This window comes from Prinia subflava, chromosome 3, assembly GCF_021018805.1.
Source record: "Prinia subflava isolate CZ2003 ecotype Zambia chromosome 3, Cam_Psub_1.2, whole genome shotgun sequence".
NCBI lineage: Eukaryota > Metazoa > Chordata > Aves > Passeriformes > Cisticolidae > Prinia > Prinia subflava.
The window spans coordinates 4,915,435-5,058,057 of NC_086249.1; the positions used below are offsets into that span (position 1 = coordinate 4,915,435).

Below are 142,623 nucleotides of genomic sequence, written 5' to 3' on the forward strand. Positions count from 1 at the left end.
AACAGAATTTATAAAGATTTTCACCATAAAGTTGCCTTTTGTTCTGTATTGTACCGGAGCACACAGACAATAATCACACAAAAAGATCTATTTCATTTCATTTACTCCATTTAGCAGAAGTAGAACTAGCATTGGCTTGGTTGGTTGTTTTTTTTTTCTTGGTTGAGGTTTTTGTGTGTGTGTGTGTTGGTCTTGTTGTGTATGTTTTGATGTGATTTTCCTGGGGATGGTTGTATGTGATATGGTAGCATGAGAATTGTCAAAGACTTGGCTTGGCAGTTTTCTGTGGGTATCCAGGAGGTTGCTGATGGCATGTATCTGGCAAGGTTCCAGGTGTGATCAGCTGTCAGAAGATATTCCTCCTGACTCTTGCCCAGACTCTTTCCTCCCCTTGCTACCTCTTCAAGCCTTCTTCCAGAACAGCACCTCCTACTTATACTTGGAAAAGCCCATTTCTGCTGGAAACCTTGGCCAGCTCTGCAGAGTGCTGCAGCCTGACGTGATATCCAGGTGAGTCAAATCCACTTTTTATCTTCCTCCCTCCCAAGTCTAAATATAAAAATCTGTGTTCCCATGTGGTCTTTCTTTTCTAATTCCAAGTAAAAATAAATAGGGAATCCGGTTGATTATGCTGTGCAATTGTATTTATGGCATGATTGTCTTCCTCAGCTAGACTCAGCTTTTTCAAAATAAAAAATAAAAATAAATAAATAAATAATCCAGAATGAGGTGACTAAAGATTTCTAGCACTTCTGGGACCTTCAGTTCACAGGAAGTGTCCTGATCCTGGTTTGCTGTGAGTCAAAATCTAAACAAAATCATTAGGTCAATCTTACTTCCACCACTGATCTCTGCTACATTAGCGGCAAATGTACAAATTTTACCTGGATTATTTACCTGGAAGAGCTTTAAAGGACCTTCTTCAGTTTGGAAACCTTGTGGAAAAAGTAAGAGGAAGCTTCTATAGTTTTATGTTTAGTTTCAAACTGGAGTCAGAGCCTTCATAGCATTTTCTGGCTTTGCTTTGGAAAGGGAGCTGCTTTGGCCATCAGCCAGCTGGCACAGAGTAGCCTTCAGCCCTCTGCGTGGAGCCCTGCTCTCTCAGGTCAGCAGCTGAGCCACAGAGTCTGGCCACAGGCAGGAGAGCTGGGCCCTGGCCAACTTGGCATGGCACAGCCCTGCTGGGTAAGGGTGCAGCAGGCCAGGAACTGAACCTCTGGGAATCAGGGAGAGGGCCTGTAAGGAGCCTACCTCTGCCTCCCTTGGGAGGGTGCTGCTGCTTCATACCAGCATCAGCGTGGCAGGAAGGAGGTGTCTCCATCATTCAAGACTGGATGGGAGGATTTCCCTAATCCCACACTACGTGGAACAGGGTTGAAATCTGCAGCAAAGTTAGCTCTGAATCCTACAACTCTGAGTGATATTCAGACTGTTAAAAAAAATTAAAAGTCCTGTCATGGTTCTTAAAATCCATGTGTTCTTAGCTACTTCAAAGCTCTTGTGTTGGCATAACCAGCAGAAGTCCTATATGTGGTCCCATGTGATGAACAAAGAGATTCACGTGCTGAGGATGAACCTCCAAAGTCCTTTTATGCTATAAAAACATAGAATCACAGAATGGTTCAGGTTGGAAGGGATCTTAAAGATAATTTAGTTTCAACACCTGTGCTATGGGCAGGGATGCCACCCACTAGACCTTGTTGCTCAGGACCCTATCCAAGGTGGCTTGTAACACTTAAGTAGATGGGACAAGTTCCCTAGGCAGCCTGTTCCAGAGCCTCACCACTCTCACAGGAAACAGTTTCTTCTTAATGTCTAATCTAAAGCTTCCCTCTTTCAATTTTAACCATTGCCCCTTCTCCTGTCACTGTCTGCCCATATAAAAACTCCCTCTCCCTCCATAAGGTACGGGAAGGCTGCAATGAGGTGTGTCTTGAGGCCTTCTCTTCTGCAGGCTAAGGAGCTCTCTGAGCCTGGGTTTGTACAAGAGGTGCTCCATCCCTCTGATCATCTTCAGGACTCTCCTCTGGATTTGCTCCAACAGGCCAATGCCTTTCCTGTGCTGAGGACCTCAGAGCTGGCTGCTCCCACCCCAGGTGGAGTCTCAAAAGGGAAGAATTCTCTCTCTTGACCTGCTGGCCAGGCGGCTTTGGGTGCAGCCCAGGATGTGTTTGGCTTTCTGGGCTGTGCAAGCACATTGCCGGGTCGTGTCCAGATTTTTGTCCATGAGACTTTGTCCCCAAGTCCTTTTCCACAGGGCTGCTCTCAATGATTGCTTCTTCCAGGCTGTGCTTTTGTCTGGGATTGCCCAATACACCATCACTTGAAACCTGGATGGTCCTGCTGGACCAGAGCTGCTGTTTTGTTCTTTGCTGTGGGCTGCATTCTTGACCTCAGGTACAGAAGTGTGTGGTGAGATCTGCAGCTTTGGAAGTCTGAATGTGGTCACCCGGGCTAAACCTGGCCTGTGTTCCCTGTGCCTTGAATGCAAAAGGTGAATCTTTCTCACTTTTAGACGTGTTGGTTTTCCACTTTGGTATGTTTCTGTTCAAATTGTTTCCTGAGAAAGAGAATGTTAAAAGCTGCTCTTTCACCTTTAATTTGGTAAAGCAGGCTGAGTGCTGCTAATATGGCAATGCTTAAAGGGATTAGTTAGCACATTAACAGTTTTAGTTGCTAATCTCTTGTAGAACACAGAGGTTTGGAAGGGAATAACTGCTTCTCCCTAGTGACATTCAATTGCTTGTTCTGCATGGATACAGGTATTTCCTCAGTCTCTGCAGAAGGCTAGCAAGCAGTGTGCTGAGGTAACAAACAGTGTGATGCTTCCATAAAAATTGGTAGTCAGCTGTGATGCTGAGTTAGCGTTAAAATTGTCCTATGGAAGACCACTGGTTATGATCAAAAATATGAAATGCTTCAGGGCATGACAATGCCTTCACTTCTCAGGGAAGCCAAGAGCAACTTCTCCATGACACAAGGCCCATGAGGCTTAACCACTTCTCATGACTAAGTTAGAACAAATAGCAAAAATCAATTTCTTCTGAGTCTGCTTTCTCTTCCAGCCTGTTGAAAAATCTGTGCTTCCCACACCCGTTTGAATGTGGTTCATGCATGCATGACCTACATGGTGTTATTTTGCATGTGCTCTATGTAAAGCTACATAACTTCTGCATACACATTTTGCAGCTGGGATGGAAGGGAACTGCTCACTTTTCCCCACGTCCCAGGTGCTTCTAATTTCAATGCACAGTGATAATGGGGATCTTGAATCTCTGGGTTCCTGTGGAACAGCTGCCTGCTGCTCAGATGTGGCAGGAAGCAAGAGTGCTGGAGGACAAGATACATTTGTGGTGGAAGATGGACAGAGGAAAATGAAGTCAGCATTCCCTCCTTAAGGAAGTCTTTGCAAAGGTTTTTACATGTAGACACAAATTATTCATCCTATCTCTTCTGCCTTAAATGTGTAATATTTTTTTCCATCAGAGAAACAGACGTCTCTGACTAATCCTTCAGAAGGAAGGTAGTGAAGTTCAGTGGGAAGCCAGAACTAAAATCCTCTTGAGACGTGCAGTGTGTTATGTAACCTACTGGATTCCCTCTCATGTGCATTACAGAAGAGTGTTTGCCTGTAACCTAGAGAATGTCCAATCAATATCTCTTAGTGAATTGCACCATTTTTATTTTGGGTCAAGCTTTAACACTGTTTTCTTCAGTATTGTTTCCTGTTGCTGCTCTCAGCCCTGGTCTCCTACCACTTCATCTCCTTAAAGCTCACTTGTGTTCCAAAATACTTCATTGGAAATCAGGTATTCAGGAAAAAGTGATAAAATAAAGGCCTTGCAGCACCTTCTGGTGTTTAACAAAAGGTTAACAAATGCAAAAACAGCTCCTGAAAGCTGTGGGCAATTTCAGTCCAGGTTTGCATTTTTCAGATTCTTGCTTTACCTTATTTGGCCTTGCAAAATGGGATCCAGCGGTCCCCAGGGATTTGGCTGCACAGAGATTGGGCTTTGTTAAGAAGAAAGTATGTGTTTTTTCCTTGGGAGACACATGGCTAAATATGGGCTGTGTTAATAACAAACGAGTCTGTTTGCTGGCAGAGTTACAGATTCCCAATGTCCTTCAAGTTAAAAAGGCAGGCACACAGCAGCCCTCTAGCATCAAGCCTTGACTTTGGCTGTGACTGTATTGAAAGGTGGGAGGAGTGGGGGGATGTGCCAGCACACACAGTCATGGACCTTGTCTTGGTTTTAGTGGGAAGTAGTTTGGAAAAGCTATAGTTGTCTAAAACAACTTGAAATGAAACCAAACAGGTCAGAGAATCAGAGTTGAGTGATTTTTGTGAGCTAAGACTATATGTCATCTTTTCCTCTTTTTTGCAAATTTTTTCTTTTATTAAGTAGTCCTTCCTGTGAACAATAATTCATCTGAAAAATACAAGTAGATAAAACAAGCTGGCCAAATAATATGCATAGTTTTAAGGAATAAATATTGACATAGTGTCTGATATTGGTCAAGTGATATGGTTGAGGTGTGTCCTATAAAATGTAGCTCTTGGGACAGGAGCGATAACAGATCAAAACCCTCTGCTGACTGCAGGTTTTATTTACCTATTCACAAGGGCTCACCTCAGTGCTTTGTTAGGCATGAAACCTGTTGATGCTTGGGCTGAGGTGAAGAGTGTAAGGTGCAATGGAGAAGTATTGATGTATTAAAGTATGTGTCGCATAAAGCAGTAACTATATAACCACTCTTTTTAAATCTAACAAAGAGTTGAAAAACTCTTGCAGCAACAGGGGGAGTCATAGGCAGTCAGGGAGCTATCAGGACCAAGGCAGATGTGTAGGAAAAAGGTGTAAGTAGTTAAACAGCTCCTACTGCTTGCTTGGGCACTGCTGATGGGACAATGTGAGTTAGATCCTCTTGCTAATTTAGCAGTTTTAGCTCTTCAGAAATGACTACAGGCCAAGATCCTTATAGATGATTCTCTGCTCACAAAAACAAAGCCCAGACCAACCCAACTTAGAAAAAAAAAAAAAAAACCAGCCAAAGAACCCAGTGAAAGTTCAGCTTTTCTATTAAGTGCAACTTGAGGCAACTCGTGGAGGAAAGTCAGAGAGGGTAGGTCCCACTGAGACTTCGATTAGAAACATGCTATATTTCGAGCTCAGTGGCTTCACAAGCTGAGGGGATGAAAACACGAATTATCTAAAATGCTCTTTGAAGATGTTGGGAACAGGACAGCCCTCTCTTGATAGCTGTTTTTGGTTAAGTAATTCTTTACCTGCTACAGTCTCCTCATGTGTTTACATTTACCACCTGGATTGTTTTCACTACAGCTGCTAGAAATTTTCTTGTAGGAAGAGCCTTGCAGAAAAGGATTTTACTGAAAAATAAAAATTTCACAGGGAAAAAGAAAACTCTTCCTTGGACATTGCTTTGGACTGTTTTTGCTATCTCTGTTCAAAATGTTTTCTGTGAAAAGAGAAGTATTTTAAAGTTAAGAAGTCTTGCTTTCAGACTTCCTGTGAATATTTGTACTTTGTGGTAGGATGGAACGGAATATTGGTTCCCATAAGTGTTGTGTGGATTAAAGACTTGGCAGACCTTTGAACATGTGAAGCATTACAAAACTTCTCTTATTTTTGATGTGAATGACATTCAGTTGTCTTGCAAATGGTTTTGAAAGCCAGAGAGCAAAGAGTTCAAAAAAAATCAAGTGTATTTCCATGTCCAAGGGCAACATAACTACTGACCACTGATTTTTTTGTTTGTTGGCTTTTAGGGGCTCAGGTTTGTACCTGAATATTTTTAAGAGAGAATAACTTTGGTTGGAGTCGAAGGTGGTTCGAGATTATCTCAAATTATGCCTGAGGCATCTCAGGCTCCACACCAGGCAATATTAGGGATATTGCCCTAGAAATTTTGCTGCAGATTTTCCTCACAGCTGGCACTGTTTTTTTATATCACTGTTGCATGATGGTGAGCTGATAATTGGAGAAGATGACTGTGTCTGCTGAGGACTGATTTTACCTGGCTGTGTGACTGTTCTAATTTGGAAATGTGTGACCAGTTCAGGAGTCTGCTGTGGAGTGAGGTCCTGAGGTAGCTGGTGAATGAAGGACTGAGAGCTGAAGTCAGTCCAAGTCCCCTTAAAATGGCAGCTTGTTTTACTCCCTATGGCCTGAGCCCAAGGCTAACGAATTTGACTTTCTTCTGCATCCTTGCAATGGACAAGGTCTAGGATTTTGATAAGCTCTATCTTCTCATGCCCTTAGAGACTGTCAAGAAGCTAAGAAGCAAAAGTGGGGTTGCAGCAGGCTTGTGGCTTTTCACAAGAGCCAATCTATTCCTCTAGCTCATTTAAGATGTGCTATAGGAATGAAACCACTCCTGCAGCCCCTGTGGGCTTTTCAGTAAGGTTTGGTCAGGCATGACCCGATTTCTGTAATGCTGATGTTATCGCTGTTCGTGCTGCCTGCTTTGATTCCGAGCACCGCCCACGCGCTCAGGGATGGTTTGTGAGGCTCTCCCCGCCGGCCGCCTGTGCCCACATCCTGGGGTGCACAAGGCTGGGATTCATGCCTGAAATGCCTGGTGCATACCAACAAACCCACTCCCACCGCCTGTCTGTTTGGAGGAGGCACTGGCAGACCAAAGGGCTCTCCTGGCTCCGATAAGTTAATTACCGGTGGCTTAAATGTTTATGGAGTGGAATGTGCCTCCCATTCAGCATCTGACCTGTGCTGAGAAGCTACATTTGACATGTTGTTTCATGGGTGAATGGTTTAAAGCGTCTGTGCAAAGTTGAAAGTTGTCTGAATGATGTGTTATCAGTGCTCCTTTATAACACTGAAGCTTCTCTGCTGTCTGATTTAAAATATGAATAAGCCCGGTACACTGGAGCTGCGGATGTAAGCTCATCTGGCACAAGGGTTTCTCTGAAGCAGTCATGTAGCCCTTCAAACCCAGTATTTTCTGTGTGTAATTGTGTTGTTGCTAATTACAAGGTAGTCATTGTTTATATCCTCATCTACCCTCCCAGCTTCCTCTTGGAAGAACGGGCGCAGCTCCAATCTCCCTGAGGCAGCATGAGCCTGTGGCTGATGGTGGTTGGTGGCACCAGCCAAAGTGCCTTGCAAGGGAATGTCTCAGTTGGGACCCTGCAGTTGTCCTCCAGATCATCCTAACCCAGAGCAGGACACTCAGGAACAGCCCCTCATGTGGCAGAGGAGGCTTCCAGCATGAGCAGTAGCCTTAGGGAATGAGATCTTGTGCAATGTACAAAAACCCCCTTATTCTACAGTAAAGTGGAATATGAGCACCACCAGAACAGTTAATTTGAGACAACTGTGTGGATAACTGACTTGAATTCTTTAATCAGGGAATGGTTTCGATTTTAGTTTTCCTAAAAAAATGGAATTGTTTTTAAGGAAATGAGAAGAAAGAAGGGAAGCATGCTTTTCCTTTGGAAACAATAATGAGAGATTTGGATTATCAAATAGCAGCTGTGTTGATGCAGACACAATAGCTGTCTGTCAAGAGCATGCAGACAGCTTAAAGATGAAACTGCTGTTCTTCCAGCTCCCAGCAAACACTAGCATCCACTGTGGGCAAACTGATGATGCCATGGATGAGGCACTTCCTTAGCAGGTTTCTCCAGCATTACAGCTGAAGATGCTGGGAAAAATTTTGAATAAAGATTTTCTTTAGAATAAAGAATGCAGTTTTATCAAAACTAAAACACCTGGTATGAAACTGTGGATCCTGGAAAAAAATTATTTGGAAAAAGAAATGAGTGATTAGTTTCCTCTGTTTGGTGAAAGTGAAATGTCTACACCTAGTCAACTGTGTTTTGGGAAAGTAATATGTTTCATTTGGTTTGTTGAAGAGTATACTCAACCCAAACTGTATTTGGTACCTTCAGGTGGATTTGAAAGTAAAGAAAGAATGTTTGCCACAAGGTTCACTTGACTGAAATCAGAAATGTAAATCTAAAAAAAATTTATTGGTCTTAGAGCTGGGAATTTTTCAGCCTTTTTTGCTTGTTAAGATTGAACTGCTCTTGAGCATCACAATGATTTTTAAGAACAAAACCTGATTCTTGACTGGCTTACCCACCATAAAGTATTTCATTCAACTGCTAAGCAGCTTTCAGGACACTAGTATTTTAATTATTTAATATAGGCTGTTAATCTGTTCATTTGAAATAACACCTCCTCTCCAGTCACAGTGTTTTGCCAGGAGTTTTCGTACCATACGGAACAGGCAGAGAAGACACAACCAGCCCAGCATCACATCTGAGCTTGACTTGCTTTAGATTCTTGGAAGAAAAAGCCCAAATGATGCTGCCCTGGCAAGCTGTACAAGACCAAACCCTCTACCTGCGTTAGTGTGAATAGAACTCCCTTTTAGTAGCAGCCTGCAACACAAAGGAACTTAATCGTCACATTGTGGGCACCTCTTTGTGTAAGTGATTTGCTCATTCACCACAGAAAGATAGGAAAGACAACATGGATGCAGGTCTTCTGTTGTGCTGCACTGGTCCTGGAGGATGCCAGAGTCAGCTGGAAAAGCCATGAGAAGAAAAGATTCAAAGTATGTTTGTGATGTGAAAATGAAGTGTGAGGGACAAAGGAGGGGAAAGAAGTCCCTGACCAGCATACATTACTTTAGAAGGAGTCAGTAGAGACTGCCTGGCAGCAGGACCACTGGCTTCCAGCAGATTGGAAAATGATTGTGGACTGAGCAAAACACAGGGCCTGGGAAAGGGCATATTCTTCAGTGGGGTTTGGGACAGTTATTTCCCTCTGTCTATTCCTGTCTTGCATAAATACTTTAAACTGGCACCAGTCTGTAGCCAGTTGCAGTCAATGTTGCATATTTTTCATGTACCACATTTTGAAAATGTGACTCAGAACTGCCTCCTTCTGAAATGTAAGTTTAATTTTAAAACTGGGAGGAATGGCTTATAAGTCTTTGTGTAAAGGAAATGTTTTAATACCCTGTTATTTTTAAACATGTTATGGCATTGCAAAGCAGTGTGAATCAAGTGCTGATTCTCAGGTTGTACCTAGAAATAGGAAAGTGTGTATTGATGAGTCAAATAACACAGACATTTAGAAGGTTAAACTAGGAGCAAAAAGGGGGTTAATTCAAGTTAAAAAAAAAAAAAAAAAAAAAAAAAAAAAAAAAAGGTGATTTCCAAGGATGCAGAGCTGTTTAGCTGTTTAATCAGACCTGTCTTTTTCTGTCTGAAAACTCTCTTTATCTATTGTCCAACTTTATGTGTGATAGTGGGAGGAAAGGTATTCAAAGTGATTAATTTTTGTCAATGAACTGCAGTGAAAGGGTGGAGAAGATACTGCTGTTCCCCAAAGAGAACTTGGAGGTGATTACAGTTTTGCATAGACACCAGAGAATCCATGAAGATGAGCCCTTGTGGCAGAGAAAGCCTCCTACCTTGGGAGGTTGCAGAGATTCCACAGTTTCCACCTTTGTACTGGACTAGGCTCTACTCTTTTAGCATTTTTATGGAAATAGTTTCAGTAGGATAGTCACACAGTGATGTGCTCAGCAAAACCCTGTTTGCTGGAGAATGGAGATGGCAGAGTGTAGCAATGCTGACAGGCACTGACATTTCCATGCAAGCCCAAAGGTATTACAACCCCAAAGGACTATAAACACAGAGCTGAGGTTGCTCAGTTGTCTGAGCAATGAACAGCATGGCATGGGGAGAAGAATTATGCCTCTAGCAACAAATATGAAGTCAAGATGTGCAAATTCCCACCTGGGAATTGTTGTTTTAGAGTACGGAATGGTTATTAAATTGCAGAGATTAAATGCTACTTCTGTGTTTGAAAGTTGTGTAAATATGTAAAAAGTGAAAAAAGATGGCGCAAAAGTGTTTGTGGCTTTTATAAGGCTGCATTTCACAGATGCAAAAGGTTTTGCAGGTTTTTCTGCTTTCCTACTACTAGATGGTGGAGTTGTTCCCTGGACCTGCTAAGGAGAGGTGCAGTTTATGCAGTTCTGCATAAGTTGATTCTCAAGCATCACATTGCAGTTTCAGAGCACTGAATTCTTCTTGCCATGGCTGCTTTCAGGTGACATGTGTGACAGCAGTGTGGAGTGGGTGATGAGCCTGGTGCTGATACTGAGTCTTCCTCACAGCTGGTCTAAGTCTCATCCTTGTGCTTACAGGGAAGAAACATGCCCTAAAATGTCCTATAGACTCTGTAGGGGCAGGATGTGACAGTGCTGGGACAGTGCTCAACAAGACTGAACTTTCAGGTATTCCATGCTGTGGTGGCCAATATTGAGCTGGCATAAAGCCTGTTCTTTAGCAAACAGAGCTTGCCTGTTCCTGATGATGGCCAAAATAGGAATATTTTGCAATGGCAGGAAATCCTGCTGAAGCAATGGTACAGCATAAATGGCAGTTTTGCTGCTGACACTTCTCGCGGTGGAAAAACTGTGCTCTCTTTAAAGATTCTCAAACAGACCAAGTTGGTACTTTATTGTCTATTTCCTACACTGTGGAAGTTATGTGCTCACCATATTATTTTATGGAGTTATATGTAATGGTGTTAAATATTTGGCTTTAGCAGAATCATAAGATTTATGAAACACTGAAGTTTACAAGTGAAAGGAAAAATCTCAGGGAATTGCAGTAGGCAGTTTTTAAATCTCTTTGAAACTGTAAGGTTCTATAAGTGTTTGTTATGACCAAGTGTCTCTTGATTTCCAGCTTTAAATGCCTTTTGCAGTCAAAGATAATTGTTTTTTCATGCAAACCAAAACTTTGGTCCTCAATGTGAAAGATCTACCGACAAGTGTTTATGAGAAATGATGCTATTAGTGTCAACAAGGAACAGTTTCTGTAATGCCATGCTTGACTGTGGAAGAGAATAGTACAACTGTGAACAATAAAACAGAAAATTGCTGCAAAAGAGTTTAACTTAGCAGTTCTGGAAATCTGGAGATTTTGAGTTTCTGTGAGACTCAGATGATGGAATGTTTTGTGTGTGTCAAATAATACTTTCAGATCCAGACCTCTTAGAACTCTGGTTTAATTGTGCTATTATATTTCCCTTGGAAGTAAATGTGAAACAAAACCAAGCATGTGCAGGCCACGTTGATCATGGACACTATCAGCTGATGTTTTTCAGCTTGAGCTGTACTCTATTTTTGGTACTGTTCCTTTCTTATTCTTTTCATGTTCTTTTTGGATCCCGGCTTTATTGAAACTGGTCAGACCTTAAGCCTTTACTCTTATGAATGCAATTCTTACACTCTGCCTTTTGCAGGGTGCAGCAAGCAAAAATGTTTTTGCTCCACCCAGCACAAACACTAGACACAGCCTGGCTGTGCACGTGGGAAGGGGAGGAGGATCTCGTGCCAAGGAGCAGTGACTGCCTGCAAGGTGGGCTTGGTCCTTGGGAGCACTGCAGGCATATTCTTGCTCTGCAGTCACTGTGGCCTGGGCTGTCAGCCAAAATTCCTTGAACTGGAGAGAAAAAAAGAGTTTTGTGTGACGCACTACAAGCAGCAAATCAAACCTCTGTGGTCCTCTTGAAGAATGACAATTATGATGAGAGTGGTGAGGCAGGGGCATAGATTCCCCCAAGATGTTGTGGATGCCTCATCACTGAAAGTGTTCAAGGCCCAGTTAGGTGGGGGTTTGAGCAATCTCATCTAGTGAAAGGTGTCCCTGCAGAGGAGTTGAAACCAGATGATCTTTAAAAATTCCTTTCAATTCAAACCATTCTATAAGCCTATAAAGAGCATCTTCCCTGTCTTTCAAGGGAATGATGGAAATAGATGAGCAATGGCTAACCCCATTTGTTGCAGAGAGGCCTCAGGAAGAGATATTGGGAGATCAGCTTTTGGAAGAGAAGGCAAAAGGTGGCTGTGTCTTCTGAGAGGGAACACGGGATATTTGCTACTTCCTCTTCTGCTTGGTAAATCCATGCTTGCTGAAGTTGTCTTAATCTACACGTTTTCTGTCAGAATTCTGCAGGAAAAAGGAATTTGATTGTCCCCTTTCAACACCACAGTAGTTTACATCAGTCTTTAAAAGATGATACAGCCAAATGTGGATGTGTCCTTTATTAATCAAACATTCTAACTAAAGGTTGGTATTGTCTTGCTGATAAGTCTAGGGAACTATGATCTAATCAAAGAGCAGATCGGAGAAGAGCTCTTCAAGTACTAGCTGGGATCATCATCCAAATTAAAATATTCATCAGAGAGGCCTGAAGTCAGTATTTTCCCTAATGATTTGGATGATGGAACAGTGATTCATGATTAAGTATATATGATAAAGTCATATTTGGGCTAGAAGTGGGGCTCAGGATTTCTGGACAATGAGTTTCTGGTTCAAAATAACTGAAAGAAATTGAAAAAAATTATTTGAAAACTGGTATATGTCGGCCAGGGAAGACAAATGTGCATTTCTTCACTGTAACAAGCAATAATTAGTCACTTGGTCACAAGGTAGGAAACAAATTAATAGATTGCAGTTTTGCAGAAAAACATCTTAAAATGTCAGTGACTGAGATGCTATATATATTATTTTTTTCTCAGTAATATATTTATATTTTTCAGTAATATATGTAGTCAGTTATTCCACAAGGTTAAACTGACAGAGGTGATAATACATGCAAAGGGATCCTTCTTCCTCTAAAACCAACTACAGAGGCTTGAAAGGAATAAGAAGAAAGACTGGGGCCTTACACAGTGAAGAGACAGACATGGGTTGTGGAACTTCAGAAAAGTAAGGCTGAAAGAAACCAAGTTAGTTGTTTGCAAAGACAAAAGCAATGCTCTGTTCTCTGGTGCATGGTAGCCAAAATAGGCATTAAGATGGCTTTGCTGAAAGTAACAGTGGCTGGAACAGGCAAGTTGCAAATTCTCTGTTCAAACCATGTAGGTGACATCTGTCTGGGGTGGTGTGTGCTCAGCTGATTCTGCCTGGGAACATGAGTGTGTGGTGTGAATTCAAGATCCTGCTTGGTGTTGTGCTTCTGATCATGCTGGGAGGTGGGGGGGAGGGAGGAACCCTTAATCTGTGGTTGTCTAACTTCTTGGCCAGTGTTTGCTTCTGCCTTTCTTCAACCTCGTGCTTCTAATTCCTGAACTCAGACTCTGCTCTGCCTGCTTGTTGACATAAACTATGCAGCCAGTCCTCTCAGGCAGGGGCTGTGTTTACCTGCCTATTTATCTGGCATCAGTGGGGCTCCAGTGTTGATTGGCACTCCAAGCATAAACAATAACCATTGTCAGAGTAGATTATTCAGAGCAGAGCAATCTGAAGTAATTTGGTTATGAAAAGCTCCCCAGAGCATGACTGCTTGCTGTGACCCAGAGATGTTGGCACGAAAATCGATTACATGGTAGGATTTATGTGGCAAACTTGTGGCTCTCCCTTGTGCAGACAGCACATGGTGTCATGGAGATGGCACCTATTGTGTGAAATGTATGTGCAGCCTTCCTAAAGGGAACAAACTCCAGCCATGGGAAAGATGGCTGAAAGAGCCCGTTTGTTTGGATAGGGGGTGATGAAAAGAGAGTCTCTGGAATTCCCAAAGTGAGATGATATGAACAATAGTTGCTGGGGAGGGAGTGAGATATAGGGGCCAAAGATGCAGGGTATGAAGCCAAGGGACTCCCGTTGGACATGGTCTCCAAAGGAATGGCAGCTCTGTTGCTTGAGAGCTGATTACACAAAGCACTGAAGAATCCAGAGCTGTTTGAAATAGGCCAAAAGCCCTTTTCGTTTTCCACTTCTCTGCCCTGCTGCTTTCTACCTCTGATGAACGTTCCTGCCATGTTTTGCTTGCTTTTTGGTTGGTGGGGAGAAACTGGGAAAAACTACTGCTGTCACCTGTCCTGCTTCAGGGAGCTTTGCTGCTCAAGGTACAACATCTCTTGAATTGGGATCCAGGCCCTGGAAACTGCTGTTACATTTCCCACCAAAATCGTGGAAACTGCTAAGGTCCTCAGGTGTTTTACCCTGTGGGTTTCTCAGAGCTGTAAAGGACAGTCACTTGGGCAGGCAGACTGTAGGTGCACTATGAAAAAAAAAAAAAAAAAAAAAAAAAAAAAAAAAACCACCAAAAAAAACTTTATAAAATTTGGACTTCTCTAAAACAGCTTTAAAATTCAGAATTTGTGCCTTTTTGTGCCAACTAACCCCCCCCCCCGCAAAAAAAAAAATCAAAACACCCCAAAATGGCTGAAGGTCTTCAGGGAGACTATGTTAAGTCTTAATCTGAAATGAAAAATCTGCCTCAAGGACTGAATCCATCTGAAGATGATCAAAGCCATTCTTCCAGCACATTCTAACTAGCAGAGCAAGGGAATTTCCTAGCAAGTCATTATTGGTATGTGAAAGTGCAATATGTTAAATATCTAAAAGGTATGCTCTGCTCAGAGCAATGAAACTTGCTTTCTGCTCTGGACAAGTTTCAGAAACACAGACACACTTTCCTAGACACAAAGCTAGAAAAGTAAAGCAGCAAGCAGATATGCATGAGCAGCATTCACATCTCCCTCTGGGGCAAATACCCATTTCTTGAGCCTAAAGCAAACAAACCACTTGCACAGCTATGAACTTGTGTGATAGTTTCATATACAGTGAGACACAGTTTCTTTCCTAATCCATATCGTGATCAGTTTAAACCATGAAGTGTGAAATGTGATTACCCTTGTCCAGAGTTTGAATTAGGGGGTTGCAAGCAAAGGCTCATTACTCTGGATTGCCAGAAGGAGAAGAGAACAGGCACAGAGACTGAGCTGCTTCTACGTGTCTGTGTGAGGCAGAGCAGAAATATTCCTCTTCCATTTATTATTCCTTGAGATTCAAGTATGGTGAAATAGATAACATTCCCTCAGGAGGGCTTCAGTACAGATCTGCCAAGCAGATGCAATGCACTGACTTGGAGCCCCTTCTCCAGCCCTGTCCTGAAATGTTTTATAATAGAAAAGCTAGTGTGCTTTGCTGTTGATCTAACACTGGTACTTTTCACACTACAAGGCTGAGAAAATCACTTTAGGTTTGCATAAGTTTTCTTCTGAATCTGTGCTGCCATTGGAGCTGTCAACTTCATGGAGAAAGCCCACTAAACTGTATGCAAATCTAGAATGTGTAAATGAGAACAGCTGAAAACCAGTGGTGTTTTTATTGAAACACCTAGTGTAATTTTCTGTTGCTTCTTCACTTGGTGTGCTTTTGTAGCCTGAATTTGCATATTCTTTTAACCAGTTATGGTAGCCTCCTAGAATCAAAGAGTCACTGCTCTGTTCTGGAAGCAGCTGTGTGAAATTTTTTGGTTTTAAGTGTGGTTTCATCTTAGTGCACTGGCATCCCTTGATTGCGTTTAGGGAGACAAATCCCATCATAGCTCTGCGCTGTAATCGCCTGCTTGCAAGTACTTGACTCTGCAGTTGCTTGGACTTGGACGTGTTATAATATTCATGAGACATTGATGGTCTGTATCAAAGGAAAAGAATTCATTCTGCTAGCCAAGTCTGGAAGCTAGACTTAAGGAAATCCACACAGTACAAAAATCTCAGCTTTAGTTTGGCAGGCGGTGAATATGTGATTGGTTTATCTGAGAACAGAATGGTGTTCTTCACCTGCCTGTAAAATACACAACAAATACATTAGAACAGCAAAGATGACTAGCCTTTATGGCTTCTTCTCTCTTAGAGGCTTTCTACTGGCCTTTGAAAACAAACTCATTTTCAATATTTCAGTATTCACTCCACGCAAGCTATTGTGTCGACTATTGGCAAGCAACCTACAAAGACGTTCCAGTCTGGTTGTCTGTTGCCTTTTTCTGTCACATTATTAATATCTTTCCAAGCATAAGTCTGTGGATTAAGTTTTTTTTTCATGCAGGGTGTTTTTTCCCCAGTCTGCTGTGTCCTTGAGGAAATTCTGGAGGGATGCTAGAGAGCTGTTGTCATGCTGGGTGTGTCTCACTGCTGAGCACAGGGATTTTCACTCGTGCATTGGAGCCTCAGAGCTGCCTCCCTGACCCATTTCCATGACTTTGCTGCTCAATAAGAAAAGATGTTTGGAGAAACAGAGTGGCTTTGGGCAGGGAGCCAGGAAAGGTGGGGAGATCCCTGTGTTTGGCCTGCTGGGGATTTGGCTGGAGTTTTGGGGTGTCTTCTAGTGAGTCTCCCTATTCAGCAACAACAGTGTTTTCTTCATTCATGCCCTGTCCTAGGCTTGAATGGTCAGCATGTAGCCCAGGCTGTGGATCCTGTGCTAATTAGAATATAAAAAGTCCATTGTTTATTATAAAATAAGCAAGATAGGAATGATATAGCTTGAGCTATGAATCACATCTGACTCATGTAAAAGTTACTAGCTCAATTCTGCTTTCATCTGTATCAAGTATTGTTCTGGTATTGGTGCAAATACATGCAAAAACAGGCAGTAGTACAAGAAAGCATTTAATGTGAGATATTCATCTTATCCTGTTTCAGACTAGGTATTCTCACTGTGTCACCACTTGTATTTAACAGTTGTCCAAACAGTTGAATATGGCAGAAGGGCTGTTTCTCATCAGCAGACTTTGCAGGCTGCCTGACTTCAGATAATAAATCCCTTCATAGCATAAAATATTTTCCTGTGGAGAAACCAGTTATTAACTTTTGTCTTCCTCAAAGTTTTAATAATATGCTGCATACAGGAGATATCTGTGGTTTGGATAGGATAGAGATGAGAAGAAATACAGCAATTTATTTTTACATATTAGGCAATATGTATGGATGATGGGGCATGTGATAGAATTAATTATGTAGAGCTGCAGTGACAGCTAAAAAATGGAACATACAAATACAGATGTATCTTTTGTCTGTTGCTAGTTCTAGCCACCACAAATAATAGTCTATAAAGCTGGCCCTGCCTGGTTTGTTCATTATTTTCAATTAGCTCTAATTTCTTCCAGATGTATGTGGCATTAGTCATTTTTGTATGGTGTTGTATATGGTTTGCTTCATTTTTTTTCAGATTATTTGCTACTTGTACTCTGGGTTTGGTTTAGTAATCCTGATTAGGCTATTTCTATTTCCTCGCTACATGACCAAAATGCACTGTCAGAAGAGTATTAAAGAAAGAAAGGAAATGCACTTAGACATCCTAAATTTCATAATCTTGTTAATATTAATTACTGTTTTAGGAGCCATGAACAGTTTTACAAATACTTGGTAATCTCCAAACACTTTCAAGCCTTTAATATTCTGATCTGGTAAATGAACACAGATTAACACACTGGTTTAATTTCTTTTTAAAGCCATGCTTTATTTTAAGCCTTCTTTTCCCATGCTAGCATATTTGATGAAATTGCTGCTAGCCACAGGGGTTTGTGTTTGTCACAGGCTGTCATTTTCCACAGGAAGCCAGGGGCCTTTGGGTTCCTGAGGCCAGGAGCTCTCTTGCTGCCGTGCTGTGCTTTGCCCCAGGGTCTCTGCCATCATACACACTCACCACTGCTGCCCTGGCTGCTTTTCTCTTTCACTGCTGGGGCAGGAGCTCCACGGAGCTGGGTTTGCATGGCAAAGGGTTTGGTAGCAGGGGGGCTACAGGGGGGCTGCTCTGAGAAGCTGCCAGAAGCCTCCCCTGTCCGATGGAGCCAATGCCACACGGCCCCAGGATGGACCCACCACGCACCAAGGCTGAGCCCACCAGTGGCAGGAGTAACGCCTCTGTAACAACTTGTGTAAGAAGGGGCAAAAATCAGTGTGCAGAAGCAAATTGCAGCCAGAGAAAAGAAGAGTGAGAACACGTGAGAGAAAAATCTCTGCAGACACAAAGGTCAGTGCAGAGAGAGGGGCAGGAGGTGCTCCAGGCACCAGAGCTGAGCTTCCCCTGCAGACCGTGGGGAGGCAGGTTGTGCCCCTGCAGCCCATGGAGGTCCATGGCAGAGCAGATATTCACTTGCAGCCCATGGAGGTCCATGGCAGAGCAGATATTCACTTGCAGCCCATGGAGGTCCATGGCAGAGCAGATATTCACCTGCAGCCCATGGAGCAGGTCATGCCAGAGTGGGTGGATGCCCAAAGCAGGCTGTGGCAAGGTATTTGCTGTATTTTATCTTCCCTGCCCAGCTGAGGAGGGGAGTGATAGAGCAGCTTTAATGGGCACCTGGTGTCCATCCAGGATTCAACCCACCACATCAACTTAGTCCAAGAAATACAATTTTTGGCAGTCACTCTTATGGTCCTTGTGCCAAATGGCTGGTGCACGAACCACAGAAAGCTCCTGACCTGTGCCTCCAGGCAGCTCTCATGACCGGTATCAGCAAGTACCACCTCCCCACATAAATCCTTATCTCCTTCTGCCCTCCACCATCTCCTAATTGTTTGCTGATACATCTTCATTTAGAAGCATGGTTCCTAAAATTAGTTTACACCACTATTGAGGCTGGTAACAACAGCAGCTCTGGACTCTGTTTTGTGCATGAGCAGTCAGAGATGGTTGTTGGTTCAGGCAGAGCTGCTGTAACATCTGACATGCAGCTTGTCTAGAAAACCCTAATGAAGACCCTTGTTCATCTATGGCTGGACATAGCAATGAGGAGATGTCCTGGACCTACCTGGAGCCTCGGATGTGAGCCTCTCATTTTTGGTACCAGACTTTCATTTGCTGCTTTTCTTGAATCCATGGAGGAAAGTTAAGAAACAACTGACACCTGTCTTGCAGATCTCTTCACATACGAGTAATGGGTCTAATGACTACCAAAGGAGACCTCGAGTGAAAGAGGCAATAGAGAGGCACAAGCTCAAAATTTTGCCAAGATTTTAACTGTCTAGCTCCTTGGGATGTTTGTTTTATTTGTGCGACTCCTAAATTTTTGAGTTAATTATTTTAAATACAAGCTAAGCAGGATACTTAATTATGTACGTCCCTTAGTATCCTTTGAAAATGAAAATCATTTTGCTGCTAGATCTCGTGAACTTCAGGAGGAAAATACAGCTTTATAATATCAGGCAATAAAATTAAACTTTACCCTAGAAGAGACCTCTTTGGATATTTCTAAAACTTTTCATGATGTCTTAGAAACGTTCGATGTATGCAAGCATAATAAACCTCCTGCAGTGTTTCAGCTGCAGGCAAATGGCTCTGTCTCTAAATGGTCCATGCAAGTGGTTTTCTATACTTGAGGGGCAAATTGTATGATTAGGCAATTAATAGTAAAACCTTTGCTCTTCTCGAATGGAGTGCAACAATATGCAGCTGAATGTAGTGCTCATTTGTTCCTTATGGTTTATTTTTCCTTCTTAAACAGTCAGCACTGGTTGAGTAATCATTTTCATATAAGAAAAACAGCTCTGATTGCAGAGTCACCCCTTTCTGTAGTCCTGTAGTGAGAACATCTCACATTCATTTTTCCTTTTGAACCTACCTGTAGAGGAGTCATCAATGCAAGATGACTTGCAATTACCTCTTCTTGTTCAGAGAAGTCAATTAAGCATGTGACTCTTCATCTTGTAAAGTGATGCTTTGTCTTAGAGGGCCACTTTGCAAACAAATTCTGAAGATCCACTGAGCACACAGGTTCACATGCTGCAGTCCCACGCTAATACTGCTGCAGCAACAGGTGGTAAATGGGGCAAAGGGATATATGGACAGTAGCAGTCTTTCCAGAAGGGCATATGATGTTGCTGAGGGAGAAGAGATTGGCGCTGAAGAAAAAAAGTAGTCTTCAATTTGTCACTGAGTCACTGATATCCAGAAGCAAATAGTTCACTGTCTCAGTCTTTCCAGTGTCATCACTTTTGATAGTATGGGCCTGCCTGTAAGAAGCAGTAGAACTTGCCTAAACAGACTATGCTTTTGGCAAGCCATTTCTTCTCCTTAGAAAGGATTATGTGTATTTGCTGACTAATTTGGCATAGATACTTGATTATTTTACTTTGTTAGATAGTATTTACAGATGTTTTTTTGAGTCTATTTTGTTTGTGAGTTCAAATATTCCTTTCACTGGTGAAGGGAATAAATAATCTGGAGCAGGATGTTTAATCTGTCATCATTCTTCATTAATAAAGCAAAATCTAAAGGAAAGAGTGAGAATGGTCCTCAGTATGGCTGCATTTGATCTGTGAGGTATTGCCTGCTCAGGCTATCTAGCTTGGGATTCTCTTGCAAGCAGAACCCCTGCCCAGTGTCTCCCAGCCTCTAGGGGTGGCTGCTTCTGATCAATTAAAAATATGTTTTAGTCATGACTAAAGAGTCAGTCAGAAAACCAGTCTTTTCAATATATAAGAACTGGAGATGCACCTGCATAAGGCCTGCAGACAACTTAGGGCTTGAATCTATAGGAACAATCCTTAGGCTATTTTTGTTGATATGTGATTTTTTTTAGTAACTTCTTAACTTATAGAAGATTGGTTTTCAGTTTTGAATATTTTTTTTTCAGCCAGCTTGAAACACTTCTAATGCTTTTATCTTCTTAATATGAGGCTTCTCACTCCACCTCCTTTTCTCTGCCTCTTGGAGATATTCCAGCATGTCTGACTATATTATTTGGACTCGTGAATGGTGTCAGTGAACATGGGCAGTTCTGCTGTATGGGGGTTATGTATGGGAGTGTTAGTGTCACTGATTGCTAATATATCCTGGATAGAAAGGTCAAAGACAAAAGGGGGATGCATGAGGGGACTGGTCCTGTAATGAAACCTAGAAGTGAAATTACCCTATCCTTCCCTTCTTGGCCATGAAAATAGCTGTTTACTATTTACTTTGAGTATTTTGATTGAAAATTTCGTGTGGATTATGTGTAATCCACAATGATTAGTCACTGCTGCAGGCATAGGCTCAAATTGCATTGTGTAATTTTCCGAAGTGACAATTGAAGCTGTCTTCTTAAACTGCACTGTAGGATCTGGGTTTTCAGAGGGGAAGTCTCCAATGCTGTCTGAAAAACAAAACATCTGAGCAGTTCTGTGTGTTGCATATATGGCAAATCAGAGATCTAAACTCACAGGTACTTTATGGACTAAAAACTTTATGGACTAAAATATGGACTAAAAGATAAGAAAATTTATTCTTCATCATTTTATTTCCAGGGTTAATTCTCTTGAGATCACCACTGACACAGACGTTGTCAGTCTTTCAATTTCATTCCTGTTGCTGTAGGTACCTAAGCAATAGGAGTGTTCTAAGACGTCAAATTCTTGTACTGCAAAGAAAATCCCAGCCTTTTAAATAAGATCTGTTTGTTCTGATTGAACTCAGAGAAAAATCATGGCCTTTGGTCTAAAAGTTTGGTTACATGGTGACTTTTGGCAGTCCTTTTCACAGAATCAGTCAGAGAACCAATTAGGTTGGAAAAGACCTCTGAGAATGAGTCCAACCTTTTGGCTGAGGACCACCTTGAACTAGATCATGGCACTAGATTTTTCATGATTTTTTTTTTTCAAATCTAGATTTTCTTGTATATCACAAATCAAAACCTAAGTGAAGTGTAGCGAGACTTCAAAAATATTCATTTTTCCAGATGTGACACTTGAGCACAAGATGTTCAAAGGAAAAGCCTTTGGCTTTCTACCAAAATGTCAATGACATTTTGATGGATTAAAATAAATTTTGTTGGTTGCCAAAACCTCAATGGGAAAAAGAAACCATTTGCAGCTATAGAAAATTATTCTCCTTTCCATTACTCAGGATGATAAGGTCTAAATTCCCTACTCAGACTGATGCAGATCCATAATAATTCTTCCAAAATCAATACCTAGCTCAAATTTACATATTTACAGGCAAGTGAACTGAATATTGCTCAGGTAATTTCTGCAATTTTGATAAAGATTCCAGTTTTCTCAAATGAATCACCTTGGCTTAAACTTCTAAAATGTTTACATAGGTCTTAAAATGTATATTTTTATCATTTCAAATTGAAGTACAGAGCATTCTGTTTATGGAAAATAAGGCCATGGTTTAATTGATACTGGTTACATCCTGTTAAAATATTTTCTGAAATGTAATAATAAGTGGAGCTATATACTTAATAAAAAGCTGCTTATTTAGAGTTACACGGATGTATAATATACTGTGAATTAAATTTTAACAGGCTGGTTGCAGGCATTGAGCATCAGGAGTAGTAACCAACAAGTAGGCAGACCTTAAAATGGTAATAGTGAAATTTAATTTTGGATTAATCTCTGAAAGGACAACCTGCCAGTTAAAATCAGAATACTGAATGTCTGTCCCCTTAGAATCTTTAACATGGTTCATAGAAAATGGGAGTTATTTGCTCCAAATACCCATGTTAATACTTTACCCACCTTCCCTGGCCCAGCAGGATACACCTTGAGCTCACCTGCTGAGATAAAAGCTAACATTTGACATTCCCCATGACCCTGTCACTGGGCCAAACCCAGGTCCTGTGTCCGTGTCCGTGTCCCCTGGTCCATCTGTCTGTCCCGGCAGCATCCCTGCGGGGTGCCTGGCCCTCGTGAGCAGTGGTGGCACAGCTGCCTGGGGGCCTGTGACAGTTGTGGCAGGGCTCTTGTCCAAGTGCTTCCTGCTTAGAGATAACAGAAATCTCAGAGGTTGGCTGCTGGAGGTACTGATGGAGACCTGCATCCTTCTGAAATGCAACAGTAACAGGCTCCGAATGAGCTAGGCAGAAAAAATGTCATTTATTTGCCTTCTAAAAAATTTCAATTTTTTTTTTTCCAACAGGATGCATTTGGAGCCCACCAAGAGGAGCACACAAAGCTAACTTCTTGTTAGCTTTGGCCTAAAATGATTTAGCAAATTTGATCTGAATTTGTACTTTTGGTTTGAATAAATTTCTTACTATATTGTGCCAATACTTGTTTCTCTTGCTAATACTGTATAAGAAAAGAATTTTATTTATGCATCAAATTTCATGAAGCAGGAGTGTAGAGCATGCTCTGGGATTAAATTGTTAAATATAGAGTATAATATAAGTGATAGAACTAGCAGAGTGTATATACATTTATATATAGTATTTATTGTATACTAAACAAGAAAAAAACACCTCAGCCATTATTAATACAGTGAATAACATTAGAAAGCAGAAGAAAAAGGGACACAAGGCTAGGTTTTTTAAATATTAGTTTAAGTTAATGATTGAACACCCCAATATCTGTAGGATAGGTTATGGTGGGAGAAGAAACCAAGTGATGACAAATCAGTGGCTGATGTTGCCGTAAGACACAGAATCTGTGGCGCTGGCTCTCAAAACTCATCTTTGGAAGGAACGAGTGGGGCCCTCCACTGAAGCTGTGCTGGTTTCACAGGGTCCCACTGGCTTGAGGCCTTCTTGAAATGTTTCCTGCTTTGGTGCCATTTGGGTGCCTCTTACTCTTAATTAGATTTCCAGACCACTTTGGTGTTTTGCAGAAATTTGAGAATAAAAAACAAATACCTCATCTTTGGGGTTTTTTCCGCTTGATTTTTTAATCAAAACCAAAAGAGCCTGCTTGTCGGTTTTAGCTGTGGAAGAAACTGGACTTCTCTGAGGGACTAAATAGGATATCATGAGAAATGGCATGTTTTAGTATTTGTGTGGTTTACACTAGATGAAGATGACAGATATCACCTGTTTTCATTTAGAAGCTTCTTTAGTTAGAGCTGCCCTTCTTTCAGAGCGGGCTTTACCCTTGTGCAGCAACTTATTGAGTAAAATTAATTAATTTAAATGGTACAGTTTGTGTTAAGGCCACAGAGGACAGTTTTTAATCTGAATCTTCAAAGAGTCTTTGACCTGAGCAATCTATCTCTTTCTTCTCCTTTATATTCAATCCAGTGTTCATTCCATTTACCTCAGTGCCTCATTCAGATACTGAAACACATACTGTTCTTGTTTACCTTGGGCTGTAATTTCTGTACCTCTGCAGGGGTTTTTTCCCAGCCAGGAAACAAAAGACAGGGTGTGCTTTTAAAGGCAGGAAAGTGGCTTTAAATATCCTGATGGAAGAGCTGGAAGATTTATTTATTTCTTTAACAAAAGGTATCATTTTCTTGAAGACTTTCCAAATTTGTGCCTTTGTGAAACGTTTATTTTAGAGTCCCTTTCTGAGTCTAAAAGTGAAGCTTCTTCTAACAACATAAGCAGGACTTCCTTTTCTCCTCTCATCCCCCTGCCTTCTTGGGGCCTTAAAAAGAGCATTTTTCCTGTAGGATAAATAACTTCACCAAAATAGAAATATAAGCCCACTGTAGAACTCAGTCTGTTTATAGCTGAAACCCAACTGTTATTTTGCAGCTGGTCTTTGTGGGTTTACATTGAAGCTCACAGAAAGTTGTCAGCTTCTCTGAGATCTTTGTTTTACACGTTAGTTCTTTTAAAATGAGAAATCAGCCTTCCTCCTGACCTTCCTCGATGCTGAGTTCTGCAAGCAGTAGGTACAGGAAGGCTCAATACTTTGTGAATACTTAAAATGTGTCCAGCATGTACACTTTCCTAATTGGAAGTTGCACCAGAGGCAGGAGTTGGTGTCAGGGCTGAATGCAGCTCTGGCAGCCATGGAGGCAAGTAGGGGAAGGTGATGAAACAGAGGAAGGTGGCCAATGTGACTGTGTGCCAAAATAATACAGACAAGGAAAAAGCTCCACATCATTATCATTATTCCTGCTCTACTAAGTTGTGCTGCTTTGCTTTTTTGCACTTTTGAGGTGGGGCAAGAGAGGTGGGGTAAGATTTACAAATTTATCTGTGCAAGACTTTTTGTGGGTGAGCTCAGGACAGAGCTAGCATCTTCATTTTGTAACAGACTGTAGTTTCTAAGCTAGAGGTCATGGTCATAAAAGGTTCCTGATCCTGGAGGTGATGTTATGTGCCTAGAAGCATGAATAAGAAATGTATTTACAGAACAAAATTTTTTGGAAGCAGCCCTCTCTTTTTGTCAGAGCTACTTTTAGGTTCCTGACCACAAGAAAGCAAAGTGTGGAGACAACTGGAAAATTATGTTGCTGTTCCAGTTCAGGTGGTGTCAGAATATACAAGACCTAACAAGATTAGAGTAGTTTTGCCATTTAGTTTGAACAGATGCAAGTTCAAGTTACTAGAAGATCTACATCATCACTCTGGTTCAACCCTGAGTCATGGGATTATTTCATTCTGCTATACTCATTTTTGATGAACCACTTTGCTCCTTTTTTTGTTTGTTTTGTGAGGGTGGGTTAAACAAATGCTAATTGCTCAGTGAGATATTTCTCCCCTGTTGAAACTTGAATGGGATATTACAGAGTGCAGGATCAGAAACCACCCCTCACGCAATAGCTCTGCCAGAAATGGCTCACCAGAAAGCAGATTGCTGAGGGGTGGGTAATGTGAATGAGAGGGACAAGGTGGGGCTTTTCAAGGGGTACTTATATTTTGATGTTTTGTGTCTTTGTCTGGTATTAATCTAATTTTTTTTCACTGAATCAAGTTTGATGTCACATATTTCTTTAATCCAAGTTGTTAAAATTCCCAGCTCTTGCACAGCTCTGTCATTTCTGCTTTTCATTAGGGTTGTTTGACTATTTCATGCCATGGAAAAAAAGCTCATTCACATCACAGCTTTCCTGGTTGTGAGGAGCAGATGGGACTGTATCTACCTGACCACTAGAGCAAGTCCAGGACCAGGTCATGACTCTGGATTTTTACAGGAACCCACGTGTTCAGGTGCCAAATGGGTTGGAGAGCAGAAACACAGCACCTACCTCACCCCACTGAGGAGGAGACCCAGGGCATTTGCAAAGTGTGAGTAACCTGTGCAGCTCCAGAGTGCAGCTGCAGCAGCATCATAGGAAAGCACTAAACTGAACCTTGAAAATGAGGGAAAGGGACAAACTCAGTGTAGCAAGAAACACTAAGTTAGTTCAAGGGTGCCGAGGGGATTTTAATAGAGCCTTCTAAGATTTTCTCTTAACTTCTACTCTTTAATGAAGAGAAGCATTTTTCCCAGGATAGGGAACAAGATGCAGCTATGTGTATAGTCAAAGTAGGCTTGACCATGGTTGCTAAGGCAAATGGAGAATGGAATTTTATTTTCTAGGTACTATATTTAAACCAGAGTTTAAAGTATGAAGGAAAATACCATTCTTGCCCAGAAAATACCATTCTGGTCTTCTCTTTGCATTTTACCTACGTTTATATCTATTTTGCTTTGTCTCTTAGAAATTCAATTCCTCCCAAAGCAGACTATGGAGTTATAAGATTAAGACTGCACTACTCTTGGAAAAATTTGCATACCTTTGTGCTTACATTCCCCTGCTTTTGTGTCTGAGCCCTAACAACTGAAAATATTTAAAGAAGAAAAACTAAACCCTAATGAATGTGAAAGGTATCTGCACAAAACCACAAGCCTTCCTTCTTCTGTCTCAATTGAAATACATTAATAGGCTTGTATAGGCTATAAAAGTAAACACGGCTACTCATTCCCTCTGTGTTGCTGTACACCAGTTTTAAAGGCCCTTGATACTGTTTTTGTGTCCTTATTCTTTACCTAATAAAGATCCCTAAGTAAAATTTCTGTCTGTGTCTAAGCTCAGCAGCTACGTGGTCACATCTATCATTTTTCCTGTGAACTTTCCATTCCTTCTCCTTTACTTGGAATAAAATCAAGCATTCTGTTAATGGCCAGACGCCTGGCCATACCACAGCTCATCTAGGCCTGTGGATGCAGTAGGTGGAATGCTATCAGTCCTCTGGAACGGTGATGAGTATCTTTACAGTCACTTTCCTATAATAGAAACTTCATTTAAGAGCAGAGAAAGCACTGGTCTCCTTCATGACATCTCAAGGCCTGTTTTTGCCACATAAAGTCAATTGGCTGTAAGCTGTGGACCCAGCTTGGCTTCAAAGTGTGCCTGGCTTCAAAGTGTGCCTGGCTCTTCATTCACAAACTAAATGTTCTAGAGAGCTGCCAAACTGGGGAGATTATTTTGTCTCGTTTTCTGGCAAGCTGCGACTGCGTGTACCACTTCATTTATATGCTAATTGAGGCCAAGCCTCCAAATAGTCTCCATACAACATCAGTGTGACTTGGCTCTGACTGTGTGGTTATTCTGCCTTCAGCAGCCTCGGCGTGTGTGCTCTGAGCTGGACAGGCTTTAACACATCTTCATCAATGGTGCCCTGAGTCCTGGCCCCAGCTTTTGGAGAGCCACGACTAAACTGGAGGAGTCACACTGAGGACCACCACGTCTCTGTGAAGGTGAGCTCATGCCATTTCTTGACCAGGACTCAACACTTTCCAGCTCTGAGGAGATGGTGATGTTTCTTAGGTCAGCTGGCTTAATAAGAGGTTGCAGAGAGCACAGCTAATTATGGGGACAATGTGTTGACAAGCCAGCTAAGTTGGGCAGCCGGTTTTTGTTGCCTCCTCTTGAGCACTGCAAAAGCTCACTCTCTCCCAGGCTGCCCATTTTAGCAGCATAGTGAGCATCCATACTCTGTCAGCCATTCCTTGAGGAGCACAGCACTGTTACAGAAAGAGCAGATACAAATATGGGCATCCAAGACTGCTTTAAATATATATATTAAGGGTTCTATTTGACTGTTTTGGATGTTATGAATTCCAAAAGTCGAGCATGGACTATTCAGTAAGTGGACATATGGCTCATGCTGAATATTATAGGATGTTTCACTGACAGCCTCTGAACTTGGGTTGGAAAATGTACATACCTTTTCAGAGAGGAATATTAGTACTTCATGCTTTAAGGCAGAGATGTGACACGTACTTTGCCATCAACCCCGGTGATCAGGGGTTCACACTAAGTGCTGAAATTTCTGTGTGATATAACTTGCACACTTTTTTAAACTTTCTTTTAGAAACATATCAAGGTGTGTTTTTAGAATCTCATTAAAAGAGAACTGAGTGCTTGAAAGTTAGAAAATTTCCAGCTGCCAGTCACCTATGTGATTCCTCTGTGGGTCTACTTTGCAGCACGTGCCATTTTGGACAACAACGGAATGGGAACATGGACTTGCAACATGCCTAACTTTTAGCAGCTGAGGGCTTGGGCTGCATTTCCAAGTCCTGGTCCAAGTGTCCAAAATGGGGCTACTACCCATAGCCTACTGGAGAGAGCTAACAGCCAAGGAAAGGCTGTTCACAAGAACAAACATGTGCCAAAATTTCCTGTGCTGTGTCAAGCTGATTGCATGCTCACAACTTTGAAATAAGAGATTATATGAAATCAAGATTCATGGCTTGGGCTCAGGCACTTGCATTGTCACTTTATATATTGGGGGATTTGCTGTTCTCTTTGGAGTTGTGTCAGTGCCCATCTCTCATCCAGGAAGCAGAAGAATCAGTTCAGCATGAGCTTCCTCCCCATCCTGAGGCAGCTCAAATTTGCACCCACTGTGCAGGATAATTGGCTTTTCCAGTTATAGAATTGACTCAGAGAGGCTCTTCACCTCACCTGCAGATGTGCAGTCACGATTTCGCCAGAAAAGGAAGACTCATCAAGCCACAGAGCAAAAAGCTAGGGGTAGCATGACTGCTCTGCCTAGTGATGAGGCAATTTCCTGGGATGGAGCAGCTGTGGGATCAGGTACTTCCCAGAAGTCTCTAAGCGTTTTTGCAATCTGCTTGTCATTCATCAGGTACAACTTCCATGGGATTTCCAACGCCTGCCCATGCATTCACTTTTCTTTGTTCCTATGAACCATTTGTGTCTGTTTGCAACAGTGTGCTGCCTCCAGGGCATGACCTGTTGGTTGATAAAAAGAGGTGCCAGGTAAGGCTCCTGCCAGGGCATGACTGCCAGGCTGAAGAATTCCAAGGAGGTGGCTCATTTATTTCCATGACACTGTGCTCCTTTGTGTGCTCCGTGGAGCAGGTCTTGGCAAGCGGCATTGAAGCCAGTCTCTATTTAAAGTGGAAAAGCTCCAAAGCTGATAAATTTCCTGTGTGAGATGGGTCAGAGAAAGGCCATCCCTGCTCCAGGCCAGGCTGGTGTCATTAGGTAAACGAGGGTTGTTCCTCAGCCTTGGAAGCGGCCCAACACAGAGCTGAGCATTCGGAAGCTGAGCTCAAGGGGATGACTGCAAAGGGCAGGATCAGGGTGGAGGATCTGCAGCACTGCAGGGAGGAGAGCTGCTGCACTCAGAGCAGCATCCTGTGCTTTGTGAAGCTCTGCAAGGGGCAGCAGTCTTTGTGCCATCAGGTGTCAGCTTTTGCCCAGGAAGCAAAGGCACTAAGGAAGCCTGGACAAGCTGGGGAGAGCCAGGTTGGCACAGTTTGGCTCCTATGGAGACTCGTATCTGCAGACCCATCCAAAAGTCTGAAAATACCCTATGAACAATGGAATCTTAAGGGTGTCTGCCCAAACCCCACTGCTACCAGTGCTGCAGTTCTGTTACTGCTGGAGTGCAATGCTTGCTCCTCAGCAGCACTGGAAGTTTCAAATTTGCTTATTCAATGCTGAAGTGAAAAGAGAACTGTTTGAAATGTTCTTCTTTTTTTTACATATATATTTTTCTTGTTAACTCAGTTGCACTAATGTTTGCTTTTGGATGCTCATGGGATGTTTTAATTCATGAATGTTTGTTTTGTGGTATCAGGCACTGACCTGATACAGGATCCCACTTAAAAGTTCTGCCTAAATTGGATCAGAGGTTTTTACTCCAGACCCACTCAAATGAGCAAAGCAGGAACTTGATTGTGGGTGTCCCAATGTCAAGAGCTTTCCAGAGAATGAAGCCAGCTTCTACTCATTTCCACAAATGCTAGTTTTGACTGAAAGGTAAAAATTTCTTTATTCTGGCTATGCTGTATCTTACCACATTAAGGCTTGCTGAAAATACTGGTTAATTTTGAAACGTGTAGAGTTGTGTTTCATAAAGTTATGAATCTACATTTAAGGCAAAATCCAGATATTTCAGTGAAGAGAACAGCCTGTTGGCATATTTAACTGGAAAATAGATTTAGTTGGGGATAGGAAAATGATTTATAGAGCAAGAGGTAAAGTGGAACAGGCCATTTTCCTATAGTACTCAGAGTCTAGTTTTGTCAAAAAAATGCCATTGCACTTAAATACAGGGTTTCATTACTGTAGGAATGTAGAGGAAGGTGGTCTGCAGCTCTAGAAGTTCCCTGGTAAGAGATCTGTGTGTCTGAGCAAACTTAAATACAGGGTTTCATTACTGTAGGAATGTAGAGGAAGGTGGTCTGCAGCTCTAGAAGTTCCCTGGTAAGAGATCTGTGTGTCTGAGCAAACTTGCTGTCCGTGGTTAGTGTCCCGCTGAGTAATTCTGAGGGACATACACACAGTGGCTTGCCTGGTACTAAAAATGCACATGTTGTGATGCTGAAGGTAGTGGGTGTAACAACCACCCTTCATTTAAATCAACTGCAAAGTGCAATTAGGCTTTAGGGAACTGATAGCTGAAACAATAGGAGCCACCACCCCAAAAATGAGGGTATGTACAGAGCTGTTTAAGAATGCATTGTGTAGGTGGAGGGTTTGACAACAGGCTGAATTAACATGCAGGTGGCTGAATACTGTTCATGTGGAAGAGAAACCAGAAAGACATCAGGGCAGCATGCAGAGAAGGCATAGAGGAAGTTACAGGCCAATAAATACTTTCTCTCCGACTGAGTAAAAGCTGAGTTTTCAGAAGTCAGGCACCTGGAGCTTCAAGCAACCAAGGTGTTATCTGCTTTGAAGTTCTCACCGATATGTGAGAACTTGCGTTTAAGGAGTTGCTCTGAAATCAGAAGGCTTTGTATCAGAAAAATGCAGTACTGGATTCCAACATTTGTCCAACTGCAAGAGATAAATTATGCAAAAGTATTGACCAGTTAGAACGTGGCAATGCTCCAATGGATCTCCTCATTTTTGCAGTGGCAAAGAAGAGGTATCTTAGCTTTTAACTGTAGTTAAGCAAGTGAACCTTTTATTTGGAATGCAACTTCAGATTCCAGTGTGGAAAATACAAATTAGCATAAATTGAAGGAAAAGGCCAGGTCAGAATAAAACACAAACCAGATCCACCTGGCCTAAGTCAATCTACTGGAGCTTTCTACACAGCAATATTTACTTGCTACAGAGTTGAATTTGGCAAAATGAGAGTTGCACTTGGAGGTTCGCTTTTTTCCTTTATTGTACAGTCAGCATGATCACAGTTCAGTTTTACTCTCTGTAGTTACTACAGTGTCCAGCATGGTCTCTCCCTTGAATAAACTTGCCTTGGTTATTCCCCTGCCTCACTGACTAGAAGGTTTTCTGCACAATGTTTGTGATGTTGACTAGGTTTAGGAAGTGAATGGGTTGTCTGCTGTGACAGAAATGTTGTCCCTTGTGTCTTTATTTGAAAAAAAAGGCTCTTAACAATCTATTTATATGCCTGACCTTAAGAGATTTCTAACATTATGAGTCTGTAATACAAAGTTCAAGACTCTCCAAACTGTGCCCTTCACAGATAGTTCCTCTGGTTTGAAAGTGTCTGCAGGCTCCACGCAAGTTCCTCTGCAACTGAGTCTGACTTTTATTAAAGCACTGTCTGCATCTGCCTTTCATTAGTCCCATGAATGATCACTAAGTGTAGATGTAGATTGTTCTTACACTTACATTGCAGGAAATCAAAAGCAAATGGGTTCAAGGTAAGACTGCAGCAAGGCTGTACATAATTCTGCTGCATTCTTCTGAACCCCAGCTAGCTCTCTGGTGATGCACTGGCAGGAGTACGGGCTTTTCTGAGTGTTCTAGAATGCACTGCCCACAGCTCAACATCTAGACATTCCTTCATTTGTATTAAAGAATTTTTTAGTCAATTTTCAAAGTGAGACTACATCAAAGGCGATTTATCTCTCTTAAAATAGTGAGCAGTGTGAGGTGTCACACTGCACATGGAATAAGCCACCATGGTCATCCAATCCCATGCCTCACAAGCACAGGGGTTAGACACAGAAGGTCTACAAATCACCCTTTTTGCACACACCACAAGCCACAAAACCTCCCCAATGCTCTGTAACAGCTTGAAGTTGTACAGCACAACCATTCAAAGGCACAGACTGCTGTTTGCCACAGCTGGGCAATCCAGCAGCTCTTATCACATACCACAAGAGGACAGCAAAGAAATCTAAGGCATTTTCAACATCCTAAGCACCAAACACTCTGAAGACCTCTAAATGAAAATGCACTAAGCAGACTTATCCTTCCCCATTCCTCAGCCCTACTTTTGCTCTCTGCTGGTACAACACATGCTCAGTATAGGACTCCTACCTTGCACTTGAGCATGCGTGTGCATAAACATAATCCCCAGGGAGCTTCCAAATACTGTTTTTCTGTCTTCACAGCACAATTGTGGTGTATCTTCTTGCCTCTCTAGAGCCTGAGAAGAGAGGTGGCACCTCTCTTCCCAAGCAATTCCAAAGCCTGTCAGCAAGCCACCCAAGGCTCAGCAGCCTTGGGCATGATCCAGCCCAGCAGCTAAAGGCTTTTTGGTCTCTCTCATCACTGGGAAAAAACTAAAAGCTCTGATCTATTTTTAAGGGGAAGAAAGTTTGGGGTCTCAACTGTCTGAGCAGACACATCTTCTGGGACTTTTGCTGCTCAAATGCAAAGCTTTTTTCCCTTCTCTTTTCCTGCTGGTAACTTTTATTTCCATGAATAATTAGGTGTGAATTGCCAGGCATATTTCTTCTCTTATGCAAAAGCACCTTCTGTAATTTCAGAAACAGCTGTGTGAGTTTAATATCACCATATCTGAATGCTTCTACCAGAGTCACTGTGCCCTGCTCTCTGTATATGTGCAAAAGAAATACAGAGTATTCTCACTTGCTTTTCTTCCCCTCTCAGGGCAAAGTATCAAATACAGTAACCAAAACATATGTGCTACGTAGGACCCTATAGAAAGTAGGTATGTTTTCAAAATGATGTTTGGTTTGAATTTTGAGATTTAGTCCAGTTTAGGTCTTCACTTACCCAAAACAGTTGCATCCACCCTTAATTTAAAGAATGGAAATAGCTCTGCTAGTGACCAGAAAAATGATTCTATAAAGCTAGTTCCAAATGAAATAGTTCAGGAAAAAAAAATCTTACAGCAGTACTTCTGGTAGCAGGTAGATGAGAGCTTTGCTTCACATGGAGGATAGGCTTGAACTATTGGCATCCAAACACATCAGCAATGTGACATTTGTTTCTCACAGGAAAATCCTTTCCCTAGGGTACAGACAGGAAATCCAAAATGAGAGGAGGTAAATACCAAAGGACCACTGAGGAAAGGGGAGGAGAAAGAACAGAAAGCACAGTGTTCACTTGTTTCACTAAAGAAAGGCTCAGGAAAGAAAACTGCATGAGAAATAAGTGCTTATTTTGATATTAAATGAAGTGCTGTGATTGCAGGATGAACCACTTCCATGCTGCAAAGCTGTACTTCAGATTACTGTGCAGCTCAGTAAAGTCTTTATTTACCATGTCTTTATTTCCTTAAAAAGCACTGAACTCCTTTGGGGAAAAAAAATTTAAAATAATAATAATAATTTAAAAAAAATTAAAAATAATAATAATAAAAAGGCATCAGAATTCACCTTATTCAACTAAAGCATGAGCTAGACCCTTAGGTTTGTTCACAGCACTTGTTTTTCTGAGTGCTGCCCACTGTGAACCAGCAACTTTTGTGGAGCTCTTGACCCTTTCCTGTTGGAAATGTTGGTGCTAACTCAGTGATGCGGTCCTGGGTGAGGATTACAGCAGCACACTGTGTTTAACTGGGGGACCTTCTGCTGCCCGTGCTGTGCCCAGGCTCACACAGCCTCTCAGGCTGCCTCCCCCTGAGCACAGGGTGCTCTGTTTCACATGGAGTGAGCGCTGGGAGGGACAGGATGGGAGCTTTGGTTTGGAGCGATGCTGCGGCTGGGCAAGGAAGGCTGAGCACTGCAGCACAAGGACACAGCAAGGATAATTCACCTTGCAAGGAAGGGCAATGCAGGGCTCCTCTGCGTGCTGCTGCTGGGATGCTCCGTGACAGGGGGCCTGTGAAACGGGGGCTCTGAAAAGGACATTCTTCACATTGGAACTGCTGACTTGAGGTTTTTGTCAGCTGGATCTTTGGGCTTCTTGCCAGCCCAGAAAAAGCTAACAAAGACCATTTCTGCTGCTGCATATGATCAGGGAATAAGGAAAGGAAGAAGAAAATAGATGAGGGACTGTAGTACTTTTAAAAGAGAAACATTTTTTGTAGAGAAGTAAAAATGGAAAGTTGGGACAGCTTTGAAACCGAAGCTACAATTCTATTGTGGTAAAAACTTAAAAAAGAAAAGATTAAGACTCAGATGGAATGGTTTGAACTGGATTTGTTAATCAAAGGAAAATTTATTTTAAAGTGTTAATTTCACTTAACATTTTTTCAGTTAGTTTCCTATGTTCTTTGGTGGGTTCATACTGTTTTAGTGTTTATTGGGATTGCATGATTTCTGTGCCTTACAATAAAGAAATGTATCCCTATTTTTCAAACTTCCATTTCAGTTTCTTAGCCATTTAAAAGCTGTCCAGTTGAGATCAAGGATTTCATGGTGCTCATAGCCCCTGGTCACGGCATATTTAACAAAAGCTGAGCTCTCAGATAACGTTTCCCAAACAAATTCCAGTACAGCTACATTTTGACATTCTCTTCCTGAGCTTTGACCAGATACAAGTGGAACCATTTCATTGCCAAATTCTATCCAACTTCTATAAAAAAATAGAGAGGTGAAAACAACATTTTTAATAGGGAAGTATAACTAACTGTTGCTGTCCTTTCTCTGTATAAACTGTTATCAAGACTTTGAAGTTCTGCCAGCTTGTTTCCATTACAAGGAAAACCTGATACCAGCTGGAATTTTTGGAGTACAAAGAGAGCAATGGCAATAGTCCTGTCGACTTAAAAACTATGCATAATGTCCTGGAGTTTAGGAACACAGAATAAAGAAACTGGAAACAATTTTCTTTTTAGAGGTCACTGCCTTTTCAACACTCTAAGCAGCTTCATCTGTTAAAACTTCTTTCTATTGTGATATCCATAGGAACTTTTCTCATTCTCTCGTTTTCCAGGCTTTCATTCCTCGTCTCTCCTGCCCATCAGTACTTCAGACTATCAAATGTTCCAGCCCTGTGCTTATCTGCCCCTCGAGAAGCCTCACTGCTCACACAGCATAACTTCTGCTTCATGTTTTGGGTGTTAGCTTCTGGGATTTCTCAGGCATCGCTGCTCCTGAGAGTCCTCTAGCTTGCTTAATGGAAGCCTGGGACCGATGAAAAGGGTGATTAACACTTTCAGCCTAACAGCTGGCTGCAGCTAGGGACATAAAACCCAGCTGCCATGTTCTGTTGATTGCATGCATCAGTGGGCAGATAAAGCTTTATAATCAATACAATCTGGGGTGAGGGTCCTTCCTTGTATGCACACACAAGCTATAAACCTGCTTCATCTGCAGAACAGCATTCAGGTTCAGTATGTGTACTGTATTAAGCTTTCTTTGCATCAATGTAGAAAAAAATCCTCTGCAATATGTCGTGATTTGAGCCATATGGTGTATAAAAAACAGGTGGAGCAAAGGCTGAGCAACAAGCGTGGAAAGAAGAAAACAGCCATTATTTCAAATAGTCAAGATAAAGAATTACATTTGTGGCCATCATCCTCCAAACAATTATTAACAGAATAGTCAAGCCCAAGAGATGTACTGCTAACAGTTCTGTGCTGTATGTTGTCTATGGCCAGGAATTGCTACAGCTCAGTTTACAGACTTACATTTTAATGTTCCCAGTGTAGTGGTTTTGTTATGATTTTTTCACCTCCATCAAGGAGATTTATTTAAATGTCCCTATTGTGTGATTCTCAAACCCACTAATGCCCTTTTCAAAGTGGTCGCTGGAGCACTTCCCAAGTAAATATTTGTTGAAGTGCTTTTAGCAAGACAATCTCCTTGGATATTTTCTCTTTCCATGAACATTCTTATTAGAAATGTTAACAGAAAGGAGAGACAATTTGCAAAATTTGTTGATATTTCTAGAGTTGTGGAAAAGGATGGTTAAATCAGGGTATTTACAAATGCAAGCCTCCTTTTTATTTTGTCTTTTGCTCGATGTCTGCTTGGTTTTTATAACCAAAAAAACCCCAGTTATATGCAGTTGTATGTTCCTATGGCAAGTAAAAGCCAAAGCAGTCATCCAGCTGTTAAAATTAGTGTTAGAGCTGAATTTTCTATGGATTTCCCACTGCATGGCAGGAAACCAGCTTTCATTTCTGCTTCCCCCTCCTCCCCATCCAGCCTCCTATTAGATTAATACCAGAAGCATGAAGTAACATTTAACAGAAAGTTGTTGCTTTTAGCTCTGGGAAAACTTGGCAGCGTCTCCAGAAATGAAGGGGGAGGGGGAACCTGCAGCCTCCCTTGACTAAAGAGGAGATTGCAGGCATAAAGAAACATTTTTCTCCCATTCAAATTCCGAAGTTTAAAAAAATACACTAATGACAAACTGTTTCTAAGTCTAATGAGGATCTGCTGTCACTCCTCCTCTCTCTCTATGCATTAATGGCTCGGCTCCTATGGGCTACTTTTGTGTCCCCGTTTCACATCACTTAGAAATTTATGCCCTGTTAGCAAAGTGTATCACTGAAATAGTGCATTTCTCCTTTTGTTTAGAACAGGTTTCTAGTTTACAGGATGGTCTGAGGAGCTGGCGACCAAAGAGAAGGTTGTTGCTCAGGTATGCTGAGATGCCTCCCCTTGAGTGCCTTAAGGTTTCAATAGTACAAAGAAGAAAAACAAAAAGGAACATGTATACAAAGCATTATGACAAAGAAGCCAGACTACCCCCAGCTTCCTATCTCAGATTTTACAGTGGTCTTTAAACTAGAGTACAAAATCAGAATTTATTAAAACAATGTGTTGAAGACGGTCATATGTTAATTTCCTGTGATACTGTGGGATCAGCAAGCATATTTTATTGCTTCCTGTGGGCCTAATCCTACATGAGTCAGTGGGAATTTCATGGGAAATGTGTGGTGTCGTGGCCACAGTGGTGCAACCCAGAGCAAAGAGCATATATGGGGCTCTGTGGAAAAGGGGTGCCCAGGCTCCAGAAGCAGCATGGCAGGACAGGACAGGTGATTTGTGGGAAGCAGCATGGACAAGGACATGTGCACAAGACAGCAGACTTTACATGGCTCAGCTCCCGTAAAACAGCATTTTCAAACTACTCATATTCCCAAAATGTCTGTGTTTATGTGCTTTTCAGTTTGCCTTGTACCATTAGCTGGGGTGGTGCTGTTAAAGCTTTAGCTTCTGGTTAAGAGCAGAGTTCCCACCAACCAGCGACTGGGCAGACGGAGAGATGCAGAGCTCTGAACCTGAAGTACCCAAGTGCTTTCTTTCTTTACACGAAGCTCAGGTGCCAAAAGCTCTTCCAGCAGTTTGCAGGCTGCACAAAGGGCAAGGTGATCCAGAGTCCTCCCACAGTTTCATGCCCTGCCCAGCCTGCCAGAACGCAGTAAGGAGGGTGGCACATCCAACAGCAGCAACAGCGGGACCTGTAGGATGGCTGGGCACGGTCCCCATCACTCCCCAGGGTAACCCAAACTGGGGCTGACATAAGGAGGAAAGGGAAGAACAGAATACAGGTTAATCTGGCACAGGGCATGTATATCCTGGCCTCAGGAGGCAGATTTGTACAGCACCCATCCAATAGAAACCTGTGGGGAAAGGCTGGACTATCTTCCCCTCTCCCTTGCATATTCTGTTGGGAGATGAACAAATTGTATTCTGTGACATTCTCCACTATCCTGTTATATTTTTAAGGATTTTGTTGAAGGGGGTGAAATTGCAGTGGGAAATCTAGCTGGTGGGTTGTCATTTGACTTCCATTTCAGTTTAGGTTGATTTTACCTTGGGTATTAGTGCATCTTCAGGATGTCTGTCTTGGAGTTTAGTGTATTTTGTCTAAGCATATAAGGCAATACTTAAGTAAGGCCTGTACAGGGAGAGAATTGTTATCATTTACATTTTTCAGATGCTTTTAATCTTGCCTCTGTTGAGAGAAAAAACACAGAAATCTGAGGCTAAAGTATATCTCTGCATCTTATTCTGCCCCTATTACTGTGAGAAAGTAGTAGCAATATGGTATCACCCTTTGTGCTGCTAATGGGACAAAATTCCACATTTGGGGGCCATCCGCTGAAAAGAAAATCTCAATGACCCTTCTGAATGCATATATAAAAACTTGTCAGCAAAAACAGCTTCTTGAATAAACTATGAGAATATATTCTTTCTAAACTTCTGTTAGGCTAAGCTTTTTCCTTTACAAAAATCCAAATGACTCCGAACAGAATGAAAGAAGTTTTGGCAACCACCTTTCTTTTTGGTACAAACACCTTGTTTTACCTCTTTTGACTCCATACTACTTAATTTAATTTCACTTGAAGGGAAAGAATAACTTTTTGCAGGAGGAAGAAAACAAATGACAATTTATTTCAACACAGAGAGATGCATCTTTACACAGGTTAACTGTGAAATTAAAATAGTAACTTTGGTTCTTCTGTTCTACACCATGCCCCCACTGAGATTTCTTATGTAACCTTGGGCAAATAGCTTAAATTGCTTTAGATTTCCTCTCACTTCCTACTAAAGGAAGTACTTTCTTACTGGCATGACCCACAGTATTGTTATGTATGTATCCAGATTTGATAGAGACCAAAGGAGAATAGAAAATTTCCCAGGCATGGCATCAGAAGGAAATCATAAGGTCCCAAACTTGGGTGCATGTAAGGACTTATGAATCAGCTTATTGCTTGCTGGGTAAAAGATAAGACTAGAAGAGGCAACTGTGGAATGAAGGTACCCATGTATCCAACCACCAAGTACAAAATGATTAGCTGTCCTAATCTGTGACTATAATTGTAAACCAATGTAGCTCCAGAATTTGCACCATGTCTTGTGCCAACTGCTTTCTTACTGCTTTGGCATCTACGAGGAGCACTGACCAAGGTTTTCCTAGTGCTTGTAGTTTTCAACATGTTTTCTCACAGATCATGTATCAAAAATGCACTTGTGTACAGGAAAAAACACTTTAGTACCACTGCAGAGAGCTTAGCAGCAGTAGCAGAGTTGGCTGAGGAAGCCCTAAGCCACCCCCACTGACCAGTGCACATGGTGGTTCTAGGAAAGGGAAGCAATTCATCAGCTGTGAAGACAGAGAACCATACACAAGCTAATAGAGAAGAGCTCTTGTGATTTGAAGCAATGTCCATGCTGCGGTAGCAGAAAACTCATTTGATTACTGAAATACCCTATTTAATGAAGAAATAGTGTGCTCTTCTATTGCCTCAGATGGTCCAGTTGCTTAATAAAAATGGTTACCTCTCTGACAAATCTTGTCTTGTTTATATCTTTAGGCCATTATGGATACAACACTGCTGCTACTTCAATGAGTCATTATGAGTTGTGCAATTATAGACAGAGGGATTTTTTTAAGGTAACTACTTATTATTAACAGAAAATTAACTGCCGAAATTAGTCTCCCTTTAATGGTAGTTCTGCAACACAGTTATACTCTGGGCTGGGCAGTCAGCATAAAGTAAGAGCAAACCTCCCAAATGTGCTGTGACTCTAGGCAAAAACTCACAGAAGTGCAATAAAACCCACCTACCAGACCTGTCCCTTAAGCTCTGAATCCAGCTGCAAAAGCAGCTAGTGCCTGATGATTCAGAAAAATGCAAAATATAATCGCCATTTTTGCCTTGCAATTACAACCTAGTTAATTGTGTACAACTGTGCAAAGCAAGAGAGTGAGGAAATTCCTTTCTTGACCCTTCCAGCAATTGACTTATGCCCTGATGCATGAGATTTGATTATTCATGTAATTTATTTTCCCCAGGCAGTTTCTTCTTGATAGCTCTTGTGTGACAGTTTAAGAAAGTTTTAGGATGAGTCACGAGAACACTGCAGTGGTTGAACTCCAACTTCTTTTACTACTGATACACACTTCTACTGTGTGCTGCATTAAGAGATTTTTAGATTTTTAACTAGGATGACCAGTGTAACTACAGGGTGTGATTTTTTTTCATCAGAATGATACTGATTAATGCAGTCATCCTCCATGCTGCCTTTTGATTTTGCAGATTCTCAATGAGCCTTAAAAATCAAGATTCTTTCATAACCTAGAATCCAGCCTGCTACGCTGCTTCAAAATGTCTTTGAGGAAGTTACAGCAGAGGAATCACTGCTTGCTTTGAAGTTAAATTCTGGTTTTCAAGCTATAAACAAGTGGTTCAAAATGCTCTGGTTACATGCTGCAAAGCACTGAACCCTTCCAAATTCACTTATGGTGACAGGTTTGTTCAAAAAGCGTTCAACTTAATAATCCATTGGTGTGTTGGTGAAGCTGGTTGAAGAAACAGAGGTTCAGTCTCAAGCACAACTGCTCAGATCTATTTGGTTCTCTTCTCATCAATCACTTTTGGAACTTTTTCAGAAGAGATAGAGGTGTTGGGAAGGAAGAGGTTTCACCTGCATCATTTTCTTGGTCTGGTTTTCATAAATAATTGCATCATCCCACCTAAGAATGTAACAAATCATAGACTGTGAATCCAAATGGGTAGTTAAGGCACAAAATGGAAGACACCAGACCAGTTTTGCCACCAAAGAAAAGGCTGGGTGTAACAGCACCCAACAGCAATGGGAAGCTTTATCTCAACCGATTTTGTCAGGCTGGGAATTGCCTCTCCTGCAGGTGACATAAAGCCTGAACCAACCCCCAGCTCTGGGCTTTGGCTCATTTGACAGAAATGCTGTCATGTCCACAGCTGGTGTGGATAAAATCTGTGAAGGTAGGGGACCAGGTAACACAGAGACTGTGACTGTGAGTGCCTGCTCAGAAATTACTTCAGTTCTGAAGCAGCTGAATTGATCTCTGCTATCTTATAGAAGCACTGAAGTATGGTAACAAAATGGCATTTTATTACCATTTTCAATGCTGCTGATTAAAGCATGCTTTTTGTAAACATTCCAACATTTGATTTCTACTTATATGAATTACCATGGAAACCAAACTTTTATTGAGCATGCTTGCATACTGAAGGGTGGAGAATTCTAAAAACCTCTGTGATATGCAGTACAGTTGATGCTGAAGTGAAATTGCCATGAGAACTGTTAATGCTAGCTGGATGGACTGTTGAACCCATCTATGTCTTGTTGCTCTAGTACAATTTTCCATATATTTTTCCTGACTTTTTTTTATACTAGCTTTGCTTCTTTTGCTCCAACAAGAGTTTTCAGCTCTTTAGTTTATGGAGGGTCACTTGTTTCCTAATTTTTAAGTATTTCCTACTCATAAAATGTAAGACAGGGGGTTTTGTTGTTGTTTTATATTGCCAGACTCTTGCCTGTTAAACATTATAATTTACCAAGTTATTTTAGAGCCTCAGCTATGGCTGATTTTAAGTACTTATTATTTTATAAATAAGTTCTATTCTGTATTTTTATTTCTTTTGCTGAAAACAAACAGATGACACTGATTTAGACAAAGTTTTCCCAGCATACAGGTATCAGGGGAAACACAGGGTCTGCCTTACCAAGCTTTGCTGCCTTCCCACGTACTGGGTAGGAACTAAGTGAAGGAACATTTCAGCCAATATATCACAAATCCTTCAGAGCAACAGTTTGACCGCAAGAGCAAAGTTGCAGCTTTCCAGACTCCTAGGCTTCACGTTCCCTAGGGAGATTTTTGCAAACTATTACTTACAATTTTTCCCACTTAAAAGGAAAAGGAAGATCATGTGAGGTGAAGGGAAGGCTTGCCTGCATCTAGTTCTGGCTGTGGTAGAATTAAAAGTAATTTTCAGTTCTACCAGCTGTGAGCATGTCCTTAACTCTGCATTTATTACACGCACATGCCTTTATTTTTCAAGTGCGTGTAATTCTCCTTGCTTGCTCTGAGAATGAAACAGGTTCAATGCTAGTGGAAAATGAAACACTGGGATGTTTGTGGAGGCATCACCAAAGGGACCATCTAGGTTCTGGCCCTTTAGAGTAATTAGTCTCAAAGCTTGTCTTTTTATAGTAAACTAGAGCAGACACCAGGATAGTCAAGGGCACCTTTTGTTAAATATTCTCTAGTATTGTGGGTGTCACTATATGGATTCCAGGTATTAATGAGTTATTATAAAGTTTACACTGTAATAAAGTTACGGTTCCAGCCAAGTGAAATATCCCCTGGAATATGTGAGGCAGGACGTGTATCACAGCGAGCTCCGTGTCCTCGGCACACGGGAGCAGCTCCGGCAGAGGTTCCCCCACCCCGCAGGACCCCGGCACAACACGTAAGTGCTGCTATTCCCTGATTTCCCCTTTGGGAAACAAATGGGGAAAGCTAGAGTGACGAGGCCACACAGCTCGAAACAGGATCGCTATGCAGGATACTCTCTCTGGCTCTCTGCCGAGTGCTCCGGGCTGGCTCGCATCTCTCACCGCCGGGGTTCGCTTACCAAGCCCGGCACTGCACAGGCGCCGGGGAAAGCGAAGCTTGGTTATACGCCCTGGGCTGCCAGCACCTAGTGATCCCGGGCGAGGAACGACCCCTCCCCGGAGGCTTCGTCCCCTTCTTTTTTCCGCCTTGTACCAGCTCCAAGCCCGCCGGTGGCTCCGCTGTCACTGAGCAGCCTCCGGAGCCAGGAGCCCTGAAGGGTCCGGGCTGGCACCTCCAAACTCGGGATGGGCGAGACGCTCTGCTCTGGCAAACCCGCTTCGCCGAGCTGGAGCTGGTTTGTAGGATCGCTTTGGTGTGAAAACCCCTCCTGCAAGGGCCGGCCGGGCAAACCAGCCCGTTCCGTGCTTTGGGAACAGCCAAATGCTGGTGCTGGCAGCTGCATCCTTCGTTGATGCGTGGGGACTGGTCGGGAGACTTTTGGGAGCCCTGCACGTGTATACACACGAGGGTATCTATGTATTACACACGTACGTGCATGGGTGTATTTTTCTCATGTAAAAGAAAATCTTGACTTACAGGACACCTCAGGCAGAGGCAACAGCACGGTGTGACCCGGGCTGGCTGCGTGGCAGGGGCGCCCCAGGCAGGGAACGGAGGCTACCCGGCTCCGCTCCGGGATGAGGAGGGCAGAGGGCAGCCCCCTCTGAAACGCGGCTTCCCCGGGGATGAGGAGGAGGTGGAGGGCGGGCGCAGGTAAAGCGCACCCCAGCCCTAGGCACGGAAAACGGGGCCCGCGCCCTGCCAGCGCCGCCCTGTTTGCTCAGCTAATCTCGCGGGCAGGAAATTGCCTGGCGACTCATATTTATGGATCGTGAAGAGCTCCACGGCGGCCCCTCCGGGGATATCCCTGCGCCCGTTTCCCCGTTCTCGCCCGTCCACCCCTGCTCCGTCCCTTCCCCCCCGTCCCGGCTGCCCTTTGCCCGCCCCGCTCCCGCGACCCTGGCCCGAGGGGAGCGAACCATTCCGCCCGCGGGGGTGCCCCGGCCCGGCCCGGCGGGGGCGGGCGCTGCTGCGGGGGGCGGCACCCGGGGCGCGGCGCTGGGGCGGCCGGGCGGGCGGCGGGCACCGGGATGCGCGGGGAGCGGCGGCGGGAGCGGCGGTGAGTGCGGGCAGGCGCCGTCCCGGGGGCGGCTGGAGCCCTCCCGGGCCGCGAGGATGGGAAAAGGGCCCCATGGGGATGGGAAGAGGGTCCCTCTCGGGCACGCAGAGCCTGGGCTGACGCCGGCTCAGCTGCTCGCGACCGTCCCCGTTTTTTGGGCTACTTTTAAGGGAGTTTGTGCCACCACCATCCCCCCCCCCATCCCCTCCCCCGCCTCCGGTCCCTTCGCACGTCTGACGGGCGGGGGCGGTGGGTCCCTCCTCGCCGCCCGGCTGGGCAGGGACCCCGCAGCTGAAAGAGACGGGGCTCCCTCCCTATCCCTTTCTTCGCCAGACGCTTCTTCCCCTTTGTCCGGGTGCTTCCCCCCGGTCCTGCCGCGTCCCCGCCGGCGAACAAAGCCTCTGCCCCGGGGCCGCCGGGGACATCCGTCCGAGGTCCGAGGAAGCAAGGGAGGAGCGGCGGGGCTTGGATTTGCTTGGTTTGGTTTTCCATCGTGAATAATCTACCTGGTGGAGGGGAAGACGTGGGACAAGGCTCTTTGTCCGCGATCCTTTGTTCGGCTGGTGGCTTGTACAGGCTCCTGCGGCTGTGCGAGGGCTGCCGTGCCCGGCGGGGATGGGTTCCCGGCGCTGAGCCGGCGGTGGATGCCGGCTCGGCATCGCTGGAGTTCCGCAGCAGGAGCCCGGCGTTACGGCGGATCGCCTTGCGGACGGAAATCGGGGTTCGGGCTCCATCTCCCCTGAGAGATGCAGAGCTCCTAATCCCCCCTCGTGTAGCCCTGTCAGCAGCCAGGTGGGATTCGGCGGCGCCGGGGCCCTGCGCACGGTGGTGAGTTCAGCCTGGAGATGGGAGCTTTTGTCGGGAGATACCTACTGCCCACGAGCAAAGGGAGGAGTGGGCTGGAAACTGCGGTCCTCGCTCCTTCTCCGCTGCCCCAAGGCTGCCTGAGGAATTTACCCATGTGCAGAAGTGTAAATAGACTGTCTGCGCTTACATAAAGACTCAAGAGATGGGCTTTCTGCTCCTGCCGCCGAGTGCTTGCTTGATCTCACACACATGGCTTTTGTCACCAGTTCCTTTTCCCCCAAATGCTCATCTTGTCAACCTGTCATCTTGTCTCTGTGCCTTGGCTCTGCACGTGCCCGAATCCTCTGTGTCTGCATCTTCAGGGCATCTGGGTGAACATGTTGCCAGTCAGAACATGGTGAATGTTTCATTTCTGTGCCATACCTTCCCTCTCTTTTGGAGGAAGAGGGACACAGGAGCAGTCTTTTTTGCAAATTTTCATGCTTAGTGAACTTTTTAGTTTTTGCACTCTATATTCGTGTGGATAATGTTGTCAAAAATAAGTTATTAACATGGGAAAGGATCAGAGATGGGAGGAAGTAAGGCATGATAGAACGGAATTGCAAAGGATGAGGATGGGCTTGCTTTTCCACAGCAGAAGGGAGCAGTGTAGGACATAAAGGAGATTAAGTGATCAGAAGTTGAGAGAGTGCCTACCTTTGCTGTCATGGGGAGAGGTAGTCTGAACCAAGAGGGTTACAGAAAAAGAGATGCCTTTAGGGCTGTCAAGCAGTAACATCCTACCATTTCTATAGCTCACTTTACACAGCTCCATTTCTACACCAGCAATTTATTCTGCTTCCATTTTGACAAATGCTAAATCAACTCATTAGTGTGTCTCTTTTTACTGAGGAAATGGAAATCTTTGCTATGAGCAAGGGCAGGAAGAGTGTCATATTTTTCCATATCAGTTACTGTCTATGCTTGTCAGATACAATTATCAGCCATATCCTTGGAAGTAGTGAAAGGCATCAATTGACTATTGCTGAGAAGGAGCAAAGCCCATCATGAAAAATGTGAAGTATTTGGGGTTTAGACAGGAAGTGGAAGTTGGGTCAGCTAGAGGTTGTATATCCATCTTGAGGCTGGAGTTGGATCAGGAGGACTGAAGATGTTTAAATGGGAAGATCTTTTTTGTTTTTTCCACTTGAAGGTCCAGAGAAAGGCTGAAATAATCAAAGTAGGTGTGGACAGGCTCTGGTGATCGCTCATGAAGAGATTAATGCTGTGTTCACTGCACATGCAGTGTATTATTTCCATTTTAATTTGTTAAAATGAGTGGTTAATTCTGGTGTGTAGTAACTGCCAGCAAGGCAAACAATGTTTCCCACTAAATTAAATTAGCAGCTGTAAAACAATGTTCTGGGTGTTTTGAGCAGGTGCTGTTCATTTAGGCTGTGTTTTAGACTGGTGGAGCACATCCAAGATGCCACAGAAGTCCAAGGGGAGTTTTCCCCTGTAGAAGGAAGGTCCTTCAGGGACTACAGTGTAGAGTGAACTGTGGAAATACGACCAAGTTTGGGTTTTTTCCTAACTCAGGTCTGGTGCAGGTGGAGTCAGTTTTTAATGGAACCGCTTCATTTGATGTCCTTTCTTACAGTAGCTGGTGCAGCTGCAGGTGTGGCCCCCTGTTCCCGCAGCCCTGGCCCCTGGTGATGAACGCCGCCCCGCGTGGGCGCAGGCACACCCACGGCGAGTGCCACTGGAGCTGCCACCGCCGTGGCGTGGTGTGCCAGGCACCCGTGGTGAGAAACATTCAGTCTGGGAGCATGCTTGCTGCCCTGAATGCTGGGAAATGAAGAGGCATTAAAGAGCTGGAGGGAACGTTTGGAAATATGGGGCGAGCATCTGGGGAAGGAGGCAAATCGAGGAGGAATGGACAAGCAAAGCAGGAGAGACAGAAGCTGTCAGAATAAGTGGGCACTGCAGGGAACTGATTAACAGAAGGAAGTGACAGGCACAAAGTGGCAGTGAAAGAAATCAGCACAGGGGAAAGCAGATCATGGGCAAAGGTTGCCTGAGAGTGGGAAAATGCAGTAGATGGGAGAAAAATGGTAAGGACATCCAAGAAAAAAAAAAGAAAAAGTGTGGATGAAGCTGTTTTGATTAGTTTTTCTATCTGCTTAGATTTTCTGGGCCTTACCTACCTGTTTCTCATTGAATTTGTCAGGGGTGCCCTAGGGGCAAGTTTGTCACTTGTAGGATGGGAAGAGAGAAACTTCTCTTTTAGGTCTTTCTGCTCTTGTACAGACAGAATTTCTGCTCCTGTATGATGTGAACTTGGATACATAATTTTTTTGCACTCAGTCTCCTTCCTGAAATCTTAGATGAAGAAAGTCTGTATTTATTTGGCTTCAAGAGTAAGAATTATATTGGTCTAGAGTATTTAAGTGTATTTATTTGTACACCAGCTATGTTGTTTGGTTGGGGTGTTCTTAGTCTGCACAGTAAGCAGTCACAGCTCACCAGCAGAGCTTTCTATTTGCCATCTCTGTGTGAAACTTTAAAGTTTCAGTTTGCAAATCTTTTGAGAGTACTCAACTTTTCAATAGGAAGGGAGTTAATGAAATAGCATCAGAATGATAAGAGGGAGCTTGTCACTGGTGTCCTGAGATGATACAGTCATTGGGTCAGATAACTGACTCTGGAGCTGGAAAGGCACCAAAATAGAAAAGATGAGTATGACTGGATTTTGGCTTATCCCCTGTCAACCCTGCTTTTCTGCATGATGAAAGGAGTTCATTGTTTTAACAGAAATCTCTTCCAGTATGTTTCTACCTGTCCGTGGCTTTTGTTTGAGCAGAGAAGAATTAACTCTCCTTCTTCCTTCAGTTTATCTCAGTGAACTACTCCAGATGAAATGGTGATTAGTGTGACTGTGAGGTAAGGAGGAGGCAGTGATAAATACTGAGGTAATGCTGTTTGAGTAGGTGGCCTAGTATCTTGTCTTGTCAAATGCATAGGAATTCGTTTAGATTCACTGGAATCAGTGCGTTAACAGTTTAAGTTTCAGGTAAGAGGAGATGTTATGGCACAAAGTTACAAAGCTTCAGTATTTTCCCCAGAATTTTTGTTTGTGTCTCATACCTCAATGGCTTGACCCTCAGTTTGTAATCACCCAGCTGTAGTATTTACACAGTAATGGATATTTTCGTTTTTGATGCGCATTTAAAATTGTCAGCTGTTGTGACCTGATTAAAGTGATCATGTCCATCTATTGGAAAGAGCAGTTGATGTGACAATACCTGCAACATCAATCCTTATCAAATAGGAGATAATCATGTTTTAACTGGGAGACAGAGTAATTAAAATCATCATATTTAAATGAAATTTATGGAGTAGTCTGCTGGGTTATTACAGTAAAATATATGTGGTTTTTGAGAGGGATAATGTTACCTAGCATGTTTTCTGTTGCACTGTTTTATTTTTCCTCCTTCTCCAGTATCCAACGGGATAATTTCTCAGAGGAAGAGGTAAGCCATAAGAGCAACTTCCTCTGCCACTCCCTCTTCCACATCGGAAACCTGCAGGATTGCAAGGGAGTGACTTAGTCAAATATGATTCACAGATTTGACTTTTAATTTATTTAGTGTTGCTGAAGGTGCCAAGCTGTGAGTTTTAGGAACTAAAACACTCTTTGTCTGAAACCAGCCCTTATGCTCACTTGCATGCAAGGACCTATGTGTTGCAGGATTTACATCTTGAAAAGACAGGGACTGATCAGATTCCAGGGCTATGCTGGCAAGAATCAGGTGTAGTTTGGGGTCAAGTGTATTATGTTGTGGAGGAGGAGGAGGAAATGAAGAGGGATGATTAAGGCAACCTTTAGATCACAGCCTTGCTGAATTGTCCAGTTTTTGGCAGAGATGACTTTGCTGTCTCTTAAGGGTGTGTCAAGGGTGTGTCCATTCATGGGTACAGAATCTTCACCAAATTGTGCAGGTGCCTTTCTGTGAATATATTGTTTTAGTGTGACAGTGGGGGAAAAAGTGGATTTCCATGTGTTTTGAAGGTAACAGTAGATTCCAGTGAATTTTACTTTGCCATCAGATTGAGCCTATCAAGACTTGTGTTTGTAAATAAGCAGAGTAAGTCTGGAATAAAGCCAGGTTTGATTTAATCAGAAGTACATTGTCCTCAGATTATGCAGGAAAAAGGTAAATCAGCTTGCTGATGGAGCAGTCTATTTATGCACGTAGGCGTGCTATACTGTGGGAAAATGAAATCTCCAGACGCTGGAGCCATCAGCACTCATTCACCAAATTTTGTTCAGAGTGTGAAAATTCAAGAGACTTTCTTCTTTCCAAAACTGTGTGTGTTTTATTGGAATACTTGAAACAGGCCCAAATCATTTGAAGATCTTGTTGCAGAACAAATGAAGCTCTAATGATGTGCAGACAGTGCCAGTGATGGGCTTTTGTCCTCACCCTCCTCAGTTGGGGTTTCATCTGTTTTCCAAGGGTGGCAATACCCTGCTGTAGGAGTTTCTGAAGAGCAATGTCAGAGATAGTAGAGGTCCCAGGAGCTGTAGGGAGCCACTGTTAATGTTCAGCGAGAAACTGAAAATGAAAAAACAATGAAGAGCAGAAAAGCCTTAAAAGATAGATGGCCAAGTTTGAGAGTTTTGTTTAAAACTGTTTATTTTCAGAGAAACGCCTTGGCGATGCCTGAGGCACTGCAACCCTCTTGATTGGTAACATAAGAGCAAAGTGGGTGTCAAAGCAGGCTCTGCTGAAGGGAGGTGGGTATCAGCCAGGCAGAAGTAAAGAAGAGGTGAGAAGCTTATGTGCTGGGAAAACTTCACCCTAAATTGTGTACACAGGTGGTGTACTTGTGGCTTGGTAGAGCTGCAGCTTTTGCCTACACAAAAGTGTCCTGGATTTGGCTGGGGTACAGTTCATTTCTTCCTGGTGGCTGTTACAGCACTGTGTTTTGGATTTAGTATGAGAATAATGTTGATAACACACTGATGTTTTCAGTTATTGCTGTGCAGTGTTTCTGTTGAGTCAAGGACTGTTCACCTTCTTGTGCCACACCAGTGAGGAGGCTGGGGGGGCATGGGAAGTTTGGAGGGGACACACCTGGGACAGCTGACATCCTGTGGCATCATAGTCAGCATAGAAAACTAGAAGAAGGAAAAAAGGGTCTTGAACATTCGGAGTGATGGAACCCTGCTTTCCTAGGGGTCTAATTCCTTATTTTGCTTTGCTTTGTACATAACTTTTACTTTATCTATCAAACTGTCATTAATTTAATACATGTTTTCCCTCTTTTATGATTCTCTCCCCCATCCTGGGTGGGAATTAGCAAGCAACTGGGGGGCCTGAGTTGCCAGCTGGGGTTAAATTACTGCACAAGAGAAAGGAGGTCTTACTGTAAAGCCACCCAGTGTTATAATATCTTAAAATTGGAATCCTTTGTTTGACTCTCTGCTTGAGCTGTGAATCACTGTTTCTTCTGGTTGTTAGTGAAACAAAACTTAATTTGGCCTGGGCGCTGTAGAGCTGAAACATGATTGGTATTGCTGTATACATTCACTTCAGATGACTTTATAAACCCCAGATGAAATCATTTTGCTTTGTTCCAGACAAGGCAGAGCATGGCATGTGCTTTGTAACGAGAGTCAGCCTTGCTGGAGGCCCTGCATAACCTCATCTGAAAGAATATGATTTCATGAGAGCAGATATACTGTGGATTTTGAGCTGTTTGTTACATTAGCTCATTAATTCATTGATTGTTTCTTGCTTTTGCTCACAGTGGAAAGTTTTTTTTAAAAAGTTCTTTTCCCCTTCAAATCCAATTATTACTAAGTTATGATTTCTCTGATCTCTCATCCTCTAGGAAGCGAGATGTGTAATGAGTTCTCAAACCTGAAATGAAGCCATATAAATATTTAAATATTAAAAAAGGTTATTAGCAAACCCAGGTATTCACCAAATTGAATAAAAGATTGAATTTTTAATTGCATAGAAACCCTGTTCTCCTTAATGTTTGTCACATTGATTAAGTAGTAGCTGTCACCTCACGAGATAGGAAGGATGGGGTTTTTGGTGGTCTTAACCACAAGTCAGTAATATTAGAGACATGGGAAATGCAATAATCTTCCTGTCTTTTTAACCAACCCTTTGTTCTGTCCTCTAATTCCAAGTTGCCCACAGTTTGTTTTTCTGTTCAATGATGCGGTGACATCTCTGTTGCAGACAACTGTGAAATGTTGAGTGTTGAGTGTATCAAGCTAAATTCTGAAAAGCTAAATTTTTGGGCACAAGGTGCAGTGTTTTTAATAGAGATGACACAAGCAATATGCCAGGGTGTCAGCATAGTGGCAGTGTTGATTGGACTGTGCCCTGATCTCTTGGTGTTTGGTCTGCAGATGGGTGGCAGAGCCACAGTCCCCTCAGCAGCCTGGAGCTCCAGCAAAGCCTGGGGTGCTGTGAGGGCTTTGAGTCTGGAGAATCTGAGACAAGCTGGAGGGATCTAGGGAAGGGATCTGTCCATGGGTTGGAAGACAGATGAGGTAAAAAGGATGGCGAATGTTTCGTGTCAGTAAAATCACCTTTTGAGGATGAAAGTTGGGTTGAAAAGCTCTCTGCTGCCCAGGTTCTTTCCTGTCAGCTGCTCTGGAGCGTTTCAGTCCTGTTGTGCTGGAGAGGGTGACATTTGGGTGAGTCCCTTCAGGAGCTGCAGCGCTCTGGGAGGTCTCCCGTTCCCTGGCTCCTTGGAGAGCAGTGCCATTTTCAGGGAACAGTGGAGTATGTGATCTTGGAGAAAGCTGCATCTTGCTGTGAGGGGCAGAATGTGCACAGTGGGATTAAAACTTTTCTTAGGACTGAGAAGTGACCTCTACAGAGAAAGAAAAACCATTGCAAAGTGAGGCCAGCACAGGGGGATTCCTGGGGGAGCAGAGTGAAGGGACAGGGACTGGCCCCCCTTGGGAGAGCAGCTCATGGGGAGCAGGAGAGGCAGGAGCCAGAGGTCAGAGAGAAGGAGCCTCCCTCTGCAAGGATCTGCACCCAGCTCCCTCTCCCAGGGCTGTCCTCCCAGGAGAATAACATGGAAAAGCATGGCAGGGAAGGTCAGTGCACCACAGACCTGCAACCTTGGGGCTGTGATGACTGCAGTTAATTAAATAGGTGGCTTGTCTCTAGACAGCCCCAGACATCTGTCTCCATTCTTCACTTGTTTTTCTGACACGTTTCTATTTGCTTGTCCGAGCTAAGCCCAGAGGACCTACAGATGGTTGCCATTAATTTTGTCACTTGATGCAATTTTTAATACTTTTTTTCTCAACCTTTTAAAAACAGATGTGTATAAAAAAAGAAATAAATCTTTTAATAAAGCAACTCACTAGAGGTCTTCTATTTGGATTTAGATTTAATTTTGGTTTTTAGTTGCTGGGATTCAATTTTGGCATTTCTTTTAAACCAAGTCTCTCTTGCAGCCATATCATTTTTTAATTTGATCTTAAATAAACTTCTGAGATCCCCTTTGCATTCCTAGTCTGGCTTGTTTGGAAACTCAGAAATCGTTGCATGCCAAAACATTTCCTTTGTTTAGGATCACACACCTGGTTTTCATAGGTTTATCCATGATTGCAGGATGCTGGTGTTGCGTGGGCTGAACTTGGGCTATGGGCTTTCCAAATAAAATCTTCAGCAGCGAAGTGCAACCTTGTTAGTGATTTCTTAAGAAAGCCTCAGGATTACAGACAAAACTCAGGAGCTGTGACTAGTAACTGCCTGTACAGAGTCAGGATCATAGATAATGGCTTGTTATCAAAACTAATTATATGTACTTTTAAACAGGTAAACCAGTTGCAGACAGGTTTGGTACTTTTTTTTTTCCCCAGTCACCATATTAAACATGGTGTGTCTTTTCCAAGTATCTTTTAACATATTTCTCTTTGAGTTGCCTCTGGAAATTTTACCATAAGAAAAGCCTATTGTGTTCTATATTATGTACTTGAAAAATGTTCTCAGGATACACTTCTTAACACAATGCTGTTTTTTTTTCTTCCTGTACTTGCAGGTCAAAATTTATCTGGTTCACTCATATTAGTGTCATTTTAACCACCCCATAGAAGAAAAATATGATGCCAAACAGAAGTAACCTCTCCTCCTTCCAGAATGTTGGATCAGGTAATCAATTAAAATGAAGTTTGTTTGTAATGCACTGAGCTATTTCAGAATTTCTAATTGACTTTGGCCCTTTAATTCTCCTGCTGCATGGATAAGATCAGTGCTCTGCTCTTATTCCATGTCTAACTCCATTTGCCAGGCAGAACAAGGCCACAGCTGGATCTGCTGCAGACAGCCAACCCTCCCCCATCACTTTAATGCCTGTCCAGAACAGATATCAGTGACCCCCAGCTAAACAACTCGGGAAGGGAAGAAAAGGAATGAAGGAGGGAAAATAAAACAAAAACTAAAAAAAAAAAGGAAGAATTTCCTTCTGTAGCTCCAGGCAGCATCCTTTGCTAGACAGAGGACCCTTGTGCTGAGCATGAAAGCTGAGTCTGACCTGGATGCAGGATGGGTTCAGGGCACATCACGAGCTGGAGCTCCCATCCTGAGCCTCTGTAGCTGCATGCAAGGACAGCATCAGCCAGGATGTGTAACACATCCTGGCATATTCATCAAGTTTCTACTCAAACATTACCCTAAAAATAAACAAAACAAACATGATCTGGTTGGTGGGAAGCAGCTATGGTTTATTTAAACATGTGCTGTCCTCCAGTTGGGATTTAACTGTATGATTGCGGGCGCTGTGGTGCTGGAAGCGCAAACTCGGAAGAACTGGCACAAGGGACAGTAGAGAAAAGCTGGAGTGGCTACATGAAGGTATCGTGACCTTTTCTTACTGTACTTGCTTGGATTTCAAGTACAATGAACCCTTCACTGCTGTGGTGAACAGGCATGAAAGTTTCCATGAGCTAACTTGTTTTTTGGCAAAAGCACCCAGTCTTTGAAGGATTAAATGTGCCTTACTGCTGTTGCAAGGGAGTAATGAACAATTATTAATGTCCCATTAATATGTCTGCCAAGCTATTTATACAGCAGCCTGTGAAATTTTTGCAAAAATATTTGAGCTTAGCTGTGTTAGTTAAGGTTTGGACAGTATAATTTTCATATGAAAATTAATTTCAGTTTTAAGGGAGATTGGGAAGAGGGAAGGAGAACAAGAGACTGAGATGGAAATTAGGTTACTTCCACAATGAAAGGTTAAGTATAAAGTGCATATACACTGTCCTTTACATCTGGGCTCCTAAATAACTTCTACATCTTATTCTTCTTCCTTAGAACACCATTAATGTGATGAATGCTTGATTTAACCAGATGATGTCCTGACAGGAGTTTTCTTGTCCTGACAAGAGTTCTTTTGAATTTGGTCACATTTATCCTTTTGTTTATTTGAACTTCATCATTGCTGTTACTAAAATTTATGAAAATTGCTAAAAAATGTCAAATAAAATATCACAATATAAGAAACTGCAGTTAGACTGCTCAAAGTGGTGATGGTGTGATGGAGAACTCTCTGAACTCAGTGGTTCAAAGGCAGCTTAGATAGTTGTATCATCATAATAAGTTATAAGTTAAAATTAAAAATATAATATAAATCCCATCTTTACAGCCAGCATAAAAATATTAAATTCTGTGTAGTGGTAGACTTGAGGTTTAGTTTTGAAGGTGTAAGTTAATGCTTTTGTCCACTACCAGAGCTTGTAATTAACAATTGCTTAACCACGTCCACTATGGTCAAGAAGGTGTTGTATTTTACTTTGATTTTTGTGTTTGTGTTCTCTAATGCTGGCTCCCTTTATCTTCTGCCTATTCAATTCCATTAGTAATGATGGTTACCTTTGTTCTCAAACTTACAGCTTTTTTCCCTAATAACCCAGGAGAACGTGCTGCTGCAGCCTGGGCAGCAGAGGGCTGCTGAGGCCCTGGACAGTGCCGAATTCCCTGGTGTTTTGTTCCCAGAGGGACCCCTGTGCAAGGCAGGTCCCAGAAAGCAGGACCCCTGTGAAGAGTGCACTGCCACCTTGCACAGGATCTGCACCTAGGGATTCTCAGTGAAACCAGGTCGTGTGAGCTCTGGGGGCAGACAGGAATCCATCCCAAGCTCTGTCTCTTGGTTCATGTAGTTGGAGGGTGCTTGGACTGCAGTATTGCCTCCAAGGGCGTTAAGGGCCCTTCACATGTTAGATTTTCCTGAGTGAGAAGCTGAAATTCAGTTTCTCATGAGGAAGCTGAAGTCACAGGTGAAATGTCCCAGATTTGACTCTTGTTTTCAGAAGCAGCACTTGCTGGCACTGTGGTAAACTGATCCTCAGGAGTGCTTTATTCCTTCGAAGGTTAGGCTAGCACAGCCCAGGGGCTGCTGTAAATGTTAATGGTGTCATTTCTGCATCAGCTGAGGTCCGAGTGTAAGCCTGCTGGGGGTCCCGATAATCTCCTGCAGTAACTGGCACTGTCAGGAGCTGAATTCCTTTCTTTGCTTTTGGCAAAGTGGGAGCTCAGAACTGTCTGCTAGAGTTTGATACATTGTTGAACAAGAACATCCACTACAGCAAAGGCTTTTTTGGTCTGTGCTCTCTTCCTGAGTATAAACTAGATTTCTGAAAAATCGTAGGATTGGGATCTGTAACCTTCCACCCAGCAGTATTTTTAATAGTCATGGGGTTTTGTTGTTTTGAATGAAGTCATGCAACGTAGCATTCTGCTTCCTTAAGGTTATCTTTTAACCAAAGTGCTCTTTGCAGATGTAGTTACAGCCTTGTATTGTTACAGCAATGAGGTGAAACACCTTGAAAAATGTGCCTTGGTTTTGTACCTTCCTGTTAAGCTTTGCAGGACCATCCACAAAGTAAGCAGAAGGGTGACAAACTCCTGCTGAGTTGTAAATTGAGCTCACTAGTGTGTGGAGGCCCGGATGCTCTAGCTGCACAAATTAAAGGGAGAGGTGATCCAGAGCACTATCTTATGTCTTTAGCCCTGGGGGACCTGAGTGGGGTTCTTTACTCTCCTGTCTGGGTTGCTTATTCTCCCTGTGCCTCAGTTCCTCAGCTGTAAAACATCAGGACAATAATTCTTCCTTACTTCAGGGATATCTGAAGAGGCACAGGATTATAGAGGCTGAGCCACAGGCTCCTGCAGTGGATAGGACAGCAAAGAAAGAGTCCAGTCTCTCTCCAGTTGTATTGCTGATTTTTGTATGGTTTTGTCCTCTACCTCTTCTTTTTCAGTCTCGCATCTTTTCCAGAAACAGATAGGAAAATTGTGCATCTCTTCCTTTGCCTGGTGATCTGAGGCACATGTACTACAAGCACAGTAATTATTGCAAAAAGTGTTCATGTTATTTTGCAGGCATGCAGATGCAAGAGGCTACTTACTTGCTAAATTTTTTTCTTGTTTTGTCTTCTTTACAGATTCCAGTAAGATTATGGCAGACTACAGCCACTCACAAAAACAGATGGAATTCCAAAATGCTAGTTTGGGAAAGGGTTCTGTGGCAAATTCCCTTGAAAATGGTCTCCAGGATATTATGGAAAACCTCAACACGAAGAAATATTCATCAACTCTTAAATTTAAAACAAATGGGGACTATGCTGGCTCTTATTTAACCCTTTCACAACCCATGCCAATTAAACCTAATCCTTCCACCAGTGTTAAAAATACACACTCTATTAACAAAATTCAAGGAGGCAAGCAGTTCCCCTGTGAAAGTCCATATCTTCCAGATAAAAGCATCTCTGTAAAGCATTTGGGTTCCATATCAGGCATGTCTCCATCCCTCAGTGGGTACAGTTCAGGAAGAACGGATTTTGACATTTATGCCAGCAGAGAAAATGAAAAATCCCTTGGACACATGGATAAGATTCACTACTCAAAGTACAGTCAGAGAAATAAATCTTATGACAACATCTACTTCCCAGGAATGCTGGAGTCGAAGAAGATCTCAGGCTCTCTTTTGACTATGTGGAGTGGAAGCTCAGGGAACGAGCTGGTGCTTTCACCAGGTAGCAATTCTGGGGCAGCCAGCATGCCTTCTAGCCCAAAGCAAGGCAGGAGAATGAACGCTGAGAACAGCCTGGCCCTTCACATAAAGCCAGTTAAATACAAGGATGGGACGATGGAAACTCTGGGTTCACGGCCCAGGAAATACTCTGGGGGATCTCTCAGTCATATGGGAATGTACAGTCGTTCTCTACCCAGACTTTATAAATCAACAGAAAACCAGCTGGTGCCATTGCGTTTGCCCCCCAGGAGCTCTCTGGGTAATAGTAAAAGGAAAAAACTAGGAGAAAAAGATCTACCTCAGAATGCTTTCGATTCTGATAATTACCTGAATTTTTCTTCTTGCAGCTCAGGGGTTTCACTACATGCAAACTCTGTCTCTGGGAGTAATCCCTATGTCAGTTCAACTCTTAGTGTTCCTGCAAGCCCTCGCATTGCTAAAAAAATGCTTTTAGCACCTTCTCCCCCATATCTCCCTGATGATTTTGATAGACTTGGACTCTCAGGAACAAGTCCCAGTAGTTCTTTCTCCCCAGTGGATTTTGACAGGTCGTTCTCTGTCCGAAGAAACCTTTCCACCAGTTCCATGGAACTCGATGACCCAGATGTGGAAAGCTACAGACAGACGCCAAACTCTCTGCAAACATCCATGCGAGAGCGGAAGAACAGCATCAGCTCCATTTCAGGGAGGGAAGACCTCATGGACTACCACAGGAGGCAGAGGGAGGAGCGGCTTCGGGAGCAGGAGATGGAACGCCTGGTAATTGTTTCTCTTCCTCTTAGTTATCTGCGGTATTTAGCATTTGCAAAACACCCATCCCAGGTCTAGCCATCAGGAGGGTACAGCAAAGAATAAGCTGCTCTGTTTTGAAATTCAAATGCAGCCTGCTCCAGATACCTTGTTTATTATCACAGTCCATGAAGCTGACACTTACAGAGTGTGCTGCTTGGATAGACAGGACCATTCAGCCACCCTAAAAAAAAAGTGGGAACCCACATTTAAATACACATGTAAATTGTGTTCAGTTATCCTGCAGGCTGTGTTAAAATGTCTGCGTACATAAAACCCACAAATTACACTGCAGGGATCCTGCAGGACTTTTTGTTAGATGATGGCACTGTTTTGTGGTAAGTGGGCAAAGAAAAAGAGATTCTGCTATGAACTGCTCAGCCTTGTGTGCTGCAGAGTCAGGTAAACATTGGTGTGGGCTAAACAGCCTTCAGCAGGGTTTTTTCTGCTTAGTTTTCATTTCCTCCTTCTGAGCATGTTCATTAAAATAGGGGCCTCCTTCCTTCTCCCCCATCCCAAGATGGAAAGCAGCAGAGAGGGACAATTTCTCTCTTTGCCTCAATCAGTGTAAAGCAGTGCATACTGCCTCAGCTTGGGATTATCTAGTTAGTAAAATGTAATTTATGTATTACTGAAACAGTTTGTGGGTGGGAAAAGTAAAAAGGTCTTCAGAAGTCAGAGATGTTTGAAACAGTTTTGTATTGAAGCTGTCTCTGGAAGAACACATAACAGTTCTTTCAAAGGGTTTTCAAAGTGGCTTTGGGACTCTGACCTTATTAACATGCATTCATATTTTATCATCCATACGGAAACAGAGGTCATTAGATGGGCCAGTTGGTGTTCCTGAGCCTTAAATTTGAGACATTTAACTTTACATTTGTGTGCCTTAATTCACTTCTTAGGAATTTGAGCAAAATGGCAATAGGATACTCTTAAACCTGTCCAGTTTGCATACAGACAGCAAGCCTGCAGGAAAATTCACTTTCTGGGCAGGCTGGGAGTGAAAAGTCACGGGGAGAATGGATGCAGGGGTAGTGGGAATGTGGGAGAAGGCGGTTCCTGTCAACAACCATTAGCAATGATCTGGTGCCTGTGCAGGGCCACATTCCCCTCTTGAACCGTAGGAGTGAGCAGGTTCAGGCTGAAGAACTGTGACCCAGTGAGATGTCTCGCCCCTCTCCATCCCACCTATGTCCTTGATGCCATGGGGTGAGGAGCCAGTTACGCTGACAGGAGTCTGCCTTTTCCCCCACTTCACTGATCACTGTCATTGAGGAGACACACACTGTTGTTTGCTGGATGTGAAAAAGTCTTTTCCTGCTCAAAGGCTATAGTGTCGAGGCTCAGGTGTGAGTGGGGGGCAGGCACTGCCCCCTCCCAACTCCATGAGTGTCAGGGCAAGTCCACCCCTGTCCTGCTTTGCTCCCCAAAACCTCTGCTGGCTCCCCTTGAAGCTGCAGCTTCCCGGGAGCCAGGGCAAGAAGGACCAGCTGTGAGTGAAATGACTGGGTGGCACAGGACAAAGGTTTTGGGAAATGTCAGAAGAAATGTTGTTTCTCCCTCTTCTTGCTGCCTTTGTCCTGCTGTTCCTCTTCTCCTTTCAGCAATCTTCTCCCTAGTCCTGGTGTGTTGTATGTGCAGTGGTGATTGCTTCTTTGCTTCTTATCAGAAGGTTTTGCAGGCAGTCATGTTGTAAAGCCTGAGATAATCAGTCATAAAAGCAACGTATTTGTATTTCAAAGACAACAGCCTTCTTTTTTTTTTCTGTTTTAATTATTATTTGTAGCGATATAATCTGTATTTGTTATTGGGTTGTTTCAGTATTCAGTGATGCTGATAATCATTCTGGTTTTATGTTTGGGTGAAATGGCTACGTTCCTGCCCCTCAATGTTTCCTCTTGCTCAACAATACTTTCTTCATTTCGTCAATATTTCTTTCCTTCATTCAGTGCCAATTCTTCAAAAAGAGAACTTGCTTACTTGAATTTGTTTTTCCAAAGCTTTTGAAAACAAGATGATGTTTTGTGTGTTGCATATAATTTAAACATGGAGGATTTTCCTCCTGCTTGAGTTACTCCTATACTCAGGATGCTGCTCCATACCTGCTCCATTTTCCATTTGCTAGAGCTGTCTGGTAGAGGAGTGAAGTATCAGGACAGTGCCTCCTTCCAATGGTTTGAGAATCTGAAAAATGCCATATGCAGGTTTCTAGACCTCTGAGAAGTAGAAACATATACATTAATAAATCCACACATCAGTTCTTTGTGTATTAGGGCCTGTCCTATTCTGGTGTTATTTATTTTGTCCTTCTGTGAACCCCTGTCCAAAGGATAGTCAAGGATCTGTCCAAACAGGGTCTTGATATATCCAGCCAGAGCTTCCAAAGAACAATTTTGTTTGCTCTTGTGTAGTGACATGGGCAAAGGATCCATGTCTGCTCAAGTCTCTCTTTTTTTATGGGGTTAGGGAAGGTGTGAATAAAAAACCCCAAGTAAAGAAGCACGCATGCATGTCAAAGCTGTGTGCTCTGAGCTTTCGGTACTGTGTAAAAGCTCAGGCTGACTAGCTGGTAGGGGAATGGTGGGGGAAATGTCTCTCTGTGCACAAGGGTCAGGATTTTCCATGCTGGGCTTTTGAAGCATGGTAGGGAAAAGAACAGTGTAGGAATACTCAAATAAGTCCATCAGAAAAATAACACCCTTTTTTAGAGGACTAGACTGCTCCGTGGCACAGAAAAGAAGTGGAGAGTATCTTTCTTTGCACCAGCACTGCCCCTGCAGTTATCCTGCTGGCACAGAGTGGCTTGAAAGTGTTCTGTTGATAGCTGATATTCACTTCCGGAGTTCTTTTGGTAGTAAAATCCAGGCACTCATTGCAATCTGACCCAGTATCTGCCCTTGAACTCTTCTGTTTACTTACACTTGTTTACTTTTTCTTTGCCCTATAAATTATTCTGTGAGTTTTACTTGTGTTTAGTTTGCTTTTATGTGTCAGAGGCTCCTCTAGAATTTTGCATTTAGAGCTGCTACTGCAGCCTGCATATGAAAAAACAAATTATCTGCTGTCATTGCCCAAAGAAATAACCAGAGATTAAAAAACAAAAACTAGAAATAGTAAAAATATGCAAGTTGGGGTTTTTTTTACTATTTAAAAGTCCAAATTTTAATTTGTTCCTGTGCACCAAATACAAAAGACACATATGTACTTGTGTAGGATTTGGTGTTTTTCCATATCTGTTCCTTTAGATCTGATGTCTGTGGTTGGGTTCACATAAATTAGCTGAGGACTGGTGCCACTCGTGCTTTGCCAGTCTGTTCTTTGTGCCTTGAAAAGCAGGGGGAGCTGGCATTCTCATTCCTGCCTCCCCTGTGGCGCTGGGGCTGGGGCTGAGGGGCAGCACAGGCTGCTCCTGGCACGGCAGCAGGGTCAGGAGGTGCTGTGCTTCCTCTGCAGCCCAGCTGACCGGACATCCATCCTGGCAGGGCACGGTCACACCAGCTGCACACCAGGACGAGCTGCAGTGGCTATTGCTGACACGAGCCCAGGGGCCTTATAAACAAGGGAGAAAGTTAATGCTGTGATCTAAGAATGGTCACTGTGATTCAGTTAGGTTTTTTTTAAATTATTATTTAAAGAGGAAATCTCACTCTTTTTTTTTTTTTTTCCTGTCTGAGATGAAAGCCCTATTGTGGTAGTTGCTGGAACTAAGGGGCTCTTTTCCTTCAGCCAGTGGGAGGTTGGGAGTGGAACTGCACAGGCAACATAGTTGGGTAGATATTAAGGGCCATCTGTTTTCTTTAATAGCTGCTTGTTTAAATAGCACTGAAGTTTTCAGTGCTGGTTTTTGGGCAGTACAGTGTATTTCCTCTAGGTGGTGGTAGGTACCTAAAAATTAAACATGCAGTAGGTTCGTGATGCCTTCCGTTGCCCAGCTGTCTGTAGGGATCTGTAAACAAACATAAACATTGTTAATGAAGTTTTACTAGATCCAGGATTTGTACTGGGAAAGGTTTAAATTTATCAATGCCTGAATGAGCTGTAATGAAATTCAAAGGGCTTATTCCATAGTCCACTTTGTCAGAGTCAGAAGAGCACTGAATTTCATGAGTTTATTCAGAAGTAGGGAATAATACAGAATATCCCTGTGCCTGGTTTGCACTGATGCCTTGCAGTTTAGTAAGATGTGCTTATGCGAAGGGAAAATGAAATGAAACTATTTTGGAGTTTTTAAGGTGGTACTGCTTTATGTACTGCTTTATACATGGTTAATAGAGTTTTTGTAAATCTTCACACAGCTTGTGGAAAACCTCATATACATGTTTTATAAATCTGCATTGGCACTGTATCTTTCTATAGGCCCTTTAAGCATGAAGGACCCAAGCTGTATGTAAAACTGTAAGTGATTAGCTCTTAAAGGAGCCCCAGCCAAGTAGACAAAGGCTAGCTTCAAGATAATTTTTCCCACCACTAGTATTTGACAGTCTCTATAGTGTTACAGAATAGCTACTTAACATCATTCAGTTTTGTAATTGAACAAGTGCTGTATAATAGGATAAAACTCCCTGCAGAATATAACTAATTTTGATGACTCCATAACTTTCCAGGAACATTTCAGTTTCAATTGTATTGTAAAACATTCCTATGGGGTCTTGAATAAGCTAAAATCTGGATTGCATACGCTTAATTTTTGCAGTTATATATTATGCAAATTAACACTGTGGTCCAGGAAGAAATCAATTACAGGAGACCTGTTAATTTACAGAACTAAGTACTTCTCTGGAACTCTGGTCTTCAGGGTCCTGCACTCGGTGTGGTTGGAAAAGGAGCATCTCCATAGGTACTGTAAGGACAAAAGGGCTCAACAACGCTGCTATTTTGGCAGCCAGTGGCATTCTCTCAGGAGCAGAGAGATTCTCAGAATTTCTCGGGAATTCACCTGCTCCTCTCCTCCCTGCAGGCTGTCTGTGCTCTGTGCCACTGCTCCCTCCTGCTCTTCCCAGTCTGTTTCTCCTGTGCCTGCTCTGGGAAGGCAAGGACGAGGCACAGCTGCCCCTCTGCTGTCACCTGGGCCTCTCCATGCTGCTCCTCTGTGCAGGTGTCTCCTGCCAGAGCTGCCTCTGAGAGAGGGGCATGAAATGCAGGTGCTCCTGCTGAAAGTTGCTGGTGGTAACTTCGGAGCTGAAGCACTAAGAAATAGCAAAACAAGGACTGGCAATGATAAAACAAACTTGTCTGGAGTGAGAAACTGGTGCAAGCTGGAGGGAAGGGAAAGGACCCTTGGCGAACTCTTCTCAGTCCCAGTTCAAGTTTATGATTGAAATAAGCTCCTTAGCAATGTAGGAAAGAAAGGAAGAGAAAGCTTTCTGCAGCCTCTCGTCCATGAGGTAGTGAATGTACTTGTAAGAAGGAAAGTTGGGGGGTTTTCTGCAGCTCTCTTCCCCAGTCTCTCTGCCTCTTTCCCCACCATCCTTTTTGACTAGCTGCTGTTCTCACTTTTGCTGGGAAGGTGATGGTTTGTCTGTCTGAGCAACAGTAGGAGAACACCATTCCTTGGCAGCTGAAAAGTGCAGCAGCTTCTTTAGGCAAAGGGAACCTGGCTGCATGGACCAGTCATAATTTGTGTTAGTCTTTGTCACCAGGGATAGACTGCATGTGTATTCTTAAGGAAATTTGAGGTTATCCAGTTCCTAATGGCACTTACCTGAAAAGCTTCCTGTTTGCCACAGCTCATGAACAAGGCTTGCCTTGATATCAGATACAGCAGCACTTCTACACATATGTAAAATTCATAAATGTGATATGTAGCAGATGAACAAAACTAGGAATCACAACACGGTTGCTGTTTTAAAAGTGGGATATTTATCTCTGCTATTTTGGAAATTATTTTACAGTGTGCCAGGGATGTCTCTTAATGTCATTGATAATCAGTAGCAGAAGAGGGTTATTATCTTCTTATCCCACCCTCGTGCTCCAGCACTCAAATTTGCAGCCAACCATAGGTGATGTGTAGCTTTCTCAAAAGCAGGAATAGTGAAGCTGCTCAGGCAGAAACTGCACAAGACCTGTTACCCCTTTTTGTAGTGGGGAAGAGAATTACAGAAGATACAGAGATGTCTGAATCTATTAGAAAGCACATTTTATGCAGAAACCCACTGATCAGTTTACAAGGCTTGATTCAACATGCCCCTCTCCCACCAGAGCCAATTTTAAATCCATTTCCTGCTTTTGGCATACCTTTTTTTTTTCTGCTGCTGTGTTCAGTGTCACAAATAACTGTGTGGTATCTCTTGCAAAATTATTGACTGGATTTTCCACGTGCTACTTGTTCTGTGTTCTTCATTGAGAGGGTGCTTTCCTAGCTTGCTTCTTCAGTGAGAAGTTCATTCTGGAAACAGTTTACATGCAGGTGTGCTGGAGCTGGAATGAGCTGGCGGAGATGAAATGATGAGAATAGAGTGTATAAAATAACCACAGAGCTTCCTGTCCATAAGCCTCTCAGCACATGTCAAAATAGAAGTGAGAAATATCAGTATTTCTGTAATGTGTCCAAAAGCTCATCAGGAATTTTTTGAAGACTGGTTTTCCTGCAATTTTTAACCTTTTTCTGAGCAACCGAGACTTGACAGGGATAAAAAAGAATCCCCTTTTTTCCTGACTGCTCGGCAAAGGGCCAGTTTGCAGCCAGAGCCCCTCACCTGAGCCTTTAGGCTGGAATGAGCATTTAGGCGGCGGCCCTGCTTTGAAATGTGCCAGTTTCCTATTATTGCCCAAGGGATGGGAGCCTGGGGTAACCCGACCCAGCCTGTTGTTGCAGGAGGGATGGGACGCGGTGTCCCTCTGTCCGTGTTTCCCAGCTGGAACCATCACGGCTGGCCCAGTGCTGTCACAGCACGGAGAGCTCCATAATCGCCGCTGTCCCGGGCAGCTTGCACAGGCGTCAGGAGCTGGGCTGCCTGGCCAAAACACTGAGTGAGAGGGAGGAGAGCAGCTTTGGAGAGCTACAATTATGTCGACTGTTTGGGGCTGAAGGATGTCTGAGGATCTGCTGGACCTATTTCGTGGAGAATAGAAGTTTGGAGTTGCTGGCCCAGGCTCTGTTATTTCAGCTGCTCGTCTCCTAAAGGAGGATTCCGAGGAAAGCTGCACTGGGAACCTGGGAATAAGCAAAATTGCTCTCTCACAGCGCTCTCTTCTTTGGGTAGTACTTGGAAAGGGCTGGGTTCAGAGTTTCTCCAGCTCAGAGGTCCTAATTGCAGGTGATGTGCACGTGTGCTGCGCACAGCCAGGTAATCTCTCCGGAGCCATACAAAACTCTGGGGGTGTGGAAGAAATGTTAAATTTTCCTACAGTGCAATGGCTTGCTTAGGGAGAGCTGAGGCACTGCATTGCTTGCCCTGTTCTGCTTGATCCTTATCCCTTGCTGTTGGGCATAGGAAGTGTTTGGGCTGGCAGAAGCAGCTGCTGTGCAAATCCTCTTTGCAAGTGTAATGCCAGGTAGAGCTGGGAAAGCAAGTATGTCTGCAGTGGTTCCTGGGGAGGGAGGCTGAGGTGCTGGGGTTTGGGCTTTCTTTTTAAATACTACCGTAGAAGGATTTCCTAGAAATCAGAAATCAGATCATTAGTGCAGGTATTAATGCCAAGCATGGAACTCTCACAGTGGTCTTTTTTCCAGAAAAATTTTCAATAGACTTATGGTAAGCAATTTTTTGTTGTTGTTTTTCTTTAACAAAAGTAACATGAAATTACATAAATGCTTTACCTCTTAAAAATGAAAAGGTATAAAAAGTTCCATCTGAACTAGAAGTTATCAAAAGCTATGCATACAGTAAAATAAAACAAATATATCTTGCTAACAGTTGATAAAAGGTATCATAGAGATCTAGAAATCTTTCTCAAATTAAATGTTTATCCCAGCTTGAAGGATATCAAGTCAAAATGGCACAGCTTCTCTGAGTCTCAAGTTTGAAATGTTGGTATGAATCCATAGGGAATTTGAGTAAACTGGTAAATAAAGATTTCCTCCATTTCTGTGCGTTTGACAGATGTTGTGTTTTAGATGTGATGCCTCTTTTCTGTTAATGTTCCTAAAACTGTGTTTTTCATAATGTGGACCAATTCTCTCAAAAGGAGAAATCAGAGTTAACAAAATTGAAAATCTAAGGAAGTCAGGGATGGGTGAATTCATGGAAAATCTGTGCAGTGTTTTGCAGCTTGGTAGAAATATAACGTAAGTGTGAAGTGGAGCAATTAGTGATTTACGTAGTGAGATCACTGGACATATGTACATACAAATGGGGTATGGCTACGAAAAACCTCTATAAATAATTTAATTGCACATTTCACAGAAATGAATAGCTAGTTAAATAAGATGTCCCAACACTTATTTATCTTTCCAACATAGAAAGTTTTAATATTCTTAAAATCTTCTTTCACATTGATCTTGATTCTTCATCTTACACTGTAATTTATTTATGACACTGTATTATCTCTAAGTGGTGGATGGACTTCACGTGGACTTTAATCCTTCACTCTAAAACAAAAACCAAACCCAAAGCAACAAACAAACAGAACCCCAGTGCAAACAAAACATAGAAGCCCAGCAAATTTTTTTGAACTTCATCTTTGCTTTAGCTCACGTGTGACTCTCAGTGGTATTATCTTTTTCTGAACTAGGAACGACAGCGGCTTGAGACAATCCTCAATCTGTGTGCAGAATACTCCAAATCCGACAGCGACCCTGCTGCAGCTACTACAGTTGCTGATGTTCAAAAAATTAACAAAGAGCTCGACAAACTTCAGCTCTCTGATGAGGACTCTGTGTTCGAAGACTCCCAGATGAATCTGGAATCGAGGTTCAGGAACCTCCTGAAGTCATCTGCGAGCGACTCGGATTTCTCGGAGCTGAGCAGCCACAGCCGTGGCCCTGCTGCCTGCCTGCCCCCGCGGGGGCTGAGGGCTGATGAGCCCTTCAGTGAAAGCTCCAAGCCTCCACCTTTTGCTGCTCCCAGCTTCCTGAAGGATGCCACAGAGTCGTCCTACCTAAGCATCACACCAAAGGTAATGCTCTGCAGGAGGAGACGCTGTAATCCAGGCTTGAAATCCTCCTCTAGGAGCTGGCTGTCCTGGCGGGGGCCACAGTTAGGCTGGCTTAGGTACGAGAATGAATCTCAGGACTCATACAGCTTTATAAGCCATCAAATGTAGAAAATATAGCCAGCAAAATGTAGCAGCCAGCAAATGATTATTCCAGATGTTGTGAAAGCTAATGGTACTGGAAGTTGGGGTTTTTTTATGGGATGTACTGTTCAGGAAGAGTTTTTTAAGATCTTCCAAGGGAGAGGGATTTGCTTGAACCATTATAGCTACTTAAATAAAGAGGGTTTCCAGAACCGTGCTTAGCATCCTGCTGAGATATAGGAGGGAAGGGATGCTCTGCTGTTTTCTCCCAGCCTCAGGCTCTTGTAAGAGGAGTTTGTTTTCTCACACTCACAAAGGAGGTAAAGAGGAGTTGCCTGAGCCAAATTTTCTGTCCAGTCTCCTTTCCTGTGGCTGTTCTTGAGCCTCTTGCCAGATCAGCTGTTGCCTCTCGGGGATGACGCAGTGGCAGCAAGCCTCCTGCCCCTCCAAGCCAACTGCTGCCTTGAATAAGCTGCTCCTCCTTTCCTGTGTGCTGCTCACTGCTGTTTCATTACCAAAAGGAAGCTGTCCTTTAATAAAGGAGCTAACAACATTCCAAACCATTTCCTTGCTCGTGCAGCAGCAGCCTCCTCCTGGCTGTGCAGGAGCAGCAGTGTAGCAAATCCCAGTGATAGGCAGTGTGTTAAATAATTGGATTCAAGAGCTGGAGTCAGGAGCAAAGTGAGACCAAGCAAAGCCATAAAAGCATGTTTCTGTTTAACAAGTTCACACCTTCAAAATACTTTGTCTCTTCCATTTACTGTTATTGACACACTGTATGATCTTCAGCATGGTAATGTGCCTCAGGTGAATTGTATTTAACCCCTGCTACACTCACAACTGAAGAAGAGGTGTGATAGAAACACATTTTCACTTCCAAAGGTTGATCTCTCTGGAAATCTTTCTGCTGAGTCTTCTGGTGTGAAATTGTGTTGAACAGAAACATGCTATTAAGGCTTGACTTGGTCTTCCCACATTGAAAAGGTGGTAACACATTTCACTCACAAATTACTGCGGTCTTGTCTTTCTTTCCCATTTGTTGCTTTCTTCATGTAAGTCAGGGATCCTATTTTAAATCCTTTTAGGAAGTTGAAATCAAAGGTGTTATGTCAGCATTATCCAAACAGGAGACCAGACAAAGAGGCTTTGTTGCTAGGATTACCATTGCTAAATCAATACCATTCATTTGTTCATTGTGAAGGGAGTTCTGTTAAGCCTGGAGGAAAGCAGCAGCGAGCAACTGCGTTAATGAAGTGCAGCTCGTTTTGAAATAGCGAGCTCAGGTTTGTTCAGGATGAAATGCCTGCTCTCTGAGCAGCCATTCAGTACTGAACAGAGCCCTCTCGAGCAAGGCTGTGTGGCCCAGAGGTGACTGAGGAGCCCTGCAGGCAGCCCACCTCTAACCCTGGCTGGGGATAAGGAGCCAGCAGCCTTCCCAGAGGAGGTGGATTGCAAACCCCTGGGGTCAGGTGAACGTGAGGAGTGCATTTGAAAGTCAGTACTGTTTGATCTAGTGTTGGGTGGTGTAAGATCACAGGTGTTTTCTTCATAATCTTGTTCAATTCCTGACACAGGTATCTAGTAAGGAAATGGGAATGAAAAGAGAAGCATTAAGGGCGCTACTTCCTCAGTGCTACCTGGGGAGATGGAACCAACTTTTGTCCTTATTTTACAGAAGCTGCCTGTCTTAATGGCTGGTTACAAAAATGTCCTATCCTACCTCCTGGCTTGTATTAAATGAACAACTGCAATTTACAAAAAAAAAGTGTCTTCATCTGTCTGCGTTATTTTTATAAGGGAAAAAGTGAATTTTTACAACCTAAATAGCACAGCGTGTAAAGTATTCTCAAAGGTTAAGTTTTAGTAATTCCTTTAGAATGAATAGTATTTACTGTTAAGTATAGTATTTACTTCCAATGCCTGGAAGTAAAGTATCATGTTTGTTTCCCTTGTACACCTCCTAAATATAGAAATAGCAGTATAGTAGATAGGAAATATGTAATGGGTTCAAAACCAACAGTCCCATACTTGTCTAAAATGCAAACCATATGAAAGGGGGCAGAAAAGACAGCATTTGCCTATTTCTAATGACCCTCATGTGATGTGTAACTGCAGATACCAGAAGGCAGCAGTGAGGAGCAGAGGAGGCAGGAGCTTGCTCGACTGGAGGAGGAACGCATAGTGATACTGAATAACTTGGAAGAACTTGAGCAGAAGATCAAAGATTTAAATGACCAGATGGATGAATCCTCAAGAGAGGTATGAAAATATGGGTTTGGTTTTCAGTGTCTTGCCTGTTACGTGTGTCTACATAGCATAAGTCTGATGGGTTCAGCAGGCACAACATGAGGGAACTCGTGAATGTGCATAGCCTTCATATTCTGTGCTTTTTCACCAGAATCACAAACCTGGCAGTCTCCTGTTATGAAGGGTATTTTTCTCCAGCTGGAGGATGCTTATGATGCTTGGATTAGCCTTTCCCAGCTGTAACCATTACACTCTGAGTTGGTATTGGAACAATCTTGCATGTTTAATGCTCACTCAGTTGATCCAAATACCTTGTGTCACTTGGGAGTTTTATGGTGCTATCTCCTGTGACTGTTTAAAGAGAAAGGAAGTGAGACAACTTCCTTTCAAACCTCCTTGGCTTTACAGTGGCAAGGGTATGTTGGCACCCTCTTGGCTTCTGGAATCTCACAGTTGCAAACTAAGCTGGCCAGGCATTTGGGTTGTGCCTGCTCCAATTATCAGCAACAGGAAAGAAGCAGCTGTTCCAGAAGGGTTTCCTACAGAGCCTGGGCACAGAGACAGTATCATAACAGGAGGAGGCACAGAGAAGAGATAGAAACCAAAGTTTTGGAAAAAAGAATCTTCAAGCTAAAGTTGGTTTGGACTTTATTTTGCAGTATTTTATGTTGCAATTTTACTTTTTCTCAAATTGGTGACCTCTTTTTAACTTTTGTGGCAGAAAAACTTATGGGGTTATTTTTTCCCCTCCCCTTTTTAAAAACTATTTCTCTCTTGTGAACCAGCTCATTCCCCTTCCCTCTGAAAATAATGTCTATCAAGATTTCTTCTGACTCTGGACTGCTTCTGAAAGATGTTTTGTGTTCCTAGTTGGATATGGAATGTGCCCTTTTGGATGGGGAACAGAAATCTGAAACAACAGAGCTGCTGAAAGAGAAGGAAATATTGGATCATCTAAACAGAAAAATAGCTGAACTGGAGAGAAATGTTATTGGTGAAAAAACAAAGGTAATTCAGTTATTGTAGCCTGCTGTGTGCTCTGTTCCCCTTGATTTTCAAAATATATGGTTAATATTAATGGAGCTTATTTGATGAAATACTGCCTGTAAGTAAATTTGCTTGATAAATATCAAGAAAAGAAGAGAAAATAATTGTTTCACCATAATTTCCCTTTACCAGTGTTGTTTTCCAAGGTAAGATTGACAAGCAAAATATAGCAAGCTAAAGTAAAAAGACCTGACCTACTGTGAAGATACTTCTTTTAATAAAAACACTGCACAGGGCTTGTGCTTGGGTTGTATGTTGTTTAAAAGAACAGTATTAATTGAACTGTTCCAGCTCCATTAAATAATTTGGGAGCAAAAAAAGAAATTAGTTTCTAAGCAAAGGAACAAAATTAAAAAGGGCGCAGATTTTATCTAATATCACATAGGCCATACAATATAAGACACCCATCAAGTATTTAATTTTAAAGTAATTATATTGTTTTGTTTCCTGACCGACAATTTGAGTACTGTAGAATATTCCCTCTGTAACTAAGTCTCAGAAATCAATTAGTTCTGATACACAGTCACATACTTCATTGCTATCAACTACACAAGAAATAGATAGGCATATATTTCCAAAATAAGATAGCATCATAAGAAGATTTTAAGTGCAGAAATGAAGAGGGCCTGCAAGATGAATTTGCATCACTCAAGCCTGGGAGTGGGGGTTCCCTCCAGCGGGCTCTTTGCTGGGCTCTCCAGGCATGCAGTTCCCTTCTCCACAGGGGATGTGCCACGGCCAATAATACCTCAAGGTCAGGAAGTTTTTCCAGGGATTTCAGCCAGTGTTGTTTCCTTTTTAAATTTCACCCTGTACCTCATAATTTAGACCTGTCACTTGTGGAATTGCTCTCACTAGTCTCTCTTCTTTCCTTAAGCTTTCCAGAAGTATCTGGAAGTCTTCTGCATTTTTTGCTTAGAAAAGCTGCATGTTTTGAGCACTTCCAGAGTTCCCATTTAATTCACACCTTACAGCTTGCATTGTTTTGTTCTGAGCTTTCTGTCTTCTGTTTCTGCCTGCTCTGTGGGGAGCCTGGCTGCTGTTTTGTGGCTGTGCTTATCAATCCTGTGTCTAAAAAGGAGAGTGGTGCTCCCACATCTCCACTCTGTGGGGGGACAGTGCACATCCAGTTTGAGTCTGAATCTCCCTGGACTTCCCTGTCTGTGCTTTTCCTTGTGCTTGTGTACTATTCACTGATCCTTCAGCTTTCAGTGTAGCCTGGGGTCATGTTTTAAGTTGCCTACAGGACATGTTTTGCACTTGATTTTTAGCAGAAAGATGAGTTAAAGTGGGTATCAGCAGATAGGGTGTGCAACCAGATCCTCTTCAAAAGGATGCTGCTGGAGGTTTTGGTTGGTAAGTGGTAATAAATAACATGTTCAGAAATTCAAGAGATCTTTTGGCTTTTGCATTGGCTTTCCAGTAGCCTGAAAGTTCTGTTAAACTAGTGGAAATTACTGTAAAATCTGGAGGAAATTTAAATTTCCTTGCAGCCACCTGTTAGTGTGTGGATAGCAGTCAGAAAATTCAAGTGACAGGTCTAGTTCAAATTTTCAGTTGAAATGAAACATGGGAAGCAGCCTATAAAAAACACTTCTTGTTTAAAAGGCAAGATCCCTCAAAACATTTTTTCAGTTTGAGGCGTGGTCCTAGTCACATCAGCTACAAAATTTTAATTGTATTTTCTTCTGTGTTCCTCTTTGTTACAAACAGACAAACCCAGCTGTGAGTTTCTCTAAACATCAGCCACGCCTCAGTTAATACTGAAATAATCTTTGTAGGAATACACTGGAAGTTTTGTTTTGTTGTTGTTTTGTTTGTTTGTTTGAATATGTCTGAAAGCATTGCATAAAAGTGAAAGTTGAAAATAGAAATGGGAGACTGGTTTCTACAAAGGGAGTAAAATATAAAGTGACAGCTGAAGTGTTCTGGGGAAAGTAGGGTCAGCCAGCAAAACAGATGGCACTGATCCTGTCAACAAATAAAAGTTCTGGTTGGCTTGAAACAGTAGCACTTTATAAAGCTTGATTATTGTTTCTGTGTTGAAGTTCGGCCATGCAGATCTGATGCAAGATAGTCATCTTGGCTCTGTAGTAATACAGGATCAACCCCCACCCACAGAAAGGGGGCTCAGGTGGAGGTGATAGGTGGTCCCTTTTGCTGAAATAATTTGAAACTTAGGACAGAATTAAGGCTTGGGTTTTGACCAGGAGTTTCCTCTCTGCTGATGGTACTTTTTGTGTTATGTCTTGCTAAAACAAGTGTCCCAGTGTCCACAGGTTGGTCACAGTTTCTATTAGTTGCCTGAATATTTCACCCCTACTGCTGCCTGGGGTCTTGGTTTTGGTGGGGCTTGAAGGCGAGAAGCTGTTGGGGTCTCGAGCAGTGGTTAGTTACATTTCTGCCAGGGTAAGGGAGTGATACCTGAATACACCACGTGGTGTTGGCTGTCTGGAGGTGAGAGGAGAGTTCATTTCATTTGTGAAGTGATGGTGGGGCATTAGTGCTGTATATGAGGCACTTGTCTGTGGAGCAACTTGAGCATCTCATGGAATTTGCCACTGATCTTGGCACCTGTTTGACAGGAAACTCCTGCCTGCTTGAATCTCATCCTTACCCATGCACCTGTTTGAAAAAAAACTGTGAAATACTTAAAAAGAGAGATAATAAACTACAATCTAATTTTTGGGCCATATTATGTACTTGACCTGGACTGTAGGTAGAAGCTCTTGTACTACCTTCACCCTGACTATTTGGGGATTTTTAATTTTTTTTTTTTTTTTTTTGTTGCAGTGCACATTTCATTTAGGTGATGATACAGAGCTTTGCCAACTTTTTCAGAGCGTTAAAGCCCCAATTGTTAGTCCTTGCAAGGCAAAAGAATTGACTGGAAAATATACTGGAAGTCAGAAGGCAGGAGTGAGTTCAGGTTTGGGCTGTGGGTGTGCTCTTTGCTGTGGTGCAGTGTCTCTGTGTCCCAGCCCCTTGTTGTAAAGCAGGGATGTATTTTTTAAGTGGGTTTGTACATTACATGTTAAGCTGCTTGCTGGTCTTATCTGAGTCCCGTGCTCAACTCTCTCAGATCATGAAGCGATATTAATGGAGGAGAGAACAAATGAACCAGTGAGGAAGATGGTATAGTTCACACCCTCAAAGTGAGTTGAAAGCATTTCCCTTGCCTTTGTGATTATGCCAGCACACACATTGGAAGGAGTGAAGCAACTTGTGTTGGTTTACTTGGGTTTTGAAAACCAGAGCTATGGGTGATTGCTGCTTCAAAAAGATGACAGCACCTTTCGCCACCCCTGCAGGACTTGGCATAGTTCTGATGTGTTACCTGGCCTGTCTGCCAGTACAAGTGCTGTCAGGACTCAGACGTCTTGGCTGGGGTAGCTACTTGCAGAGGTGTTTCACATGCCGTGTGCTTTCAGCTGTGCTGGAAACCATGCTAGGATATGGGGAAAAGTCCAACTTTGCCTCCTTGGCTGTCCTTCCTGAGAACAGCTTACAGTGTTCTTCCTTTCTTCTTCCTTTCTTCTTCCTTTCTTCTTCCTTTCTTCTTCCTTTCTTCTTCCTTTCTTCTTCCTTTCTTCTTCCTTTCTTCTTCCTTTCTTCTTCCTTTCTTCTTCCTTTCTTCCTCCTTTCTTCCTCCTTTCTTCCTCCTTTCTTCCTCCTTTCTTCCTCCTTTCTTCCTCCTTTCTTCCTCCTTTCTTCCTCCTTTCTTCCTCCTTTCTTCCTCCTTTCTTCCTCCTTTCTTCCTCCTTTCTTCCTCCTTTCTTCCTCCTTTCTTCCTCCTTTCTTCCTCCTTCCATCCTTCCTTCCGCACCTTCCGCACCCTCCGCGCCTTCCTGCCTTCCTTCCTACCTGCCTTCCTTCCTGCCTTCCTTCCTACCTGCCTTCCTTCCTGCCTTCCTTCCTGCCTTCCTTCCTGCCTTCCTTCCTGCCTTCCTTCCTTCCTGCCTTCCTTCCTGCCTTCCTTCCTGCCTTCCTTCCTGCCTTCCTTCCTGCCTTCCTTCCTGCCTTCCTGCCTTCCTGCCTTCCTTCCTGCCTTCCTTCCTGCCTTCCTTCCTGCCTGCCTTCCTGCCTGCCTTCCTACCTGCCTTCCTACCTGCCTTCCTACCTGCCTTCCTACCTGCCTTCCTACCTGCCTTCCTTCCTGCCTTCCTTCCTGCCTTCCTTCCTGCCTTCCTGCCTTCCTGCCTTCCTTCCTGCCTGCCTTCCTTCCTGCCTTCCTTCCTTCCTTCCTTCCTTCCTTCCTTCCTGCCTTCCTTCCTTCCTTCCTGCCTTCCTTCCTGCCTTCCTGCCTTCCTGCCTTCCTTCCTGCCTTCCTGCCTTCCTGCCTTCCTTCCTGCCTTCCTGCCTTCCTGCCTTCCTGCCTTCCTGCCTTCCTTCCTTCTTTCCTTCCTTCCTTCCTTCCTTCCTTCCTTCCTGCCTTCCTTCCACGCATTCCTTCCGCGCCTTCCCTCCCTCCCTCCCTTCCCTCCCTTCCCTCCCTGTACAGAAAAAGATGACAACCTACATACGTGAATATCAGCTATTTCAGCTATTAATCACAAGTTCCATTTATGCAGAGAGAGCCCTGATAAGTCCTCACTAACACAATTTGACAGATACAGCTTGAAGCTCTCTGGGAAAGAGCTTAGCTACAGGTCTTGACAAAATTACTTTGAGCACAGCCTGCTCTAGAGGGAGCTGAGCTGGGCAGTAGCTGAAGTCAGCAAGCAGGTGAAGCTTTTCCCTTCTCCCTGCCACCAGGGCCTAGCTCCCTGCAATTTCCATGGCACTGCTGCCAGTGTACAATAATGATGCTGTTGTTTCCAGTGGAACAGCAGCTCAGGTCTAGGGTGCTGTTCACATTTACCACGTCCTTCCGATGAACCTTCGCTCGTGAGACTTAGATCAGGATTGACGTTTGTCTATAAGGACATTGCAGAAAATTGGATTTGCCCAGTGGGATGTCATCCAGCTCTGCAGGGTACTTTGTTTTCATGCAGTGCCCCCGTAGTCTGTGCCATTTTAAAGCATGCAGTCCAGCATGTGTGGAGAAAGACGGTCAATGATTCCTCACACCCCGTGTCTCCAAGTAAAGCGTGAGGCTGAAATTAACAGCATAGCCAGGGAAAGAAGGAATAGATCAGTAAGCATGAATAAACAAGAACACCTGAAAATTAGGAGTGAATTCAGGAGATGTGCTGTGGGAGGTAACCACAGCTAAATGGGAGTTTTGGGAGACCGTTCCAAAACAAATATTTATGTAAAAGTTGAGACTCTTAAAAAAGAGAGGGAGATTGTTCTTTTTCTTGTAGAGGACCTTTGCCTTATGTCATGGAGAAATATGTACCCTGGAACTCCTTTATCAATCTGGATTTCCTGTCCCTCTTCAAGAGCAGAAGTCAGGAGCAGCTGGCAGGGGACAACTCATCTTTTTTGGAATAAGTTTAATTTTTGTCCACATGCTTTTGTGTAAATATTTTTTCAGTCATTAACAAAATATCCCAGACATGCCAAAACATCTGAAGCTCAGCCTCTGCTGAATTTGTACTGCAAAGACTTGCAAGAATAAGAGTCAATGAAAGAGCAGCTCTCTGATGAGGCATCAACAACCAAAGTTAAATATACTGGTCACCTCTCTCCTCAATCCTTTCTCTTCTGGATGCAAAATTCCTGCTGTTGGATTTTATCCTGATGAATCTGACAAATCTATGTCTTGTAGCATAGCCTCTTAAATATTCACTAGTCAGATTCCAGTTCAGCAAGATGGAAGCAAGTATTTTAAAAGGATGAGCTACCATGTCCATAACATTGTCTACCTCCTTAAGACAGGATGCACAAGATTAAGTGTTTTGATGAGTACTTGTATCCACTGGATATATCCACATAAGATTCTCCTGTAGAGAGAACACTAATGACCACAAAGATGATTACAAAGACTCGAGGAGAGAAACCTGAATTCACAAGCTTTATTTTAAAACATTCATGAGAGAAATATCAGAATTAGTTATACCCTTAACTGGAATCCTCTTACTGTCATCTAGATGTTGAAGACTATAAGAATTCGAATTTTCTGACTCAAATGTTTTTTTCTTGTGTTTTGGATGATTGTTTCCTCATTTACACTCATGAAGGAACAGTGCTGTAAAATCATGGGCTTTCTTTTGCCTCCCCATTTATTCACTAGGACAACACATTGCTATGATGAGAGAATGAGCTCAGAAATGCCAAAAAACTTGATTGAGTTGTCTTAGGAGCAGGTTAATGTGTGCACCTGTTGGGACATTTTTACTTGAAGCAGAGGGATTGCTCACTCTGATCTAAAATGCTTTTTAATGGAAGATTAATACATCCATCTGAAACAAAACAGATCTCTTGTATAGACACCATCACTGAATACAAACTGTTATATAATAAATTAGTTACCACTCAAACAGAAAAAATAGCTATTATGAACAACCTTCTACTATCTTAATATGTTCCTTTTCACAGGCCTGGAATACTTTTTATTTTCTCCTCTTAATAGCTTTTGTCACAAAACTGACAGGGATTTACTGACAAAGAATTAAATTGTTGCAAGTTTAATGCATCTGTCCTTAAAGAGATCAAGGAATGCAAGAAAGAGTAGTCAGAAAATGCAGAAAAGGAGCATGTACAGGAGACTCTGTTTTATTTTAGCGGGATTTTCTGGTCAGTTATATGCAGTTACATTTCTCAAAAACCTGTGAGACTTGTGGGACCAGCTGATTCCATACTGAGAGGGACTGAAGGTGCATGTCTGAATTTTAGTGTGGGTTATGAGATGGAGCTACCTTAAAACATGATGGTTTATAGGTGAGTTGGACTGAGGAGGATTCTGGAGTACTTCAGACTAGAACATTGAAAGTATTAGAAGTGAATCATTCAGCTTGTTGGGGTTTTTTCTTTTATTTGCCTTGTAGGCTTATTGACGATTTCTCTATGAAACTAACACATACCTTGGGTTTTGGATGGGGATTTTTTGTTTGTTTGGGGGGTTTCTTATGTTATTTTGCATGGAGATTTGGAGCATGGGTGAGTGAGCCCAAATCACCTAGCCATGCAATTAATTTCACAGTGAGCTGGTAAAATTATAGGGTTCTTACTTGTTGAGGGGTTTTCTGTTCAGTTTTTAGCTGTGTTTTCGAGAAGTTTTCTCTATTTCATCCAATTTCCTTCAATTTCTTCAGATTTTCTATGAGTTTATGCAGGAAGGTTGGTCCAGAGGGCACATGTCCATGCAGGCACATGTTGCTCTACAATGTTAACCAGCCAGCCTGCCTGCAATAGCAGACTGGGATGAAAGACAAATTGGAAAGCAGCATTTCAATGCAGAAAGGGTGTGGAAAACCACTAAGGCTTAAGGTAGCAATACTGATCAGGCACAGGGCATCTTTGACCACTGGAGACAGCACTGAAGCATTTTGTTTCTCCTTCTTCCTGTTGTTCCCATTCCTGTATGGGCTATAATTGCCTTTAATACCACCCTTTTCTCTCCTCTCTGTTGTGATCATATATGAGATGTGTTGTGTATATATATAGTCTTCTTCTTTTTTTTTTTTTTTGCTTGCTCTTTCTTTGCCCTAAAATCAATTCTACCAGATCTAAAGATGGATTTCCTTTTCTGACCCATGTTGATCGCTTATGATCTGTGTTCATACCCATCCCATCTGTCCCTGTGGGCACAGTGTCACACATCAATTCTTTCTACTGCTATCCTTCACAATTCCCAGAAATCCTCCAAAACCAATCCAAGCGTTGCCCAGCATCATCAAACCCCAAGCCAGTCCTGCTTTGTGTTCAGGCTGACCCAAGTTCGTTCATAACGTGTGTGTAGAGGCAGACCAGAGGCCAAGCTGGGCAGTAGGCTAAGGCCAGATGTTGCACTTGTTTTCTCTGGAAGTAGATGTTAAGAATTCAGCCAGACTGTAGCTGATGTGCCTCTGGCCTTGGTGCTGGGGCTGTCTGCAGAGGAGTATTAACCAATTCCAGCGCCTGTGGTTCAGTGAGGATGAGCAGGGGTTCTGTTCCCAGCTGTGCCGCCAGCTGCTCTGGAGCACAGATTGCAGTCAGCCACAGACCTGCCTCGGCTGCACCTTGCACTTGGCTTGCAAAGTCATGAGTCTTTCCCTTTCTAGAAGAACCTCCCTTGATTCACTTACAGAAGACACTGTATGGAAAATTTCTCATTCACATCTCTTTTCTCATTCTTATTCACATTACTTTTTGTAATTAAATGGACTTCACCAATGCACAGCCTGAGACGTCAGTGAACTTAGCTCCACAGGTGCAAAACATGTAATGGCTCTATTGCTGAAAGTGATATTTCCTGTTAAGACTGCACATTTTGAAGGGAGCCAGTTTGGTGGGATGTTAGCACTTCCTATGCTATAAATAGTCCAGATGAGTATCACTTTCAGTCTCAAAGGAATACATTTCTAATTTCTTGAGGCATGTAACAGTATCTCCAGCAGGGATTCTCAGGGAGTTTTATCCTTGCTGATGATGGCTCCTCACACTCAAGGTCTGACCTGCTTGTTGATGATTGAGCATGCTTGCAGCAGTGCACAGACATTTAGAGATCTATTTACAGCTTCAGAGGCACTGCAGCTAAAGTCAGAGAAGTCCTTGCGGCCTTGGATAGCAGGGTGGGCAGAAAAGGCAAGTGTGAAAAAAGGTGGCAGACTGTGGGCTGAATGTTAAATGGACAGCAGAGTTTGTGAGGAGGGGAACCACCAGTTTATTCATAGCTTTTCTTCTGTTTTGGAAGTAAGGATGATTCAGCAGATGGGGCTTCTTGGGAGCAGCAGTCCAGAGGTTTCCTTGCAGGATTTGCACGCTTATTCCTCATTGTGCAGCCCCCTCATGCTACACTCTCTCTATTTCTGATGCCTGCTGCTGCTGTTGTAAGACAGAGGATAGTACAGGAAGTTAAGGTCATAGAATATACTGTCTCAGTTGCTCATTTTCATAGGCTTAATAAAATATACTTGTGTTCAGCATATTGTTCATCTGATTGTATGAACTGAGAAGCTGCACGTGTAAATGAATATAATGGAGCTGGGAATCTGGTTGACGTTGGGTTTGAATAAAAATTCTTCCTGATGTTTTGATATACTGGGAAAACTGAAGCCCAACCCCTGGTCCCACTCAGATGTAGAGATAAAATCATAAAGAAGGCAGGCAGCTAATACATGTTTATTACTGTGCCTCTGCCATGTATAAGGGTTTGAGAAACTTGTCAGGCATAGCAAAGAGGAAGTTTTCCCACAGTTTGAAATGGCGAGTACTGTGTACTGAAAGACATTCCTTCCCTGTGGCAAAGGGTCATGCAATGTCTGATCATACAGCACCTGCTGCACCAAATATTTGATTTCAAAATTGAATAATAGTTAGGTCTGGAAAGAGTGTAAATGAGTAGATGTTGTGACAGAATTCAACTGTCTTGGAGTACTCATAATACTGCTACTTTTGAGTATTAAGGAGAGTTAGAGACCATCTGGAAGGAGATGCATCAGAACAACAAGTAGGAAAAGAGAGCTGTACAGGTGTGATGTTAGAAGATAGCAGAGAGCCTGGCTTCAGGGACTTACTTGATTATTTTTGTCTGGCATATCAGGCATAAATTGGTTTTTTCCAGTTATTAATTACTGAATTGGAGAAAATCCCTGTGCTGTGTTTGCCAGTGTAGATGTAAGTAAAAGAAATTTTAAAAAATGCCGTGTGCTCTGATTTATTGATACCCAAATTTTGATGCACAGATATACAACAGTCTACAGGCAAGCCTTAGGGGATGTGCAGCCAGTCTTTGGAGCAGTGTTGCACAGTAAATCATGTAGTGTTTGATTACAAAGATTAAAAGGCCAAAGACTTTGGAGGGTGAGAGGCAGTGTGCTGAGTACTGCTGCTTGAGTGTAGCAAAAGGAAAGCTGAACTAGTTGAAGGAGACCAGGGAAGCTGTCCCCTGTGAACCCCACAAACAGGTTACAGTTCGTATATCCTGAAGCAAGTTTGCTGGATCACTTGGTGTTTCTGCTGCAACAGGATTTCCTGGCCCAGAGTTACTTCTTTATAATGCTCTGTCTCATTCTGGCTTTCCACTGCTTGGTAAATGTTCTTATCTGTACTGAGCCACACAGGCATGAAATTCATTCTCCTGGGAAGGTCCATTTCTACCTCACTGCCAAACTGCAGTCATTTTCCATCCACTTTGCTTTCTAAAAGCTGCTCTTTCTCTCCCATCTTCATCAGTTACCTCATTAACCTCATTAACAAGTTCCCTTATTTATTTTTTTTTACATTAGATGAGACAAGTGTTTGGGTGGGGGGCTTTAACAGCATCATCCAGGCACAGGTTCAAAGCACAGTGATGAGGGAGAGAATTAATCATCCCACTAAAATTATGAATGTTTTGTTTTGATCCCTTTGCATCCTGCCATTGCATTTCAACTAATGAGGTTTCTGTCTCTGACCTGCATGCTTCAACTGTTCAGTAAGGTGTTGCCACATGCCAACATAATCACTAACAACTGCTTGGGTTTGAAGGTAATTGTCTTTATTTTCTGGTTCATGCTTCAGGAAAAATTAAAACTTGATGCTGAGAGGGAAAAACTAGAGAGGCTTCAGGAGCTTTACTCGGAGCAGAAGACGCAGCTTGATAATTGCCCTGAGTCCATGAGGGAACAGTTACAGCAGCAGCTGAAGAGGGTCAGTAGCAAGTTTCAAGATTGCACTTTTTTTTTTTATTTTATTTTGTTGGTTTTTAATTTTTTGGGTTTTTTTTTTTTTTTTTTTTTTTTTTTTTTGGGTTTTTTTTTTTTTTTTTTTTTTTGGGTTTTTTGGGGGGGTTTTTTTTGGTTTTTTATTTTTTGTAGTTAAGTGCAATATTTTCTCTTTCAAGTATCCAGTGTCTGAACATATTTGCAACTTAGAATTGTAGTCATGAGGGTTATGTTTGTTTGGGTTTTTTGTGGAATGTTTGTAATAGATTATGTGCACGATGGCAAACAAGTAACATGCAAATGTGTGGATTAGAAATCATTTGGTGTTGAATGTTTTTAAAGCTTTGGTCACTTGTGTGTAATTAGCCTTTTAGTCCTGCAAGGTGATGTGGAAGCTGTTGTGATGTTTAGGTAGATGATTGAACATCATTCTTTGCCTGTGTGAGCAAAGACAGGAACTGGCCAGTAAATTACCATCTCGGTGAAGCCATGGATAGCTTCTTTTTTTCAATATGTAACTTAACTGTTAGCCTGAACTGTACTTTGAAAAATTAATTTTGAAGATTTTACCACTTACTAAAATAGATGTATTTTGTTCTTTATTTTCAACAGTGTCACACTGGTATGAACAAACTTTGCATAAAGTCTCATTGCAACTTGATTTTAGTTTGTATTATTTATAAGCAAAAAAACAACGATTTTGTCAGCGAAAGCATCCTTAGTTTCTGTGGAAAAATCTTGGCATTCATTAGCCTTAAGTGGGTTATACAGCATATATAGTTATTTTATAATAATTATATCATTTTAAAATATAAGTATGGGAAGCTCAAGAGGCCATCTAAAAGTTAAATCTTTTTTTCTGTCTTGGGTCTTTATATCGGGAATAAAGGCTGTAATAGCAGTAATGAACAAAAGGCTTTTCTGCTTTATAGGAAATACTCTTTAGATGTTGTTTTATTTGCAGAATTCTGTTTTGTTTTTTCAAAAAGCAAAAAATAAAAAAGCCCAGCTTGGGAAACAACTATGTTAAATTCTCAGTTGCTACAGAAAATTTGTGCTGATTTTGAGACACTTACACATTTTTGTATGTTACTGTAAAAAAAACGGGGGAGTATTATGTAACATCTCATACATATTGAAAGAAAGGAAGCTTTTCCTCTGCAGTCACATGCTTGAATGTATTAATTCATGAGATGCTGCAGTCCTGTTGCTGTGGGATGGTGGTAAATCTCTTTTCACTATTGACCACCAAGAGGTTTCTAGAAATCTGGTTGATTTTTTTTTAATTTTTTTTTTGTTCTTTGCAAGTTGTCTTAATAATTATTTTGGATTTGAAACTGTGACAAAACTTGAAATGTGAGGGTGTAGTTAAGTGTCCAGTTAGTTCTATTGCATAATATTCCAGGCCAGTTGTAATGGGAGTTTGCCGTGGCTGCTGTGGTCAGTGCAGTAGAAGTTATCACTGAATTAGTGCCCAGTAGCTCTCAGACTGATCTCAAGTGTGAGAGCAGTCATGAAATGATTGTAACTATTGTACCCAAAGTAGAGAAAATACCTTGCCCAAAAATAACTCGGGCTCCCAACAAAAGAAAGACATGGACCTGTTGGAGTGAGTTCAGAGGAGACCACAAAGATGACCAGAGGGCTGGAGCACTGCTCTTGTGAGGAATGGCTGAGAGAACTGCCTTCAGCCTGGACAAGAGAAGGCTCCAGGCAGCCCTTACAGCACCTTCCAGTACCTAGAGGGGTCTTCTAGGAAGTTGGAGAGGCACCTTTTAGAAGAGCAGGTAGTGATAACCCAGGGGGTAAAGGCTAAAGTGAAAAAGAGGAGGTTCATATTAGATGTTAGGAAGAATTTTTTTACTCAGAGGTCAGTAAGGTACTGGAACAGGTGGTTCAGAAAACTTGTAGACTCCTCATCCCTGAAAGTGTTAAAAGTCAGGTTGGATGGGACTTTGAGCAACTTGGTCCAGTGTAAGGTTCCCTGCCCACGGCAGGAGTTTGGAATGAGATGATCTTTAAGGTCCCTTCCAACCCAAACCATCCTGTGAAATACCCGAGTCTGCAACTCGTTCTGTTGTGCTACTTTACTGAAAACAAGGAAGGCATGAAGGAGACAAATCCCCTTGGGGTTCTCTGGGGCTTCAATAACTTGGTAATTTGTGCCCAAGGGAGTGGGCAGCCACTTTCACTTAGCTGGCTGCAGAGTGGTTCTGGAGTTTGGGTTGGGGTGGGCAGCTGGCAAATTCTTGCTTCTCTGTGTCTGAAAGGCATATACATTCTCTCTGTTGGGCAGGAAGTGTATTTTAAATGCCCCCAGTTGGCTTTTTCATTATCAGTTGCCTACTCTGGAGTCTGTTCTACTGCCTCAGTAGCAATTATCGTTGTGTACAATAGGCTGAATTTCATGACTTCCATGCCCCAGGCAAAGCCCTTTTGGGTTTTTTGAGGATGCTGAAGATGTCTGGCCAGTTCTGGATTGTAGGTAACCCCTTTCCTGTAAATTTTAGCCCACACCTTTGCTTTTGATCTCTTCACTGTCTCCTACAAGTGAAGAGCACATCTTTGGAGAGTAAGGGGAAGATGTTTGTATGCCATGTAGGAACTTGGATTCTTCAGTTTCTGCATCCTGTGTCTTTCTCTGGTACACTGGAACCTGGTTTTGAATTTCTTTTATAGAGACCTACCTTAGTATTGGCTTATCTTGGTCACTAACCTTTGCCTTAGGTTGAAATAAGAAAAGGAATAAGTTTGCATTCCTTCCAGAATATAAGTTTTCTTGTGTAGCAAGTCATGTACAATGTGCTTGTTTTAGAGAGCCTTACTGTTTACTAATGCTGCAGTTATTAAACACACCCTTTTGTTCAGGACTCTGAAACTTGTAAGCAGGAATTTATATTACGAATGCACAGATGTTGCAGAAAGATTAGCATTTGTTTCTTGTGCTGAAAAGCACCATGAGTTTTATCTCATCATCCCTAAGTGGAAGGCAGGTGTGTTCTTATTTCTTGGTTAATTCTGCAGCATTCAACTGCTTCTTTTTCTGACAAAACATGATACCAGTTCAGGGGAATTCATAAAAGTAGGCTGATACTTTTTCTGAAATACTGTACCTACTGGCTAGGTTGGATTACTAGAATCCTTAATTGCACAGGGAGCAGTTTTCAGCAGTTAATTCCATGTGCAGTTCTCTGGGGTTGCTGGTGTGATACTTTGTCCTTTTTGGTTGGAAAGCAGATGCCCTCTGAGTTTGGCATGTGACAGACTCACCAGGTGGGTTCAGGCTTTGGTGGTGTTCCAGCCAGGCTACAGCAGAGCCTGGCCAGCTTGGGAGGCTCCACTTGCTGTGTGTGCTCCAAAACAGCTCCCTCACCGTGCAGGTGCTTCTTAGCAAGAGGTGCAGTAGGAGTGATGGAGAAAGCAACATCAAAATAGTAATTAGCCCTATTTACTCTCTTATTATGCAAGAAGGTAATTAAAAGTATTAAGGTCCTGGTGAGACATGCTGTAGGAAATATATAAATATAATTGTAGGTTGATTTTTGTGTTTGTTTGTAAGTACCTCTACTGTGGTGTCAGTAAAAGCATAATTATGTTTTTTTATATTACCTTTTTCTCGTTTTCCTTAAGGATGCTGATATTCTGGACATAGAAAGCAAACAGTTTGAAGATTTAGAATTTCAGCAGCTTGAACATGAAAGCAGATTAGATGAAGAGAAGGAAAATCTGACTCAACAGCTCCTGCATGAAGTAGCTGAATATCAGCGCAGTATTGTCAGTAGAAAGGTAAGAGCACCAACACTTGATTAATTTGTTCTTTGCTGTTAGCATAAAGGCAAGGAAGTGGATCTTCAACCTTCCTATCTGCAAGAAATAATGCAAAATGTTCCTCTTTGAAAGAGTTTTTGAAGCAGAGCAAAGACAATGGCCTAGTGACATTGCACACAAATCAAATAAAACACTTACCCAAGAAGAAAGAAATTAATAACATTTCATGCCCTGTTTGCATATTTCATGTGACAATCAAACCCTTTCGTTTGCTCCAAAAAAATACCAAAGATTTTTTTTTCCTCCTTAAGAAAGGAGATTTGTACTCACTGGACAAAACTACGGTTATTTTAGACTTGTTATTGATTTTGCTGTTAAATGGTTTTGTTAAAATAATAGAACACCAAATTAAGAAAATACAGTAATTTTAAAAATTAGTTACAAATGTCCTATCTCAATCAATTAAATACCACTTTTTTCAGAAGTCAGAGGTTGGATCTCTAAATCATTTCTCTTCAGTGTATGAATGCTTGTCACTATATTATCAAAGAATATATGCAATTATTCTTTTGTCTCTTCAGTAAGTTTTCTCTTTACTGTCTAATTCTTATTTAATTATCTCCTTCAGAGCAGTGAGCTGTTGTGTAAAAACTTATTTTCCTGCTGCTTAGTCATGCATATGAATAAGTGAACTTTCATGAATAGGATCTTTGCTGCAGGTTGTCTTGAGATTTGAAAATAAATCATGTAAATTGTGATTTTCTCATATTAGGAAAAGATTTCTGCTCTCAAAAAACAAGCCAATCATATTGTCCAACAAGCACAAAGGGAACAAGATCATTTTGTAAAAGAGAAAAACAACTTAATCATGATGCTGCAAAGGGTAAGTATTTTTTGTCTTTCAAACATTTTTAGCATGCAATAAAAGAGCATTTCATAGAATAAAAGAATGTAGAGCACAAGAAGAGCATCAGTGTGCAGAAGGTAGCAAGTTGGTAATAATGTGACAGATGTTCACCTTTAAAAAAAACAAAAGGAAATCTTTTGCAGTCCACCAGCAGATATTATTTAGAGAAAGCACTGCTGGTGTTTGATAGAGTGTTTTAGAGGTGCCCTCTCTCCCGAGGACTCAAGCAGAGGCACCCACCCCCGTGCTGAAGCTGGAAGCCTGTGCTCCCTGTGCAGCTACTGGGACTGTGTACAGGGTGCTCAGAGTTTTGGCTTGTAATAGCCCCTGCAAGGCCATGAGATGAGCTACTTCACATCAGCTAACATCTGGTTATAAGAAGGTGGCATGAACCCTTTATGTCCGTTTTAAGTTCTGCTTTTAATCAAAAAGAAACCATGTTTAGTTCACTAAGCAGAATCATCATTTTCAAAACACTGAAGGAGCACTTACTTGGTTTGGCTATGGTTGTTAAATGAAGTCTTTCATTTGTTTTTTGTTTTGTACCTCCATTTTTTGTTCAGTTCTATTCTAGAAGGATGAAGCTGAAGCTCTGCTGTGCAGTTTCAGTCTCCCATCTCAGTGTGTTTCTTAGGACCACACTAGTTAAGGAAATGGTTAACATTTATTTTCACTACATGGCTGTTGGTATTTAATATAAGATGTCTGGTTTTAACAGGAAAAAGAAAATCTCTGTAATCTGGAAAAGAAATATTCCACACTTTCCGGAGGAAAGGGATTTCCTGTCAGTCCCAATAGTCTGAAAGAGGTAAAGAGTTTCTCTGCTTTTGACGTTACCATAACTAACTTTTAATAACACTTCATGCAAAAGCACTTCAGTACGTAGTATTTAGTGAAGTCCTAGTCGTCAACTCTTTACAAAGTCATTTCATACCATTTTTTAAACTTACTTATAAAAGTCTAAATTCATTAACAAGCAAAAATGGCTTCTCTTGACGTTCTTCCAAATGTAACTGGTATCACTTTAATCTCTTGCTGTGGAGAAATGATTGTTTTTATGTGTGTGGAATGTGTGTGTATGTCTAATTTTCTCAAAATAGACAATTAAACCTCACTGAAGTGAAGAAGAATGAGATCTGGGAATAACTGTTCAAGTACAAATACAGCTTGGTCTTATTTTTGCTCTGTAGATTGTGTCATTGCTTTATTCTAAGGCTCTTTGCTAAAGTGTGACAAATTTACATTTTGTTCTTTTAAAAAAGCATTGATTTGAAGACTTCAGGCTGTTGTGGTTCTAAGATACATATTGAGCTATTTATTGCACTGTTTTGAACACTTAGAGGAAGCAGAAAATTTAGCATTTAAAATATACTAACAGGGATCTAAGACTGCTTCATTAACTTACGTTTAAGAGCTCTGACTGGTCTTGCTGTTTTGAAGCCCTGAATGAGGCCTGCCACATCTAATGATGTCTCTGGGGAGTTGGGCTCTCCAAGTCTAAAGCAACCACGTCCTTTCAGCACCTGGGAACAGGGGTCTTGCACATCTGATCTCCAAGTTCCTAGTGTGCAGTTTCACATGCCAGTGGGATTGAGCACCCTTGCTTGCTTGCTTAGACTTTCAGTGTCCTAGGTTGTGTTTTGACCTGGACATCTGACCATCCACCAGGACATCTGGCAAGTCTAAACTTCATTTTCTTTCCTTTTGAGATGTGTCTGCCCATTCTGTCACTAGAGAGTGGATGCTATCTGGCTGGGTTTTTTCACATACATTTCATGGCTTGTTTACTCACATACTTCAAAATGCAACTACATTAAGTGAGGCTGCACTCTTGTTAATGAAATGGATTGTTCAGTGGTGTCATTCCAATGACCACAGTGAAGTCAGTCAGGATTTACTCTAAGGCAAATAAGAGAAGGAACAGCAAGGGTTATGTGTTTCATCCTCAGTGTTTCCATAGGCTCTGTCCTACAAAAGAAATTACTTTGCCAGATGTCATGTTTGTCTTGGTCCTGTTTAATTCTCTAAATGTCCTGGCACCTTTAAAAACCAGGCACCAAAGACAAGCTTACAGAGACTGCTGGCACAGCAGTTCATTTCACCAGAGGGTTGCTCATGCATCAGTCGAGTCTGTGGTCCAATGCTTGCCAGCCCTCTTCACTAAAGCACACATTTGTAATCCTCTGCCATCCATTGGGAGCTGACTCACAGCCTGCACAGCAAGAGAGTAACACTGCCTCACATAAAGAAGCAGGATGCTTATCCCAGTACTTATATAAGCAAGGAAAATCAATGCAGTTTAAAAGTTCAGCATTGAAAAAAATACTTGGATGACTAATCTGACATGAAAACATTTATTTAAGTAAATGTAACAGTGGTCTGAGCTTGTGCATAGCACAGTCATTTGTTCCTTACTTAGCTTTTTATCCCCCTTCTAAATCCTCACTGGCATTGTGAGTCAGAACCAAATGTTCTTCATATAAAGGTGAAAGTGTTTAAATCTTAACACAATATTGCATTACAGAATTGCTGAGTTTTGGTTACTGATAAACTGCCACTACAAGATAGTTAAGCAAGTTTATGTTAATTCATACTGGATTCTATTTTACTGTACTATTGTCACATGTTTTGAGAGATAAACCTTAGTATCTTAGCCAGTTTCCTCAATTAATGGGTCATCAAATAATATGAGAGTTAAGATTTGCCTCCCATTCGTAGAGTGCTTTGTTCACTGTATGATACATAATTTTCCAGAATTGTCTTACCTGCTTGAAATATATTATACATTGAAAATTATGCTAATAGTAGTGTATAGTAGTGATGTATAGTAGTGATAGTAGTGTTGGTATTTCTTTTCAAGTAGTCTTCTGTGATCATTGGTAAATTTAGGCATTTCTAAAAAGAAAAAATACTATAGCAGTCTGTGGCTTTTCTTATGGAACTATGGAAGTTTACACACTGGTATGTCACTGTGTTGGTGCAGTAATACAAACACAGCCCTTGCCACACATGGTCAGTGTGAAAACAGCTTTACATCTTGATTTAAAAATACACATATTTCTAGCTCATCTTTTTGACATTGCTTCGACAGTGATTTACTCTTCCTTTTACATAGCCTTGTTTTCTATGGATAAGAAATTAGGACATTTGAATTTATACAGCCTGATATCCTATGCACAGTGGATTAGAATCCATATTTTGCTTTCTAAAAACCATTTGTGCAGTTAACACTGAAATACATGCAATAACTACATTTTGCCATCATGTCTTAAATCTGCTTCCTTGAATCTCCTCAGCAGGCAGAAGCACACTGATGTTCCTGCCATCCCTCAGTCCATCACTTTCTGTATGACTGCTTAATTAAAAAAAAAAAACAAGAAAAGGCAAATTGTAATGGCTGTAGGGCTAACACTAACAGCATCTTACCTGGTTCTTCTGGTAACATATAAAAGTTAGAAGTATCTTCCAGATGATGCAAATGGAAGATGTGTTAGTGTAGTTTATGGGAATGGCTTGTCCTTATAGAAGTTCTTCCCAGTTCTGTTAGTCATTTGATTTACTCAAATTAACCTAATAGTTAGCAAGAAACAAATCAGGTTATTTAATCAGAGACAAAAAGAAAAGAACTGAGATCTCAGAATAAGATTCATTCTTCCTTTTCGCCCAATCTGCTTTCCTGAGAAAGAGCTACATAATTTCTAAAGGGTGTTTGCATTTTAGTAAAAACTTTTGGACACTTAATGTACATTTGCACTTTGATTACACAAATGTTTTTAGAATTAAATTAAGAATAATTTTCAGAATCCAAGTATTTAACACTTGAAAATCTTGATGCTAATTTTATTTTATTTATGATTATTTACAAATATTTGGCTGAATCACTCTAAACTAACTCTCATTGTACTGGATACATTAATACTCTTGCATGTCTTTTGGCTTTTGCTCCTTTTAACTTCTGAATTCCTCCTTTTAGGGCTATATCAGTGTAAGTGAAATTAGTGAGCTGTATGGCAATTCCACGAATATATCCCCTTCCACTCAGACCCCCTCAGATGTTGAAGCAGTTGCCACTGAGCCTTCCACGGCTGTGCTGACGAGCCAGCCACAAAATAAAGAGGTTTGTTTGGGAGACATTTCCCTTTGTTTGCATTGTTCTTTCATGGCTGCCTTTTTTATTTTCTTTATTTTTCATTTTTTTGTAATTCAACATGTAACAAACTGACCCCTGCCAGATACCAAGTCAGTTACCAGGTTAATAGTAAAGCTGAAAGACTGCTCCAGCTGTAAAGTGTCTTTGAGGAGGTAGATGGGACTATGAAGGCCAAAAAACCTGAATTCTTATGACCCAAGGAGCACTAAGTGACAAACTTTGCCTGCCAAACACTGTAATGTAATGCACCTTTGAGAAAACGTCTGTGGACAAGCTTATGACAACTTGATTAGTGGTGTTCATTTTGTATGTTTTGTACCCTCCCTTTCTTCCCCCCTTGTAAGGTGGTAGAAGTATATCTTGAATAGTTATGGGAAATTACTAGGTTCTACCTATCTTAGCTATTCCTTAGCTATTGGAGCCTGTCCAGTCTGTTTTCTAACTTACTTTCTTCTCCTCATTCTTTGTGAAATTTTGAAAAAAATCCCCTTTTAAAGGAACAGATTAACCCTATAAATGTAAAGCCACATACTTTGCATTGCAATCAGGCAGAAACTGGTTTAGAATTTGGCATTTGTGTGCTGCTTCTGGTAGCTCTGTATGCCTTGAGATTTGCAGTAGAGAACACCTCCTTTCCTGCTAAACACCCCAACAAACACAGTGCTAAAACTGCAGCTTTTATGTGCCGTATCTTTTGAGAAATTCCAAAAAGAAAACTCTGTGTGTAATTTCTCTTTTTTCTATAAAGCTAAGATCACCTCTCTGTTCTGGATTTGTGTTTCCTCATTCTCTTTCTCCTCGCTCTATTGCTCAACTTCCATCAGTCCATTGGCCTGAGGTCATGGCTACTCATGTAGATCCTATTCCTTTATCTGATACACCTCCACCTCTGCCAGCTAAGAAACACCGCAGGCAACAACAGGTAACAGATTCAAAGCTGATAATTTGGGATTAGTTTGTTTTATTTGCTTTTGTTATGGTGGCCACAAAGCTGATTTATGTGTGAGGACTTTAGAGCCATAGACTATAAGTTGATTGTGCTTACAGAGCGTTGCACTTAAAGGCACTGCTCATTTAAAAATCAACGTGGTGTATTATAGAATGTTTCTGAAAAAAAAAATCACCTTTTAATGCAGAGGCAAATATTAATATTCAGGAGCCATTGTAACCATCAGAGGACATGCACCAATAATGTGTGTGTGAAATCCTAAGTTAATTTTTCACATACATTTAAACAATGCCTTTCAAAAGCTGTATTGGTTTTAAGCTACCAGTTCATTAGTGTAACTTCTAAGGAAAAGTTTTCCTTTGTCATTGGGTTTCACTTGTACAATAGACTTGAATATTTAACGCAAAGGTAAAGGTACAGGGACATGGACATAAAATGTGTGCATGGATTTAATGCATTGTTTTAATCAGTATGACTTTAATGTGATGGAAAGCGCTGTGAAGCAGGAGGCGCTCTCTATGTTAGATTTTGTTCTTTCCAGACTATCAGCATGTTCCATATAGAGTGTAAGTGAGCAAGTGTATCGATTTATGTTGTCAAAACTGTAACAAATTCCCCGTGAAGCATTTCAGGAACCTGGAGGAGCGCAAGAAGCAGCACAGGGAGTGCACGTACCTGAGCGACACCTTGCCCCGCAAGAAAACCACTCCGTCCGTGTCTCCCCACTTCAACAGTGCCACGCTGGGACGCAACATCACTAACAAAGTACGTGCCTCTGCTCACAGCCTGCCAGCCTCTGCAGGAAATCCTGGGCTGGCGTGGAGGGAAGGCTGGGTAGCTCCCTAAGCATTATGTAACCTCCCAAATTTGAAATGAGTTGAGGTTTATTAACAAATGGGAATGTATATGAAACATTCTCTACTTCCAGCCTTTCTTCTGACCTCTGGAAATGCCATTGTATTTTTGGGCTGGTTTAAATTGAGACATTCTAGAGACACAACTTTTTGTTTTCTTTTCTACTGAAGGCCTGTAAATGGTGAAGATAAAGTTATAAATAAGTGAAAATACTCTCTGTTTGTGATGTGGTAAATCAACAAACAGCAGGAAGGTGGAGATACTACTTTGAAAACATTTTGCCCTAATAGAGACATCACCTAATAGAGTTGAAATATCGATGGCTGATTGATATGACATGACATTAACAAAGCATATTATTTTGCCATTGCTGATTAAAAAAAGTCTTGAAATGCAGTTTAAAGCACATATGTACAACATTTCCTGCAGGGACATTTACCATTAGGACAGAGTAACAGCTGTGGCAGTGTACTTCCTCACTGCCTGGCAACCATGACCAAAGAGTCGGAATCGAGGAGGATGCACAAAGGTAAGACCTTCTCATTGTTTCATTTCTGTTTAAAATCAGTGTTCAGTTTTTTTAGAAATACACCTGAAACTGGTGTTGCTATAATCAACAGGTCTGCAAAATAAAAGTTTACTTCTTGGTGACAAAAGCAAACTCTAAATGTAACTGATTCTTTTGATATTGGCAAAATAAGAGGTTAATATTATGATGCATGTGCACATGTAGTTTTTAAGTACATAGTCACCAAATATAATCCAGTAAACAAGAAAAGTATATTGAAAATACACATTGTGTTAACTGGGTAATTTCTGTGAGTGATTTTGAAGCAGTATATTACATGTTCTTCCTTTTTTTCTCTTACGTTTTTTTTAATGTTGGGATCTTAAAAATTGTTTTTCACAGGCACATGTTTTTGCCTGGATAAATTCCCCAGAGAGAGATAACTTTGAGAAGCTGTGACTGTGGTATTATAAGTGGTCTTAAATATCTGGGCTACAAAATAGTAAGGGAGAGAGTTGTTCTGTTGCTAATAGATGGCTGTATTTTTAAATAGGAACACAGCAATTCTGGATCCAAAGGCAAGCTACACCTCTGAAACATGATCTTGTAGGCTGTGGATCCTGTGTCTGTTGTTTGTTGACTTGAGTCGATACTCGTATTTTCTGCTTTAATGGATGTATTATTCATAAGTGTCCCATCTTCCAAAGGAGGGACTCCTCAGTGCCATCTGTCAGTTTATTTTCTTTCCAGCATCTGCCTCACCATTCTCAATACCAGTGCAAGGGGCTCTTGTGTAGAGCTGCACTAACTGAGCCTGAGCTGAGCTAGATCCATCCCGCTGTTACAGGACTTGTCAGAGCTTGCAGCTGGTAAAGCTCAGAGCAATGACTGAGCTCAGTCACACACACCAAGATGAGTCAACGCACGGATGGAACAAGCAAGCTGGAAAAGGATCATGACTTACCACAGCCCCTTTATACAGCTGATCCAGTTGTGATTTGTTGGTTTTGAGCTTTAGCTGGCAGCAGGCCTTACACAAACCTGCAATGTTGTGGCTAACTTACTTGCCTGTACATATTTTAGGTACAATACAAAAGGAGCTTCATACAAAAGGATGCTTGGAAAGCATCTTTGATGTAATGTGTGTGCAAGGGTGGAATAGCTGGCAGCTATGTTCAGACTCATCATTGTGGTGTTATTTCAGTCTGAGAATTAATAGGGATGTTTTGGCCAAATTTTGACAAGAGATCAACTATTTAAATTTGGAAATATTTATGTAAAATGGTTGCAAAAAGTGGTAAGTGTGACCTAAGACACAATTTTAAAATGTTACCCAGGCAAGGCTTTTAAAATAAATCACTTTAAATGTTTACTTTTTTGACACTGTGCAATTAAGACAATCTAAGAGTAGGATCAGTTTTCTTGTCTTAAGAGTAAAAAAGAGAGAAAACTCATGAATCAGAATTGAATTATGGCCTGACAAAGAAGAGAGGCAGGGAGAAGGAGAGAGATGTATTCATTGGGGCAGTTGGCATAGCACATATTCTGTTGAGGAATCATGCTATACTGCTTGTCATATTAGTTGGCTGTTATTTTTTGAAAGATTCAGCAATTTGAGTGGAAATAGGAAATTATGATGAGAGCCTTAAGGGGTTAATCTGTACTGGGAGAGAGGACAGTTCTAGATGTCCTTTTCTGAAACATCAGCTTTGTGAAAGGGAAACAGGTGCTTTATTTGAACTGTAACAGGATTTTCAAAGTGTCATTAACAGGAAGGATATAGGAACACAAGGATCATTTGGGGCCTCTCTTAGTTATTAAAGGGTTTATTCTCTTTCTGTTCAACCTCAAGTTCCTTGAATTTATTGCTGCTGGAGGAACTTGAAGAGTGTAACTGCTTTTGCACTGAAGAGCCACATTTCTAGGCTGGGGAAAGCTCCTGTGTCTGGGTTACACACCACAAAGGTGTTTGCAGGCTCTTTCTGCACTGCAGTGCAGAACTTAGCAAGGACAGGAATATCCAAGTCAGATGGCTGGAGTCAGATCCCAGAGTATTTCTATCCAGCTATACAGAAGGGCCAGAAAAAGCACCTTTCATTCAGCCTTACAGGTAAAACCTTAATAGAAGCGCCTTCATGGTTTGAGCAGGGAAAGGACTGAGTTTACCTTGGTGGGATTTCTGGTTTCCCCTCACACTTCACACCCATACTTAACACATGGAAGGAAAACAAACTTTCTTCAAAGTCAAAAGTAAAGGAAGTGCATTTCTGTGGAACAGTGAGATGTGGGTAATGTTCTGAACGTGATGTATTGCTTCAGCACACCACACAAGACCACTGCAATGAAATATCATTGTCCAGAAATCATGAAATTGTCCAGATTTATGAAATCTTACTTGCCTTGCATTAAAATCAATGGTACTTGAGTCTGAGTAACTATGATTAATTTCATCAGACATCTTTAAATACATCTTTGAAAACCAAGCCAGATGTCAGTGGACACCCTTGGAGATATAAACATTTATCACCCTCAGTGATAAATGTTTATATTATAATAAATACAGCATATTTATTGTAAAAGCATTCTTGAGGTACATCAGGTTTGCCTTTTCAGAATAAATGAATATTTTTCAGAAGATTTACTGACGAATCAGTGGAACTTAGTCAATGTATAGAGACTGATTATACAGATAAATACAAGCTCTCTAATCTTCCTGCTCCAAAAGGTAGTTGTTCACCTAAAAAAACGTGATGAATAGATAAAAAGTTTTCTGTACCTGTCATGTGCAGTGAGTCAGCGCTTGCTTTCCTTGCGTTTCGTTCCCCACTTGACAGGTTTTTCACTCTGTCAGTTTTCTGTGGCCAAGGTGGTCTATTGCAAACGACATGGGCGTCTTGGCTTCCTGATACCTTGGGCACAGAGCACTGCAACTGTGTTCAGTGGAGAGCCAGGCTCTCGTGTGATAAATGCCATTTCATCCACTCAGTCCGGAGCCCTGCCTATCAAGCAGTGACCCACACACTGCTATCCAAAGAGGATGATGTGCTCCAGATGTGGTGTTAGTAGCTTCCTCTGCTCCTTAGGGCTTGACAGCATTGAGCAAAGTTCTAGACCAGATGTTCTGGTGTGTGCACACAGATCTGAAAACAAATATATTCAAGGCTGGCTGGAGGCAGTTGCAGCTCAGCTGGTTTAAAGATATTATCTGAGTGTTATCACTGGTCTGAAATGAGTTTTCTCTAATGTGCTTTCTCCAGTTTTTCTTATTTCAGTCCAAGAAGGCAACTGTAAAAGTCTGAGCTGGAAAAAAAAAGGGAAGTTAAAAGTGAAATCAGGAAATTAAGTTTAGCCTCCTGGGTTTGAACATGGATTTCATTCTCATTTTCTTTATGCGGGAGCAAGCAATATCTATGAATAAATTCTAGGCTGGATGCAATAATAAATATTTTCATGGATTTTTAAGTACTAAACAGTCTTTATTCCAGGATTACCAAACTGTGTTCAGTCAGTTATATGAGTTGAAGAATTGTTATTGAAAGAAACAGTCACTGTCAGTAATCATAGCCTGATTAAGTTGCCTTAAGGTCAAATGTTTTAGAGGGCACATATTTGTTATAAATCATTAGTGGGAAAAGGTATTTCTCAGCAGCCATTCATGAGGTATTTTTGGAAGACTGTAGGTATAAATTCACCTCCTGTGGACATGGCTTTGTAACCAAACCACGTGCAAAAACAGAATGAAGAAACCCCTCTTTGGTACGATCTCAAGACCTCACCTTGCGCAGGTGGATGCTTGGAGCTCCAAGCTGGGTGCCAGAGGCTTCCACAGGGACGGCCAGGAGCAAGGAGGGAGAGTTAGCCAATGCTAACTGCAGGATGGATTGCAGAAGGGAAGAAGGAATGTTAGCTGGGGATTAAGGTGTAAGACCAGACACAGCACTGGGAACAAAGCTGTTCAGAGAACTTAGGTACCAGCAGGATAATTATTTGTGTCTTTTCTAAGCTCTGTATAAAAAAAAAAGTATACTGCAAACAAGGGATATTTGTACAAACAATCTAGAAACTTTTCAAAGCAGTCTGCCTTTTTCTGTTTGCTTTTCACTCTTTTTCTTATGAAACTCAGGAAAAACCAGAAAAGGTATGAAAATATTCCTTTCCCTGGCTGTATTTCTCATGTGATGTTTTTGCAAAAGTACCAGTTGCATCAGCACTGTCAAGTAGTTCCTAGACTCTTGAAAAACTTTAAAATAATAGTTAAATAATGACAGCATTTCAAAAATTCTTTTTTTCCTGCTGTCATATAACCTGTCACAACAAAACTTCTGATTTGTGCTAATATCTGCAGAGCTATGGCTTTGCACAGGCCTATTTTTTTGCCTCTTTGCTCATAGCCACACAAGTAGAGCAGAAAATGTAGAAATCTTTGCAGCTCTGTGGGTGACGATGACAAGGTAGACAGACTTGGGCTTCCTACTTTGGCATGTTTCCACACAACAAATGTATCTTGACAATTCAATGTCAGTCTTTAAAAAGGGAAAAAAAAAAGAACAGAAAGAAGAAAGAATAGGAATAAAAGAAAAATGTAATGGGATCATTTTCATAAAATACTAGTGGGTTCTTTACATGCTTGACAGTGCCACTTTTAATAACAGCTTTCACCTTTAGTTCTACCCTCACCATAATTTTTGTGGTGGTATACCTGGATTTTGTGATTCTGCAGTAACTCCTTTGGAATATTTTTCTTTGATAACATGGCTTTATGGATTTTTGCAATATTCTTCTCGACAGTATGGCTGTTAACATTGTTAAGTTTATGGGTTTGCTGCAGAGCAGTGGAGCTCTGTAGTAAAACCAACGCAACAACAAATATTTTAGCTCTTTTATCAGGTTGGACTTAACTGATACAAATCTTGGCTTGTGAGAAATTTGAGTTAAGTGCTGGATCCTACAAGAAGTCTAATATTTTAAGTGCATGTGGTGTGAATAGGCACCTGAGCAGTTGAAAATTCCTTAAACAACAGATTGTGCCTGCCCAGTGTGTAGGTGTGGCTGTAATGGAAGCAGGTTGGTTGTGAAGCCTCGTGGTGTTGGTGCACAGCTGATCCTGAGCTTTGAGGTGCCTGCTGCTTACAGCATGAACAGAAAAGGAGAACACTGAATTATGCTTTGTTTCTGTGCATGCATCTCATTTTGCAACCTAACAAACGTTGATTTCTTCCGGTGTTGAGTTATATTTGCATGATTGCATAAATTTGACTGATAAATGTTTTCCTCAAAAATGGGTTCCTTATCTTCAAGAGTGGAGCATTTGTAGCACTGCCGTGCTGCTCTGTGCCTTTTAGATGGGTTTATATTTCAGTGAAATATAAAATATGGAATTGAGATTTCTGAGTAGGCAAGGATTTGTAGAGGGCTCAACAGAAAAGCATGCATTTGAATAAAGTTGCTTCAGTAATTTTTTTTTCTCTCTTTCCCTAATGAATCATTGATAACCATTTCACAGGAGCAATTAGTCATTCCAAGGGTTCAAGTATGAAAGGTAATTGCTTATCTGCAATAACAGAAGCATTTGCCAAAACAAGGGGGGGAAGCAAACCACACATATGAATCAGTAATACACGTGTTGTGTGATGCTATTATTTATGACTGCTGAGGTGTATTTGTGTCCCTTTTGTCTCTTTTACTAATTGATGCAATTGAATTTTTGATTGAAATTTAGTGTTCTTTTAAATGGCATGTGAGTCCTTTTAGTTCCCTTAGAAACCCAGCTTTAATTGTTTCCAAGAAGGCTTTGTATGGTACAGAGGGAAGTGAGGAGAAAACTACCTTGGAAATGCTTGTAGGGCACAGTTACTTTAATGACATGCTTTAATTATTCACCTGAAGACATGCTTTTGAGATAACTGCAGTTGTTGGCTCTCTGAACTGGCATTCTCCCAGCTCTGGCATGGCAAAAAATACCAGAGACTAACCTTGTATGCACCGATAGGGAATAAGGCAGAAAATACTGCAATTTAAGCATGCTTACTTAACATCTGTGTCTTAATGGTGTCTAGTAAAAAATTTTATCTGAACCTTGGTTCATTTGTATATTTGTCTGCATTTTTCCCATGTCTGTTTATCTTAAATATGTGAAATGTCAGTGGCTGCCTTCCTGTAAGAATGAGAGGTTTTTGTATAGTCTTATCAGTCCTTCCTAATCTCCAGTTCTGCCAGCAGCTCAGAATTGGGTCAGAAATGTGTAGAAAACATTATAAACCTAATAATCAGAACTATGAGAAAGTCTCACTTCTTGCATTCATTGAAGGAAAAACGTGGTTGCATTTCTAATCACATAGATGGAACAACCTTAAAAGGGCTCTGTAAAATACTTCAGCAGTTAAAATGACAACTCCTCCTCATCAGGCAAGCTCAACAACCTCTCTCTTAGTCTGCATTACTTTGAAAGAGCAACAGAGACATGAGATAAAAATAATTGTGAAGAGATATTTTCAAAGGACATATTACCAAACAAAGTTCCCTGTGTTCAAGATGGATGACTTTTCAGAAAAAAATGCTTTTGTGGAAAAATAGCAGAAGAACGTTTGCATGGACCTTATTTTTTCTTCAGAATCATTGAGCTAAAAGATCTGATTCAATCCTGTAGGGTGAACTGCAATTTCAAAACTCCAATGAAGTACCTCTACACTATGATTCTATAACATGCAGCCTGTATTATATCAGCTGAAACTGAGAGTCCAGTGGCAGTTACCAGAAGGCAAAGTTTCTCAAACAGACAAATAAAACCCATATTCAATAAAGCCATCCTGAAAAGTACTTAAGAATATTGAATATTGAGATTATTTCTTTTTTTCTCTAATTTAGTCAGTGTCACTTCTTCTATTCAGGAATTTAACTGAATTTAACTTTCCAGATGAGGCCTAATTTTCATTTTAAAATGTAAATTTCATTTTTTCAAATTAGATCTTCATATACATACAAGAACATAGATTGAAAAGTCAGCTATACTAATACGCATAAATTTGAATCCGTCATAGATAAAGCAGGTGTCTAAAGCTTTTCTTTCAGTGTGATTAACTTGTAAAATTAACCGCAGTGTTGTAGTACCTTGGTCACGCTGCAGTAAAGACTGAAGTGGTGTTCAAAATGCGTGTGCTGCTAACAAGATATGCTCCTGTTACATAATTTTTGTGTGAAATCAGTGTTTCCTCTGTACTTACAGGGTATAACCATCAGCTCATCTGTGAAAACCAAAGGCAGAAGTCTCCAGAATTCTACAGCAGAACAGCGTCGGAATCCAATGTGTATTTGAACAGTTTCCATTACCCAGATCACAGTTACAAGGACCATGCCTTTGACACGTTGAGCTTAGACAGTTCTGACAGCATGGAGACGAGCATATCAGCGTGCTCACCTGATAACATTTCCAGGTAAATCTTCTTTCCTTCTGATCCTGCAATGGTCATAGGGTCATCGTGAAAAAAGAGAATATGTACATGTTGACACTGTGATAGTGTAAATGCTGCTGATTGGTTAAGAAAACGTAAGATCATTAGACAGGCATCATATTTGTCTAGCTCCTCATAATCAGGTTAACTACACCTCACCTGTTTATTGAAAGATGGAAAACAGAAATATGAAAAGTCATAATGCTGAAATTTGCAGAGCAATCAGTGCTTCCTCACTTGATCACTGCAGGGAAGGAATTTCCTCTGATAGGAGAATTCTCCAGGATGTGCGCCACTGATGACGTACACTTCTTCTGCAAGTCCAGCATGTTAACCAACTAGATGCTTAAGCAGAAACACTCAGGCTTCCTCCAAAAGTCTTTTTGCCCTTTCCTCTCCCTTTTCTAGGTCAGTAAAAATGAAGAGATGACACTGAAAGCCTTGCTTTTCTCATCTTCAGAGGCTGTCAGCTCAGACACCATTTCTCAGATGAAAGGATTTTCCATGATCTGTGTAAAAATTCAAATGAGTTTCAAAATTGTGTGCAAACAATTTTCTCCTGACAGTCTGTTTTTTATTTCTGACACTATGGTAATGCTGTCGTTCCTGCTCACAGTCCTGCCCCAGCAGTTTCATAAGCACAAACAGAGACTGATAATTAATTACAGCTTCCTCACAGCACTAGGAATACCTTGGGAACACAAGGACAGCTTTTTTGGCTAGCATGTAGTGTTTTGCTTAGCATCTGTCTGTTCTGGCAGGGAGGCCCCCAGCTTTCCCCTTTCAGTCACTGCAGCGTTAAGAGTTTGAGAAAATACCAGTGGCAGTCATTCTGCTGACTGGTTTGCTTGGGCTTTTTTGGATTGGTTGGTGTTGGGTTTGGGGTCTTTTTTAAGAAAAAACATTAGGACTTGGGGTTTGAGGATTTCTGTTTTAAAAGGATAGTCAGCAAGTTTCTGATAGCTGGAGACAGGCTGGGAACTAATTCTGTGCATTGATCTAATGTGCCAGTGATATGAAACCTTCCTCTCTCTGACTTCCTGCTCTGATCATTTGGAAGGAGGATGGTGTGTGTCTGAGCTTACCATCTTGTAAGTTCAGTCTTCAGCCCAGGACTGGGGAGCCCTAACAGCTGTTGCATTTCACTGGCTCTGTTTGCTCTTCTGCTTCCCTCTGACTCTTGCAGCCATTGCCAGAGGAAAACAAAAAGAAAACAACATAAAGAAACAAATAGCCCAAATCAATACAAAAACCAGAAAAGGACCCTTTACAACAGATCTTTCTTTTTCTCACAAGGCAAACTTTGGTAAAAGAAGAAAAGAGTGTGAGCTGATTTTGTTGATAAAAATCTGGAAGTTAATTTTCCTTGACAAAATTTCCCTTAACCAAAACTAATTCGGACTGGTTTAGATGGTGTTTGAGAATATTTTGTAGCCATATCAGACTTTAAAGGAAAACAATTTATGGTGCTTTGTTCTGACCAATTTAAAATGTGTAAGTTATAGTCTATCATGTTTAAGGTGACAGAAACACTTTTTTTGTAGAAATGCATAAAATTTGTGGGTGCTCAAAGTACAGAAGAACTGCTGTAGTCATTCATCAACTCACCAAATGTACCTCTTGTTTTGTTATTGGCTACTGCACTGAATTGGATCTGAACACTGTCACCTCCATTCTTAAATTATGTTGGACTGCAAAATATTTTTTAAATACCAACAGATATTCTAAATAAGAAATAATGGGGTTTTTTGCAGTGCTAGCACTTCAAATGTTGCAAGAATAGAGGAGATGGAGAGACTTCTCAAACAAGCACATGCTGAAAAGACTCGGCTGCTTGAGACCAGGGTAAGCGTAATTTTGAGTACCTAAGAGCAGGCACGTAAGTTTGGATAATATTCACCTAATGCAACACAGAAACCTACCCAGCTCATGCCTAATAGACACTTAAAAAATACCTCTTCCCCCTTGGCTTCACCTGACACTACAACCTTGAGCCCATATGTAGTATCTGCCATCTCAAATGACAAGCTAATGGTAAAATCCCCAGAAACTTGGTCAGCATTGGCTTGACACCTGCTGGGGAAGCTGCTTAAGAAGAACCTTCATTTCTGTTTGCAATTCTTACCCCAAATTCCAGTCCAGTGTGCTGAATATATATTCCTGCCTACTTAAGGGATAAAAAGGTATTTAGCCCTAGAATTTAGCCCATGTCCTAGCTGGAAATGACATTTCCAGCTATAGTTTTGCATATAATTGAAGTTCTGTGTGTGCTGTTATACTTAGGAACGGGAGATGGAAGCTAAGAAACGAGCTCTGGAAGAAGAAAAACGCCGCAGAGAGCAACTGGAGAAAAGATTGGAGGAAGAAACAAGCCAGAGGCAAAAATTAATTGAAAAAGAAGTCAAAATACGTGAGAAACAAAGAGCACAGGTCAGATATGGGGATGTGAAATGGTGTTGAACTGCAAGACTTCCCCTTCATTTACAAAAAAAGGACTAAGTGTATTTCTGCCAATGGCAAACAAAACTTTCAGCTGAACAGATGGATTTAGTATTTCTGAGGTGCAATTGTTCTGCTAAAAGTATGTTTGGGCTCTTGGAGCCAAGTATTCATTTAAAGTTACATAACAGCATAGTGTTATGTAAACAATGCTAAACATCTATTTAGCATTTTGTATATAAAGCATCAATATTAATCCTATGAAATTTGTTACTGAATATAGGCAGAGCAGATTGTTTTGGCCAAAACGACAGAAATTTGTGAGTTTCTTAATTTTGTAAACCATTGGTGTGGAGTTGGTGGGTTGTTGTTTTGTTTTGCTTTTTCTTTTAATACATAAAATACCTTGAAATGTGAATTATTACTTCCAAACACTTGACCAAAAAGAAAAAGACAAAAAAGGAAGTTTTTTCAGCTCCACAACTACAGTAGAGAGGAAATACTATTTTTTCTAAAGTTAATCAGACTGTACAACATGAGAAACATTACTTCATTTAAAGTGTTATCTCCTATATATTTTTGTTTCTTCTTTGGGCTTAGAGGTACCTGACTTTTCTTTAGGGTTAGGGTCTTAGCTATTTGTTTATTCCTCCAGTAATATCTATAAGGTACAGCAAATAGACTAGGCAGTCATTGCTGGTATACCAGAGCAAGACAATGTCTCCATTTTAATAGATGTATTTAAGTGCAGAAGATTCCATACCATATTGGAATATCTTTCTGGTTTTATCTGTGCTACCTTTGCTAATGTTTTATCCAGCTGCTTCTAATTAAATATATTCATTTATTTGCTTTCATATAAAATGTAATTAGGAATGCTAAATTTTACTTGCTTGCCTCCTTTTTTTCTCAGAAATTTTGTTGACAGCTCAAGTATGGCGTGAGCAACAATGCAGCGCTGATATCTTTATCCCAAATTAGAGCAAGCATGCGTTGTAATAGAATGTCCTGTCAGTTACTGCTAATTGTCAGACTTGGCAGAGAGAAGAAGACTGAATTGGCAGGATGACAAAAACATATCTGTCAAACATGATTTTTTTTCTTTTTTATTTCCTTTGTACCATGAGACCATTTTTTTCCCCAGCACGTTTTGACACTTAGAAATGTAAATGAGAGGAAGGAACTCCACCTTTGCACTTGCCAGAGCCAGTGCCAGCTCGTATCATACAGGACTGCATAATTTTAGAAGGGTGCTAAGAGTCCTTGTGAGCAGCACAGCTCCTATTGCACCAAAAGGCTCTTAAGAATGCAATGAGGGAAAGTCCCTTTGATTTGAGACTCACAGTGGGGTTTAACAGGCTAACTTGAGGAATGGAGCAGGGGCAGATTAGTTTCTCCAGGTCACTGACTTCTCTGGAGCCCAGGGGGAGAGAGACATGGAGATGCTCCTTTCATAGATCCTTGAAAGCATCTAAAATCAGCTTCTGTTCCAAAGTAGCTTCTCTCTGCCTCAGCTGCAGAAGAAGCCTTCTGTGGGAGACCTGTCTTCTGTGTTTAAAATGAGGGGGTGATGATTGTGCCCAGACCCTCCAGGCACAGAAAACAGGAGTATTCCCTCAGTTGGCAGAGGTTCCAAACCACTGTCTCCTCCTGCTTGTTCTCCCAACTGACACTATCCAGGCTTGGTGCAGAGTCTTGAACTGCAGTCAAGAATGAGGCACTGTCTCCTGCACTGCTTTGTTGTCTCTTGCAGAGGGATGCACTTCAGCTCTCCGTGCCATACTGTGAACTAGTTATCACAGTTAATTTGTTCAGCAGAAAATAATTCTGTTTTGTTCACCGCAATCTCTGTGAAACTAACTGGCAGTTACAGTTTATTACCATTATTAATGTTTCCTGCAACAGCATATTCTTATCATTTATATATTATAGTCTGCATGCAAATACCTGTAGCAGTAGGATTTTAAAGAGTAGCATGTGTGCAGTGAGTATGTGATCCAGAGAAATAAAGGGTTTGCTTAACATCCTACATATGAAGTTCTTGGACTTCATCTAAGGCAGCAACACACCCTTACATTTAATTGATGTGTTAATTCTAAGATAACTTTTCTGTGCTGTGGCCTCTGTTTTACCAGCTTATCAGCTGTTGATTTCAAGAAACGTCTATGCTCTATCTGGCTTTTACAACACTGTAAAGTTAGAAGTTTAAAGAATTTTTCTTCTCAAGAAAATTGGAGCTACAGTAAAAGCTTTTTATTTTTCTTACATTTATTTTTAGACTCTATGAGCAGTTTTCAGTTATGTCCTTGCAGCAGAAAGCATCGGAAATGGTAAGGGTTCTCTTAAAAATAAATTATTTTCTTTTCTTTCCTGTAGGCCCGTCCCTTGACTCGCTATTTGCCTGTTAGAAAGGAAGACTTCGACCTACGAAGTCACATTGAAACAGCTGGGCACAACATAGAGACCTGTTACCACATTTCTCTCACTGAGAAGACCTGCCGAGGCTTTCTGATTAAAATGGGAGGAAAAATTAAAACTTGGAAAAAACGGTGGTTTGTTTTTGACAGAAACAAGAGAACTTTTACTTACTATGCAGGTAGGTTGCAGGATTGCTACTAGGGTACATCTGTTCTTCTGTTTTCTTATCAAACTCAGCTGAGTTATGAACAAGGAGGGAGTCCAGATAAAACTTAGATTTCCATTTCATCCATTCCCTTAGATGTTATGTGAATCCTTCCCTATACCATTCAATCCTCATGCAAGGTAAGGCAGAACTGAGCATACAAAACAAAACAAAGGAGATGCAGATGGGCAAGAGAAAAAATGGAAGATGATCAGGTTAAAAGTATACAGAATAATGGTTCTACATCTTTTATTTTTAAATATTACATATTTCCCCCAATGACTGAACGATTTCTTGTACCCTTCATACAAGAATATAATCTATTATACTGACCATGAAAATTGAAGTGAATGCTTCTGCAGTCCTGTGCTTAATGTGAAGGGTTTCAGGAAATTAAACATAAAGGGGCAGACTTTTGAGTTTGCCTTATTTTGAAAGTGTAAGGAATTTCAGATGAAGAATCCACAATACTTGAAAGGTGTTTGTGTACACGAAGTTGTGTTACACAATATCTGGAGCCGTTGTAAGCTTTACAGTACTTTTACCTTAGGGTAAACCCAGAAATGGGGAATTTAAGGACATACTTATTTCTCCAAATGCTGTGCAAATATACAAGTGGTTTGACTTAGAAGTTTCAGTTCTGAGGAAGCCACAAAATTAACATTGTGCTCTGAATATTGTTCAGAGAGGCAAGAAAGAGGCATATGCAGGATGGTCATTGCTGAGACGCAGAAGAAAACACCGAGTACAAAAACCACCCAGTTTCGTTTACTGACATAACTGTTTTCCAGCAACTCATAAGGAAATTAAAATTGAATTGATTCATTCATTACACACCCACTGCATATTTCTTACTAGTTTCCAGTAGAACAATGAAGAATGTGACAAACATTTTTTATTCTGTTCTTAACATCTGGTTTATGGGTTAGGAAGGTTTGTAACACACAGTAGTGTTCCCATCTGGTACTGATCTTTTTTTGTCTTTTTTTAGTAGTTATGTTAACATTTAATGGTTTCACTTCTGAGTGCAGTACAGTTGCCATAATGTAATCTCAATTACCAAAGAAAACTTTCGCTAATGTCTCAAGGTCTCCAGCCAACAAGCGTAGTTTTATGAGGAGTCTGTACCAGCTGCACTAGAATGCCGCTGCGTGTATGAGTGAGGATCCTTCTAGGTCTTGAAATACGTAGTAGATTTCCAAAATAAATACTGGTGCTGTAAATTCAGAGTAATTGAACTCTAAGGGAATGTACTGAGATAATGCTTTAGTTCTGCCAATGCACCGAACCAAGAACTTACCCTGAAGTCTGACAGCTAAGTGTGGCAACTGAAGCATCTGCACTTTCTGAACTGAAGCATTCAGGGAACTCTACCAAGACCCTTTCAATGGCAGCTTGTGGGTACCTGAAATAATCTGGTAACCACGCCCCGGGAGGGCTTGAAAAGAGAGTGGATCCCCTGCTTACTGGCAGTGCACAGAGAGCACGCTTTGTATAGCTTTGGGCTGTGTTTATCTCGGTAACGTGTGCTGTAACCTCAGAATCCTGTACCTCAGTGCTTCAGTACTGCTTCTCTGGGGGCTGGCAAGAAGATTCCCAGAGCTGCATCATTTGCTCTCTGGGATTTCATTTTGCCATTGTATGAACCTTTCAGATTTGCCTGCAGCTACACAGAGTGTGTAAGCTGAGTTCCCCAAGTGTTTAAATGACAGCAGAATCCCTTATGGGACTGATAAAGATGTTCTCTGCATGACTGTTCAGTGTTGAGATGATACTATGACTTGGGGGCAGAAAGCATTATATTCCCCTAATTCAAAAGTGCTGGGAGTGAAAGGAAGTTTGCTTTTCAGTGTCCACATGCAGTTGGGATACTTCCTAACAATTTCTCTCTCCACTGCAGGAAAATGGAGGGTGGATGGTGCCCTGCCATGCTCCTTTTTCTTGTGAAAAATTATAATGGTAACTCTTAAGTTCACATATGAAGAAGCATTTTTTTTAAAGAAGTGCATGCACAAACTGTGTTCTAATATAAAGGTTTTGCTGTCAGATTGTATTGAAAATTTGATCATCGTTACAGTCTTCCCTTGAAGGCAAACTGGAGGTCTTAGCATGCGAACTGTCTGAAGTCTGGCTGGTTTTCATGGAATTGAAACAGTGGATATATCTGAGAGACATCTGTCCTGCTGTGGGCTAATACATTCCATAACATTAAGACACTTCAGTAAAGGGAGTGACTTGCCAATAGATGAGGAAATTACAAAAGCTTTTATCTTTGGAAACTAAGTGAAAAAGAAGACAAAGTCAAAAATGCATCTCTCAACAAAACCAACAAACTAATGAGAAAGATTGAAGGTTTCTGTGGGATTTCAAATGCAGAACTGTTAAGTCAGTTACTTACCAGCTGAACGTATATGGAAATGCAAATTAAGCTTTTGCTTCTTACTTTGCTTCATTTCAGTTCTGAAGTCATTCTCTCTTTTCTGTTTTAGACAAACACGAAACTAAATTAAAAGGTGTAATATATTTTCAAGCTATTGAAGAAGTCTATTACGATCATCTAAAGAATGCATATAAGGTAAACTTTGTTATTGCTGTTTTAATGACATATCACATAGGGTACCCAAAGTATGGTAGTTGCTGTAAAATTAAAGGGAGAACTAACATTATTGGGAAAAAAATATATAAACAAATACTAAAAAAAAAACCATGGAGTGGAGGAAAAGGAAGCTAATCAGTGACTAGGCACTGTTTTGGGGCTTTTTTATACTAATGGAAGCAGAGATAAAATTGGAGTTGCTGCAAGGAGTTCCTTAGTCCAGTGGCAAGACTACTGAAATCAGTGGTTTGGACAAGTCAAGGGCTGGCTACATCTCTGTGTCCCAGGGAGAGAGTGAACTGTGCTGGCTGCTCATGGCACCCCTGCCTCTCTCAGTAATTTAAATGAGCTGTGAACAATTTGTGAAAGTCGCTGGACAGAGTAGGGGAGTTAGTCATTTAGGCATGAAACAACGGCTTGGAGCCCTGTAGTACTATGTAATGCTCTGCTGGGAAAACGGTGTAAAAGGTGTTTATAGTGGCTACAAACACTTAAAATGGATCTCTGCTGCAATATAAGATGCAGTGCTACAGCATTTTATCTTTCTTCTTAACCCTATTCATAAATCTCCCTGTAAGCAATTCCACTTCTGTTACCCATAAATGGCTTTGATTTCACTCTTTTGATACCTTCTTTGTGTTTTATTCTAGAGTCCCAACCCATTGCTGACCTTCAGTGTTAAGACCCATGACCGCATCTACTACATGGTTGCTCCTTCTCCAGAAGCCATGAGGATATGGATGGATGTCATTGTTACAGGCGCAGAGGGCTACACCCACTTCATGTTGTAAGAAAAGGGGAGCAAACAGGGCATCCTGCAATAACGTAACTAATGAAGTTAGCCATAGCCAGTGACAGCTGAAAAGCCAGTGAATACCCTGAAAGGTCCTCCTTATGATGTGCACCCGAAACCTCAGGTTGAGAGGGGGTTACAAATGCATTGAAAAGGGGGGGTTGTTACCTGTTGTAGTTGATCTTTATAGGAATGAACGAGCTAAAGCTCTTGAGGGAATCATAGTGCTCCAAAATGGATAATCAGGCAGTTTTAATTACAGCATCTTGACTGAATGATAAATTTCTACAAATGCTCTTATGCAGAGAATGTCTTTGTAAATTTATACTGAACAGTTTACAAACGTGCGTGTTCTCATTGGTATGCAAAAATTTTAGTAGTGAAACAAAAAGGTAATAAGCATATATTTTAATATGCAACATTTGACATTTATAGATGATTAGGTGACTTTTTAAAACTTTTAGTCAAGTATTTTATAAAAATACAAACAAAAAAGCAGCCCTAAGGTACACACAGTTCTTGCCTTAGTAGTTAAGTGTTACAAGACAGCCAAAGAGTTACATGATTCCCTTACGTCTTCATAGTTACTTGTACCTTTCTGTAAGGGGACAGTGCCAAAACTCTTAATGACTTTAAATGTAATTAAATTGTTATATTATGTGTATTCAAACACTTTGTGGCAACAACTGTATGCTTAAAGTTTGCATCTATGGAGCTCAACCAGAAAAAAAAAAAAAGAGGATAGCTTTATAAAGATGCATTTTTTTCCTCAAGGATGAGAAATAGAAACACATGTATTAGCTTCCTCATAAAAAGGGATTTTTTTTTAATCATCCCTGTTGAACAGAATAAGCTGATCCTGGACCCTACAGCAATTTTGTTTTATGTAGTAAGGTCCCAGTGTGGTTCTAACCTTACTCTGTGCCAAGTGAACACTCTATTGAAATCTCTCAAACATTGCCTGCTGTGAAGCCAGCACCAAAATCTCGACCTATTTGAATTCTTTGGAGCCAAGCTTTCAGCCTCAGAGAGTTGTTTTGTTGTTTAATGTATATCTGCACAGAATAATGCTGTCAAATAGAATAAAAAAGAGAGATGTGAGTTCTAAGAGTTTACACTAAGCAGTGTATGAATAAAAACCCCTGAAAGCTGGAAGTAGTAGAGAATCAAGATTCCTAGAACAGCAAAAATACTGAGGGTGCAGCGGTCTCCTATTTTAAAATCACCTCCAAGTCCTTGAGTAATACTGCAAAAATATAAATTATTTAATTGAAACAAACTTGAAGAAAGTGTCATGACTTTAAAGAGATTGTATTTCAGTAATTGAAACTTACATGCTCTGTGGTTTGTGTATGAGAAGGAAGCATATTAGCTTTTTTTTTCTTGATGAAAAGTTCATAACTTTTGATTGAACAAATAAACTGAAAACAGAATAGAAGTATGCTGGCAGAATATTTTTGTTATACTTTTTAAACCCTGTGACTAATGAACAGGTTCATGGTATACACAGGTGATGTGGTTGTTCTAGCGTGACAAACATCAGTTTCGACGTGAATCATAAAAGAAGAGACTGTTGTTGCAAGATAATTGTTATCATCTGTGCAGATCACAGCCTGTAATCTATAATTTAAAACACTATCAGATAAATTGCTTTTCTTTATACAGTTATTATTTTTCCCTTATGTATCTTGATTTTACTCCTAAGTATAGTTAAAAAGGTTTTCTAATAATGATTTTGTATCCTGCATGATGCAATGAAGGCATTTCAATAAACATTTTTAAAAATACACTTGTTTCAAATATTTTCTTGCTGCATTATCCTGAGACATTTCTGCTTGTCTTTTAAATAGATCTATACAGTCGTGAAAACAATACTGTGTTTCTCAGTAACATTTAATTGAACTATTGCATGTATTTTCCCATAAAACAGCTGTGGAAAATAATCTTTTGGAGAGCAGTGAAATTAGGAGTGTAGTCTGTTTTTCACATGTACATAATATTATACCTTTTTCATTTTTTATGAACCTGTTTGAAAAATTTATCACTAGCTTTGGATCTTGACAACTTTTTTTGTTTAACTGCAAACCAGACATTGATTTTAAGGATTTCAGAAGTTTTCCCAATATTTGACTTAGACATGACCTGAATGGGCGTGTTAACTCACTGTGGAAATGAAAACCAGTGTGGTTTTAGGAGTGATTTGTTTTCAATAAGTTTGCCATCATCACGAAGTGGGGTGGGTTCTTTGGTGGTGTACATCAAGACAACATCAGCAGAGCATGGTGGGAGGCACCCCCTCTTATGATCAGTCTGCACTGACCATAAAAGCCCTTCAAGCTCACCCCCCTGGGAGTCAAATACCTGCTTACCCTGAAGGCTCTCAGGTAACTGCAAACCACGGAGTATGAGTCTTAAAAATCTCCTCTGCGGTGTCCCATGACCTACAGGCACTGGCCTGGTGCTTGGGTGGGAAAACAGCCTTACCTTGGCAGGCACTGACCTTTCCTAGCATTCATTTTCATGTGCCAGGGGAGGTTGGACATCAGGAGGAATTTCTTCATAGGAGGGGCTGTCAACATTGGAATGGGCTGCCCAGGGAGGTGGTGGAGGGACATCCCTGGGGGTATTCCAGAAATGACTGGATGTGACAGTGCTATCATCAAGTTGACGTGGCGGTATTTAGTCAAAGGTTGGACTTGATATTTGAGATCTGTTCCAGTCTAAATGATTTGGAGAGTTTATGATTGTTTTCTTTGCTTTGTGGCTGCCATGGCCTGCATATAAAAGGTACACTGCCTAAAGATTTAGTTCTGCCTCCTGTACTCATATACCTGCGAAAAACAGAATAAAACTTCAAAATTCTTAAGAAGTTTAATAAGGGAATAAAATAAGAGACAAAAGTCCAGTGCTGGGGTGCTCCTGGCAAACAGCCAAAGAACATGCCTGGTCCATTAAAACGGTGTTATTTATATACTGTTACTTTACTGAGATACATACATTATTCAAACATTCTTGTGAACAGTTTGATGTTACTGGAATTCTTCTGTTTTCTTCATACTCTGGCTTATCTGCATGACATCCTGTGTGTCAAGTTAATATATTTCATTCCTCCTTGTGTCTCCATCCAGTTGTTTTATATCCTCTGATAAGGATTGTGTCCCATTTAAATTTTACACGGTATTTTCTAATTGTCGTCCAATGCTCTGGTTTGTGTCAGGCTTATCTGATCACTTGGAGAATTCAGTCAGGGGAGAAGGGGGGGGGGGGGGGTAAACATGATTGCCTTACACCATTTGTTTGGGTAACATAAAGATATTTTAACACCCAGTGTTTAGTTAAGGCTTATCGTATATTCATCACACTACTACTTCTATAAGCTATGCAGTGCATAAACTGCAGATTTATGTTATTCGATTACGTTATACTAACAAACAGCTAAATAAAGATCTATATGACAGTATGTCTTACTACTTATAATCAATGCAGAAACTAACGTATAAATGTGAAAGCCAACATCATACTGCAGTCCTTTTTTTAACATACCTAAGGCTGGGAAGGTGAGGAGGTGCGAGTCTGCTAATGAGGTCCCTTCTCCGCTGTCTCGAGGGTGAACAAGCCCAACCCTTTCCCTCGGCCTCTCCTCCTCAGAAAGGCGCCCCAGGAGCCGCTCCGGGAGCTCCGCGTCCCTCCCGCCCCGGGGAGCCAAGACCTGGGCACAGCACCCAGAGGTGCCTCCCCAGGAGCCGCTCCGGGAGCTCCGCGTCCTTCCCACCCCGGGGAGCCAAGGCCTGGGCACAGCACCCAGAGGTGCCTCCCCAGGGCTGCGCAGAGGGGCTGGATCCTCTCCCTGCACCTGCTGGCAATGCTCTTCCCAGTGCACGCTTTTGGCCTTCTTGGCTACAAGGCTCAGCTGGCTCGGGGGAAACACGCACGCTGGGAAATGACCTCTCCCTATCTTGACTTTTTTTATTGACAAAACCTCGCGGTTTCCCAGGCAGGCTGGGCCCCGACCTGCTCCCCCCCCGCCGCTTCACAGGCGGAGGAGGCGCGCGGCGCGTGCGCGGGCGGCGGCCATGGCGGCCATGGCGGCCATGGCGGGAGCGCTGGCGTGGGGCGGCCGTGCCGCGGCCCTGCGGGGATCGCTGTCACCCCTGAGGGCGGCCCAGGCGCTCCTGGGTAAGGGAAGGGCCGCGGGGAGCTCGGAGCAGAAGGGGTGCCAGCCGGAGGGGAGAGGATGTGTGTCGGTGCCGGCTGTGACGGCCGCCGGGCGGCTCTGCGGGTGGCGCCCTTTCCTCCCTTCAGCGCCGTGTCCGCCGGGAGGGGCCGGGGCGCGGCCTCTGGTGGGGACGGGCATCGCAAACTCGGGTCCCTTCCCACAGGGTTCCTGGCTGGCTTCTCTCCCCGCCAGGCCAGCGCGGGGCTCGGTGCACAGGGCAGGGCAGCTGCTTTTCCACGTGTGTTTTGTTGGCTCTAAGCTCTTGCCCCGATGGATTTTGAGGAGCCAGTTCGCTTGACCGGGTGTGAAACGTGCCTGCCTGTAAAGCTCTGCCAGGCACCTGAAAAGCTCTGCTGGCATCCAGTTCTGAGTGAGATCGGTCTCTGCCCAAACATGCAGTGACCCTTCTTGAGGTGTCAGACCCCGTGCTTGTCTGACCTGTCGAGTTTATTTATTGCCTTTAATTGGACAGATGAATCTCATCTAAGGTTGCTTAATGAGTAAAACTTACTTGCCACCAGGGGTGCACATTTTGCAGCTGCATAAAAGCTTGAATACAGTGGGGTTTTGTTGCTGTGTTTTTCTCCCTTTCTGTGTGTTTATAACAGTAACATTATTAGAGTATCTGTTCAGTTGAGTGCGTCTTTAGGTGCTTTGGTACCAGGCCAAGCAGCAGTTCCTGCTGGAATGTGGGTGGTTGAATGAAGCCACCCACAGGTATGGTATGGACAGAGTTGAATCCATTACCTGTCACAGCAGCATTAATCTGTCACTGCTGCTGGCAGTGGGGAAGATCTCAGTGCAGGAACATTCCCATAGTTGTTCAGAGAACTTGTTTGGCTTTGCTATGTAATGTAACACTGGTCTCAGTCACGGTTTCTGGTGTTCATAAAAGTGCACAGTGACTCCGATATGAGGAGAATTCCAGAGATACCATCAGGCAAGTGTGCCATGGTCTTCCTGTAGCTATTACCTTCTATCTGCAACTTGCTTTTATAAACACAAATATCTGCCTTGCACCCTTCAGAAATGCTTCCCTGCTCTTACCAAGGTCTTTGCTAAAATCAGGAGGAGAAATTACTGGATAACTGCTAATGGTTTTGTCTGTCTAAAGAGAAAGTCTGAGAGGGTGACTACACTGAGCTTTGCTTTTGGGTTGGCTGCAGTGGTTGCTTTAGGGGTTTGCATTATTCAGGTTGGGATTGCTGCTGGCGCTTCCATTAACGTGTTAAATGGAAGAATGGTTTGTGAAATAGCTTAGACAGTGGTTAAGTCTTGTAGCTGCAGTTGGAACCCTGCCCAGTGTCAAAGTAATTTGAGGACACCTCCAGCGTGCTGCAGCATGGAAGACAAGTAGCTCCAAAGATGGCTATCAGGGCTTAAGGGGGAGAAAAATAACTCCCAATTATTTTTCTATTCCATTTAGCGCTTTTTGGTGTGTCTCCTCTTACTGGCACCTGAAGAAGTGACTGGCTTAGTGAGAGACACACACAAATCAAAAGCCACAGTGTGGATGCATCTGAATATCTTTACTGTGGAAGTCGTTCACTTTTATAAACAACTCATGCCTCAGTAGGTTAAAGAACTACCTCATCATTTGAGGAGCAATTTAATGATTTTAATTTGTAGTTCAAATGATACAATTTCTGTTGAACTGTAGGAAAGTGCTGAATGCGAGCTGCACCCTGTATCTGTTAGGTATCCACAGTTAGTCATGCACATCCAAGTTTAACAACAAACCAACCCCCAAAACCCCTTGAATGTAATCTCTTTGGTAGTGACAAAACAGGACTCAAGGCTGCAGGACAGCCTTAAGTGTGTGATACTGCCAGGGCTTGGGGTTTGCACTATTTATCCACCCTAGGAAGCCGTGATGCTTTATTTTGGGTTACATAGTTTCTGTGCCCCACTGTCGAAGAGCCAGTCATCTTCTAATCTAAGAGTATCAAAGTCTTAGAAGACTTGACCAAGCTTTCAGTTTCACAAATTACCTTGCTGAGTTGGATAATAGGGTGGATTAAGTCTACTTAACAGCTCTCTATGAATTACTTGTCCTCACCTTCAGTAGAGGGACAACTGCCTGCTAAAGTTAGATTAAATCCTGTAGCAGCTGTTGAGATTCAGCAGAATTATTAATTAGTTAGCATTTCCTCTGTTAATCTTATTTCCTTATTTGATGTTATTTATTTCATTAGGTTTAAACAATGCTAATGTTGTTTTATGCTCATCATGATGAAAAAATTAGTCTCAAGATTCTTTCCCAGTTCTTGATTATGAACTTGCACCCATATGTCCATATATTGTGTGGATCCAGGGTTTTGATAAAAGTGCAGTTTTATCCTTCAGTTTTCATTTTCATGAAAAATCTATCACCTCATGTACTTGTAAACTTGCATTGCAGAGAGTACTCTAGTCTCAAAATTATGCTTTTTGAAAATAAATGGTTAAACTAAGCAGATACTAAATGGGAAGTTTTTTCGTGAAATGAGTCAATGTATTCAAGATGGTATGAAACATGTGGACTGATGAAGTCTAGGAAGCCTTAGTGTTTGTCTAAGCAAAGTCAACCACTTTGCTAATTGCTGAGTGAACTCTCTGAATGGTTGGCCTTTAGTGATTTGAGAATAAATCACAATAAACTTTCTCTTTCAGGTTCATCGGTACTTGTCAGACACTGAAGAATATAGGAGACACTTTTTTCTTCTCTCTTATTTTCACATAATATGTCCATATTTGCCAAACCCTGGGTTTATAAAAACTTGTGTTTCTGCCAAGGTTATCATGCTGATCGTACTAAATAGCTTCTCTGATTAGTTTGCAGGCTGAAGTCATCAGTCAGCTTTCTTTCTCGACCAGATCGACCAAATATTGCTTATCAGAAACTAAAAGGGAGGAATCCGGGGGTTATTTTCCTTCCAGGCTTCAATTCAAATATGAATGGTCAGAAAGCAACTGCCCTTGAAGATTTCTGCAAATCTTTAGGTCATGCCTTCATCAGGTACGTGGAGGAGGAATGCTCTTGAGAGAATGAAGGGGTTTTAACACAAATACCTAAACTTTGGCATTTGGATTGGGATGCTCCCTGTGCTAAGGGAGCTTGTATACAAGATAAGAAATCTTTATTCCATTTCCAAATGTAGGATTTCTGTCAGTAGAGAGACTGAGGTAAATCAGGAATGTATGCTGAAAGCAATTCAGAAAATTCTCTTATTTTCTGCGGTCCAGCCATTGCTACATGTTACAATCAGGCTGCAGGCATAAAAATTAAAGCTTAAAAATTACAGATCTGGAGTTCTGTTATTTAAGTTTCCACTATAAGCACTGTCCTCACCTGCCAAGTCTGATTAAGTTACCCCGTGTCTTCTGTGGGTTTAGAAAAACGTGCCCCTGCTTGGTGATGCTGTTCTTTTGATATATGAGATTGAATGCTGTGTGTCATAAGTCTTCGTATTTGGGTTCAGTGTTTGAAAGAGTTTGTACATTTTAAAAATAGCTTTTAAATTGAAGTGTCTGAGGGTTCTCCTTTTTGTCTGTAAGGGACTTTTTTTGTCTATTATTGTAAATCATGATGTTATTACAAATGATAGAGAATGCTGCACAACTTAGTTGTCTATGTTGTATTTAAACTCTTTTTATGGGATTTCTGGTCCTAGTAATAAACAGGACCAAGTAAGAAAATACTCAGTGTAGTATCTTGTCCCCTGCTGATTTGATTATACCGTAGTATTTAGTCAGTGCCTGTGTTGTTTTTTCAGATTTGACTATACAGGATGTGGAAGTTCAGATGGTAAATTTGAAGACTGTACAATTGGGAAGTGGAGAAAAGATGTCCTGTCTATACTGGATGAACTTACAGATGGACCACAGGTTATACTTCATTTTTAAGTATAGAATGCTGGTTTTCCCTCAGGGTAGAACCTTGATCAAAAATTGGCCATAATAGCTCTGGTCAACAGTAGCTTTTGCTGAACAGCTGACACCTGCTCACTTCCAAGCTGAATCATTTGAGAGGTCGTATTCATAGGAGCTCTTTTGCAAGCAGGTAGGTCACAAAATCATGGAAGCATGGGTTGGCAGGACCTCCTGGAGGTTTTTTATTAGAATCTCCTGCTCAGAGCAGGGCTGTTGTCCCAGAGAGTCTGAGAAAGCCTCATGGTGGAGGTGCCACCTGACAGGGGACAGGGAATTGTTCAAGGGCAGTGTGGCCATGTTAATGAAAAAGTGTGTCACTGTCCCATGCTGATGCATTAATTAAAGGATTTGCAGGAAGATTACAGGATACTCCATATGATTAAAATAGCTTGGAAAAACAGGCAGGAGAGGCAGCATTTGATTTCTTCAGTTACTTTAGAAATTACTGTGAGAAAGTTGGAATCTCCTATGACCTAAAAATACCTAGTATTGTGTTTAAAACAATTTTGTATTATGAGTTGCTTTTGTTTACTTCTTTCACTGCACTGAGGCTTTACCATGTGCATTTATCTTGAGAAGGAAACATAAAAGTGTGCATATGATACTGAATTGTTTCAACTCTCATTTTGTTTACAGTGTTTCAGTCTCAGAGAGCAATAACCAGCCATGCCAAACAGAATAATAAATACCAGATCTTGTGGTGCTTACTCAGGCAAAATTTCCACTGGAGGTGACAGCAGTTCTGCCTGGGTAAGGACAGCAGGATTATGCCCAAGGTTTAAATAGTTGAACCAAGTGAAAACAGATACTTTGTGCAAGAAGAAAAACCTCTTAGCCATTTCCTATAATATAATATTTTCTTCTCTTTTTTTATTTTCTCTTCCAGATTCTGGTGGGCTCCAGCATGGGTGGATGGCTGATGCTTCACGCTGCAATAGCACGCCCAGATAAAGTCGCTGCTCTGGTTGGAGTAGCTGTAGCAGCAGATCACGTTGTAACAACTTTCAAGAGGCTTCCCATTGAGGTAAATGTTGGTGGTTGGCTTTTGTGCAGTCTAAAAATCTTAGCAAGCATTTAAGAAATTATGTTATTTAAACTGTACTTGTCCTGCAAATTTAAGGTAAGTTCTTTGTGTTTGATTCATGTAACCTTACAGTACAAGACTAGTGTGAGCACTAGCCAGAGTGTGCTTATATTACTGTGGTTTAGAGGATGTGAAGTCAGATCCCTGCTGTTTGCAGTCCATTAGATTTCAGTGTTGAATATGTTATATTTGCAATGGAATTGGATTCTTGTGCTTTGAAGGATGGAGAAGTAGCCACTAAAGTAGCTGAGGTGGCACTAGATGAGATGAGTGACACGGGTTGTGTGCACAGAAAGGAAGTTCTTCACATTAGTTTGTTTGTAAAGACTATAAGATACAGGTAGTGGGAACTCCCCTTCTGAGATCTTCCTTGATGGTAATAATGTCTAGTCTTCAGGAAAGTAAATGAGGTGTTACATGGCAATAAACAATGCATACTTTAGAATAATGAAAATATTTTCCCAATTTGTTTGGGCTTTTTCTAAGGTACTTTGTAGTGTCAGTATTACTGTTTAGGACTCAGAATCTGAAAACACCTAAGAATCTTGAAACACAGTGTTTAGAGACACTTGTGACAAAGACTGAAAAGACTGATCACTGGAAAATGTCTTTTACTTAGGATTTCTCCTTGTTTGAGCATCAGTGAACTGATTGAAGCCAAGGAGATTTACTGTTCATGGTGGCTATACCTCTTTTTCTTTTCTGATAGATTCTGGCTAAGAAACTTAATTTCATTGGTGAATTTTAGCTAGATTAATTTGGTGAGCAGCTTTTGTGACATGGTAGGGGATTTGTCTTCTCAGGTGCTGTGAGAACAGTAATAACAGTAATAACACTTCTGCTAATAAAAATGAACAAGGTGAAATATTCTGCCTGGGGGAGTTTTACTGCTTTTAGAACAGAAATAAGTTGAGGTACTCTTAAGTACTCCTAACATCTGTTTTGTCCATTCTTTGCTCTCTTTTTTTTATAGGCACAGAAAGAAATTGAAGAAAAGGGTGAATGGAAGTATCAAACAAAGCATAATGAGGAAGGCTATTACTCCTTGACCTATGACTTTATCAGAGAAGCAGAAAATCACTGCGTGCTGAATAGCCCTATTCCTGTAATGTGTCCCATACGCCTCATCCACGGCATGAGGGATGGTGATGTCCCTTGGGAGATCTCTATGCAAGTTGCTGACCGTGTTTTGAGCAAGGACGTGGATGTGATCCTCCGCAAAATCGGCCAGCACCGGATGAGTGACAAGGAGGATACCAAGCTCCTTGTGAATACTGTTGATGATCTAATTGACAAGCTGTCAACAGTAGCATAGGCTGAAGAGTAGCATTAGTGCATGAACTCTACACCTGACTCTTTTCCTTGAGTAACAGAAGCCTTGTTCTTGCCCAGATGGTGGCAGGCCTGTGACTGTCACAGTAGGACCTGAGCTTTATCTGCTGTTTCCTTACCTCTGTTTCGTAAATACAGGTATTGTATTATTGCTGCATTTGCACACAGCCCAAAGTGTGAAGGAGTGCTGCTATTGTGTTCAGAACCTCTCCTTCACCACTTTAACCGTTTTTTTCACAAATTTCCTACAATTTTGTACTGACGTGTTGATTATTTTTTGTTACTATTGGCCTGTACAGTCAAACTTTATTTTCACATCTTTTACACCTATTACTATCCTTCCACTGTAACATCATTGTATCTTATGTGTGGAACCATCTGTGCAAGGCAAAATACAACTTGAGTGTTTGCTGAAGTTAGTTATTAGAATAGTGAGTACCATGAAACACAATACACAGATTTCAGAGAAATGGTTATTTTGTTACGAAACGCTGTTAAAAAGTGGAAGGCACACCCTGATGGTGTGCTTGGGGTACTATGTAGGGAAGAATTTGACTTCTAAGAATACAGGGCCTCAAAATCTTAAGAGCTTTTTATCTGTGCTTATCAGGAGGGTGTGTGTCATCTTCTCCAGGCTGTCTGTCTGTCATTATTCATTTGTGGGCCTACTGTTAAGGGAACAATAAATAATTTTGGTGTAAACTGAAACTGGATCAATAAGGTGACTTCAATAGTAAATTCTTCCAAGTGGGGAGTGCAGTGCCACAGAGCACCACTGCCTCTTTCCTATGACTTGGGAGCTTGGGAACAGTGTCTTCTTGAGCTGCATGAGTCCAACCCTGACAAGCTGTAAAGGGAACTTGATAGCTGGATAATTCTTCCAATGTAAATCCATAGAATTTAATAGGAAATGGATTTAATTGCAAGTATGACTGTTACCTGGGTTTTGTGCAGAAATACGGTACCATTCATACACCTGAGAGAGAGCTTAGGTGAGAGGCTGGAATTAGTTCAGGCTGGCCTTAATGTGTAACTTCAGTCAAAAGCATATAATTGTTTATGGGCTTATTATTTGAAGTAGTAAATGGCATCACTATTGTTACCTTAAAAGACTAAAGCTGCTGGGGGTAAGGTATTTGTAGAGAGTTTGTCATTTTCTGTTTTAGCTGTGTTAGTAGAAGTGTGCTGGACAGGGCTTTGCTGAAGTAGTGGGTTTTAATTTAAAAAAAAACAAACCTACAAACAAAAAAAAAAAAAACCAGCAACAACAAAACCTAGATTTCAGATGAGTTCCTGTGAAGTACAGTTTTATTTAGGCTTCAGTACTGCAAAAAACAAGCTGTGATGTAAAAAATTTGAATGTTGATGTAAGAGTAAAAAAGATGGCTCTTGTTTAGATGCAAGTTTTCTACTTAAGTGTACCAGTTCCCTAACTCAATTAGTCATAGAATCATAGAATGGTTTGGGTTGGAAGGGACCTTAAAGTTCATCTACCACCATACCATGGGCAGGGATATGTTCCACTAGAACAGGTTGCTCAGAGCCCATCCAACCTGGCCTTGAACACTTCCAGAGATGGGGCATCCACAACTCCTACAGGCAGCCTGTTCCAGTGCCTCACAGTAAAGAATTTTTCCCCAATTATCAGATCTAAAGCTACTCTTTAAGTTTGAACCCATTCTCCCCCTTGATATGTCACAGTGTGCTCTTATAAATAGTCTCTATCCAGCTCAGGATAATCTAGATTGGGATAATTGTTGGAAGAATTAGAACATTTAAAGAAATCCTGTTCCCAAGTATTTCTGGCATAGACTATTCTTCTGTTTGTATTACTATGCAACTTGATTTAGCTTTAAAACCTCTGGAATATGTTTTTAACTTTTGAGAAAGTTAATGCAAATTGCATTCCTGGAGTTGGAGCTGTCTTCATGTTTATGTAGTGTTAAGCAGTTGTCATCTTTATATGTGTTTGTATGACTTGCATCTGATAAGACCTAAAAAACAGATTTTGTGAGTTTTAAAGATGCAGTCAGATCAAAATTATTTCAAAACTTTGTGCCCTATGCCATGGTAAGTTTTTTAAAATCCAGTTTTGTCACATCTTAGATTGGTTTGGCTCATAATGGAAGAAAAGACTGAAACAAGTGAACTGCAGTAATTCCAAAGTAATTAATTTTAATTAATGACAAGAGTTACCAGTTGTAATAGATGTACTTTTTCTTCACACATATTAAAGTTACTTCAGTGACTGAAAAGTTTTGAGCCTTTGTTTTTAAAAGGGAGTTATACCTGTAAACACTGAGTTTAATACTTCAGACAAGGAAAAGGCTTTGTGGGCCTGCATAAGCTGTAGCTGTGTATTCCTCTTGAAATAGTTGCATTGTATTCGTGCTTCACGTTAGCCTTTATTAAATAATTGATATTTTACAGGTAAGGTGTCGGTTGCAATGCCTTAGAGCAACACGTATGAAAGCAAATATAAAGAGGAGCAGTTGTGAAAACAATTTTCAGGCAGGTTTTTTCCCTTGTTTGCTGTTGGTATTTTGTGTTGTTGCCTGCTCCACCACTCTGCTGTAATAACATGAGGTGGGAGAATTCAGTGTAACAGGGTTGGCACAATTGTTGGGAATACAAAACTGCAGCAGTTGCTGAAACCACAGCATTACTGAAAACTTAATCCTAGGGGAAGGGGTTTTGCTGCCACTTGTGTAGTTCTGTTTTCCTTCTCTCCTGTCCAAATGGAGATCAGTGGTAGCATTTACAGTGCAGGTACACCCAAAGTTTGTTACATATGGCCTAAATGCAAAGGCAGAGATGATCCTTCATAAAGACAGTATTCCAGGTGGTGTTTTGAAATTCAGGGAATGCTAGTGTCCTTCTCTCTGTGCTCTTTTGGTTTTCGTTAATCTGGTTTGCTTAAACATGGAGAGCTGGCCCTGAGGCAGACCTTGTGCAGGCAGACCTTTTTCTCTGACTTTGCTGTGGTAGTTCCATTGACACTTTGCAAGCATAAGCATTTTCTCTGTGTTCATGCTGGAAATTACCAGAGTTTAGACTCTTGGCAACTTGGCATGTTCAGATCTGCATGTTCAGGCATCTTCAGCCTGGAAGAAGGGATAGTGGTAACTAGGGAGATTTACATCCTACCTCTGAGCAGCTGTTGACCTACCAGGGAGTTTTGGCAATCTGCAATAATGTGATATTCACATATTGTGGTGTCTTTCCAAATGGGTACTGTTCTGTCCTCTGCATTAATGCCTGGGGCATTGCTTTTTTCTTTGCCAGTAGATGCCTACGTAGTAATTATTTTCAGTACTAGTCATGTTTAAAAACTAGTATTTCATTCCTCTGTAGAGATACTGTATTAAAATAGGATCTTACACACTTGGAAAGCTCTGCATGGTGCAGATTTTTAAAATTCTTTGTAATGAATTATGTTCTGTTTGTGGGGCTTTTTAACAGACTGCTGATTTGTTGACAAATGCAAAGTATATTTTGTGAATATATAATGTACATTACCTCAACAATAAGCTTGATTTGCATGAAATAATCAGTTTCTAAAGCTTATTCAACTTGTTTCCTAATAAACAAGTGCTCTTATTCTGTTTATGTTGAGCTATACTTACACAGTTTTAGGTACATGTATTTTTATCTTCTTAAATATTCCACTTCTTTTGTCTCTCCTCTTGTTTGGCTTTGTATTACACACCAGCTGGTTTTTGGTTTTGGGGGGGTTTTTAACTTAATTGGTGGCAAGTGTTTTATGTAGTTTCAGTTTAGCTAAGCTGTTTTCTCTTGCATCAACACTAAATGCAAACAAGGCAGTGTTGACAAAAAAGGCCTGGCTGGAGAGGCCTTAGAAGAACCACCTCCTGCTGTTTCATTTTTATGCTAATTTGGTTACATGCTCTCTTGGACATGCTGTTATTCAACGGGGCTAAAAGATTTATGGTACCATACTTTTCATACCAAATTAAAACATGCTTAGAGAGGAACACTCAACTGGCGACTTGTCTGCAGCTGCTCAAGTATCTTCAGTGCTCCAGTCATGCTGCAGTACAGCAATTTTCTGAACCAGTGCTGTGGTCAGAGTTTCTATATTACGTTTGTGCTTCTAATTTTTTTCTCCTCTGTGGCAGGAAAAAACCCAAATGAGTGGGAGGGAAAATCATGTCCTGGAGAATAACGAGATTTGAAGTTGTTTTCTAAGATACTCAGTTGTGCTGTTACCTTTTCACTTACTTTTTTGGGTTTAAGTGCTGAAAAGTTACACTAAAGGCTTCTGGGGAAGATAGAACATGGTTCTGTATTTGACCTGTCTGATACAAGCAATCTCTCTGCTTTGTGTTGATGACCAAATTCATTAAGATGTGTATGAATGTAAAATTTCACCAAGGCTTGGTGAAAATTCATCAGCTGTGTAAGGAATGCCGACAGAAATACCAAACATCAGAGTGCACAAGTTTGTTCTCAAGCTCAGTAGGGACAGGAAAGGCAGAAGGAACTCAGCCATTATGTTAAATAGCAGCTAGATTGCTGAGCATGAGGTTTTAATGCCCCTGTCCATGGCACTTTGCTCCTGGCAGGTATTTTGTAAGGGAAGATTTTACTGTTGGGAAAGAGGCAGAGATAAAGGTCAGAAATGCACTGCTCATAGATTTACTGCTTGTTGGTCAATTTTTATAGCTCACATTTGCTTTGTGACTGTAGCACCTCATCTCTCTTCAATATATATTTGCCTAGAACAGAAAAATGTTAGGCTTGGTCACATAATGTGTAAATCTAAATTACAGGACTTACTGCAGTCTGGTTGTAGGCTTGACCTTATATTTCTCTTTCAAGTTCTGCATATGTATGTTATGTGGTCCAGTGCTTCCTTTCCATTAAAGAGAAATGGGCATCCTCCACATGATGCACTAACTGCAGCTCACAGGTAGACATATTTTCAACTTGCTAGTCTCTTCATTTGTGTCTGGCAAGGAGCTTCAGTCATCTCCACATTTATATTTGGAAGGAAAAGCAAATGACAGCTCCTAAAACTTCCAGTCATTTGGTTCTGAAATTAAAATACATATTTGAAATGTTTCTAGGCTAGCACGTGAAAGGTTGTGTTCTTTTTGGGCCTTCTGATCTGCCTCATGCCATCCACTTGCCTCCCACGTGGCAACCTGAGAAGGTCACTGCTGCCTGCTGGGGTGGAAGCAGGTGCTCGTGTCAGTGCCAAAGTCTGCTGGACAGTTGCAGGCTCAGGGGTTGCAGTGATGCAAGTGGGCTGCTCAGACTGTAGCCTGGGAAAAACATTCCCTGATGGCTGCCTAGGATCAGATCTTGTCCTTACAAGAATCCTCGGGTTTGGGGTTTAATTGGTTATGGCTGAAAGTGTGCCAGAATGTGCTAGTCCTTGGGACAGTAGCTCTTGAAAAAGTTCCTTAGAGCAAAGCTAAATCCCAAACCATGAGAAGCAGCATTTATGTAGTTAGAGGATTTGATCTTTTAGGGGGGTTTTGTTTGTAAGTTTTGCTGTCTGTTTTGACCTACGTTTCAGTGAAATAAAGATGTTACATCCTTTCTGTTCTACTGTGAATGTGCATTGCAATGTATAATTTTCAAACCAAAGTAGTTCTCAGGAGGTACTGTTTTAGTTGGGGACAGATAAGCAATTGATAAGAAACCTTCTGGGTTTCTTTCAAAGGAATCTGTTAATCCAGCACAAAACTTCAGAGATCCTGAGAATTCAAATGCACAGTTTACCTCCAAGGTCATCTTGAATACTGGGAATACTGATAATTATATCCACAGGAATTGGTTTCCAGTGCTAAGTGGAAGCTGCTTCTGCTGGCAAGCTGCTTGGAAGGTGGTCAGTGGCTTAGACATTCCAGAAGCATTCCTGTTCATGGCAGCCGTGTTCTGCAGGCTGGAGTATTGGTGCATTCTCTTTTGTGGCACAAATAGGAATGTCCTTCTTTCCTGAATTTCTTTTCTTTTAAACCCAGATTTGAGGTGTTCCAATGTTGGAGTCCAGAACATCCCTCTGGCCACGCTGGAGGGTTTGGAGACCGGACAGGGGGGTCTGTGATCTGTGCAAGGGGCTCAGCCAGCCTCACACAGAGCCCAGGAGGACACTGCCTCTGATCCCTGCCATGGGAGTGAATGGCCACATGTATGAAGAATCACAAGCTGAGAGAATTCAACATAAGTAGTAGCTAGTTTATCATAGAATGTAAATGTAGAATCTAGGGTTTTTAGTATATGGGTTTGAAGAGAAAAGATGGAGGAATTGGGGAGTGGTCCTGTCCTCCTTGTTCTTGTTCTCGTCCCCCATTTTCTGCTGAGTTGGATCTCAAGGATTGGTTTAGAGTAGAAATGACATGTTAACATAGGTAGTAGGCATTGGTAAAATTTTGTAAATAAAAAGTACGTTTTGGACAGTGGTTGGGTCAGGGGTACTGTACATAAGGTGCGGGGCTCTCTGATCCGCCCAGTCTGCCGCGTGTCCTGCTCTGCTGGGGATGCCCTGCAGAGCTGAGAAAGAACTAAGATAATGTACCCTGCCAGGGAAGCCTGGCAGAGCTGAGAAAGAACTGAGAGATAATGAAGAATAAACAACCTTGGAAACATGCACTGGTGGACTCAGCTTGTCTTCTCTGGCTCCGGTGTGAGACCTTTTGGGTAAGGGAAGCTCGAAAGCCTGATTACCTCTGGGAACAGCAACCCCGAGGAGAATCTCAGGGAACAGCAACCCTGAGATTCCAAGAATGCACTTGCTTGGAGGAAGGGCATAACCTCTTCAGAGATGGCAAAGAAGCCTTTTTGCAGGTAGAAGGGAAGATACCTGTTTAAGATTGCACTTTTTGTCTTCGAGGACCTCTAGATTGTAGATTTCAAAGTCATGGAGAAGTTAGAATTTCTAAAATTAATGTTGTCCCCTGCTTCTGATAACTCTGCTACCTGTTATTCCACAGTTAAAAAGAGGGCAATATTCCAATATTACCTTTTTCTCCTAGTCTGACTGGTTCTCTTTTGTAGAACATCGACAGGTATCTTACAACAAAGCAAGGCCATGCATAAAACCGAGGCTCTGCAGAACACTTTCCTGCCTTGAAGCTCCCAGAAAAAGGCCCTGTACTTGAACTGAGCTTGTACTGGACCTGAGCATCCTCTGTGCAACTCTAGAAAACCTGACATCACACATAGACATCCATATAGGAAGGGTCTTTGGGCAGCTCTTCAGACAATTCCTTTTGCAGGAAAGTGCTGTAAACTTGAAGTTTTGGAAATTTCCCTCTTTTTGTTTTGGTTGGTTTGTTTGTTTATTTGTTTAACTTAATAATAAAAGAACCATTATTTGGTCCACAGTGGCATACCAGGAAAATGAAGCCTGGACTTCACAGTTATTGCTGGATAGTTCTGTGTGATGGGGATTCAACCCAACATGCCTGGTAAGATTGTGCTTGGTATAGCTGAAATACCAGGCTCTTTCTGAGGAATGAACTGTCAAACAGTGACTCTGACAAAGGTTAATAATTGCTCTGTGGTAGGATAGGTTTTACATTTTCTTCTATATTCTAGTAGGGAGACACTGAAAGCTATTGAGTTACCCTGGATCTACACATGGGTAGTGAGCTAGTTAATGTCAGTTTTGTTGTTGCTTTTGGCAGCATTTGTTTATAGGCTTACATAGATTTTTTAAATTTATAGGATAATATTGTGATTATCTGGGAGCATAAGGTGAGTCATGGTGCTTACAGGCATGATATGCCACTTCAATTATTCAAGCTTCAGCCCTAGTTTTTAGTCATAAATTCCAGTCTTGTGTTGCCAAGAAAAAGAGGACAAAATCCATTAGAAGCAGCAGGTGAAGTGTTCCAATGGTAGTACCTTCGCGCTGTAAACCTGCCCCTTTCTTCTACATCACATTCCTAACCATCAGGCTTTAATCTGCCTGTGTCTGATATAAGGAACTTGAGTTTCTTCAGTTTTTCTTTAACTTGTAGGCACATGTGCTTGCCATTTCCTAACTTCTGGTTTTGGTGAGATAAACAGGTAATCCTTCTAATGTTGCTGTAAAGGACCTAATTTTCAATCCTCTAGTTACTAGAATCACTATTTAAATTTACTTGACTCTTCCACTCCTTTTTATGAAGAGTAATTGTCAGAAGTGGATATGATATTCCCATTGCACTTCGTGCACGTTTCACACTTTATTCAGCCAAGCCCTTAAATCACAGTGTCTCACCCAACATCTTCATTGTCCTCTGCATTTTTTTTTTTACATCTGTTTTGTCACAGGACAGAGTGCTGCATTCTTAAAAGTAATTTTTCAATGATGGCTGGACTTTGGCTGCAATAAGACACTTTTTGTCTGCTTCCATGTAGACTGCTTTCAAGGAGGTTTCTTTGTCTTTTTTCCTTATTCACATGAGCTGGGGTCTTCTTAGGAGCCTGGGGTGGGGGGGTTGTGACTTCTAATAACATTAAATAGTTCAGGCCTGGAACATAATCTTGCACAAATTGAATAAAATATACATCATCATTAATGATTTTTCGGTTACAGTGGTGCTACAGGATCTACTAGTTAGCCAGCTTTAATATCGCTAATGTGTCATGTTGTTTCAGAATTGGTTTAGTTCCCCAATCAACATGTCATGGAGTAGCCAGCTCTAATATATTACAGAGCATTTAGTAAACTGCATCGACATTATATCTTTAAAAAACCAATTCCATTGTTTTCCCCAGGATTGGTGGCACAGAAAGCAGGCTTATGACTTGTTTAGTGGTACTTTCAAAAATATTGGTGGGGAGCTGGCATTTTTCCAATCTGCAGTTTCCCAGTTTTTCAAGCCTTATTAAAAATTGATACTGATGGACAAGCTTTTCAGCTTTCCCAGTGTGGAAGATCCCTCGAGAACAGGTTGCATAGCCAACATCTGTGAAGGGGGAGACCTCTGCTCTGCAGCTTAGGAGAGTTAAATTACTATTCCCTGCCCCCAGGTTAGGAAACAGAGGCTGATGCAAAGGTAGGTGACTTTCATGAAATCTTGTTGCCAGTGAGCACTGAGTCCCCTGGTGTGACCAGAAGCAGTCAGGCACCCTAGGTAGCTCCCTTCTAAACAGAAGAACACAAAAAGATCTGAAAGTGCAAAATAAAAATTACTGGTTGTGGGATTAGCCAAAGAATGTGAAGCCCAGCCCTTAACAGCTGCTTGAAGGGAAAGGATTCCAAATTCATGTTCTGCCTCTTCCTGTTGCAGCTGCAGCCTGTTCCTCCTCTGATCTCCAGGCTGGGCTTGCAGCCTTGGTTCCTGCGCATCCGCTCTGCCTTCAGCCCCGTGCTCACTGAGATGGAAAGTGCTCAAGTGGTGGCCCTGTCACGTAGCATGCTGAGTTATGTAACCAAATGCTTCATAGGGGTTTAAAACTACCAGTGCAGAGAAGAGAAAGCACTAAATGAAGTGCCCGTGGAGGACAACAATGAATTAGGTCATCAATTAAATTTTTCATCTCTTGAGTCTGTTCAAGCCCAGCAGCATCAGATGCAGTATAAGTCTGAGAATTCAGAATCTTAAAATGAGAAAGTAATGGATGAAGAGCCCATTATGAAACAGATATACAAGGAGTTGTATTGCTTTTCACCCTTTTTTTCCTTTTCGAATGCAGCAGAAGGACTTCTGTTGGCCAAAGTGATTGTGCACCCACCTCAGGTTTATCAGCCTCCTTGCATATCAAGCTGAACATGAGTCATTTGCCAAAAGAAAACTATTTCATACCAGGGTGGATAATGCAGCATGAATGAAAGATATTTCACAAAGTCTTGTGTAACTCAGAAAGAAGCAAAGTGATTTTATTTATTATAGGATTAAATCAGACCACAAGAAGAGTCTCGTCTTAACTCTTCTCTCCCCTTCCACATTGTAGGATTTGTATAATCAAAATTTAAACAGCTGTACATGGGCATAGCTGCCTTCCTATCACTGGAGGTTAGCTGACTCATAGCAGCAGAAAGTAAAACCCTTGTGCTTTATAGCAGGTTTGCTAGTTTTCAGTGATTTCCCCTTGGTTTCAGTGGCTTGAGTTGTTTTTCAGGACACCATTCCACTATTTGATAGCCTAATATATACTGATGAGAGGGCAACAACAACATTCTATTACCTGCCTTCTCTTCCTTCACTTTTCATCTATTGTTCCCTTGTTCAAACTTTTTATCAGCGTTTGAAGAGGGAAGAGAAGAAATTGTTTGTCATACTCTCAGCCTGTTATCATTGAGATGCAGAACAGGGAGAAAAAAGGTTTGTTTCTGGCTTATGATTAAAAATAAGCTAGATGTATGGTAATTTCTGTCACCTTCATTTAACAGAATGCTCTGTTTGTGTTCCTGCCTATCTGTCACCGGGATGCTTGCTGCAGTTTGGGTTGATGCAGACTAGGTGGAGTAAATCTGAGCCGGTGGGATGAGCAGTGCAAGGCTGAGGAAAGATGCATGAAAACAGACCACAGATGGGCAAGATAAACAGGATCCCTGGGCTGTGACTGAGGAGGCAGGTCTCTTTAATGGCTCTTAGCAACGCCCCTGCTCTGACCCTCCTCATATGTGAGGAAAATCAAATCAATACACTGTTCTTCAAACCACGATGCTGCTGCAGCAGCAGGGCATTGTGGCAGCCTTCGTCTCTTAAATTCATCTTCGCTTTTCAGTGTGCCGATCTCTGGATATCCATCCTTGCTTCTCTGCTGAGGAAGACTCTGACTGCGTCTTTAATCGGATTGCGTGAGCTCCCATGCACAACCTTCTTCTTATTAGCAAGTATTAGGTAGGCAATTTTAAAGTGCTTTTGGATTTGCAGGCAGCTAAAAATGTTGATCTGACAACCCTATTGTATTCCCTGTAAACATAGCAGGAGCCTATCTTTCAAACCTACTGTGTTTTAAATCTTGCTTTTCTTCTGTTTTTGTGGTTGGGCAGGGGGGACTGCTGTTTTTTCCTTCCTTTTAAAAAAAGATGTTGTGGCTGATTTGTGCTTTTGGAAAAGGATATTCCCTCACTGATCCCTCCCCTGTTCTGTGGAGCTATAACCCGGTGCCATACAGTTCCTTTCAGTGTTGATGAACATCTGTTCAACTGTCTAACATTTAGGGCAGGCTGCTCACTCTTTTGTCCTTTAATTTTCCTGTGCATACTTCAGAGGCGTAGACTGGGACTCTGCCTACTAAGTTCTCCCTTGTTTCCAGAGATGGCTAACAGAGGACCAAGCTATGGCTTAAGCCGAGAAGTTCAGGAAAAGATTGAACAGAAATACGACCCGGAATTAGAGTCTAGGCTGGTGAACTGGATTATTGTACAGTGTGGAGAACAGATAGAGCACCCTCCTCCTGGAAGGCAACATTTTCAGACCTGGTTGATGGATGGAACGGTAAGTGTTTTGTCCAATTGCACACTTTCATGTTTTTATATGCACAGTGCCCCTGTGTTCTGTCTTCATTTAGATAAATTGGTCAGAGCTCAGGGTTAGTGCAGAAATACATGTCTTAGTATCTGATTTCTTTTCCTTTTGACCAAGAGTCTTAATCTCAGAAGATAAATTATCCTACTAGTGCACTGAGATCAGTACAATATTTATGATTCTTATGAGTCATGCATGTTTTATATATAAGTATGACTCATTCCTTCAGCATTTTTTTCATGCAGTTAAATGAGGTCTTTTTTAAAAATGAGATGCATACTTTTGTCTTAAAGAAATAATCAGTGTTGACAAGGAAAGGCAAAGAGATAGAGTAAATTTGAAGGTTAGGAATGTGTCATAACTGTCTTCTTGGGAATAATTCTGCAGCTAAAACATTGTTATTCCACTGGTTTATTGAACAACAGGCAGATGCTGCTGATTGCAGTGGCTGTAAGACTATGCTAATCATTGAATCTCTGCCAAAGTGACTTTTAACAACATTTCCATTGACATTGCTTATTCTTTGGCTTGGGCATGAGGCTTCTTCTCTGTTGTTATATAACCTCTACCAATGATTGCTTTGTTGTTTCTAGCAGATTAAGATTTATATGGTCAGGCTTTTGCCTCAGTTAATGAAAGCTTTTTAATGCTTTTCTAATATACTTTGATTATTATCAAGTCACTTTTTTGTTTTTAACTGAAAAAATTATGTCCCTGATAGAAACTGGACAGGTCAAAAGCATTATGGAGCATCATTCATGATTTCATGTGCAGAAACTGCCTTCTAGTTTTGTGCCTGCTTTCTAATTCTGTTTCTGTCTTTATCTCTCAGCTGTTATGCAAGTTAATAAACAGTTTGCATCCAAAGGGAAATGAGCCTATTGCAAAGATCTCTGAATCAAAAATGGCCTTCAAGCAGATGGAACAAATATCTCAGTTCTTAAAAGCTGCTGAAATCTACGGAGTAAGAACAACAGATATTTTCCAGACAGTGGATTTATGGGAAGGTAAAAATAATAAACTGAAAGTCAGTTTACAGTCTTCATTTTACTTTGCTGTGATGTGCATTTTGTCTAGGCACATTCTCTAATGTAATTATCTTTTGTTTCTGTTTGCCTTACCTCATTACCATGTTCTTCCAGTGCTGCATTATTTCCTCTGAGGGATTTATATTACCCTGAGGGCGTAACAGAACCTTTCCAAGCTCATGTGTTATCCAAAACCCCATCAATCTGATAGAAATTCACAGACCTAATAAAACAACTGTTCTCTCTGCTAATTACTTCAAAGTAAATAGCTCCAAATATGAACATGTAAAACCCTGATCTTCTGATGACAAAATTTTATTACAGTTTTCAAATTATAAGCGAAGCTTAAATTGGAGCTAAGAATGCATTCCCAGGAGCATATATGCCTCTGTAAAGCTTATGAGGGTTCATTTATAACCAGTGAGAAACAAAACTCACTGCTTAATGCCATGTTAGCTGAGCTTCTCTCTCTAAGGAGACAGTCTTTTAGGAGAGGTCACTATGGCAACAGCAAAAAAAAAACCTCAGGGTGCTCCTGTGGTTTTACTGTAAGACAGGTGAAGTCTGTCTCCTTCCCATGCTCAAAATAGAAACTGCCAGTTCTAGTTGCTGAAGAGCTGAGTCATTTGTGCATTGATGGGGCTGGTTTTGCCCACTTGTGTGGTGGTACATCCCGTCCTGGTGCTCTAACCAAACACACTGTATATCCTGCATCTCCCTGGACAGTGTGATGCAATGCTTTGGCTGAGTGCTCAGAGCAAAGACAGCTGCAAAATAATGAAAGGCATATATGAAAGGCTCAGAAATCTTCCATGAGAATCAAACAGTGGAAACAGGGAAACAATCCACTGAGAAAGCTGGCCAGCATAGTTTGTGTAGGAGTACACATCAAGAGAAAAAAGTGGGGTGTGTTTTCACAGGCAGTCAGGATATATGTGGAAGAGATCACTCCTCTGAAGGACAGCTGGAGAAATGAAAGACTAGGGAGGTCTTCATGAATGGGTTAGAGGGAAAGGACATACTGACAGCCAGAGTTACTGCTATCTGTAAATGTCTCAGAGTGCCAGATTTGCTTGACAAATCCGTACCTTTGGCACAAAGGCAGGATTGTTTCTTCCAATTCAGTCTTTAGAGTTTTATGCAATCTGTCATTACATGTCTTAAATGAAGGGATTTCCACTCTCCTGAAGTAGCACCTTCCCACCCCTCAGCCTAGCAGGCTGTTGAGAGAGAAGCTCCATCTATCTTGTAAAGATGATAACTGCTCATTTCAGATATTGTTCTTTGCAGCCTTTTGCATTTCATAATGGCTTCCCACCATGCACATGAAAATATGGCACATTGATCCGTATGAGGAAAAAGACTTGCTTTGAAGATAAAATGCTCTTAATGCTAGTGGCTGTCTCCTAATTTCCTTTCACTCATCACCTTTTCTCAACAGATATAAGGTGAAACGATAGTAACTTCTAGAGGAAGGAAGTCAAAACACAACTGGTAACTTAGGAGGAAGACATACAAGGCTTTTCTTCACTGTTATTTTAAGACTTCTCAAAGCTAATCTGTGACTCTTCACTTTCCCACTCCCTTTTCATCATTTCTGCTGCTCATTTCAGTGCTAGGATGAAACAGTTTGTCTCTCCAGCAGTGAGAGCTCTTTGTCTCACCATAACTCTGACCCCTGGCATCTGTGCTGCTTCAGGGCTGAATTGTCTGAACAGGGATTCATTAGCTGGGCAGAAAGGACAGTCTCTCTTTCACTTTTCCATAATCGCAGCACTCCTACACTTCACCCCATAATTTCTGTAGAAAGAGATATGTCAGTGTATGTTTATAGGAAAAGAAAAGCATGTGACTGAGAAACAGCTTTCCCCTGGCACTAATTGTTTTCCGTGAGCTTTTGCTTTGAAATTCTTAGCAATGATTAATGAAAATGTTTTAGGACATGATCTGCTGTTGGCTGTTTCAAACTCACTCAGTCCATCTGTTGCATTTTTCTTCATCTCTGTGGCTTCTTGATCCAGGGAAAGTATCACCTCTCTTTTGGCCCCTTCTTACATAAATGTGCTGAGCAGCTTTCACTGATCCACACCCAAGACATGTTTGCTGCCTTTTACAGATCCCTCGATATATTTCCAGGCAGGCAAGAGGCATGTGCACCACTGGGTATTTGTTCAACATTTACAAAAAAGCATTTCTGGAGTACTCTGCAGAACAGTTCTCCCTCTTTATGTTTGAACCTTCTCCTTTCCGGACCTGGAGAGGAGGTCCTTCCAGATGGGTTTCCCCTAAAGAGAAGGGCTTAGCACAAGAAGTGAGCAGAGAACCCTTCCTCCTTGTTTTAAGAACAGTGCCAAGTTCCTCTACAAGGCTGTGCTATTCAAAGCACTGCAGAGGACACTGAGATGCAGGAGTGTCATCAGTGTGGGTCCCTGCAGAGAGGCTGAAGCTGTGGGCCAGGTGGGCAGCCCACATGGCTGTCAATAAACAAGTACTGGAGCTGAGGGAAGGGACTGACTAAAATTTGCTACAATTTGACCAGAGTCAAACCCAGCTTCAGGGAAGGTGTATGATCCCTTCTGTCAGGTGACTGCACTGAAAATTTAAATTTTTTCCCTGTTTTTTGTGGGTTTTTTTTTTTTTAGTTTTCTTTTTTTTAATGTTATACTGACCATTGAGCCCTTTGTATCCTTTGCTGGAAGAGGGCAAGTGACACAAGACCACTTGGATTCAGGTCTTCCCTCACCCACAGCACTGCTCATATGCAGCAAGGAGTCTGCAGAGCAGAGCCGTGGCTTTGTTTTGTCACGTGTCATTCAGCTCCCACTCACTCAGTTTTCCCCTTGCAGCATCTCCCACTCGTCACTGACAAATAAAGCAGAACTGAGCACAGAGCATGAGGGGGCTGCCAGATGGCTCTGCAAGGCTGATCATCATATTTCACTGCCTGTCTTTTGCTCCTTTTGCTTTTTTTCTTCGCTTGCCGTCATTATTCAGCTGATTCACTTTGAAATCCTTCTCCGCATCTCTTTTCATCGCAGGCAGTCACTGCACTCCTGCTATAAGGAGGCATCCCAGGGCTGTGGCATCTGTTACAGCACATGGTCCATCTGCTGCTCCGGGGAGCTCTGGGGGTGCTGCCTCCCGCTCCTCCGGGTGCGCCTGGGGATGTCGGCTCTGCAGCCACCCTCCCGAGCAAGGACCCCTTGGTGCAGTTTGCCTTAAATACATAACAATTACAGTTCCGGAGGGCTGACAATATATTTTCTGAGCAAACGGTCCCCTGCAGATAGGACTTTTATAAACCTTAGTAGACTGTATGACAGCCACAGTTGGAAGCTGATAGATGTTTTCAGCTTTAGTGTGCTGTTGTCACTTCAGACACTGTGTTACAGAGCCCTGGACTGCACCTGCCTGTTATCAGGGTGCTGCACTACATAAACACAGAGCGTGCACTGCTCCCTTCCCCCAACACTCCAGCTCATCTACAGTGATGTTCATTAATATTGGTCCACTGGAGTTATTTCTGAATTCTGTTATCATCGTGTCTCTGGTGTCTCTTTCTTTCTGAATTGCTTGTTTTCACGTGTGAAGAACCAGAATCAGATCTGTTAACTAGATACATTACTTTAGGAAAGACAAAGAACTGGAATGAAAGAGGGGAAGGAGGTCATAGAAATGCTCACTGAAGGATTTCATAAGGGAGAAGCAAAAGGCAGATTTCCAGTAATTTACCACCTCAAACAATTGGAAATACCTGCTGCAACTTATTTTTGCTAGAAAGTATTCCAAAAAGTACCATGTCTAGACTGGGAAATGAGTTATGTAACTTTTATTTGGCTAAAGATGAGACAAGCCCTGACTTTTTGAACTGAGTAATGAAGTAAGATAGCATTGGAAGAACATGGAAAAGTAGTGGACCAAATGGGAAAAATTAAAGGTATGAAACTGAACAGCATCATCACAAGTAGCAAGGTTTAGGGAGGTGCTTTCATGGTTTATTTGGGAAGGATTGATAGGATTTACCTGCACAGGAGCTCCCAGAACTGCTCAGAGCTCTGTTAGCAAAGGGATCAAGCTTACTCTGAATAAACTGAGACACAGTACTGTTCTTTAACACACTTCTCCTTCAGCCACATTTTATTGAGTATATTACCATTATTTGTATACCAAAGTAATCTCTCCTTAGGAGAAAATTTTATCAAAGGGATTCTATAGACTTAAAATGGTATGGGGGAAGGCATTAAAATAATCAAGGGCCTGGAAACCTAGAAATGCCTGAAAAAATTAAGTTTTGCTTTAATTCTATCCCTCTGTTGACTTTTAATAAGCTCTTGTATGTCAGTACTTTCATTTCGGCAATGGTAAAATAGCATTTATAATTCTATTAATACACATCTTCAAGGACCTGAGGGAGTTACTTAATACATCGGATAAAACTGTTTTTCAGTGTGCCAGGCTATTTATTGTGCAAAGATTTCCTATATTAATTTCACCGTCTGGCTTTCTAGGGAAGGACATGGCAGCAGTGCAGAGAACCTTAATGGCTTTGGGCAGTTTGGCAGTCACCAAGGATGACGGCTGCTACAAAGGAGACCCATCCTGGTTCCACAGGTAAAGTCCAGAGCTCAGCTGCTCAGAGCTGTCTTCCCTAGTAATATCGTCTGCCTTTAGGCTTTAAGGAAATTTATTGGGAAAGGAAAGGAAAGGAAGAATATTTCCCACGTTTTCTTGTAATAGGGAGGTTTTTCTCTCTGGAGGCTAGAGAAGGGAAGCAGGAAAAGTGTACATTTGTCATCAGGTTTACTCACATCAGACAGCAGACAGAAAGACTAATGAAGACAAAGCTGTTAAGGATGTCTGTGAACCCCCAAGTGGTCACCCTTTTACTGAGCAAAGAGAAGGCATGCAGTCTCTTTCCTTTTTTCATCAAACCAAAAATTATCTAATTTCCTATGCTTCTTTTTTCTTGGGGAGCACCACCTATCTGTGAAGAATTCTCTGTCTTGGCAAAGCTGTTTATTTGTTCTGAAATTCCCTTTGTTTTGGCTAGAGAGGCTGTAAAGCAGGGACAGGAAGAAAAGGAAATCCTCCCACAGTTACTCTCCTGCCCCACAGGCATATTATTGACATGAGTTTCTGCCATCCAAGAGTATCTCTTACACAGAAATGTCAAAGGCAGGTTAGCAAAAAGAGCACTGACTGCTTGTCTTTTCTTTGCTTGAATTTTCTGATGTCTAGGTGAGGCTCAGCAAAAATAAAGCAAACTTGACTTTGAATCTGAGATTTGAATTTTAGGTGAATAAATGCAAACTCCTATGCATTGTTTTTATGAAATCAGGTTACATTAACTTAATACACTGCACAAATAAAATTATATTTATGGAATATAATTAGGTTTAAAATTGATTTCAAATCCAGTTACATTCTTTAATATAAACCAGACATGAAATCACTATGACCCAGACAGACTTATTTGTTTTATGTAACTAAAACAAAGACCCACATGGAAAAATTAATTTTCATCTGGACTCTTAATTGTGGGTGGGAACAGTTTTTGTTGGCATGGATGAAGATGTGATCACCTCCCTTCTCTTCTCACTGTCTGTCCAGCCCATACTGCTTGGATAACCAACTCATATCCATTGCAGTCTCTGTGAAATACCACGGTATTAGCCACTGTCTTAAGGAAAGCTGGTTTTATGGCATGCTGCCAGTCAGGAACTGTTTTCTGAGTAGCTTCCCTATCCCTCTGGGCAGACCAAGCCCCCTCACTGGCACCCAGTGTTACTCATAATTCAGGGCTTTCAGGCTGATTCTTAATCGCCTTAAGCTGAACTGAGAGACCAGTATCAAACGACATAAGAGTATCTGTGCAGAGATCTACAGTGATAAGGATAATGCCACACTGGAGCTAAGCCATTTAACTTTCCATTGCCAGTGTCTCACATACCCAGTGCCATCAGACTGCCCCCCTCCTTGCATGCCCTAGCAAGGTTCACAGATCCATAGCTGTTTGTTATCCTCTGGCTTGGCAAACACAAGCACTGGTGCAAAGTTGGCACAAAAAGTTGACAGATCTGGTGGGCTCAGTTTTAGGTAAGAGTGATGCCACACAGGCCAAACAGAACTTCACATAATGTGAGACATGGCAAGTAAGAAGACTTGACTTCACCTCCTTTTTTAGTCTCAGTTAAGGTCATTTCCACCCATCTAAAGACAAATATTGTACATATTAACTGTAAGACCATAATATACTAAATGTGGGGCTTATGATGGTAAAAATAACACTATATAATCCAAGTTACATATGTAACCAACTTTTATTAGCATATCCAGGCTATCCTCTAGTCTCTCCTTTTATTTCTTCTTCGCAGTTCTCATTTTTTCCCCTGTTTAATTACTTTTTGACTTTCTGTGGAAGTACTCATCAACATAGCAAAAAATTCTAGGAGGGAAGAGAAAAGAACAGTAGAACGCTTTCCTATTGTTTTAATTAAAATAGAGGCAGACACAGCAAACCTGAGATTCAATTAGGTAATAGGAATTGTTCTAAAAACATCCTCTAGTGGAGATGCTGGCAGTAGTTTGCTGCTGTGTAAGTATTCTGGAAAAGAAATTAAGCAGTGGTGAGAGGGGCCTGCTTTCTGAGGCACTGCAGTGCTGTGAGCCTCCCCCAAAACAGTGAGCTTTCTGGCAAGAGCTGTGGGATCTGAGAGCCTGTGGTGGGCCTCTGTAAGGCTTCTTACTAGTCTATACTTCACTACTTGAGGACTCATTCTGAAAATTGACTGGTCAGTCCTGGCATCCTGTCAATCTTTCTCCCCCCTATGCTTTGCTGGGCTTTCACAAGGGTGTGAGTTCCTCTCCTGCAATGTCCTGAACACCCTGAGCCTAGCAGAGAGTTTAAGTGCTTTTTCAGACTTGAGCCAGTGTTCTCAGCACAGTGCAGGATCTGACCCTCACACAGAGGACCATGATGATGGTTTTCAATCACAGCAGGTACCTAATCTAGTATTCTCATCTAGCGGAGGGGTGGGGAAGAAAAGGGGAACTGTAACTCCATGCCACATTGCAGCGTAACCTGTAACCTGAACATAGGACAAACAGACGCAGCAGGGAAACAGGGTGGAAGTAGGAGGTAGATAGAAAGCCTCTCTCAGTCTGGGACTGCTGATTCATATGGCTCATTTGATGGCAACAGACTGATCCTTCTCCATTGAGAATCGCTTATTTTCCCCACCTAGTAGAAATGAAAGATGAATCCAAGATCAACAGTTTCTTGCAAGGCAGCAGAGTGCAAACTTTTGTCCTTCTTAGCTGCCACTTTGGCCTTCAGTGCTCTTTTCAGAGAGAAAAATGTTCCTATTATGCTCCAACAAAGGTTCATTGATCAAAAGGGCTTTTGAGACCAGGGACATTGAACAAAAGTGGTCAGTATGTTTTGACAGAAGATAAAGGACTGTCATACAGTTATGACACAGGTGCAAAGGGCAAAGTCTGTTGCTTAGGAGGTGAGAGATCTGGAAATGGCAAAAAAGCAAACGTTCTATTCCGCAGACAACCAATGTAAACTCTGCAAAAATGCCCCTTCTCTGACCCATTGCTGCTCTGGGTACACTCAGTTTTCATGCACGGAGTTAGATTATACCAGTTTTATGTTGCTCTAGATGGGTATCAACTTGTAGTACAGCACAGGTAAGTATCTCATGGATCAGATCCCATGGACTACAGGTATTAAGAGTTACATGGTTCAACACTAATTATCCCTGTTTTGTGTTTTATATACAACACTGCTTAAGTAGTTTACCTTTTGCAGCTTCTGGGGAAGTCCATTGGGGTTCTGGAATAATGGGGGCAGTGAAAGTCTAAAGTGTTGTAGGTTTGACTAGGGCATTACTTCTATCTGCAGGAAAGCAATTAGCCCAGCCAGTATTGTCCAGCATAGGGGATGGTGCAAATGACTTATTGCATTACAAGGGATATGAGCCAATTTCAGATAGATTTTTATGATCATGATCCCCGTGTGATTCCATGATCATACACAGAATGATGGTATGTATGTATGTTGCTTTTTTGTATGCGTATCTGGACAGGAAAGCACAGCAGAACCGACGAGGATTTTCAGAAGAGCAGCTTCGGCAGGGACAGAACGTAATAGGCCTTCAGATGGGCAGCAACAAAGGAGCATCACAGTCGGGCATGACAGGCTACGGGATGCCGAGGCAGATCATCTAAAAGCACCTCTGTGGAGAAAACACTCTTTCTGCAGCATGGTCTGTTAAGGAAAAAAAAAAAAAAGAAAAAAGAAAAAAATGCTTATTAGTTCCCTTTCTGCCTGGTTTTTAATAGTTAGTGCTCTCTAAGGTTTGGGGTATTTTTGGTTTGGTTTGTTTTCTTTGCAGCTGCAAGAGTTCGCCTAGGAACCTGGGTTTTTGTGGTGGTGTGTGTCAGTTCACAGCACGTGCGCACTGCTGCCTCCTACTTTTCACTTCTGAACTATGCAAAGACAATTATTCTGTATTAATTTATTTGCAAAGTGTTATCTTCCCTATTTGTCTCACACTGCACTTGTATTTCAACCAGTAACCTCGTTCTTCAATTCAGTGATGATATTGTTTGACTGAAGAATAAAGACAAATTAAAGACACCTCAAAGAGTCGTTATTTAAAGGAGGTAAAAGCCAAAACCAACAACCACATGGTACAGCGCAGATGAGTTAAATATTTTCATTGGTCAATCTCTCTTATCTCTAACTCAGAGCCCTCTCTGAGTGACTCTCTGCTATAGTGTTTACAGTCTGTGTTACATGTTCAATTTAGTGTTTGTCTAAAGGCACACTCAAAGTATTTTCTTAAAAAGAAGAAAGGATTTATTATACACTGAGTCTGATTCATGTAGTCTCAGCCAATTTAGCTCATACTTTTCTTGACCGAGTGTGCTGGGTCATCTGCAGCCCACAAACTTGTGGATCAAGCTAAAATCAGTTTTATAAGGAAAGCAAAATCTCAGTGTGAAAACAAAGCAAAATAAGGATTCATTCACTATTTCCCATTGGCAGGTAGACATTTAGCCACTTCCTGGAAAGCAAGGCCTCAACATGCATGATGGTTACTTGTCACCACAGTAATTCCCTTCCTCCTCTTCCCTGAGCTTTTGCTGCTGGCCATGACACAATATGTATGGGATATCCTTTGTCCAGGTGGGGTCAGCGGTCCCAGCTGTGCATCTCCCAGCTTCTTGCCCACTCCCAGCTGTGGGGAGAGAATGAGAAAGAGAAAAGACCTTGGCACTGTACAGGCAGTTTAGCAGTAGCTGCTACTGGTGAGTTATCAACTTCTTTAGTCCCCAGTCCAGCACCCAGGCAGACTCAGTACACCCAGCAGCCGGTGAGTAACCAAACTTAGGGAATTCTCCACTGTGAATGAACAGTGGTGAGAATGGACTTCATCTTGTGATTTTGTACTATACCAAGCAAAGCACAAAACAAGTTGTGTTTTAAATGCAAAGCAAGAAATAGAACAAAAGTACCAGAATGCTTCTGACCTGAAAAACACCCACAGTTCAAATTCAAATAATCTGTTATGCTCATCTATGAAGGGCTGTAAATGTGGCTAGTGGTTCATTTGGAGACCATTTGCTGGAGTGTCAATAGAAGAAGTGGCTGACACAGTCACCTGGCCACCAAAGGCTGCCAGAGCATTCTCTGAGTACTTGACCTGCCAGTCAGCACAGCTGCCTTGGGGCTGTGCCCCACACACACTTGAGGGATGCACACTGTTTTCTCTGCACTCTTTCCTTGCTATTGACTATCTCTGGGCTTTCACTCACAAAGCCCATTCCCACAAGCAAGAGGGAAGAGAAACATGATAATTGAACTCTGGGTTCTTTGTTTTTTTTCTTTTTAATTCATGACAGTCTTCCAAGAAGGCCTGAAAACATAGTATCTAGGCAGGCAACAAACTCGGATTAATGTGTTCTGACAGCTCTCTGAGGGCCTACATACATAGATAGGGTGATGTCTGTCTGGCTTTGAACCCAGTGAACATGCTGACAGCTAGGTACTGAGTAGCTAGTTTACTAAGTAGCCCTAGGGCCAGCCACACACAGGTTCATGTGGCTTCAAAAATTTCTACCACTGAGCAAACTGAAAGGATGGTTCCTTCAGCTCATGGGAAGCTCCATCTTCCCTGTCAGGAGAAGAGAATAACATCTCCCCACTTCAGCCAAGCACTGCAGAGAAAGTGATGTGAAGGTCACGTTATATTGTTGGGAATGAATGGATCTGCAGTAGCTGCCACTGAAAAGATCCTGTCCCCACTTGTGCCTCCTCTTGCAGGTGCCAGAGCATCTTGGCTCCTCCACTGTCCTACTGTCACACTGGTTTGTGTTCAGGGTTATTCCTCTGTTACGTAGGGGAATTAGCTCAGCAGAGGAGCAGATGATAACTCCAGATGGTGCACCTCAGGTAGGGGAGCTCACATTGCAGCTGTGGTAGGGCAGTAGCTCAGTGCAAAGTATACTACATAACCTCCCCCTAGATATGACATTAGTTGTAGCATGAAGAGATTAGCAGGTTTTCGTGCTAAAAAAAATAAGCTGATTAAAGAAATCTGGGCTGAGAGCAAGACAAATGCCTACCACCCGAAATTTCACCTTGGTGAATGTGAACGGCAGCCACCTTCCTCTAATAGAAACTACAAAGTCATAGCCACAGCGGGCAAAATGGCTAGATGAGAGGAGCTGGAAGAACTGCCTTGAAGGTAGGTAAGAGGTCTGACAGGTCCCAACCTGACCCTCTGCCCCACCTGACCATGCTCACAGAGGAGGAGGATGGACCTGACCCTCTACCCCACCTGACCACCCTCACAGAGGACACAGCCTGCAGGATCCATCCCAAATTTGGTGACCTTGGCCTCCCCTCTCTGGCTGCAGAATTTTCATTCCATTTTCATTCCATTTTCCAAACATTCCATGTTTTTCCAATGGAAACACCATTTTTAAGAGCTACACAACACTTACATTCTCAGGCTATATTGCTTTCTCTGTTTCTGATGCTAACAGCCTCATTGTTGCATGGTGTGGCAACAGGGATCATCGTGTCCAGAGAGGTACAAGCTGCTGGCAGGGAAACAGATGAGACAAGTCTCTGTATTGTTAACCTCAAGAATCCATTTTTATTTCCCCTAGGGCCGGGGAGGGGATGAAGAGGAAGAGGAAGAGCAAGGGCAGGGTCGTAGGGTTTTGTAGAGTTTTGTAGGGGCAGAGTTTTAGGGTTTGAGATCAAAGGAGTTAACACAGGGAGTGTAAGATAAGATTTCAGCCTCCTCAAAATGAGAGGACTCCACACCTCATTGAATTTATTGAAAACATTGTGTGCTTGCCTATAAAAAAAAAAATTAAAAAAAAAATTAAACAACGGTGTTAGGGAAAACCAGCTAAGTGCTCCAGGAAAGAAAATCTATACCATGTAGCTCCAGACAAAGGACCTAGTTGGTGTGGGAACAATGGCCAAAAATACTGATTCCCCAGGATCTTGTTTTTGGCAACCCATCCCCAAGATCATAACATATTCTTTCATTACCTTAATCCATCAAACTAATCTAGCTGTAAATATCTGGCAGTTGATGCTGCAAAATATACTTTTTGCTGGGAGCTAGCTTTATCCTTCCATATCCCCCTATGATAAATATAAAAATATTAGTGTTACTGTTAATTAAATGCTAATATGCTCTGGCCTACTAATATTCTTCTATTAAAATATCCTTACTCTTAAGTTTACAAACATCCTAAGATAAGAAGTAAATGAATACAGTACTGTGTTATTTGCAACCAAGTTAGCAGAAAACTTCATCATTTCTCTTATATTAGCTACAAGCCATTGTAAATTTGTTTCTAATGCATCCAAAGCACCTATGCAGGTCTCCCAGAAGGCTAATTAACTTATGTGACAACCTTCTGCATTGTTACTAGTTAAAAGCCTTGACATACATTAGAATAAAGACATACAGGAGCTGTGAACATTGAGGGGTGTGTGGGAGGAGGAGTTTATGTGTTTCCTCTTCTAGCTCTCTAATGCTTAGGGGAGGGTTTCCTCTGCAGCATCTCACTGAAAGCTTTGGACTCCGTTTGACAGCAAGGACAAGCTAAGACAAGGTTCCCCACACACTGTC

General features: G+C 41.7%; 3 protein-coding genes and 2 long non-coding RNA genes across 13 annotated transcripts; 3 read left to right on the top strand and 2 right to left on the bottom strand.

The window, feature by feature from the left end:
* The first annotated feature begins 27,050 nt into the window (after positions 1-27,050).
* PHLDB2 (pleckstrin homology like domain family B member 2) lies at positions 27,051-109,230 on the top strand. 6 transcript variants are annotated; one of them, XM_063393839.1, is made up of 20 exons: positions 43,528-43,553; positions 52,428-52,537; positions 53,136-53,239; positions 55,828-57,176; positions 65,880-66,263; positions 68,499-68,642; positions 69,501-69,638; positions 80,265-80,393; positions 84,038-84,193; positions 84,948-85,058; positions 85,801-85,890; positions 89,056-89,199; positions 90,806-90,946; positions 91,466-91,565; positions 98,767-98,974; positions 100,747-100,837; positions 101,276-101,422; positions 103,808-104,027; positions 106,544-106,629; positions 107,301-109,230. In XM_063393839.1, exons 4-20 carry the CDS (start codon positions 55,842-55,844, stop codon positions 107,439-107,441), a joined length of 3,765 nt encoding a protein of 1,254 aa, XP_063249909.1. In that variant the 5' UTR covers positions 43,528-43,553; positions 52,428-52,537; positions 53,136-53,239; positions 55,828-55,841; the 3' UTR covers positions 107,442-109,230. The 6 variants fall into 6 exon arrangements, with proteins under 6 accessions (XP_063249908.1, XP_063249906.1, XP_063249911.1 ...); XM_063393838.1 differs by lacking the exons at positions 43,528-43,553; positions 53,136-53,239 and adding an exon at positions 27,051-27,195; XM_063393836.1 differs by lacking the exon at positions 53,136-53,239 and having other exon boundaries at positions 43,442-43,553.
* On the bottom strand, positions 88,326-98,760 carry LOC134548790 (uncharacterized). Its single transcript, XR_010079891.1, has 3 exons — positions 95,321-98,760; positions 94,321-94,844; positions 88,326-88,652 (listed from the first exon to the last, which is right to left on the bottom strand). It is a non-coding gene; the product is annotated as an uncharacterized LOC134548790 (long non-coding RNA).
* LOC134548789 (uncharacterized) lies at positions 98,858-111,351 on the bottom strand. 3 transcript variants are annotated; one of them, XR_010079890.1, is made up of 6 exons: positions 110,987-111,351; positions 106,453-106,534; positions 104,021-104,205; positions 100,078-100,171; positions 99,230-99,501; positions 98,858-98,997 (listed from the first exon to the last, which is right to left on the bottom strand). It is a non-coding gene; the product is annotated as an uncharacterized LOC134548789 (long non-coding RNA). The 3 variants fall into 3 exon arrangements; XR_010079889.1 differs by having other exon boundaries at positions 98,870-98,997; positions 99,152-99,501; XR_010079888.1 differs by having other exon boundaries at positions 98,990-99,501.
* A 144-nt stretch (positions 111,352-111,495) lies between these two features.
* ABHD10 (abhydrolase domain containing 10, depalmitoylase) lies at positions 111,496-119,222 on the top strand. Its single transcript, XM_063393842.1, has 5 exons — positions 111,496-111,619; positions 114,474-114,657; positions 115,415-115,526; positions 116,458-116,595; positions 117,629-119,222. The coding sequence occupies exons 1-5, from the start codon at positions 111,517-111,519 to the stop codon at positions 117,968-117,970; spliced, it is 879 nt and encodes a 292-aa protein (XP_063249912.1). The 5' UTR covers positions 111,496-111,516; the 3' UTR covers positions 117,971-119,222.
* An 8,133-nt stretch (positions 119,223-127,355) lies between these two features.
* TAGLN3 (transgelin 3) lies at positions 127,356-139,100 on the top strand. 2 transcript variants are annotated; one of them, XM_063393461.1, is made up of 6 exons: positions 127,356-128,522; positions 128,680-128,795; positions 129,214-129,395; positions 130,258-130,432; positions 134,962-135,064; positions 138,547-139,100. In XM_063393461.1, the coding sequence occupies exons 3-6, from the start codon at positions 129,216-129,218 to the stop codon at positions 138,686-138,688; spliced, it is 600 nt and encodes a 199-aa protein (XP_063249531.1). In that variant the 5' UTR covers positions 127,356-128,522; positions 128,680-128,795; positions 129,214-129,215; the 3' UTR covers positions 138,689-139,100. The 2 variants fall into 2 exon arrangements, with proteins under 2 accessions (XP_063249531.1, XP_063249530.1); XM_063393460.1 differs by lacking the exon at positions 127,356-128,522 and having other exon boundaries at positions 128,564-128,795.
* The last annotated feature ends 3,523 nt before the right edge of the window (positions 139,101-142,623 follow it).

Bases quoted from the DNA above. Each gene is read 5' to 3' on its own strand.
- PHLDB2 (XM_063393838.1), top strand. From the start codon at position 52,489: ATGATGCCAAACAGAAGTAACCTCTCCTCCTTCCAGAATGTTGGATCA. The intron at 57,177-65,879 runs GTAATTGTTTCT...TTTCTGAACTAG, and splicing joins AGCAGGAGATGGAACGCCTG to GAACGACAGCGGCTTGAGAC. The intron at 98,975-100,746 runs GTAAATCTTCTT...GGTTTTTTGCAG, and splicing joins TCACCTGATAACATTTCCAG to TGCTAGCACTTCAAATGTTG.
- ABHD10 (XM_063393842.1), top strand. From the start codon at position 111,517: ATGGCGGCCATGGCGGCCATGGCGGGAGCGCTGGCGTGGGGCGGCCGT. The intron at 111,620-114,473 runs GTAAGGGAAGGG...TTCTCTGATTAG, and splicing joins GGCGGCCCAGGCGCTCCTGG to TTTGCAGGCTGAAGTCATCA. The intron at 115,527-116,457 runs GTTATACTTCAT...TTTCTCTTCCAG, and splicing joins AACTTACAGATGGACCACAG to ATTCTGGTGGGCTCCAGCAT.
- TAGLN3 (XM_063393461.1), top strand. From the start codon at position 129,216: ATGGCTAACAGAGGACCAAGCTATGGCTTAAGCCGAGAAGTTCAGGAA. The intron at 129,396-130,257 runs GTAAGTGTTTTG...TTTATCTCTCAG, and splicing joins CCTGGTTGATGGATGGAACG to CTGTTATGCAAGTTAATAAA. The intron at 130,433-134,961 runs GTAAAAATAATA...CTGGCTTTCTAG, and splicing joins GACAGTGGATTTATGGGAAG to GGAAGGACATGGCAGCAGTG.